The 108,157-nt window shown below is 58.9% G+C and overlaps 1 protein-coding gene across 8 annotated transcripts; it reads left to right on the forward strand.

The window, feature by feature from the left end:
- Window positions 1-18,073: 18,073 nt before the first annotated feature.
- RASGEF1A (RasGEF domain family member 1A) lies at window positions 18,074-97,528 on the forward strand. 8 transcript variants are annotated; one of them, XM_058299214.1, is made up of 14 exons: window positions 18,118-18,188; window positions 85,129-85,317; window positions 87,158-87,280; window positions 88,814-88,903; window positions 89,598-89,735; window positions 90,160-90,381; window positions 90,668-90,742; window positions 91,108-91,200; window positions 91,614-91,716; window positions 91,804-91,883; window positions 92,550-92,741; window positions 93,907-94,030; window positions 94,371-94,443; window positions 94,872-96,645. In XM_058299214.1, the coding sequence occupies exons 2-14, from the start codon at window positions 85,135-85,137 to the stop codon at window positions 94,894-94,896; spliced, it is 1,521 nt and encodes a 506-aa protein (XP_058155197.1). In that variant the 5' UTR covers window positions 18,118-18,188; window positions 85,129-85,134; the 3' UTR covers window positions 94,897-96,645. The 8 variants fall into 8 exon arrangements, 7 of the variants coding, with proteins under 7 accessions (XP_058155199.1, XP_058155197.1, XP_058155198.1 ...); XM_058299213.1 differs by lacking the exon at window positions 18,118-18,188 and adding an exon at window positions 63,589-63,669; XR_011649074.1 differs by lacking the exon at window positions 18,118-18,188 and adding an exon at window positions 97,235-97,528 and having other exon boundaries at window positions 84,023-85,317; window positions 94,872-94,988.
- Window positions 97,529-108,157: the final 10,629 nt, after the last annotated feature.

The following is a 108,157-nucleotide window of genomic DNA, read 5'->3' on the forward strand; positions in this document are numbered from 1 at the left end:
TTTTTCCAGGTGTATTGGTAGTTAGCACTTGGTAGGTAATAATCCCTTGGTGCCAGGGAGGCTCATCCCTGGGAATCGTGACCCCTGCTGGGGTAGGGGAGAAGGTAATACATTTATATGCTGAGTTTTGCTTAGAGAGAGTCCACAAGTGATCAGCTGTGATTTTGATAGGGATTCTGTTGATTCTATAAATCTTTTTGCAGGAGTATTTCTATCTTAATTAACTCTTCTCATCCATGAACATTTACCTAGAATTTCTTTAATTTCTTCCAAATGTGTTTTATAGTTTTCAGTGTACAGGTCTTGCATTTCTTTTCTTAATTATTCCTAAATTAAAATGTTTTGATGGTATTGTAAATGAAAAATTAAAAAATTTCACTTTTGAACTCTTCATTGCTAATGAATAGAAATACAGCTGATTTTGTTATGTAACGCATATCCTGTAACCATGCTGAACTTTTTTATCAGTTTTAATAATTTTTAATGGATTTCTTAGAATTTTCTTTTTTTATACAACATCACGTCATCTGCAAATTAGAGATAGTTTTACTTCTTCCCTTCCAATCTGGATGCCTTCAAGATTTGTAATTAAATATTTTTCTGGCTTCCTAATTGCTGCAATTTTTCTGTGGATGTTAATTATGCTTATTCTAAAGTCTTATTCTCTTTGAATTCTTTTTTAAAATGATTATTTTTAGTGTTTTATTGTTATGTTAGAAATGAAAATAAACTGTGACAAACTGCAAAAGCATGCAACTTCATGACTATTGGGAAAATGGAGGTACCCTCTGGAGAAGGTTAGAAGTGGATTGTCAGAGCCTGCTTCCCATGTACAGGTCCCAGGTTCAATCCCTGGTACCTCCTAAAAACAAACAACAAACAAACAAATAAAAACCAAACCAAACCAAACCAAAAAACCTTTGCCATTGTAAAAGTGGATTTCCCTGGGAAGTGGACATGGCTCAAGTAATTGAGCTTCCATATGGGAGATTCAACAGGCAGGCACGGTGAGCAGATGCAACCAGATGATGCAACAAGAAGACACAAAAGAGGAAAGACAATGACAGACACAATACAGCAGGGAGCTGACGTGGCTCAAGTGATTGAGCGCCTCTCTTCCATATGGGAGGTCCCAGGCTCAGCGCCCGGTGCCTCCTAAAGAGAAGATGAGCAGACACAGAGAGCACACAACAGATGGACACAGAGAGCAGACTGTGAGCACAAACAGTGGGGGGCGGTTAAAATAAATAATGTAAATCTTTTTTTAAAAAGTGGATGATCCTTTAGGGAGTGCAAGGACACAAAGGTCACCAATGGTGAGACGGTGGACAGCATTGGCTCTCTGGAATTTACCCATCCATGGGAAGTTTTGAAACAAAGGTAATGGAGCATTCCCTGCCCCTGTCTTCTTAACCACAGTGCATGGGTGAGAAGACATAGGAAAATGCCTGGAATCTCTGTGAACACTTGAAAGTTGGTCTCCGTTGGTGGCTTCTCTTTTGTGGCGGTGGTTTCCTCGGTAAACTGCAGTGATGGGGACTGTGTGCTCATCCTTGCTGTTACCGTTTCCTGTTGACTCATTTGGGTGTTTCATTTATTCCCCAAGCTGCCTGCCCAAGGAATAGGGAGCAGGGGCAAGACTGTGGGAATGTGTGCCTGTGTGGGGGTCACCCTGGAGGGGACTCCCGTGTCTCCCACATCTGGGAGTTGCCACTCCCTTTGGCTCTGCCTGGCCTCTGGAGCCCAAGTGCCCACAGCCACTTCCCCTGTCCCGAAGCAAAGGAGAACGATGCCCAAATCCCGCTTCCCAAACCCTCACCTCCAGGAGCCCAGGGCTCCTCTGCTCCCCTGCCTCCTTCCTCTGACAGCCCGTGACCTCTCTACATATCACAACAGTCCTTCCTTTCTGTGATTTTTAACATTTTTGAAAATTTTAATTAAAAAAAAGAGATTTATTTATTTATTTCTCCCCCCACCCTCCATTGTCTACTCTCTGTGTCCATTTGTCCATTCGCTGTGTGTTCTTCTGTGTCTGCTTGTATTCTCATTAGATGGCTCTGGGAGCCGATCCCAGGACCTTCCAGAGTGGGAGAGAAGCTGCCATTCTCTTGCGCCGCCTCAGCTCCCTGGTCTGCTGCGCCTCACATCGTCTCGCCTCTGTGTCTCTCTTTTGTTTTTAACATTTATTTTATTTCTCTCCCCTTCCCCCCCACCCACCTGCCCCAGTTGTCTGTTCTCTGTGTCCATTTGCTGCTTGTTCTTTTTTGAACACTTCTGTTGTTGTCAGAGGCATGGGAATCTGTGTTTCTTTTTGTTGCCTCCTCTTGTGTCAGCTCTCCCTGTGTGTGGCGCCATTCCTGGGGAGGCTGCACTTTCTTTCACGCTGGGCAGCTCTCCTTACGGGGTGCACTCCTTGCGTGTGGGGCTCCCCTATGCAGGGGACACCCCTGCGTGGCAGGGCACTCCTTACGCGCATCAGCACTGCACGTGGACCAGCTCCACATGGGTCAAGGAGGCCTGGGGTTTGAACCGTGGACCTCCCATGTGGTAGACGGACGCCCTATCCACTGGGCCAAATCTGCTTCCCCTCTGTGTTCCTTTCTGTTGCGTCTTCTTGCTGCATCTGCTCTCTGTGTGGACCGGCACTCTGCATGGGGCAGCACTCCATGTAGGGGAGCTCACCGCACCGGCCAGTTTGCCTTCACCAGGAGGCCCTGGGTATCAAACCCTGGGCCTCCTATATGGTAGATGGGAGCCCAATTGCTTGAGCCACATCCGCTTCCCCCTACTGTGATGTAAACATTTTTTCCCCCAGAAATTTGTGTCCACATGAGCCTAGAAAACTGACATCCTTGGCTTCATCTTCTCATCTGCAAAATGGGTGACTATTCCACTCTCAGGGGGTCAACATGGAAATAAACAGGGTGCACAGTCTGGATGGAACCCTGTGTCTCAAGGTGCATTCATTAAAAAAAAAAAAAAGGGTACCGGAGACCGAACCCAGGACCTGGTACAAGCGAAGCACGTGCTCAAGCCCCGAAGTACAACCTGCTCACGCGGTGCCTTCAGACCTCCAAGACCGCCCTCCCCTCTCCCTGCAAGCGAGGCTGGGAGGTGCCTGCTCTGCCCACCTGGACTGGCCTCACCGGCCCGAGCCCGTGGGTAGCCAGAGGCCACGGGAGCTGACGGACCTCTCCATCCGGGCTGCAACCCCGAGGGAGTCCAGAGAGGCCAACAGGCTCCGCTGCTCACTGGCAGTGGCCGCGCACCGGATGTTCCCGCACGTGGACGGCGCCGCGGCGCTTACACTCGGCTTGAATACGCACTGTGCGCGCTTACGCTCACGCGCCCCCGAGCACGCGCGTGCGCTCCCAGGGGCACCTAACCAGAGACACTTGGTCCTCTCCAAGAGTGGGTTTTATTCTTTCTTCCCCCAAATTTATCTCTGCTGCATCCTTTGCCTCTCCCTTTAGTGCCCTTCCTAAAGGAATTCCTCTCTCTGTCCCCCTCTCTCTGCGTTCTCTGACCCTTAGTTTGTTTTTTCATGTTGTTATACTGGCCATTATCACCAGAGGCAGCTGAGGGGGTGTGGGAACAGCAGTGGAAGTTGATTTAAAGCCGATCTCTCGGGGAGCAAATGTAGCTCAAGTGGTTGAGCACCTGCTTCCCATGTAAGAGGTCTTGGGTTTGATCCCCAATACATCCTAAAAACGCCCCCAAAACCCAAAACGAATGAAAAAACCAACTCTCACTTGGGAGCCAGCGTAGCTCAGTGGTTGAGCACCTGCTTCCCACGTACAAGGTCCTGGGTTCAATTCCTGGTACCTCCTAAAAAATAAGTCAGTCTCTCGAAGGGCCTTACCCCCTCCACTGCGAGTGAACCACGTCAGACTCATGTGTGGGTCTGATGGAGGAGGGTTTGGGGATGGGGGCGGGTCCACAGTGGTGTGAAAATCAGGATTAGGACCCAGCTGCAGGGAACTCAGGGGAGCTAAGCCACTGTCTGCCCTGGCCTGAGGCCCAGGGTGCCTCCCCAATATGCTCTCCCATCCTTTGCCCCCAGACAGGGGTCCAGGCACCACTGCCACCCAGGGGAGCTGGGGCTTCAGGCTTGGGATCACCAGATGCGGTCTCTATAGTCTGACCTGGAAGAAGAGCTGGGGGTCTAGATAGAAACAACTCCTCACGGTGGACGGGGATGCCCCGGCATCTGGGAGCTGGAGCGATGGAGCAGCCACCATCACCACTTGCACTTGGCAGAGACTCAAAGGCAGGCAGAGGAGTGGGAAAGCTTTACAGTGGACCAAAGCTGTGCCCTGATTGGAGGCTGGTGACCTGGGGAGGCTGGAGGTGGGCTAACTAGAAGCGGGGCATCCTACGTGATTGGTTAGGGGAAAAGGGCCAAACGTTAGGGAAACTGTCAGGTATTGATCAAGTCCTGGTGGGTCTATTGTTTTTTTTTTATTTTAGAGATTTATTTATTTATTTATTTATTTCTCCCCACCCTGTCATTGTTTGCACTTGCTGTGTGCTGTGTCTTCAGGAGGCACTGGGAAGTGAACCCTGGTGTGGGAGGGAGGCTCCTAATTTTTTGAGCCACCTCTGTTGCTTGCTTTGTTGTGTCTCTCATTATGTTTTTTTTCTGTCCCGTGTCTCCTGTTGTATCAGCTTGCTATGCCTGCCTGTCGTATCAGCTCACTGTCTTGCTTGTTTTTTCTTTAGGAGGCACCGGGAACCTTGGCTCCCTGCTTTGTTGTGCCTCTCATTATGTTTTTCCTGTTGTGTTTCTTGTTGTGTCATCTTGTTGTATCAGCTTGCCACACCTGCCCATCACGCCAGCTTGCTGTCTTCTTTAGGAGGTGCAGGAACCGAACCATGGACCTCCCATGTGGTAGGTGGGAGCTCAGTTGCCTGAGCCACATCCGCTTCCCGGGGTTGGTTGTTATATATTGTGGTTTGACTTCCTGGGATGTTTGCTGAAGATAATGGCCAGCTTCCCGGGCCCGTCGCTGCAGGTGGTGGTCCAGGCTCTCCTGGTCTGGTTACAGTGATGGTGGGTCAGTTTCCTGGACATTGTCCATTTGTATATTCATTCTCTCACTTTCTTCTTCCCCTCTCCTTCCCTCCTTTCATCTTTTCCTTTTTTTTTTTTTTAAAATATTTAATTTTAATTTATTTTTCTCTTCCCCCCTTCTAGTTGTCTGCTCTCTGTGTCCACTTGCTGTGTGTTCTTCTGTGACTGCTTTTATCCTTATCAGCAGCACTGAGAATCTGTGTTTCCTTTTGTTGCACCATCTTGTTGCGTCAGCTCTCCGTGTGTGTGGCACCATTCCTGGGCAGGCTGCACTTTCTTTTGCACTGGGCGGCTCTCCTTACGGGGGTGCACTCCTTGCGTGTGGGGCTCCCCTATGCGGCGGACACCCCTGCGTGGCAGGGCACTCCTTGCCAGTGGGGCTTCCATATGCGGGGACACCCCTGCGTGGCACGGCACTCCTTGCGTGCATCAGCACTGCACATGGGCCAACTCCACACGGGGAGGCCCGGGGTTTGAACCGAGGACCTCCCATGTGATATATGGACACCCTAACCACTGGGCCAAGTCCGCTTCCCTTTCCTCTTTTCCTTTTACCTTCCCTCCTCTCTTCCTTCCTCCGTTCCTTCCTTCCTGCCTTCTTTCCTTCAAAAAACACATACCAAAGACCTGCCTTGTGCCAGGAGCAGCACTGCGTGTTGGAGCAACAAGCTCTAATGCTGGTCTTGGGAAACCCTTTTAGTCCATCTTTCTTGTATCCCTTCCCTCTTCTCCTTTAGCTCATGGCCCCTCCCAGCCCAGAGCCCTGAGGAAACTGCCACTGTCTGTTTCCTTGAAGCTGACATTTAAAAGCAGGTAAATCAGAAGGATGGAGAAAACTTTCTAATCTGTTATGGTTTGTTGAGATTAAAAACAGTAGCATCACTCAAGAGCTTTTTTTTTTTTTTTTTTAAATCTATCAGAGCTTCTTATCCAAAGTAGAAATGAATCACTTAATTTATGATGACTGGCAGAAATCAGATTTTGACAAACACAAGCCTTGCAGAAGGCAAGAGTACACAGCTCTTTTCCCTTACTAGGGAAACATAACACGCCCTCCTCCCTCTGCGCGCTCCTCTTTCTAGTGGAGAAAGGAAGGGGGGAAAGGGGAGGGAAGAAGGGGGATCCTTGGCAGGACGGTGGCACTGGCGTGGGCTCAGGTGTCCCCTGCTCTTTGAGGACCCTCCGTCCCCAGGCTCCGGGGCTGCCTCCGGGAGGCAGGACACCCACCACTCTTCCTGAGGAAGGTGCTCAGCCCCCAGGCGTGGAGCACTTGCAAACGAGGTTCTCTAGGATTGAAAACCCGGGCTTTGATTGCTCACCCCGGAGACACGCATTTTGGAGGGGCATTTTGGAGGGGCGTGTGGAGGAGGGATGGAGAATGGTGACCCCTCTCGCTCCCCAGCGAGTGCTGAGTGCTTTCTTGGCAGCTGATGCGAGTTACCACCACCAAGGTGGACTCGCCTGGAGAGCAGGAGCGACTTGCACAGTCCACACAGCCAGCCACTTCCAAGCCCTTGAGGCCAGTGCTCTCCACCCACTCAGTGGGTGCCCCAGTGTCCCCCTCGCCCCCTTCTTCCAAATCCATGGAATCCCCTTACTGAGAGGCACCTTGGGCTTCCAAGGAAGAGGATCATGTGGCCCGGGCGGGCCTCTTGCACTGATCTTAGCAGCCCAGGGGTGAAGGAAGAGGAAGTAGCCAGAGGGGTGGCCATGGGGAAAACCCTACCTCTGCTGGGACCCAGACTGCTGCACAGCCACCACGCAGGTGCCAGTAAGTCCTTGCAGTCCCCAAGGCTGGAAACCCCCAAGCTTAGCGCCCCCTCCCCGCCGCCCCCACAGCATCTGCCCTGGGCCTTTCCCTTAGGAGGAGCTGCTAGCCTGGTGCCCGGCGGGACGTGCGAGGGGCCTCACCGTCGTGTAGCCCCTTGTCAGCTGAGACGAGGCGGCTCCGAGATGTTGACCGTGTGCGGTGGTTTGCGCATGTGCCGGCGCTCCCCACCGGGCCACCAGCTTCAGGGGGAGAGAGGCCTTGTGAGTCCCGCGCAGTGCCGGTCTGTCGTCTGACTCTCCAATCTGAACGTGGCCTCTAGCTCCCTGGAGAAGGAAGGCCCCAGATCAGCAGTGCGTGCCTCTAACCCATAGGCCTTGCCCGCGGTCCTCTGCCCTGGAGGACTGCACAGAACAGGGGCTCGCCTTGCTGAATCACGGCTGCCTTGTCTGCAACCTGGAGGCAAGCGTGCCTGTCCCACCGGTCCCTGCAGTGAGGCGCGGGGGATGGTGGGGTGTGCCTAGTGTCTGGGGACAGAGGAGAAGGTCAGGCAAGAAGCTGCTCAGGGGGTGGGGTGTGAGGCTGCGTGTGCCCCCGAAAACCAAGCTCTTAAAGCTGGCCCATTCCTGCGGATGTCCCTATTGTGGGTGGGACTTTAGATTAGGTTACTTCCATTAAGGCGTGGCCCAGGGGAGCTCTTTACCCTCTTCCTGGAGTCCTGGATAAACAGGATGAATATAGGGGTGGGGGAGACATAGAGAAAGCTCCAGAAGCAAGGACCTGAAAGCAGTGAAACCTGGAAGAGAGGGAGAGCCCACAGAGGCCGCCGCGTGCCTGGCCATGTGACAGAGGGGTCCAGGACCCCCGGCAGCTGGTCTTAGGGGAGAGAGCATCGCCCGATGATGTCTTGATCTGGACATTTCCCTCAGCCTCAACACTGTAAGCTTGTAAGTTAATAGATCCCCACTGTGATGGTCAGCCCATTTCTGATGTACTGCGTTTTCACAGCCTAGCAAAACGGGGTAGAGGAAGAGCAGCGGTACACCACTAAATGATGCTGGAAAAGAGCATCAATTAGGAGGCATCGAGCAGCTGGGTGGCACCTGCGGCTGGAGCACGGGGCGCCCTTATCCCAGGGCACTGCCTTCCTCTGGCAGTGGGTCCTACTGCCTTGGGTTTTTTCCTAGACAAAGGAGGAGCCCTGAAGGCACTTCCATTCCCATCCCTGGGACCCTTGGAAAGCCCAGCAGCCCAGGGCCAGCAGCGTGAGCACTCAAGCCAGGGCGATACGGAGTGGTCTGGGCCGGGATGCAGAGCCGAGGCCTGTCTGTGTTGGTTGGGCAAAGCTGCCGGTTTGGGACCCATCAGAGATGTCCCCTGGGATTGTCAAGCCCACTCATGTGGAACGCTTGGTGTCCAGCCCCTAAGCCAGAAAGGGGCTCATGTGTCTTCCATAGGTCCAGTGCGATGGCCCTGATCGTGATGCTGGGACAGGGTGGGCCAGCTGCCTGTGGCATTTGTGGCACCTGGGTGCACTGTCAGGCAAGAGGCCTCTCATCCCTGACAACCCGACTTCCAGGAACCACTGGGCATGGCGGCCGGGCTGCTGTCCCTGGTGCTGACCGAGGCCACGCTTCCCTGTGGCCAGCTGCCAGGGGCCACGCAAGCAGCGTGGGCTTTTGTCAATCTTAGCATGAAATTGGATTTGGCTGCAGACCTACAAGGTCCTGAGCCTTCCTGAGCCTTCCTGAGCCCTGAAGCCCCACACTGCCTGCTTGTCCTCAGAAACTGGCTCTCGCGGGTGCTGGCTTGACCTGGTAGAGGAGCAGAGCAGGCGCAGCCTTGCAACCCTGCTGCTGGATTGCCTCTGGTAGGGGAGGGGACCACAGAGCACAGAGCATGTGGGCAGAAGTAGCGGCCAGGGCTGCTCCCACCATCTGTGGCAGAAGCTCTCCAGCGTGGAGGTGCTTGAGAGTTGCTGGATTTTTGCACTGTGAACCTTCCCATGTAATAAAAAATCCCCTCCTCTGAAACGAGAGAAACCCGACATCCTTAAGGAGACAGGCTGAACCCCAGCCTTGGGTGAAGGCAAGATGGGGCTCCCCACCACCTCCCGGGTCAAGGTCTTGTTTAGTTTGCTCGTTGCTAAAGCAAATACCATGCAGTGGGTTGGCTTAAGCAATCGGAATTTACAGGCTCATGGTTTTGAGGCTAGAAGTTCACATCAAGGCACCATCAAGCCGATGCTTTCTTCCCAAAGACTACATTCTGGGCTGGCCGCTGCAATCTTAGGTCCCGGGTTCCTCTGTCACAGGGCAAGGCACGTGGTGACTTCTCCTGGCCTCTCCCTTCTCTTCTGTGTCCTGGTCACTTGCAGCTTCAGGCTCCTCCCTCTGTGGCTTTTTTTCTCTCTTTTGACCTTCCCTGTAAGGCCTTCAGAAACAGGATTAAGACCCATCCTGGGTCACACCTTCCTGGAAGCAATCTCATTAAAAGGTCCTCATTATAAGGGTTCACACCCAGAGGAACAGATTAACTTCCAGAACACGTTTTTATGGGGTACAGCTCCAAGCCACCCCGGGCCCTGTGGCTCTGTCAAAAGTCCTCCTGGCTCAGGATGAGGCCTCTGCGCCCCAGCTCCCTCATCCATAAACTGCTGGCCAGGAGCTGGCAGACCCCTGTGGAGCTGCCCTGGGTGCTGTGGGGATGGGGCCCTTGTAGCCTCACACCCAGCCTCCTTCTCACTCCCCTTGGCTCTGCAAAGGGGCCCCTAAACAGTGGGCTTTGAGTGGGTCCAAGCGGGGGGCAGAAGAGGGAAGCCCGGGTGCATTTCTAAGGACCACCCCTCCTTCACCGTCCCCCTCCCCCCACCCTGTTAATTCAGCAAAAGTACACACTCTGGAATGGCCTTGAGTGTGAGCTCATAGCCCAGATGAGCGAGTGTTTAAATTCAGAATCTTGCTCCAGATTCTGGGCAAGAATAGCATTTAGCTTCTGTAATCAATGCAACAGACGTCCAGGTGAAATGGCTACGTTGCATGCAACTCTGATTTCCTTCAAAATTTCAGTTGAAATGACCAACAACAGAATATGGAAATGTGAAAATAATGCATCAATGTGAGAAACTGGAGGAGTGTGGCATTAACATATCAGAAATTTTGATATTCAAGATATTCTTCCAGAAAAGGATGGGGTGAGACCAAATAGAAAGAAAGTGCTAAACGGATCCCTCGCAGAACTCCATAACCATTTCTGAGAGTGGAGACCCAGGAACTGGAGACAGGGACACCGGGGGCCTCATCTAGGTTCCACCCTGCCTCGGAGAAGGACCCGGAGCCTTGGGTCACTGCGAAGGGTGAACCTAAGGTCACACTTGATATGTGTCTGATAACAAGGGCAAACAGGCAAGCAAGGAAATGGAACACTGACCCACATATGGTGCCATAACAAATATGATTAAAAGCACTGGTTCTAATCAAGTTCATAAATGTCTGAGTTTTCATCTGTCCCACAAGAGCTGAGTCACCTTGGGGTGTAAGGCCTCAAATTAAGATGCACTATTAAGGGCTGTGTTGACACCTTTGAGCCTTACCGGGCCCCAAAGGCCCAGCCACGAGTCCCCCAGCTATCTCCATGTGCCCCCACCCAGCAGGCAAGGCCCCCCCAGTTCACTCCCCTAGCCACTGTTCCAGCTGCGCTCCACCTGGCCCGCAACCTAATGGACTTCAGTTCTCCGCCACCCTGCAGAATTGGGCAAACCAGTCCATCCACCTTCTGTGGGAACTGGGGAGCGCCTCATCCTCTTGTTACCACAAAGCCCGCCTCCTGCAGCCCCTGCTTGTTCATCCCTGGTGCAGCCCCGGGGCCCTGTGCTGTGTGTCGTCCTCCTCCCGCGGACCGTCTCTGTGACGTGCTGCTGTTCTAGTTCCTCTGTCCAGTGTTTGGTGTCGTGGGCTCAGCTGTCTGCAAAACCCTCGGGCAGGAAGCCTCCCTTGTCAACAGGGTGGGGAGGAGGCGAACAAAGAGCAAAACAGGCCTGGGGCGAGCTCCTCCATCATCTCCCAACCTCAGTCTCCTCGGTTTCATCCACCCGTGATGATGGATAAAAGTGGCTTTTACACCCGCTTCCCAGAATCGAGGTGAGAATCAAATAAAACCACCTGCTTCTAGGGCACAGCACGGGTGTCTGTTAGGTCGTGTTAGCTCCGAATAGAGCAGCGGCTTCCAAAGTCTGGTGAGCAGGAGGACTCATTTTTATTTATTTTCTTAAAACAGGGAGCGAAGGTCAGTTTTACTCACGGCTAACATGCAGGCTGACCCTGCACCTGCCCCAACCGGAGACCAGGGGGATTTTGGGCGTGTCTGGTAAAGGCAGTTTGCTGAGGCAGAGCAGGGGCTTCCCACGGTGAGGGCTGACGGCGACCCCCCTATTGCTGTGAGAATTTCCCACTGACGGCAGTTCTGTGGATCCAGGTCTGTGTGGGTATCGATGACATTTTCTTAGACAGCTGAATCTTTACGTATTTCCGTAGGAGAGGATATCATGTGATTTGTGTGTTTGAAAGACCGCTCTGGTTGCAACATGGAGAGCAGGTCGTGGGCGACACCGCAAGCAGGAGATCCTGGCGCTGAATGGGTAGAGGTGGACGGGACTGGACTTAGGGGAGGCCCCGGGGAGGCTTATGGAGATGAGAAAGTTTAGACCAGGAGGGAAGGCATGCTTGATGGCACAGTGGTAAAGAGGAGGTAGGAGGGGATGGCATGCAGGGCAGAGGGAGAGAGGGTGACCTGTGAGAGAAAAGGGACTGTGTCGCCCATTCGGATAGGAGGGAAGTGGGGGGCAGGTGCAGACAACTGTGTACTCTGGGGAGAAGAGCTGAGACAATTCCCAGTTACGGTTCAAACTTCCCAAGGCAGCGGAAGAGGAGCAAGCATCAGGTAACGTGCGGGGAAATGGAGAGAAGGCTGAAATTGTTGGGAGTGTCTGGAGAGCTGAGAAAGGAGTACATCAAGAGCTCCAACCATTCAGGAAGAGAGCCAAAGATGGGACTCGGTTAAAATTAAGGAATTCTCTCCAAAAATACAACACAAAGGGAGCAAAAAAAAAAAAAAAAAAAAAAAAGTCACGAGCAGGGAAGAGAGATTTGCAGACATCGAACTCTCTTTGCATTAGCACCTAGGACATTTAGAAATATTCGCAACCAATAAGAAAAAGAGAATAAACCTTGAACAGGCACTTCACTAACGAGTAAACCCAAATAGCTAATGGACATCTGAAAAGATACTCAAGAATCTGTTTCCTGGGGAGTGGGTGTAGCTCAGTGGTTTAAGCATCTGTTTCCCACATATGAGGTCCTAGGTTCAATCCTGGACCTCCTAAAGAAATTTTAAGAAACGAAAATAAAAATAATCTGTTTCCTCACCTTTTCCAGGTTCTCGAGGCCTCCTGCATTCCTAGGGTCGCAGCCCCTCCTTCCATATCCAAAGCCAGCAGGGTGGCAGCGTCCTCGCTCTCTGACATCTGCTTCTGCCGTCACGTCTCTTCTGGCTCTGCCCCTTCTCCCGTCCTCTTATAAGGATGCTTGTGACTTGGATAATCACAGGATAATATCCCCAACTCAAGAGCCTTGACTTCATCACACCGGTAGAGTCCCATTTGCTATTTAAGGAAACATATTTACAGATACTGTGGGTCAGGGTGTGGGTGACTTTGGGGGGTGGGCATTCAACCTGCCATAGACTCTGCACACTGCTGGTGTGAATGTCTGCTGGTGTGACTACTTTAAAAACAACTAACTGGACATGCCCCCAAAGAGCTGAACGTGTGCATTTCGTTTCCTAGGACCCAGCACTTCCACCTGAAAGAGCTCTTGTGCAAGTAGGGTACATATCTCTTTTTCTGCTTTTTTGTTCCTAATTAGCACATATTTCCTAACAGATAATATAAACTATCTATATTTTTCTGTTTATTGTTGTCATTCCCCTCTAGAATACTCATGAAGGTGGGGATTTTGATCCGTTTTAATCAAGTCTCTATCCTAAACCTGAAAATAGTGTCCGGCATATAGCAGGTACTGAAAAATGTGTTTTCAATAAATGAACATGGTTCATAATGGCATAATGGGTTTCCCGTGGTGATTGTTTTAGAAACTGTACATATACATTTCTTACGGATGTTTATTTCACAATTTACAAAAAGGAGAGTCTTGGTTCGTCTTTTCTGAACCCCAGAAAATTATGTTCTTAAGTTAACCCATTCCTGTGTGTGTGAATCTATTGTATATGGAAGCTTTTGTTAGAATCAGTCAGGGGACCTATTGATGAGATCACTTTTTAAAAACAATAACATATTTTTATTACCTAATATTTCAACTTTATTCTTTTCAGGTTTTTCATGTTCCATATGGTCACCGTGTCTTCTTGTTTGCTTTGTTATATTTATCATTATATGCTATTACTTTAAATTTTTATCTGCCCTGTCTTAGACTCCTGCTTCCCAGTTCCTTTACTGTCGGGTTGTTTTTCTGTAAGGTAGTTGTGCTGTCAGCTGCTTCCTATCTTGGCTTTTGAGATCATTCCCTGCTCCCCCAGGGATATCATTTACTCTGTAGAAAATTGGGAGGGTATGCAGGCCAGACCCAGGTTGGTGTCAGGCAATGGTGAGTTCAAGGGGGGGGGGTAGCCTTTGGGCAGAGGGCCTGAGCAGCCGAGACTGCGTGGGCCTCCCCATGGCGTCTTCCGCTCCAAGGAACTCTTCATGGCAGGGCTTCGCTCTCGAGCCCCAGGAACAGGCAGCACTGGGGTTAGACTAGAATCCACTGGTCCTGGGGCTTGAAAGGGGGGGAGGCTGTGACTGCCCAGGAACGTTGCTCCCACCATTGCTGCAGAGCTGTCGAGTGGCTCTGACTCTACTCCTGCTGACACCACATTAAAGACTCTGCCACCGATTCCCGAGGGGAGGGCAAGAGGTAGGCCACGCTTTGCATGAGGTGCAGAACTGCGAGAGGAGAGGCTCATCTTCAGCCTCTCCTCTCACAGGTGCAGAGGCTCCCTGTACTCCAGGTTGCAGCCGCTTATCCCCTCCACACCCACACACACAAACCCACATGTGCACCCAGCACACACGTGCATACACAAATAGGCACGGCCAGGCCAAGACAGATGGGAGGTCACTTTTGATTAGCTTGCTCCAGTTGAGGTCTCTGATGGTACTGCAGGACCCAGGATGGGTCCTAATCCTTTTACTGGAGTCTTATGTATTCGGAACACAGAAGAAGAGCTGCCATTTCACCCCGCCATGTGAGAGAGGACCCCAGGGTGGCCTACAGCTGCAGAAAGCCAGAGAAGGCCCCCAAGACTGAGAGCTGGAGGCTGGGATCAGTGCAGCAGCCCGAGCTTAAGAGGCCTGGGGAGAGATGAGCCATGTGCCTGACGGCCCACAGCTGAGCTCGGGAGAGGGGAGCCTGGAGGCAAGGCAGAGGCCGGCTGCCATTTTGCTTTGCCACGTGGCAGGAGTCCAGAACCCCAACAGTCGACTTTTGGTGAGAAAGCATCTCTGATGATGCCGATTTAGAGATTTTCACATCCTCAGAATGTAAGATTAACTTAATAAACTCCCATTAGAAAAGCCAACCTATTTCTGGTATATTGCCCTGGCATGGCAGCCTGTAGCCAACTAAAACAGAGAAGGAGCGTGGCAGGGAGTCTGGGAGGGTTGTGTTCTCAGGTTCGCTTAGGAATTTCTTGTGACGGGAGGAAGGCAGCAGGGCTGTGTGATTGCCTCTCATGGCGCTCAGATGGACACTGGGGGGTGTTCGAGAAGGTGGGGGTGGCTCCCTCTGTCGACAGAGCTTTGCCCGCTGGGGGACGTGAACATAAAAAGGAGAAGGAGAGCTAGCGGACTGGCAAGGGAGCGACCGAGAGCTTGTTCTGGGGAACGAGTGCTGCCAGGGGAGCATGGGAAGTGAGGGGCCTGGATTGGAAGGCCTCATCCCTCGTTCCTGGACGGCGCTCCTGTCGGGCCGGAAAGGCTGTCAGCCTGCTCGGGAGCGGGAGGGGAGACCTGCATTAGAGGTTTTTGCCTTTTGGGGCAAGACAAAGGGAGGTGACAGTGGCAGGAGGTGCCTGAGGTGTATTTTTGCAGCACCAAGTGGTGTGTGTGGGGTGGGATTCAGGCTCCCAATAACTTTCAGAAATCCTTCCACCCTAAAGGCAGCCCAGATAAAGTGTCAACCAGAGGAAGGGGGGCATGCCTCCTAGGCAGGCCGGGCAGCCGCCCTCGCTGGCTGCAGAGGAGACCGAGGCAGGCCATGGGGAAGCTCCTGCCACACGTCCTGCTTAAAATCTCCAGTGAAGATGGGCGAGCAGATATGGCTCGAGCAGGTGAGAGCCTGCTGCCACATGGGAGGTCCTGGTGCCTTCTAAAAAGAAGAAGAAATGAGCAGACAATGAGCAAAAACAACAAGCAAAAAAACCAGTGAGCAAACAGATGAGGGAGTCATCTTGGGGTGGGAGTGGTGGTGGTGGGCTTAAAAAAATAAAAAGCTCCAGTCAAGGGGTTTTCTTTGGAACTGGGCACAGCTGCCTTGCCTGGGCATGGGGAAGGGATGGCAGGAGTGACTGACAGGGGGACTGATATCCACTGAGGCAAAAAATAAAACACCGGATGCCATCCCTGACACCTCCCCCACCTCCAACCCCAGTGAGTCCTTCTGGCTTGGTGTATTAGTCAGGGTTCTCTAGGGAAACAGAAGCCACAGGAAATATCTGTCAATAGTATGAGATTCTATGAGAGTCTCTCACGCAGCCGTGGGGATGCACAAGTCCAGGTTCCCCAGGCAGGCTGCAACCAGAGGCTCCAATGAAAGTCCAGTGAAGGTTCTTGAGTTCTGGGAGACGTTGGTTGTCCAAAGATGAGCTGGGAAATTCTCTCTTAATGCTGGAATCACGTCCCCTTTTAAGGCATTCAACTGATTGGATAAAGCATCACTCATTGCTGATGGCAATCTCCCTGATGGATGTAATTGTAATCAGCTATCTATGATTTACCACTGCAGTAGAGCCAATGGTGACTAAAGTCCATAAATGCCCTTGTATTACAGTTAGCCCAGTGCTTGCTTGACCGGACAACAGGACACAATTACCTGGCCGAGCTGACACAGTAGCCTAACCATCACACTTGGTCTCCAGGATGTGTCTTTTTCCAGACACTTCTCGTCATCATGGCACTGCTGTCCCATCCTTGCCCAAGCCATGGCCATCTGTTTCTAACAGTCTTTTATCGGCTCTGTTCATTTTCATGCAGAAACAAGTATCTTTGAAAAACTTAAATTGCTTGGATGGTGGCCACAATGGCGAGGGTGCAGTTTCGATTCATTTTCATTCTCCCCATGAAAATAGAAATCGCAACGATGATGGGAGAACAGAAAACTCATGGGCCATCAGAACAGAAAGAGGCAGTTAACCCCCATGGGATTAAAACATGATTTATTTAGTGTTGGTTTAGTCGTGGCCAAACTCACTCTTTTCAGTGTCCAGTTCTTTAAGGCTTGACAATTGCACAGTCATATAACCACAGGACAAATCAAGATAACAGATACCCATTCATTACCCCTAAAAATTTCTCTCCACGGAAGGATTTTTGACTCGTTGAAGTTGGGTCATTGGGGTTAGTCTACCTTTTTCCTCCCTACTTTTATAAATGTTGGACAATAAGACATTTTTGTTAAAACAAAAGAGAACATTCCGCAGCTTCCCAGCATCCTCTGAGTCAGAGCCATGTGGCTGATGGCCCCCCCAGGTACTTCCTGAGCTGGCCACACTGGCACCCCTTGGAATCTCCCTCTCTCTTGCTCATTCCCACTCCACCCTTGTCCTTTGCTCCTCCTGATCCCTGCCCAGCACACTCTCACCTCAGGACCTTGGCACGTGCTGCTCCTTTGGACCCAAAGTTTCATGCTTCAGCTTCAGCGTGGCTCACTTAAGTCAAGATTTTGTGCATAAACCACCCTTTCGGCCAGGCCTTCCCTGACCACCCAAAAATAAAAATAACCAACCCCACCAATCCAACAGCACCCCCTTTCCCGCTCCCTGCTGTGTTTTTTCTCCGGATCACCTGCATTGTCTGACATGTGAAATATTTACTTGTGTGCTCCTTTACGGCCTGTCCGCCCTCCCCAAGAATGCAAACTCCAACCAGACAGGGACAGCCACAGCGGCATCCCGGTGCCCAGCGCGGGCTTGGCCTATGGCAGATGCTCAGTGAACACGTGCCAAATGAATGAAGGAGAAGGCGCCTGGGCCACCCCGACGGGTGCTGGGGGGCCCCTGCCCAACCTTCCACACACAGCCCTTCCTGGCTCCATCCTGTGATCCCCCGAGCCTGTGCTGCCTGCAGGGTCACCCCTGCCCCAGGGTTGTTGTCGGGAGGGTGGGGACAGACAGGAGGGCCCCCTGCGAACCGCAAGACCTGGACGCTTCTTTCACTGGTTTGGGGAAACTGCGGGCGTTTGGAGGGTCAGAACAGCTCCGAGATCCTGCGCTGTCACTGCACTTCTACCAGCCTCGGTGGGAAGAGGAAGAATACCAGCCTTATCCGGGGGCTGTGATGGCCACGGACGTGCCACCGATAAAAAATCTGGTAGCTCTCAGGAGTCCCCACATCGCCTGTCTTTCGGGTTGTTTGTGCCTTTTCTTTTCTTTTTTTTTAAAGGAAGTACCGGAGATTGAACCCAGGATCTCGTACTTGGGAACCAGGCGCTCAACCACGGAGGCGCACCCGCTCCCCGCCTTTTCTTTTTAAAACGAAGGCCTGGCCGGTTTCCGCCCGTCCCGCGCAGACCCTTACTGTCTCCCTGCATCCCGCGCCTTCTCCCTGCGCCCTCGCTTGCGAGACCTGGCTGTGCGCCCTCGCCCCGCGCCCCTGCTCCCTCCGCACCCCGCGCCGCCCTTACCCCGCCAGCGCCCGTCCGCGCCCCGCGCCTTCGCTCTCCGCGCCCTCGCCCCGCGCCCTGCCTCAGCCCGCGACCGGCGCCGCCCCGCGTTCTCTGCAGGCGCCAGCCCGCCCCCGCGCCCGCGCCTCCCCGAGCCCGTTCCGCGCCCGCCCCGCGTCCGCCCCGCGTCCGCCCCGCGCCCGCTCCGTGCTCGCTCCTGCTCGCTCCCCAGCTCGCTCCCCGCGCCGGCTGCGGAGGGAGCTGCTCTGCCCGCAGCTGGCGCAGCGCGGGGGCGGCCGCGGGTGGGCGGGCGCCGCTGGCCCGGCGCGGAGCATGAGCCGCCGACCGCCCCGGGCTGCTCGGGGCCCGGCTGCGGCGCGAGGGCGGCGCGGGAGCGACGCGGACCCGGACCCAGGTAGGCGGCGGCCCCGGTCCCCTCCCTCCGCCCGCCGGTCTCCGCCGCAGGACCTCGCGGGGCGGACGCGGCCGTCGGCGGGCCGGGGAGCGGGCTCCCGGTGCGGCCCAGGTGCGCGGGGGACAGCGCCGGCGGGCGGGGCGCGGAGGGGCCCGCAACTCCGCCTCGGGCCTGCGGGGCTCGGGCCGTGGTCGGGCGCCCGCGTGTGGGCACCGCGGGGGTCCGCCGCGCGGGCGGGCTCGGGGAGGGGGCTGGGCGGCCGGAGCGGCTGCGGGCTGCGCAGTTGGAAGTTTCCATTTACTCGTGCACATTCTGGGCTCCGTGGTGGCTTCTCACGCCCTGGCTGTTTGGCGAGGAATTGGGCCGTGAGGGCTGCGGTGGAGGGTGCAGGGCCAGGCGCGTGGCGAGATGCCCGCGCGCACCCGGGCGAGGGTCACTCGAAGGCCCGCTGCTCTCCGACCCCGGGCCTGGCCAGCAGCAGGAGCTGGGGCAGGTGCAGATGCCCAGGCCGAACCTGCAGCCGGGGCTCCATGGACAGAGGACCCCGCGGTGACGCCTTGAACGCCCGTCCCCGCCCATCCCCTCCGCTGCCCCGAGCAGGGGTGAAGACACGGAGCGCATCAGGGACCTCCCACCCCCTTAGCCGCGTCCCCAGGCTCCTCTCCCTCGGAGGAGCACCGAGGCTGTGCCCTGCTGGCAGGGGCTCCCAGGCATGGGCGCACCTGCAGATGCGCCCCAGGTATGCCAAAGGGGCTGGAGCCAGCCATCAAGTTTGTTTTTCTGCGGGAGGCTCCTTAAGCTGTCAGCCCGATGGCCCCCTTCCACCTGGCAAATCGTGGCCATGGAACGAGTTCACACAGAGCCAGTGGTGTTTTTTTTTTTTTTTTTTTGGTGTAACTTAGCAACTGCAGAGAGAGAGGAGGGAGAAAGGCGGGTGCCTTCCAGCTTTGTGCCCGGCAGGGCAGAGGGAGGGCAGTGCCCAGTGGCCACAGGCTGCAGTGGTGGTGGGAGAGGTATCCCAGCTCAAATGCATACCCCGCAGTGAGGAGCGACCCCTGAGTGGGAGGCTGGGGCTGGGGGCCTCAGGTGAGGTGCAGACTCTCCAGTCCACCCTCCCGTCCTCAGCGGGAGAGCCAGCTGGAGGATGGGGTACTCACTTGTGGCCTGAGAGACTCTGAACCAGCCTCAGTTTCCCCACTTGTCAAATGAATGACAGGACTGGAATCTTTGGGCTTTAGTCACAGACTTTTGGGCTTTAGTGACAAAATCCCTTTACCAAGCCAAGCGTCTCCCTGAAGCCAGATCTGTCAAATAGGCTGCTTGAAGGTGCTTTGGCACCCGGGGGCGTGGGGGGGCGGGCGGTGTTCAGGTCCCCCACTGACACTCCTGAGTGGCTGAGCTAGGAGAGGCGCTCAGGGCTCCAGTGCTGGTGTAGGAATGCAGAACTTTGCATGTCCGCTAGGGAGGGGAGGGTCCCTGGACTCCCCCTGGGGCTGCCAGGGCTAGTCCTGGGGCATGGGGTGGAGGGGGGTGGGGGACTCAGGCCAGGCCCTGTCTGGCTGGTCTCAGCCAGTGTGGCTCCAAGGACAATGAGGCTTCTCTGGACAGAGCCCCCAGTCTACCCCTGCATGCTCCCGCAGCAGCCCCCCGCCGGCCATCTGCTTCAGCCCTGGTCCGTCCTTGCCGTTTCTCCCCAGAGCCTCCAGTGCTGAGCGGATGTCAGCCTCCTGGAGCCCCCACCCCTCCAGCCTGCCTCTCCGTTCCTTGTCCTTGCTTTCCCACCTCTCTCCAGTGGATGAGTGTTGACTTAGCAACGACATCTTCCAGGCAGAATCCACAGAGGGAGGGAGGGAAGGAGAGAGGGGTCCTCGGCATGGTGGCTGTGCCGGGGGAGCCCCCCGCCTGGGCGTGAGGGCAGGGTCCCCTGACCGCCAGGGGTCTGGTGAGGACACGCCGGCCTCTGTTCAGGGTGTGTGCCCCGTGTCCCCTCTTTCTGGGCACAGAGCCTGGGGCGGTGGGCCGAGAGGAGGGGATCCCTGGTGGCTCTGAACGCCTGCAGGGTGCTGCTCCCTGCTCTGCTGGGCAGGCTGGGTGTGGGGACAGCTGGGAGTCACAGCCCGAAGCCCCGGAGCAGGCAGGAGCTCGGAGGGCAGCCCGGACGCAGCTGTGGAAGCTCAGGGGCCTGTGTGGGGGGACGGGAGTGGTGAGAACCGGGGGCCAGGGACACCAGAGCAGGCTCCCTTGAAGCCTTTGGGCTCCCTGGGGCTGGGCCGGGGGGGGGGGGGCCCAGGGTTTTAGTCTTGGGCCTGGTGGGCTGTGGCTCCCCAGGGGTTGTAAACAGGGGGCTTCTGAGAAGAGCGTGGCCGCGAGGGGAAGGTGGGGTCCATTCGTGGGGCCTGCCGAGGTGAGGGGGGGCCCGGCGGTGTGTGCATTCTCGGTCCCTGTCCTTGCCGCGTGCTGGGGACGGGGCGAAGGGACCCCAGCCTGGGAGTGACACGGGCACATTCCCGGAGGTCCCCCCACATCCCCTGCAGTAAAAAGCACGTCCTGAGCCACTAGCTGGGTGATTCGGAGGGTGGCTTAGGGCAATGCAGAGCGGCCTCCCCATTTCACACCCCAGGAAGGTGGGCATGCCCAGGGGAGGGTAAGCCCCAAGCCCCCGCTCCTGGGGTCCACTCCTGGAAGGGCTGGCTCCTCACCCCAAGCTGCCCTCTGTGCACAGGGAGCCCTCGGCCAGGTGCCCCATGGAAGCCTCGTCCTGGGAAGCCCTCCTTTGGCCCCTGGGGCTGTGGATGGTGGCGTGGTGGCTCCCAGGAGGAGGGGACAGCCTGGGCTGCCGGCCTTCCCTCTGGGCTGGCGACAGGGTGTGGCTTGTGCTGCCCGGAGGGCGGGCTGGACTGGAGGACTGCTCTGTCCCTTCTGAGCGGGCTGTAGGGTTCTGTGTGGCTCAGGGTGGGCTCCAGAAGGAGGGGCCGTGCTCGGGGCTCTGTGTGTGTGTGTGTGTGTGTGTGGGGCAGCGCTGAGACTGTCCCCACCTGCAAGGCCAGCTTTGGGGAGTCACTCCCCCACCTGCCCACGGCCACCCATCTTTCCCTGGCACCCCTCCGGCTTGCAGCCTCCCAGATTCCCAGCCTTCCTATCCTGGGCAGGCTCCCCGCAGGGAGGAGGGGGGAAATGCCCCTCTGCCTTTCTCAGAGTGGGGGAAGCAGGAAGGCCGGCCTGACCTGTGCCCCAGGCAGCCTGCGCTTCCTCAGTGTGCCTATCGCACTGCCCTCCCGCCCTCTCAGCCTGGGGATGGCAGGGAAGTGGCCGAGGCCTGCGCAGTGGGAAGCCTCTTTCCACCCCACCCTGTGATCCTGGCCGGCCCCAAGTCCTCTCCAGGCCTCAGAGCCTCAGAGCTCTAGCTGCCCCCACCGCTGCCTGGGAACTGGGGGCCGTGGGTGGCCTGCGGAGGTGGCATTCTGGCCCAGTGACCACTGTGGTCAGATCTACCCATCTTGATGTTAACCCCAGAATCCCAAGTGGCCCAGGCTGCTGATGGGGAAGGAAACATGCTGACAAAGGAAAGGATGTTGACAGAACTCGAGTGCTGGACAGTGGAGCCCCACGAGGCCAGGAGGAGGTGCTGCCCACCCCCCACCCCACCCCCTGGGGCCCAGCGTTCGGCACAGCGGGTGGGTGCTCCACCCCACGCGCCCGGCCTGCACCTCCTCCCAGGTGAGACGTGGCTGCCCCGTTTTCAGAGGAGGCGGCCTCAGGAGGCAAAGTCACTTGCATAAAGCCTCTCCCATCTCGCGAACCACAGCGGGCCTTTAGCAGCCCGTCTCCCCCCCAGCTGTTCCCCACTCTCCGCCCCTCCCCTGCCCAGGCTGACTTTGAAGCGGTTTTCCCCGGCTTGCTCACTCCACTTCCTCACTTCCCACCCACTCCCAGCCAGCTCCAATCTGGCTCTCGCCCCCTTCACTCCAAGGGGTGCACTGTTCAGGGGCTCTTGGGCTGGAGCCTTCCACCCTGACGATGCAGCTCCCGGCCGTGCAGGGTCCATCTCCCCTCCTGGGCTACCCCCCCCCCCACGCCCTCTCCTCCCAGCCACAGTGTCTGTCCGCCCCTCGGTGCTGAGCTGACCCAGCTGCCTTATCCACCCCCGCAGGTCCCACGGATCCACCAGCCCACCTGGGCCACCCTACCCCAGTGTTCTCTTGCCCCCTCCTCCTCACCTGTCCTGCCACTGCCCCCTCCTCAGGCTGTCCCCTGCCTGGACAGTTCCACTGCCCTCTGTCCCCACCACAGCTAGGAGCTTCTGCTCCCACGCAGGACTCTGACGTGGGGCTGCCCCTGCCCTCTCCCTCCCCGGTTAGCCCCCAGCGGTCCTCAGCCCCTCCCCATATGCTGGTTTCCCTAAGTGATCCTGGGAGCCACTCCCCGTAGGAAGGCTCCTTGTCGCTGCCCGAGGTGCAGGCTGCTCTGGCGGCTCAGCTCGCACCTTGGATGTTGAGTGTGGGGGTGCTGCGTGCAGCGGGAACGGGAGGGGGCTCAGACCTGTGCCTGGGAGTGTGTGGGGGGGCACCAGCCTGGCCACATGGTAGCCCCAGCCTTTGAGGGAAGGGAGGGGACGGGCCAGGGGGCCCTGCAGGGATCCGGGCCTGTTCAGCCTGGAGAGGTGGGGGCAGGGCCGAGGCCGTAGTTGCTGCTTCCGTCTCTTCAAGTGTCACCTCATACTCTACCTTGAAGAGAGCTTCTCCCTGGACCCGGTTGCCACGGCAACGCTGTTAACAAAGAGGAGCTTCAGTGGAGGTGGCGGCTCTGCTGGAGCTGAGGAGGCTGGAAGAGGGGTCCTCTGGTGGGTGCAGGAGCTAGTGGAGTCCGCTCCCTCACCCCTCCCTCACCGCCCCTCCCCCACCCCCTCTGCAGGGCGGGCCCCCTGCACCCCACTGATGGGCACTCAGCCAGATCCCACCATGGCGGCCTCGCCCTGGACCCCAGCAACACCTCTGGACGCAGCACAGGTCTCTGGCCTGGGATGTAGAGGGTCGTGTCCCAGACGGGGCTGTGCCCCCGCCCAGGTACCAGGTGCCCTGTGGACGGCCCCTCTCGTCCAGAGTCAGGAGCCCCATTTATCTCTGTTGAAACAGCCTCGAGGCCCACGCTGCCTGCTGGGATGGCCCACAGAGGACGCCGTGCGCTCTGCACACGACCCCCGCTCTGCGTTCAGTCTCCTCTCTGGCGTGGAGACAAGGGTGAGCCCTCTCAGGGCATTTAACTCAGTGGCATGGCACATGCAGCCCCCCAGCTCGGCGAGGTTGCCCCTGGCTGCTGGGAGCCAGGCCTCGGCCCTCAGAGGTGGGGCGAGGGCCCCGTGGTAGAGGGCAGGAGGGTGGGAGGGGGTGGGCAGGTGGACCCGCTCAGGGTGATGGGGTGGTGGGGCAGGGACTTACACAGAAGAGGCTTCCTGGGGAGCCGCCTTCTTGAGTTAATTACTCAGAGCAGGCAGGAGGCTTTTGTCAGTTATTCATGTTATTATCAAGGTTGTCAGTAAAGCGCTGTCCCCGCCCCCCGTGGGCAGGGTGGAAGCGTGGGATGTGGGGCCAGGCGGGGAGCAGGTGAGCTCCCAGGCGCTGCCCACACTGCTCCCTCCGACCACGCCCCAGGCCCCGCCCACACAGCATCGCTGGCCACGCCATCCGGGCGCCCCGCCCACGCCGCCCCTGCAGGCCACGCCCTTCCTCTGCGCTGGGGGCAGCTGTTGTCCCTTGTCCCCCACACCCCAGCCTCTGGCCCGTGGCCTCCTGTGAGCAGCTGGTCAGCACCTCAGGGGACTGTCCCCTCACATCCAGCCCGAGGTCCCCCCACGGGCAGCTTTCTCTTCTAGGCGGGGACTGGAGGCTGGGAGGGGTGGAACCCACCTCTGGCTCCATGCAAGAGCACCCAGAGGCGAATGCTCCAGATTCAAGTGCCTCCTGGTAGGGTGAGCTTGCAGCCTTGAGGCTGGTGGGGGCGGAGCTGGTGTCCCACAGGGCAGGCTCTGGGGCTGAGCCTTGGCCTGCCTAAGCTAGGAAGGAAGGGTAGCTCAGTGCTGGAGGGCGCCTGTGCCTGGGGACAGGGGCCAGGGCTAAGTAGGCCCCCTGCTGTCACCTCAGCCCGCCCTGGCACGGCCCTGGGGCTCTTGGCTGGAGGACTCGGGGGAGAGCGGCTGGCAGAGGGCAAGGCTCCCTCCCAGACCGCGCTGAGGCCTTCCACTGGGGATAGGCAAAAGGGGAATTGCGCCCACTTGTGCCTTACCCTCCCAGGCAGGCCCTCCCAAAGTGGCAGAGCATCTCATGGGCCCACACAGGACATCACAGCCACTGGAACGTGTATGGAAATTGCCTGCAAACCTCAACTGTGCCGCAGCAAACATCAGAGTCTGTTTCCTGACTCTGGTGCAGTCGTGATAGAAATTAACTGTGGAAAAGATAAGTCTGAAGATGCCATGTATTTGAAAAATTTAGAACGCCTGTATACATACCTAGTGGAGCAAAGAGGGAAGCGTAATAGAAATCAGAAGGAGCTCAGACAATGAAAGTATAATGGAGCGAAACGTGGGGTGGGGCCCCCAGACCACCAACTAGCTGGTCTGATTTGGAAACCCATCCGAGGAAAAGCGTGCTCACGGGTCCCTCTTGTTGAACCCCGGCAGAGAGGATGGGGACAGGCAGTGGGACCCTTGGGGGTGGGGGAAGTGAGTGTGCAGGCCAGCCAGGCACCTCCGGGGAGGAACAGCAGCTCCTCCTGGGGCGGGCCGGGACTGGGGCTGCCTTCGTGTGACCCTGCAGGGACCAGGGACTTCAAAGCCCCCACGTGGCCTGGGGTGGCCCTGAGGGCAGCCTCTGGTCATCTTGCCGCGCTCACAGTGCTGGAGGGGATCCACTGGGCGTGTCCCGGCTGGGCCTTGGCAGAGCTGCTGAATGTGAGGGGTGACTGAGGCTTGGCGAGAGGAGGGAAAGGGCAGGAGGGGATTTCCCCGAGGGAACCGGCGTGCGGAGCCCAGGCCCGCCCGTGCTGGCAGGGGTCTGTGTGCATGGACGTCCACTCACAGCGCCTCCCGGGGGGCCCTGACCAGCCTGTGGCCCGAGGGCGGTGCTGGGTGTTCAGCTGACATAGGACTTAATTTAAAAAATTTTATTGTGGTAACATACTCATAACACAAAATGTCCCATTTTAGCCATTTTTAAGTGTACATTTCACTGGTACTAATTACATTCACAGTGCCCTGTTCCCTCACCATCATTGGTTACCAAAACTTTCTTGTTGCCCCAAACAGAAACCCTGCACCCATTAAGCAGCAACCTGCCTTCCCCTCCTCTGGTAATCTCCAGTCGACTTTCTGTCTATAGATTTACCAATTCTGGACATTTCTTATAAATGGAATCATACAATATTTGCCCTTTTGTATCTACTTCTTTCACTCTGTTAAATTTCCACAGTTCATCCAGGTTGTAGCTTGTATCAGAACCTTCTTTTTTCCCATTTTATGGTCGAATACTATTCCGTTTTTATAAAGGCACCACATTTTGTCTACCCATTCTTTCGATGAGGGACATTTGGGTTGGTTGTACCTTTTGACTATTGTGAATAAAACATTTTTTGGAATTAAAAAAAAACTTTTTACTGCAGTAATACACCTACGATTCAAAATTTCACGTTTAATAGCACTTTCAAGTATCCAATCTAGCAGTATTAATTACACTTACAATATTGTGCCACCATCACCAATGTCCATCACCCCAATTTTTTTCATCATCTTAGGCAGAAGCTCTGCACCTATTAAACAATAACTCCCTTTCTCTGATGTCCCACCCTGACCGCTGTCATCTCCTGTCCATCTCTATGGGATTGGCCTATATTTTGATGTGGGTGTCATTGTGTTGATTTTGCCAGTGAGGCTCCTGGGAGAGAGGCAGAGGCAGCATTTGAACCCAGGTCTCTCCTCTGTGCCAGGGCCTTTCTGTGCCCTTCCAGCCGTCCTTCTCGGGCCACGCGCAGGCTCGGGCCTGGCCCCGCTCCATGCTCCCCTGGAAGGTGGCTTCCCTCTGCCCAGTGGCCTAGCCTGGTGACCTCCCACTGGCCTTCAGGTTTTTTTCTTCCTTTAGAGGGTGGACCAGTTGCGGGGATATCTGTCAGTCGTCTTCCGTCGGAGGCGTTTTGTTGACTTCCCCGCGCCCTGCCTTAGGTGGCCAGAGCCGCTGTAAGGTAACGGCCCACCGTCACGGGCTGCTTGGACGGCTGCCCTCGGGCCGTATGGCACCTGGCATGCGTGAGGGTGACCCTCGCTCCTGGTGTGCGTCCCGGGTGCCGGGCGCCCGCCGGGTGCTGGGCGCGGACTCGCTCGCCTCACCCGCACCTTGAAGGTCGTGGCCAAGGTCGGGGTCCCGAGAGCTTGCACAAGGGGCTCAGGGAGGGCACACCTCCCAGGTGAGGGGGTCGCCTCGGGCAGGAGGGTGGAGCTGCCCAAGATGCGGGTCAGGGTAGAGCCTTCCTCCGCCTCCTGGGGCCCTGGAGGAGGGCAGCACGTGCCTTCCTCTCACTCTGAGCCCAGGAAGTCCAGCACTGCAGCCCCGGCCCTGGCCAGTCCTTGGGTGCTGGCCCAAGGCCGTGAGAGGACTCTGAGAGCAGTCCCCCCAGAAGGCGGGGGTGGCCAGGCCAGCCATGCTGGCAGCGCTAGGAGGCGCAAGCACCATCGGGCAGGGGCCAGCTGGGGCCGGGACCTCTTCTCACCCGCCGAGGGGAGGAAGCCCACCACTCCGGGGCTGCAGGGGTTCAGGGGGCCTGCGCGTGTCCTCCTGCGTGCGGGCTGGGGGGGGCGCTGGCTGGGGGACCTCTCAGCTGCTTGACCTCCCAGCTCCTCCCCAGCTGCCCTGCTCAGACCCGGGGGGCGCCCTGTGCCGGGGGCTTGGGTCCATGGCCCGTAGAGGGGCGCAGGCTGAGGGGTGCACGTTGGTGCTGGTGGGCGGGTGGGGGCCCAGCCTGCTCCCTGAGCCCCATGGGGGGCACCCAGTTCTCGCCAGGCCTGCAGCCGCAGAGCGGCCTTTTCCAGGGTGGGAAACCGCTAAGTGCGACGCCTCCTCCAGAGGAGCTGGCCCCGGGGTCAGGACGGGCTGTGGGGAATGCGGGGCCCCCGTGCAGGGCAGGACCTTAGGGTTCTGGACGGACTGGGACCTGAGAGCCACTGGGGCGACAGCAGGGGCCCCTCGTAGCTCCCGGAACGCGCGGTCCTGGCGGGGATAGCAGCCGGAACCAGCTCTTTTGATCCTTGCTGCATGTGGCTGTGGGGGGGTCTCTGATTCCCATCTCCCAGGTGGGGAAACCGACACCCAGAGCTACGGATCGCAGTTCACAGGCGGAGCAGCCACAGGGCCCTGAAGCCTGGGGCTCCCCGACAGCCAGGGCCCAGCCCCCACCCCCCACATCAGCCCCTCTGAGATCCGGGGCTGGTAGGACAGCAGCGCCTCCTCCCACCGATGCCCCTGCAGGCCCGGCCCGCGGTCCTCACGCCCCCCCTTCTCTTCCAGCGCGGAGCCCTCCCTCCGTGACCGGCCTCTGTCCATGCTGCCTGGTGCCCAGTGCGTCTTCTGGGAGAGGCTCTGGGCAGGCCCTGGTGTCGGACGCAGGGACCCGAGGGCCACGGGCCCCCGGGCTGGCCACGAGGGGCTGGGGGGGCTGCAGGCAGGGGCCCAGGGGGCCGGGAGCGGCGTTCAGCCCTGAGCCTCACCCCCTCCTCCCCTGCCTTGGAGGGCACCTTCACCTTGGGCCTTCTGCAGGGACAGGCTCCTCCTGGGGGTGCATCTCTTCTGGGGAGCTGGCACCTGGGTGCCCCCCACCATGGAACCCCCCAAGTCGGGACCACAGCCCACCTATGGTGGAGAGAACTGTTAACCTGAACTAAAGCAAATCCTGCCTCAGTTTCCCTGTTCTTCAGTGAGGGCGTGAGCGGCGCAGCAGTTTGCAGAGCCCCGTTCCTGGTGGCACCAGGCGGCCCCCTGCCAGCAGCCTGGAGCCCACCTGCCATGGGGTGGGCCTTGTCTAGGGTCTGTGTGAGGGCGGCGGCCTGCGCAGGCCAGCTGGGGATTCTCCATCCCTGGGCGGTCTCTGAGGCCCTCGGCCCCTGTCCCCCGTGCCCCACCATGGGCCGGGGGGCCGACCTCTCCAGAAGCTCTGATGGCCCAGCCCTCCAGCTCCGGACGATGGAAGGGGGGTGCGGGCTGCTTCCTGAGTGGCAGCGCCGTCCTCCAGCCAGGGGCGTCTGGCAGAGGCCGGCTCCCACCCACAAGACCCTGGCAAGCGCCAGGCTCACCCGCAGTATCGGGATAGAGCACCGGTAAGCGCGCCTGACGCAGCCCAGCCTGCCATGGGGTGGTGGGCTCGTGTCCTCTCCGGGCCTCCTTCAGGATGGACAGGACGCATCAGACTCTGGAGCCCCGTCACCGGCACAGCAGGTGTGGGTGGGGTGGAGGAGGACGGGGCCAGTGGTGTGGGGGGCTCCTGGCTGGAGGACAGCTCTCCCTCCCCCTCGCCCCTGGAAGGGGAGCGTGACGTCCTGGGAAGCCCACGCTGGACGGGACCCGGCAGGTGCACTGAGACGGGACATCCCGTGGGGGGGATGGGGGCAGGGTGTCCCTGCCCCATGGGGAGGAGCTGGAGTCTCTGGATCCCGCCTGCTGATCCAGGATTTGTGCACTTCCTTTCCTGCTGTGTTGGTGTGAGCCTGTTGTGGACCCCAGAAAATTATGTGCTTGAATCGGCCCCTTCCTGGGGTTGTGAGGTCCTTTCGATGGACCCAGTTGGGGGCCTTTGGTTGATTGATTGGTGCCCCAGGATGGCCGCGGTCCTCTCGCTGGAGCCCTTTACAAAGGGAGGACCGAAAGCAGAGGCACAGAGAAAAGTGGCAGGGATGGAGGAACCCCGAGAGGCTGCAACCAGCAGAGCACGGAGGAAAGAGGCCCCCCAAGAAGCTGAAAGAGGTGAGGCCCAGAGGAGAGGGAGAGGCAAGCCGTGTGCCTGATCGCCCGCGGCTAAGCCGGGGGAGAAGGGCGCCCGGAGGGAAAGGCAGAGGCCGCCGAGACCAGCCACCATCCATCGGGCCTCGCCTTGCGGCCAGGTCCGGGCTCGCCCGCAGCCTTGGTGAGGCAGCGTTGCCGGCGATGCCTCGGTTTGGACGTTTTCACAGCCTCAGAACTGTAAGTTTTTAACCTAATAAATTCTCTTTATAAAAACCAACCCACTTCTGGTGTTTTACGTTGGAGGAAGCCTTTAGCAAACTAAGATGCCCCCCAAGCAGGAGCTTGCAGGCTCTGCACAGCCATTGAGTCACAAGTCTGTCGGGCACCTCGCAGGCGCGGCGTGGAAACTGTCACCCCCAAGCAGCAGGGCGGCTTGGAGGGCTGAGAGCACCTCCCAAGGCAGGCAGCGAGGGCGTGGCTGGCCAGGGGGGTCCAGGTTGGAACTGCCCACCATGCTGCTGTCACTTCTGGGCCACCACCCCTGAGAGGTGGGCTCTGGCCGACTACTTGGGGAACCAACCCCAGGAAGAAATCGGGGTGCTACCTAGTCGTCACCTCATTTGCCCCAGTGCCTTTCAAGGGCTCACTCTGTGCCAGTGAGCCCGAGAGACGAGGTCCCTGCTCCAGGAAAACATAGTAAGTGAACATAATGCATAATTAGAAAGTGGCTCAGGAAGGGGGTGGGAGCGCAAGGGGGGTTCTGCTTTGAACCCAGTGATTAGGGCAGCTGCATGGCGAAGGAGGTTTCACTGTATTTTTTTATTGTGGTAACGCATATACAGCATACCATTTCCCTTTGGAAATTATATACTTTGAAGTATACAGTTCAGTGGTGTTTGTTATGCTCACCATTTCCACCCTCCTTCACCCAGACTCTCCCATCGCCCCAAACAGAAGCTCTGTACCACTGGTCAGTGGCCCTGTTCCCCACCCGCACCGGCCCTGGGTCTCTGTAATAGAACGTGAGCTTCTCCGAGCATGGGAGCAGGAAGAGCGCCCTGGGCCGAGGGGGGCGAGTCCCTGCAGGGAACAGCGTGTGCCAAGGCCTCGGGAGGGCCGGTGAGCACCAGGCCTGTCCTCCCGGTGCGGCTGTGGGCCGGGCTCGGTTGGGCTCCCGCAGCCTCCCCCGTCCGTGGTGCCCACTCTGAGCTGTAGAGAAGCCGCTGGCCGGGCTATGGTGGCCCCGTCCCTGCTGTGGATACATCCTCAGCCCAATCTGGGGTCCGGCCACCCTCCTGGAGAGACTGGGAGGGGGTGTGCTTGGGGAAGGGGTCCAGCCGACGGAGGGCGTTCACTGTGGGGTGCCCATATAGGGCCGAGAGAGAGGGCTTCCGAGGGACTCTGGAAAGGCAGGCCTGAGCTTTCCTGACCTTCTCCCTGCGTATCTTTTTTTTTCCCCTTAAACTTTTTATTTTGAAGTAATTGCAAACTTACAGGACAGTTGCAAAAATAATACAAAACCTATTCAGAAAACTCCAACATACCCCACCCTGGATACTCATATCAACCAATTGTATCATTTTGCTCCGCTTACTACTGTTTCTTTCCAGCTAGCCATCCATCTACTCATCTGTCGGTGTGTCTGTCTGACTACCTGTTTTTGTTTTTTAAATTTATTTTAGTTATGCCCCCCCTTGCCACTTGCTTGCCGTCTGCTCTCTATGTCCATTCACTGCGCGTTCTTCTGTGTCTGCTTGTCTCCCTTTGTTGCATCATCTTGCTGTGCCAGCTCTCTGCCTGCGCGGCCTGTCAGTTCTCCGTGGGCGCAGGCCAGCCTGCCTTCACAAGGAGGCCCTGGGAAGGCAACCTGGGGCCTCCCATATGGTAAACAGGAGCCCAAGTGGTTGAGCCACAACCGCTTCCCTACTTGTTTTTAATACATCTGAGAGTAGGTTGTGTACATCATGCTCCTTGACCACATACTTCCAATGCACATTTCCTAAGAACAAGGATATTCATTTATATAACCACCTTAAGTGCAATTATCAAGTTCAAGGACTTTGACATTGCTTTAAACTTACAGTCTGTATTCCAATTTTTTCATATGTCCCAAAAATGTCCTTTTGGGCATTTCCCCCTCCCTTATTAGATCCCAGCCAGGTTCATGGATTGTTAGTATGTGTCATGTGTCATTGTGTCTCTTTTTTAAAAAAAGATTTATTTTATTTATTTATTTCTCCCCACCTCTTTGTTTTTCACATGCTGTGTCTGTTCATCTTCCTTGTTTCTTTAGGAGACACTGGAAGCTGAATCTGGGACCTCTGATGTGGGAGGGAGATGCCTGATCGCTTGAGCCATCTCTGCTCCCTGCTTTGTTGCGTCTCTCATTATGTTTTTTCTTCTTGTGTCTCTTGTTGTGTCAGCTTGCTGCACCTGCCTGCTGTCTTCTTTAGGATGCATCAGGATCCAAACCAGTGCTCTCCCATGTGGTAGGTGGGAGCCCAGTTGCCTGATCCACATCCGCCTCCCTCATTGTCTCTTTTTAAAATTTTTAAAATTTTTTATTTATTTCTCTCCCCTTCCCACCCCACTTGTCTGCTCTCTGTGTCCACTCACTGTGTGTTCTTCTGTGACTGCTTCTATCCTTATCAGCAGCACCGGGATTCTTTTTGTTGCGTCATCTTGTTGTGTCAGCTCTCTGTGTGTGCGGTGCCATTCCTGGGCAGGCTGCACTTCCTTTCATGCTGGGCGGCTCTCCTTACGGGGCGCACTCCTTGTGCATGGGGCCCCCCTACGTGGGGGATGCCCCTGTATGGAATGGCACTCCTTGCACGCATCAGCACTGCGCATGGGCCAGCTCCACACGGGTCAAGGAGGCCCAGGGTTTGAACTGTGGACCTTCCATGTGGTAGGCAGACGCCCTAACCACTGGGCCAAGTCTGCTTCCCCCTCATTGTCTCTTTTGTTACTTTTTTCACTTCTGTTTTTAAACTGTAGAAACATATGTACCACCTAAACTTTCCCATCCCACCTATCCCCTGGGCTCCTGAGCCTCTCGCCTTGCCCACCTCTCTCTTTCCTGGGGATACGGCTCAGCCTCCTATCTCCAGGGCTCCCCACCCTGCTCCTCTCTCTGAGCCCAAGCTCCCACCGCATCCAGACCAAGGTCCAAGGTGCCCCTGTGAAGCGTGGCTCAGGTCCAGGCTGGTCACCCACCCACCCACCCGTTCCCCGCTGGGGCTCCGTGCCTCTGAGCCCTGCTGCCCCAGCTTGCCCTCCCCTCTGCCTTGCGCTCCCTGCACCAGCCCGTGAGCCACCCCTCTGTGGTGGCTTCCTCCCTCCCCCCCTCCTTGGTCCCCTCGTCTCCTGCTGGCCCCTCACCCTAGTCCCGCTGGCCATGGCCCCGCACCCCACGGCCCCGCACCCCACGGCCCCGCTTCCAGCCAAAGTCCCAGTGACCTCTCCGAAGACGCCCTCAGGCACATGTCTGGTCCTCGCTCGCCTGGCCGCTCTGCGGGGACCCTGCTGCCCCTTTTTTTGGGGTTTCCGCTCCCAGCTTCCCGCCCGCTCCCTCAGCCTCCATCGCAGGCTCGGGGAAGGTCTGTGTGCTCCTCTGGCCTCTCTGCTGACCACCTCCCTTGTCGGGTCTGGCCTCTGCCCCTAACTCCAGCGTGCTGGTGGGAGCGCAGGAGGAGGCAAGCAGGCTTCCTTATGTCTTGGGCCCAGCAGCCCTCTCTTGCTTGCCCCCGCTTTGGGTGGCTGTGGTGGGCCCCCCGGTCAGTGACTAAGAGTGGGCGTTGTGTCCTCCCTGGGGGGGTGCAGTGCGGCCGGGAAGGGGGCAGGCTGGCAGTTGGCAGAGCGGTCCGTGGACTGCCCCTTCCCAGATGGGGGGCCTTGGGCAGCTTCTCTTAATGCTCTGAGCCTCAGTTTGCTCAGCTGCAAAATAGAGATTACAGCTGTGCTCCCAAGGCTTGAGATGAACTGTGACATTTTATGTAGCGCATTTGGCACAGTTTCGGCCACGTGGTAAAAGCTCAGTAAGTGGGAACTGGGGGTGGTGGAGGTGATGGTGGGTGATGGTGATGGGTGATGTAGGGGCGTGGTGATGTAGGGGGTGGTGGGTGATGGAGGGGGGTGGTGATGGTGTTAGGTCATGGTGGTGGTTGATGGAGATGGTGGTTGTTGGAGATGATAGTAGTTGATGGAGGTGATGGCGTCGATGGAGGTGATAGATGATGGAGGGTGGTGGTGGGGGGATGGAGGAGGGTGGTGATGGTGTTAGGTCATAGTGGTGGGAGATGGAGGTGATGGCTGATGGAGGTGATAGTAGTTGATGGAGGTGATGGTCATTGATAGATGATGGAGGTGATGCATGATGGAGGTGATGGCATTGATGGAGGTGATGGTTGATGGAGGTGATGGTGGTTGATTGAGGTGATGGTCATTGATAGATGATGGAGGGGGTGGTGGTGGGTGATGGAGGAGGGTAGTGATGGTGACAGTGATGGTTGATGGTGGTTAATGGAGGTGATGGATGATGGATGATGGAGGTGATGGTTGATGGAAGTGATGGTGGTTGATGGAGGTGATGGTGGTTGATGGAGGTGATGGCATTGATGGAGATGATGGATGATGGAGGGGGTGGTGGTGGGTGATGGAGGGGGTAGTGGTGGTGATGGTGATGGATGATGGAGGTGATGGTGGTTGAGGAGGTGATGGATGATGCTCAGCACCCACCACTCTGAGCTGATGGGAGCAGAGTAGCTGCAGGAGCGGCATCCTGGGCTCCCCTGGGAGCCGCAGTGCTCAGGGACATAGGATAGAGCAGTGGAGCGGGCTGATCCGCCCGGCTGGTGGGGCCTAGAAGGGGGCGAGTTGGGCAGGGCGGGGAAGCCTTCGCCAGTGGCTGGGGCTTGAGCCCCGGTCCCGCCAGTCAAATGCTGTAAGACCTTGGGCAAATGATCTTGCCTTCCGGAGCCTCTGCTTTCTCACCTGCTCATTGGGTCATCCTTACTTTGGAGGACCCTTGGGTGAATGCAGTACCGTCAGGGCACTTGACATGGGGCTTGGCGGGTAGCGAGAGCTCAGCGAGTGGTACATGGGGAGCAAGTCCTGCCAGTGGGGTTGCAGTACTGACATCGGGGTCTGGGGCAGTGGGGGTGGTCTCAGGGCAGGCCTCCCTGTCAGGGTCAGGCCTGAAGCCCAGGCTCTCCGTCGCCCTGTGGCGGGGGACAAGGGCCAGACACAGGACGGGGAGGCAGAGCTGGGCCCCGGGGTGCTGGACTGGGGGGCTACGGCGAATCCCGTACCTGCCGGTGTGAGAAGGGTCGGTGAAGAGGCTCCTTAGCAGCCTTGGCTCCCTTGTGCAGTGGTTCTGAAGGGGAAACTGAGGCCAAGCACTTGGGCAACAGGTGGCCGAGCTGGCTTGACATGTTTCCCACCTGTCGGTTCTTTTGCCGACATGGAAATGGGCTGGAGAGTCTGCCTTCTGTCAGCATCACCCCTGGACAGTGCTGGAAGGTGTGGGGGAGAATGGCCCAAGCCATAAGGAGCCCAGAGTGAAAGGTTCCCAGATGGGACGTGCAGGCGCAGTGGCGAGGAAGGTCCTCTTCTCTTTAGGAGGCACCGGGAACCAGACCTGAGACCTCCCATGTGGGAAAGGCACTCAATTGCTTGAGCCATATACACTCCCTGCTTTTTGTCTCTCTCATTGTGTTTCCTCTTTGTGTCTCCTTGCTGCATCAACCTGCTGTGCCAGCCTGTCATGCCAGCTTGCTCTCTTGCTTGTTTTCTCCAGGAGGCACTGGGAACCAAACCCGGGACCTCCCATGTGGTAAGTGGGAACTCAATTGCTTGAGCCACATCTGCTTCCCTCCACTTTTCACCATTCCAACTTAATTTTTTTTCCCAGATGGCTACCAGCTGTTGCAGACTGATTTGAAATATCACCTTTATCACATATTAAATTGCCATATGTGTTTGGGGTCATTTTGAGACTTTCTGGTCAGCTTCAGTGGCTTGAATGTATAGTCCTTTGCTGATAACCATCTTTAAAATTTACCTTTGATTATGAAAAATTTCAAATGCACTGAGAGGTAAAGAGAAAAGCAAAATGAACTCTGTTTTAGTTCACAGAAGGCTGCCAAAGCAACATACCAGGAGTGTGTTGGCTTTTACGGTGGGGTTATTTAGGTTAAAGGTGTAGAGTTCTGAGGCTGTAAAGTACTCAAACCAAGTCGTCATCCAGTGACGCTGTCTCCTGAGCTGCAGCTGTCGGCGGTCAGGCACATGTGGGGTGCACTTTCTCTCCCCTCTGGACCTCGTTACTTCTGGCTTCTGGCTAACATGGCTTCGTGGGCTCCTGGGGCCTTCTCTCAGTTTCTCAGTTTCTTTCTGTCTCTGCGGCTTTTTTCAGTGTCTGTGATTTTTATTCTTCCATTGATAAGGAACTCCAGTAAGAGGATTAAGACTCCCTTGGGCCACACCAACTGGAGCAATCTAATCCAATGGCCCTGAACTGATCTAATATAATCAAAGTTTCAAAGTAGGTTCAGTTTAAGAACGTAATTTTCTAGGGTCCACAAATGACGTAAAACCAACACCCACCCCCCATACTCGTTACCCAGAGTCAACAGTTAAAATTTTACCACCTTGCTTTGCTTACTCATTTTTCTTTCTTTCCCTTCTCCTTCCTTCTCTCCCTCAGGCTGTCCCTCTCTGCCTTTCTATTTTCCTTTTTCTTTCCCTTATTCTTTTTTTTTGGTTGAAGTATTTAAAACAAACCCCTGACCTGTCATTCACCCCCGTATATTCAGCATGGATCTGTGAAACAAAAAACAAGAACATTTTCATACAAAATTGCCAAGTCATTACCATGCTGAACAAATTTAATGGCAATTTCTTAGTACATATTCAGTTTTCTTTAATTGTCTTGAAAGTGCCCTTTTACAGTTGGTATATAAAACCCACACATGGCATTTGGTTGTGAAGCCTCTTTAATCTAAAGCAGCCCCTCCTCCCCCTCCCCCTGCCTTTTTGAACCGTTGGCTTGTTCCAGTGTCGTATCATAGTTGTGACCCTGTAACTGGAGTGTTACACTGTACAACGTCCTCGTGGTGTCTGTCTGCTTTCTCCTGATGTGATTCAACTAGTTCTTCTACCCCCAGTATTTCCCCCAAACTGGAATTTAGCTCAGAAGACGTAGTTTTACTTGGCCCCACCATTTTGGTAAGAATGCTGTGTAGGCACTGCCTGAATCTCATAATACAGCAAGCGGGAGGCAGGTAAATCCTGCCTGTGGTGCTGGGATTGAAGGCATATGCAGGGGCCCCAGGGTGCAGGCGGCGGGGCCCCCGGGCCTGTGGATTGGTGGGGGCAGCAGGTGCACGCAGGCCCAGCCCGCCTGGGGACTTGGCCAGCTCGCCCGGGGGTCTCCATCCTGCATCTGCCAGAAGGGAGCAAACCCCCGTCCAGAGTTCTGAGAACTCGGGGAGCTCCAGTCTGAGAACCTCTGGCACCGCCGTGATCCTCTGGAGGCAGAAGCGTCTGGGCCCAAGGCAGGCCTCGGGCAGGCTCCTGGGCCTCCACGTGCCTCGGTTTCCTCCCCTGGGAAATGGGGACAGAGGACTTGCCCCCATGACCCTGCAGTTTCTGCCATGGTCATTGCTTTCTGCCTCAGTCCAGGCAGCCTTCCTGGAGGAGGGGTCATGGCAGGGCAGTGGCATTGGGAAGGTTTCCTGTCCCGAGGCTGGGGCGCCTCCCCCACTGCTGGGCTGGGCTCTACCGGGCAGTGGCCACGGGGCTTCCCAGGAAGCCGTGGAGCCGTGAGGCCATCCTGTCTCCAGGGGCCTGGAACGAGGCAGCCCTGCCCGGGGGAAAGTCCCCAGCTGTCCGTGCTGCCCGCTGGGATGGATCCTGGGCAGAGGCCTCAGTGTTCCTGGGGGGAGAGGTGTGGGCCTCGTTCCCTGGTGTGGGGAAGAAGGATCCAGCGGCCGAGGGCTCCCGCAGCCACACCCAGGAGGGGCGGGCACAGCGTCCCTGTGGTCGCTCGTGGGCTGGGCAAGGGGCTGCCTCAGGGACCCCAGGGAGAGCGCCTGCGGGAAGCTCCCCACAGCAACCCGTACCCCTCTTGGACCTACCGCAGTGGCTCCCAACTTGCTTGTAGCAATAGACACTGCCCGGTAAGCACAAAGCCACAGGGGGGCCAGGCGAGTGGAGCTGACCGCTGCGCCGCTCGGCCTCTTCCTCCCCCTCCCCGCAGGGTCCGGGTGGGGCACTGGGCTTGGGGGCCACTGCCACCAGCTTCTGCTCCTCAGGGGAGGCGGCCCCCCAGGGACACGCCTGCAGCCGGGCGGACCCATGCTGGGAGGGGCCATTCCAACTCGACAGAAAATGAGCTTTTCCCTTTATCGCTTTTGCTTTTGTCTCGTGTGAGCTGCCGGGGGCTTGTTTGGCCCACTCCCAGTGTCCAGCCACCGAGGAGGCTCAAGGCCACATCGTTGCCCAGAAGTCTCCCAGCTGAGCCAGCCGCTCCCCTGGGGTGGCAGTCGGGGGCTGTGGCCCGGCTGCAGCTCTGCCTTTGACTCCAGATCCTCTGGCAGAGGCTCAAGCTGGTCCTGGTCCGGGGTGGACGTTGGGGTGCGGGGTGCAGGGTCCCTGTGCTCTGCGTCTCACTTTCTGTCCCCCCCCCCACCCCTGCACTTGGCCCAGGCAGAAATCTCCCCGGTGTCCCTGGGTCGGTTACTCAGAGCACAGATGAATCACACTTCCCGTAATTGGCATTCAGGAAGGCGGGAAGCTTGGAAGGGTTTCCAGGACATTTGGGGGATTAAATCCTTGGCATCCATCTCCGCCTCGGGTAAGGCCAGCCTCCGACTAAAGGAGGTGCTGCATTTGAGGCAGATTGTACCTGGGAAGACCTTGACAAGGATCATTCAACAGAGGACTCCTGGCTTTGGGAAAGGAGGGGATGGGAGAGGGTGTGAGAGAGGAGCGGGGATCTGCACGTTGCGGTCTTGAGGGCCAGCGCTTTTCATCCAGGTCCCACTGCATCTGCATAAACCCTGGGAGGGGGATCCGCAGTTCTGCGGAGGCAGGAAGTGGGTTGAGAGAGGCTGGGAACGTAACAGGAGCCCCGCAGCTGGCAGGCAGCAGAGCCAGAGCTCAGACCTGTCCATCCACCCCCAGGCCCCAGGCCCCCACCCCACCCTGACTCTCAAAATGCCCCCTCAGGGAAAGGGTGACACGAATAGGAGCCGACACCAGGCACCTCTGCCAGGGCCTGGGGCAGGAACTTGAAGTTCCCAGATTACTGGGGAGAGGTTTAGGGTCAAATAAAAAATTAAACCGATGTCTTCACCATGGAACCCGTCAGAACCTCCGTGAGTTCCAGGGGTTTCTGAGGCTCTGGGAGGGGGGACAGGGTTGCTGCCTGCCTGGGAGGAGGGACGGCACCCCTTGAGCAACGTCCCCTATGAGGGGGTCAGGGCAGCAGGTGAGAGCGCGGGCGCGGGTCTCGGCAGTGCTGCAGGAGAGCCTTGGCTCTCCCTGGGCCCCGTGCTCTGGGTCCACCTGCCGCCTCGGCGCGGTTTACCAGGCCTCGGCGGGCAGGGCCACGGTTCCGTGGCATTGGCCACGGAGAACACGGGCTGGCCGGGCCCTTCAACCCTGCCGGGGCCAAGGCTGCTTCAGGCCGGTCGTTGAGAGGCTTCCGTGGGGTCGTGATGGAGGGGCTTGCACTGCCCTTGGGGGCGGACCGGGGCATCGACGCAGTGGGCACCCAGACCCCGCACTCTCCTTGGAGCAAGGAGCCCTGCCTGTGCTGTGCCCCCTCCCACGGGCCCCCTTTCCCTGGTGCCCCACCTCTCGGAGCCCCTCCGTGGCTCCAGCCTGCACCCCACCACCCTGGAGTGGAGGCTGGGCGTAGGCTTGTCTCGGGGTCCCTGGGCCACAGGTGGGTTTGGGGCCCTAAGGGGACGAGGAGGGGCTGCAGGAGGCGGCCAGGCCGGCCCCGCGGACCCTCCACTTCCTTCTTCCTGCGGCTCACAGACGGGGCCCAGAGGTCACTGCCCGCCTGGGCCGGGGCTTCCTCTGGCTCTGCCCATTCCAGCCCCCCAGTGGGAGGGGATGTGTGGGGGCGGCAGCTCAGCTGCAGGGGAGGAAGCTGGGGGTCAGATGGTACGTGCAGTTGTGGAGCCAGGGTGGGGTGACCGGCAGGGGTGGACTCTGAGCAGGGCGGGCACTACTGCAGGATGGGGGGCAGCCCAGAAGTTCTGCTGGGGGGGCAGGGGGCTGGGGTACTCGGGTCAGGGGCCGGGCCGTGCCGGGAAGGAAAGGCGCCTCACAAGGACCCCCAGCCCCAGGTCTGGTGGAGCCTTGCCCCTTGGGAGGAGGGGGCCAGGCTGTGGGCCCGGTGGGCACAGCTACTGACCGACAGGAGGCCCCGCAGCAGGCCTGGGAAGGCCTGAGCCCGCCATGCCCTGCCATGCCCCAACCCCAGCCGCCCCCGCTCTGGTGGTCTGACTTCTGACCGTGCCAGGAGCCCCCGGTCCAGCCTGGGCCCGGGAAGCAGCACCCGGTGGGGGCCTTGGCTGGGGTGGGGGGCTCCGAGCTCTGCCCTTGGGCCGTGCTTGGGCACGTGGAGGCTCCTGGCCGGCCTGGCAGGTGGGGCTTCCGCTCCGCTCCATTCAGGATGTGGGGTGTGGGCCATCCTGTGGGGGGCCCAGGAAGAGCCCCCGCTGCGGCCCGGGGCCGCCGGGCTTTTCGGGCTTCCTGGTTTCTCACCGAAGCGCCTGTCTGCTGAAGGCCCCCTCGGTGGCCCTGTGGGCAACGAACCTTATAGTCCTGAGCCCGCGATTCTGGGAATGGTGATCCTTCTTCCACCGTGGCGTGGCTCGGCTGAGCGAGGAGGCTGGGTGGGAACCGGCCCCTCCCTGGATTCCCGGTGCCGCCTGGCCCCTCACCCCCGGTCGGCGTCCCCCTGCCCTTGGGAAGAGCTGCTCGAGAAAGCCTCAGCTGTGCCGTGAACCGGCCCTCATGGTGGCAGCCCTGCACCCGTGCCTGGAAGGGTGGACCCAGAGCCTCCCCAGAGTGGGTGCTCAGGCGGAGGAAGGAGGCACCTGCACGGGGGGCCCTCCCCGGAGCCGGCTGAGCAGAACTGGGGTCCTGGGGCCCCCCGAGGGGCAAGGGTGCTGCCGGCTTCAGTCTTCCAGTCTGTAAAAGGCTTTCCTGCATAATGCCCAGTCCCTCGGCCCCAGACCTCCCGGGGTCCTGTGCAGCAGCCCCGAGATGCTAGACTGGCCCCTCCGGCCCCTTCGCCCTGTGTGGCCCGAGGCCCTGAGGGCCCTGCTGGGCCTGGAGCCTCCTGCTGACGACGGGCCCAGGGGGCGTTTGGTGGCCTGGGGCTCCCTGGGGGGAGGGCCGGGGGGGTCAGCACAGGCAGGCCCAGGGGTCACACCCAGCTTCCCGCCGCCCCCCGGGCTTTGACCCTCCTTCCTGCCCTGGCCGTGCAGAGCCATCCCTGCTGGTTGCGACGGCCCTCCCTGGCCCCCAGGCCTGTGGCCAGGTACAGGGAAGCCACCTTCCTGGACATGCCTCAGTGGGAGTGCGGCAAGCACGGCGGACGGCGCGGCCCCTCTGGCCTGGGCGTGGGGCCGTGCCTGCAGAGGGCTGGCCTGTGGAGGAAGGCTGTGTGCTGTGCCCCGGCACCGCTGGTCCGCACCCACCCTTCTCCCCGCTGGCACTGGGCCCCTGCCCCAAGCCCACACGGGCCCACCGTCCAGCCCTGCCCCCCACTGCTGAGGGGTCCAGGTGAGGTGCACAGCAGGCGAGGCCAGGCCACACGGTCACGGGTGCTACGCTGGGTCTCCTTGGGGCTCCTCCTGCAAAGTGCTCATCCTGGGCAGGGGCCACGGAGGGGTGGGGGCTGCCCCCACTGTCAACCCGTGACAGGTGGTAGGGGGAGATGGGAGAAAAGGAGGAGGAGAAGGAAATCAAGAGGAGGGTCAGGGAGAGGGAGACGGAGAGACGGAGGAGAAGAAACAGGGAGAGACAGAGAGAGGGAGAGGGAGAGATGGAGGAGAAGAGGGAGAGAGAGAGAGGGAGAGACGGGGAGAGATGGAGGAGAAGAGGGAGAGATGGAAGAGAAGAGGGAGAGAGGGAGAGGCGGAGAAGAGAGAGAGGAAGAGACGGAGGAGAGGAGAGACAGAGACGGAGAGACAGAGAGGGAGAGATGGAGGAGAATCGGGGGAGACAGCCGCTGCGGTGGAGAGGGCCCCAGGGAGGAGGAGGAGGGAGGGGCTCTAATTCACATGCACGCAGCAACTTTTCGTGTTGCTTGGCAACCAGAGGAGGAAGGAGGTGTCCGGAGGCCCCTAGACTGCTCTTTTCAGAGGCCAGGAGGGGCCGTGGGGGGGGCGGGTGGGGAACACCCCCAGTGACAGGTGCCCCACCCAGGAGGCTCTGCTGGGCAGAGGGTGCCCAGAGGAAGCCAGGTGCTGGTGGCCCAAGGACCGGGGTGGGGGGGGGAGAGATGGGGGGGTTAGGCCGGGCGGGGCAGTCACCCACCTGGGCCCAGGTCCCAGGACTCAGGCCCCCAGGGCACAGGCGGCGGGGCGCCTGGGGCTGTGGATTGGTGGAGCAGCAGGTGCACGCAGGCCCGGCCCGCCTGGGGACTTGGCCAGCTCGCCCGGGGGCCTCCATCCTGCATCTGCCAGAAGGGAGCAAATCCCTGTCCAGTGTTCTGAGAACTCGGGGAGCTCCAGTCTGAGAACCTCTGGCACCGCCGTGATCCTCTGGAGGCAGAAGCGTCTGGGCCCAAGGCAGGCCTCGGGCAGGCTCCTGGCCTCCATGTGCCTCGGTTTCCTCCCCTGGGAAGTGGGGGCAGAGGACTTGCCCCCATGACCCTTCAGTTCCTGCCATGGTCATTGCTATTTGCCTTAGTCCAGGCAGCCTTCCTGGAGGAGGGGTCATGGCAGGGCAGTGGTGTTGGGAAGGTTTCCTGTCCCGGGGCGGGGGCGCCTCCCCTACTGCTGGGTTGGGCTCTGCCGGGCAGTGGCCACGGGGCTTCCCAGGAAGCCGTGGAGCCGTGAGGCCATCCTGTCTCCAGGGGCCGGGAACGCGGCAGTCCCACCCGGGGGAAAGTCCCCAGCTGTCCGTGCTGCCCGCTGGGATGGATCCTGGGCAGAGGCCTCAGTGTGCCCCGGGGGGAGGGGTGTGGGCCTCGTTCCCGGTGTGGGGAAGAAGGATCCAGCGGCCGAGGGCTCCCGCGGCTACGCCCAGGAGGGGCGGGCACAGCGTCCCCGTGGTCGCTCGTGGGCTGGGCAAGGGGCTGCCTCAGGGACCCCAGGGAGAGCACCTGCGGGAAGCTCCCCATAGCGACCCGAGCCCCTTCTGGATCTACCGCAGTGGCTCCCAAAGTCTCTCTGAAACGGTGTGTTCCAACACGGCCTGATGGAGACCCTCTGATGAGGACGGGGGGCTCAGAACCCAGGGTTCAGTCCTCATGTGCCCTGCCGAGTTCCCAGGGAATCGTGGCCTCAGTGGGACCCTCGGCAGGTGCAGCTCATGCTGGGGAGTGTCTCAGGATCGGGGGGGGGGGTGTCTCATGGCAGGGTTCTGAGGTCGGGGTCCTCAGGATGGCAGCCTCATGGTGGGGTTGTCAGGATGGGGGGTCTCACGTCAGAGGCCTCAGGATGCGGTGTCTGGTGGCAGGGTCTCAGGTCGGGGGTCTCAGGACAGCACCCCCTCGGCCCCTCACAGCCTGTGTTGTCCCCCCGCAGTGCCCCCCGCCCTCTCTCTTCCCCCTCCTTCATCTCTCGTGCTTGCCCAGCCGGTGCCATCCTTGGGGGGGGGGTCTAGAAAGCCAAGCCCGGAGAAGGCGGGGTTGGGGTGGCCCTCTGGAGGGTGCAGGGCCATCCTATCTGTCCACCCCTCGTCTGTCCTCTCAGCAGCCTCACGGGGTGGGGAGATGGTGCTCACAGCTGACGAGGAGGCCAGGGGCTCTTCTGCCCGGGCCCCCAGGTGGGCCACGGCAGGGGCTGGTGGCGTTCGCCGTGGGCCCTCGAGGGGCGGGTGCATCAGGAGGCCGCGGGTGGGCTCGGGGACCCGCCTTGGGCCCAGCATATGTCCCCGACGCTGCCCGTCCCCTGGGCTCCTGGGGAACTGGGGGCTGTGCAGTGGGGCCTGGAGGTGCTGGACACGACCCCAAGGACGACACTTCTCCCCGCTGGGCCTCGGCTCGCCGGCTTGGGAGCAAAGCTGGTTTCCATGGCTACCGGGGGGTGCGTGTGGGCTGCAGTGTTTCAGCCGGGACATGGGGATGCCCCCCAGGAGCCAGCCCCTGGGAGATGTCCCCAAAGCGTGGCCCGTCTGCCTTGTGCCCGCCTGAGACATGGGGCGGGGACTGCCCCTTGGGAGGTGGCTTCAGGCCATGGTGGCAGCCCCCTGAGGAGGTGTACGGGGGGGGGCAGCCCCGTGGGGGGGTGTCTAAGGGGGGGCAGCCCCGTGGGGTATGGGGTCCACGGAGAGGGGGGGCAGTACCGTGGGGTGTGGTGTCCAAGGGGGGGCAGCCCCGTGGGGGTGTGGGGCCCAAGGGGGGCCACCCGTGGGGGGGTATACAGGGGAAGCAGTCGGCTTGTTGCCTGCTCGAGGGGGCGTGTGGGGCGTTGCGCAAGGAGAAGGCTGGGGCAGCAGCAGCGGCGGCCGTCCTGTGGGGCCGTTCCATGGACGTCAGGCCACGCAGGCAGGCCTTCGGGAGATGAGGAACCTGAGGCACAGGGAGGGTAAGGGCTTGCCCACGGTTGGGGGCTGAGCCAGGGCAGTAGCTCGGGCCCTTCGGAGAGCGGGGAGGAGGGTGGACCGAGGAGGCCACGCCGCGCGCTGCCGCCTGGGGGCTGAGATGGTGCCGTGCCCCTGCAGCCGCCTCCCAGCGGCCCCGCCTCTTCAGGCCCCTGGAGTCGGGAGGCGCCCCTTGGGGGGCAGGGCGGCCCGGCCCGTCGGCCACTCACCGGGGGCTTCCCAGAGCTGCACGTCCCCTCTCTCGTCCGGGAAGGCCTCCTGAGTCCCAGCATCAGACCTCCGCGGCTCCCGGCCTGGCCCCGCGTGTCGCTCGCTCTGCCCCTTCTGGGCCAGGCTGGGGGTGGGTCCGGAGAGCTGGGGCCCCTGAGCAAACTCCCCTTTGTGCTCCTGCCCCCGCAGGGATACAGGGATACACACCCGCCACTCCTCTGGCTCACCTCTGGACAGCAGCCGGGAGCGGCTGCCCACGGCTGGGGCCTCTCCCAGCTGGGCGCTTGGCCTCCTGGGCCCCACCGTCCTTCCTGTCTGGGTGAGGTCAGCCTCTGCCGCCTGCTGCAGAGGACCACTTGCTCCCTGGCGGGTGAGAACACGGTGACCTCAGTCCTCGGACCTGGCCACGTTGTGTCTGGCCCTGTGCTTCAGTTTCCCCACCTGCACAACGGGGACATGGCTGAGTTGAACCAAGTGCGCGGTGGTGCTGTGTGGGTGGCAGGGAGGGCCTGAGGGTGGCAAGCAGGAGGAGGTGCAGGCATGGGTGCCTCGGGCCCCATTCAGTGGTGGGGGGCTGCCCTCTGTTCTCAAATCCCATTTCTCAGCCCCCGCAGAGGGGCCCAGCCTGGGGGGAGCCTGGCGAGGTGGACGTGGCCAGGGCACAGCAACGTGGGCAAGAGCAGGGCAGTGTCGCCCTCAGCTTCGGGTGCTGTGCAGCTCTGCCGGGGCCTTGGCTTGTTAGATGGAGAAGTGCAGTTTGCACCAAGTCATGAGAACAGAGAATGTGGGCAGGGGAGGGGGCTACAGGTGGGCGCTGTGGGTGCACAGGGACATGGCCAGGGGCCTGGGCAGGCGGCGGGCCGGCCACCGGGCAGGGGTCCAAGCTGGCAGCAGGACCTCCGGCAGGAGGCAGGGCAGGGCGCCGCCCACCCCAGGAGCGCCTGCGGGCTCTGCCACCCTCCAAAGCAGCCCCAGTCTCCAGGGCGGGGCGGGGCCCGAGAGGGCGACGGGCTGACCCTGTGGGTTGGGGCGTTCTGGCTGTGACAGCGGTGGGCTTGTGTCCGCTTCCAGGGCACACACCACGCTGGGTGGCTTACCAGCATGGGCAGCCTACCTGGTTCTCCAGACCAGGCGGCCACGTCCAGGTCTCGACAGTCCACCTTGCCCCCAGTCGGCCCGCACCCTTGGGGCTCCACTGGCTTCTGCTTCTGAGCCATGGCTCCCTCCTCTGGCTTCTGCTGCTTTCCGGCTTCTACTGGGGCTCTGTCCACAGTTCCTCTCCTGCAAGGCCCTGCCATGGGGGCACCCCACCCTGATTCACTTTGAGAGCCTGTGCACCCTCGGGTCCCGTCCTCACTAAGAACGTCTTCAAGTTCCTACGTGCAGGGAGGCCCCGCGGGAGGGGGACTTGAACACGTCTTTACGGGGGACGCGACAGTCCTCCCAGCTGAGAGGCACTGGTGGGTGCCCTGGGGGCTCCATGGGGCTGGAGCCTGGCCCTGGTCTCGCCTGCCCGTGTGGGAAGGGGCCAGAGACCCCCAGGGCTCTGGGTACCCGTGAGAGATGTTGCTGTGAGCACAGCTGGGGTCCTGCCCAGGCAGCCCCCGTGGGTGCCCTTTGCAACCCCAGGGGCAGGACAGAGTGCCTCCAGGCCCCGCCCCCTGCGTCCCATCAATATTCATTTCCTCTTGCTGCCGGAACAAGTGACCACGCGCCCAGTGGCTCCAACGACACACGTGTGTCCCACAGCTCTGTGAGTCAGGAGGTGTCTCCAGGCTGCGCTCCTGGCTGGAAGTGCCAGGGGGCCGGCTACCTGCTTGCTTGGGGCTTGGCTGACCCCCGTTCTTGCCGCTGTAGGACTGAGGTCTCGTCCCTGCTGGGTGCCAGCTGGAGCTGCCCTCAGCTCCTCAAGGCCTTTCCCGGGCCCGTGGGGGTGGCCCCTCGTCCTGGAACCAGCCACGAGGCACCATCTTGCATGCTTTCTCCGACCCCAGCTGGTGGAGGTTCTCTAATTTTCATTGATTAGACTGGGCCCCCCTGGATAATCCAGAGTAATCTCCCACCTCACACTCAATTCCCTTAGTCCTATCTGCCAAGTCCCTTTGCTGTGGGGGTGACGCATCCGCTTGCGTGCTCCAAGGATGCTGGCACGGATGTCTTTGGGGGCCATTGTTCAGCCGACCGCAGCATCACCGTCACTGTTCCTTCCCGCAGCCGGGTGCACCGGCCCCCTTGCCCTCTGGGAGTTTGCAGCCTGGGGAGCTGATGGAGCGCAGAAGGACCCCGGGACCTAAGGGCTGGGGCGCGAGGCCCGAAGGACATCAGGGTGAAGTGGCCAAGGCTGGCGGGGGACCCAGCGCCAGTGGGTGCCGTCACACCCCTGCAGCGCCCCTTCCCGGCTCCCAAGGTTGGCGAGTGCAGCCCCTCCTGTGCAGCGGGGACCACGGGGTTTAGGGGCTCGGAGTATCTTGGCTCAGTGCGAAGGAGGGAGGCACGGACTCTCTCCAAGGAGAGTTGGGGGGCAGTTTGCCTGGAGGGTTGTGGGGCATGTGACAGGCCCAGGTGCTGAGGAGTTGGGGTGCAAGGGGGGCCTCTGTTAGACGGGGGCCCGTGTGGGGTGGGGGAGGGCCCAGGAGTGGCTCTCGGGGCTGCTGGCGGCCGAATGGGGCCACCTGCCACCCCACATGGGGTGGGAGGGCTGCACCCTGCCTCGGCTGCTGCGGCGTCTCAGACTGTGCGACAGGAAGGAGACGGCGGATGCACGGCGAAGGTGCTGCCGCCCGCACAGCTTCCTGCAGCCCTGGGAGCCAGGCCCACCAGCCTCCTCCCAGCTCCAAGAAGTGCACCAGTGCCGGGCAGGGGCAGCGGAGGCCAGACCGAGGCAGAGGAAGCGCCCTGCTCCCCGAGCGCCTCCCTCCCCCCCTGGGTGCTCTGGGGACCGTGGCCTGGGCAGTCCAGCCCCTGGGGGCCTGGTGGGCCTGGAGGCCCTGCCTGGCGAGGACCTGGGTGTCCCTCCCGCCTCGGGCTCAGGCTGCACCCGTCCCACCCCTTCCACAGGGAGGGCGGAGGCTTGTTTCCACTGGCGGTGGCAGGCTCCTCCCTCTCCGTGCAGCTCTGCCTGCGGGAAGGGGCTGCTGGGCTCTGAACCCCAGCCTGTCTTGTTGCCCCCCATCCCCTGCTCTCATCAAAGCCCTGAGCTCACAGAGGGTCTGGCTCCTTTGCAGACTCCCGTCTGGGGGCACCTGTTGACACCTGGGCTGGAGAAGTGTCCTCCGATACGCCTGGGGCCAGACTGACCCTCCCTGTGAGGTGGGGGCAGGGTGCCAACCCCACAGTGGCCACTTGGGGGCTGGACCTGGGCAAGCCACAGAACTGGGTCACCCGGGACCCGCTCCTCACCCCGGCCATGACCAATGCCCCGTCGCCCCCGAGAGTCTGGGGTGTGTGTCCCAGAGCCCCCACCTCCACCACCCCAGCCCAGCCTGTCCTCGGTCCTCTCTGGAAGCACCGGGCGTTTACCCAGGGACCCAGGTTCCCACCGGGCTGGAGGATGGATGTCCCCTGCTCCCACGGTTGCCTGCTCAGAGCTGCTCCTAGAGAGGACTGCGGCGTGGAAGTCGGGAGGCCGAGGCTGGTGACCCCTACCCTAGGGGCTGGGGCCCTGCCCACCTTCCGGGGTCCTCTGCAGGTGCTGCCTGGCCGCCTGGGGCGCAGTGCCTTCCCAGTTCCCCACTGAAGCCAGCTCAGCTCTTTGGGAAGGGTGGGGGTTTCTAGCGCTGTTTAATAAGGATGGCCGAGGGGCTGGCCCCCCGCCCCCGCAGCCAGGGGGGAAGCAGAGCTGCAGGTTCTCGACGCCCCCGGGGCCCCTGCGCGGGGCCGGGCAGCGGGGAGGAGGACGGCGGGCCGGGGCCGGCGGGGGTGGGGGCGGGCAGGGCTGCCAGGCGGCACGGAGGATGACCTACATTTCTGACAACTCTGCGGCTCCCACGCGGGGCACGTTCCACAGCCTGCTCGGCGTGAATGACAAGCACCCCGGGTCTGCTCCCCCCGCCCCCCACTTGGAAGGGAGCCCCGCGGCTCCGGGTTTGGGGTGGACGCTACGGTTCTTACAGACCCCCACCCCACCCTCACCCACGCAGGTGCGTGCGTGCTCAGCTGCGGATGAGGCCCAGCAGACCAGGCTCTGCGGTTTCGCCTTCTCTCTCTCCTTCCTGTGTGGGTGCCGTCTGGAAGCTGAGCTGTCCTGGCCCAGGGCGTGCACCTCCTGGGGAGCCAGGGAGCCCAGCGGTGCCCAGGGCAGCACCCAGAAGCCGGAAGTGCCCCCCAGCGCCCGGAGAGAGCCTGCCACTGAGCCCTCAGGGACGCCTCTCACCGGGGCTTCTTGTGGCTGCTGCCAGCTGACCGTCCTTGGGTGCTGGGGCTGGGGCTGGAAGGGAAACCGAGGCTCAGGAATGGGCCGTCTCGGCTTGCCAGGGCGGCTAGGATGCAGGTGGACTGCTGGCTGGCTTCGACAGCACAAGTGTTCCGTCTCACAGATTTGGAGGCCACAAGTCAGGGGTCAAGGTGCCGGTGAACCTGCTTCCTCACGGCACCTGTAGCGCGGTGGCGGTGGCTTGCCGCCGTCCCCGGCCTCTGTCCCCTGGCCAATGTCTCCTGTCTCCTATTCCTCGCAGTGCCCGTAGCGCGGTGGCGGTGGTGTGCCGCCGTCCCCAGTGCGGCCCCGGCCTCTGTCCCCTGGCTGTCGTCTCCTGTCTCCTATTCCTCCCGGTGCCCGTAGTGCAGCGGCGGTGGCGTGCCGCCGTCCCCAGGCGGCCCCGGCCTCTGTCCCCTGGCCATCGTCTCCTGTCTCCTGCTGGTACGGCAGTATCCCAGGGACTAAGGCCCACCCCCTCAGGCTGGCCTCCTCTGCGCCAGCCCCGGCTTCCAAGACCCTGACTGCGGGTGGTTCTGGCTGCAGGGCAGGGGTGAGGCTTGCACCCGACTCTGGGGAGCAGGATGCCGTCCAGGGCAAGGCGCCTCCCTCCCCGACGCGGACACCATGATCTACTCGGCAGTGGGGAAGGCGGTTTCGTTCCAGACTAGGGTCTCTGTGGCCACTTCCTGCAGGGGGGCTGCTCAGTACCCCTCCCCAGGCAGCCCACGGGACCCCCACCAGAGTTAGCCCCTGACCCAGACTGAGCTGTGCCACTTCCCCCTGGGCCCTCTGCTACCCGGCTTCGGACCCTTTCTCAGCACTCTGGGCCCTTGCCAGCCCCTCCATCCCATGCCCCTGGGCATGCTCGGCTGGGGGCCTCTGCCCCTAGACCACTTCCCCCAGGAGAAATGGTGCTCACTGGGAATGATGAGCCTGGCTTCCTGGGAATTCAGAATAAGTTGTCAATGTGCTTTCTATCTCACCCCAGAAAGTGGCTCTGTTTTAGTATGCTAGGCTGCGAAAGCAATATACCAGAAATGGGTTGGCTTTACAATGGGGATTTGTTGGCATACAAGCTGACAGTTTCAAGGCCGAGAAAAATGCTCAAATCAGGGCATCATCAGGCGATGCTTTCTCCCCTAAGGCCGGCTGTTGGCGGTCCAGGATGCCTCTGTCACATGGCCGGGCACGTGGTGCGTCTGTGGGCTCTCCCTTCTCTTGTTTCATCTTTCTCATTTTCTGTGACTTTTTTCTATCCACATTCATCCCATTTATAAAGGACTCCAGTGAGAGGATTAAGACCCTCCCTGGGCCATGCCTTAACTGAAGTAACCTAATCAAAAGGTCCCACCTACAGTAGGTGACATCCACAGGAACGGTTTAACTCTAAGAATATACTTTTCTGGGGTCCTAAGAGCCTCAAACCATCACAGGCTGGCGGCAGAGACTTGGGATGGTGTGTGGGAAGGGGCCCCAGCTCCACGCGGTGACACCTGGGGAGGGCTGGCAGCGCCCACCCCCATCTCCACCTGCTCCCAGCAGCTCTCCTGCTCAGCCAGAGGCACAAGGCCACCCTGTGGGCCCCTTGCCTGGGGTCTGCTTTGGAGCTGGAGGCAGCCTGGTGTGTGATGGTCATTTGCAAACTTCTGTTGCCTGAGATGCTTTCTCCAAATGCAAGGAGCTGGAGAGAAGATGGGCTCAGTCAAAGTGCGCGAGCTCCCGTGAGGGGAGGTGGAGAAGGGGGGCTGCCAGCTGGGTTCTCTGGCACACCCCAGAGAGAAGGCTCTGCCCCCCTGAGATCTTGGAGCTGCTCAGGGAGGGTTTGCCTGGCAGGGAGGCTGGGGCACAGTCTGTGTGAACCGTGGAGGGTGGGAAAGGCGTTCCTGAGCAGAGGGAGCGGCAGGTGTCCTGCACCAGGGGGCAGCGAGCTCAGGACCCCCGGACGGTACTGGGGCTGGGCCCGAGGCGAGTCTCCGGGCAGGGTGGGGCCAAGTCACCAGGCCTGTCTCCCTCCTGGACGCAGTGGGAGCCCTTGCGGCTGCACACAACCACACCTGCGGGCTAAAGATCCTGCTGCTTGTACAGTGTTCAGCAGAGGGAGGTGAGGGGCAGCAGCAGAGCAGGGGTCCAGCTGGACAGCCAGCGCAGGGGACAGGAGGTGGCCGCTCGGCCGAGGCTGTGCTGGTGCAGATGGACAGAGCTGGCCTGACAGCATCAGGATGGCCTGGACATGGCGGGGACGGCAGCCTCCGGGCCTCTGCAGCTCTGGCTTGGTCTCGGCGTGGTCCTTGGCTGCCGTTCTCCTCTTATTATATGGCTGCACCTGCTCAAGTCTCTCTTTTAAAACTGTTTCCTCTTTGAAGTTTTCTGTGGTTGCCATTTTCTCTTGAGCTTCTTGGCCCTTTGATTGAAGCTGTTCACAGGTTATGCCTCCTTAAACTCAGGCTGTGTGTCTTATTTTTTAAAGAGAAGTTGTGGGTTTATAGAACAATCATGCGTAAAACACAGGATTCCCATGCACCGCGCCGTCATTCACACCTTGCCTCTGTGCGTACCTGTGCTACAATGGATGAGCGCACGTGATTCCCACTCTACTGCAGCTGTAATCCATGGGTTGAGTTTAGGGCTCACTGTGTAGCGCAGTTCCAGAGATTAAACACAGCATTTTCCGTGTGTGCTGCAGCCACGTTCAGATGCACGGCGCTGCCTTCACCCTGTGGGTCTGAGGGAGGGAGGAGGCCGGAGTCCGTCCCAGGACTGGAGCTCGTTTCCACAGGCCTCCTGCCTGCGGGTTCCCTGTCGGAAGTGTGGGCGGGTGGCGGGCTGGCCCCCATGCTGAGTAGTAGGGGCTTGGGGGCCCGCCTCCGAGCCCAGGCTGGCCGAGACTGCCCTGCGCGGGCCTCTGCTTCCCCCGCACTGGCCTCCGCGTGAGCCGGGACGGCGAGGCCCCCGCGCCCAGTGACGACTGCCGCACGTCTTCCGTCTTCCGCTAGTCCCCAGCACTCCCCCCCCCCTCCCCCCCCCGCGGAAGGGGGGATTTCCCGCTCGGCTTCGCTGCGCCCACCCCCGTCGGCCTTACCTCCTCCCCGGACCTCCCGCCCCACCTCCCGGAGCCGCGCCCGCGCGTCCTCGGGGTCTGCGCACAGGGAAGGGCCCTGGTGGACGCCTGCGGGGGCCCGGGACAGAGGGGACCTTGCTTGCCTTGGATGCCTCTGGTACGCCGAGGGTTTTCCAGGAGCGTATTCGCGGTTTTAATTTAAAGCGGGTGTAATAAACAAGTCAACTGGGCAAATACATGCACCAGTGCCTGGGCTGGCAGGTCTGCCCGTGTCTGCTCCTCCCCTGCCCGGGACCCTGCGCCCTCTCTGCCCTGGTTCTGGCTGGCGCGATGGAGAACACGCTTCTCTGTTGGCCGTGCCCACCTCCCCCGTCCTCCAGGGGCTGCCAGGACAGGGCGCGGGCCCGGGGCTCAGCTCGCCCCCCTCTTCAGGGTCCTCGGCACAGCCCCGCCCAGCCTGGCCTGGGGTCATCATGCCAGGGTGAGGCCAGGAGCTGCCGGCCAGGGCGCCGCTCCCTCCACGTGGGGAAAGGGACCCCAACTCTTCCCCAAGCCCAGTGTGAAAAATGTTAACTGCTCGCAAGTGTAGCTTAAATACCCAAAATATCTGAAACTAGTGAAGTGAATCAAAAAGTTCACTTTCAGGAGACCGGATGTTCTGCCACAAGTAAAGCCTTTGACACGAAGGCGGAACTACCCCCCCCCCCCCCCCCCCCCCGCCCCGGCCAGGGGGAGGTCGAGCCTACTCCCAACGCTCCACCCCCCTCCCCTCCAGATTTAGGGCTGCTCTGGGGCCCTAGGGCTCCAGGACGTGCGAGGGGTGGGCCTCCCGCTTATCATTGGGGGAGGGGAGTGTGCGCACAGAGGCGCTCCCTGGGGGCAGTGCCCGGAGGTGGGCCAGGGACGGCTGGCATCCTGGCTTTGGGGTGCCGGTGGGGGCAGTGGCACGGGGGCGCCTGGGCTCGGGTCCAGGCCAAGGCTAGCAGCGCTGTCCTGGGTGTGCGGGCAGGCCTGGCCGGGGGGCCTGGGGGACAGGAGGCAGGCAGCAGTCCGGGGACAGCGACTCGGGGGAGGAGTGACGTCAGCAGAGACCAGGGGCTGCTCTCCCCAGTCCAACCCGGACAGCGCCACCCCCTTCCCCCTTTTAGAAACGGAAACCAAGCCCTGTTCTCCAAGCTCAGCGCCCCACCGCAGGGGATCCCCACGACACACGGTGGGGGACCTACGCTGGCCCCGGTGGGGAAACGGAGGCGCGGACACGCGTCTGGCTGCACCTGGCATCCTCACGAGCTCCGTCCACGTGGTCAATAGCTGCTCCCTGGAGTGCCCCCCCCCAGGCCCCATGGGTCACAGCAGCTGGGGGGAAGCCCCTGCCGAGATGCGCTGCAGCTGACCCACCCTCTGGTCCTCGGGTGCCGGGTCAGGGCCCCGCGAGAAGGTGCGAAGACTCCTCACAGTGCAGCCCCTTGCTCGCCTACTCTGCTGAGCTCCTGGCGAGTTCCGCCCTGGTGCCACCGCTAGAGCCAGCCCTGGCCGGCCTTCCTCCCTGGGACAGCCGAGCTCCTTGCAGCCCGGGGCCTTGGCGTTTGCTCCAGGGTCCCCTGCTTAGCCTCCCCTGGCCCCACAGGTTTTATCTTACCACCTTCCGTTTGTCTGTTGATCTGTTTATCATTATCCCCTCCCATGACCCAGTCCCGAAGAAGGTAAACGCAGGGAGTGGGCACTGTGTCTCCAAGACCTTGGTACATAGTAGACACTAATTTTTTTTTTTAATGAGTAAATGAATAATCTGGTTAGGAATGCGAAGTACCAGCCAGTTGTTGAATGAGGGGCACTGAGGAGCCGGAGGAGGGATGTAGATCCAGAGCTGTGCCTGCTCTGCCCTGGCCTGGCCTGCGGCAGGCATCATTAATCTAACTCAGAACGTGGGAGTCCATGGAGACCCCAGCTCAGGAACCTCACCATGCAGCCCTCCAGGGAGCCACTCCCCACCCTTGAGAGTTGAGTGGGATAGAGAGGAAGTTGCATCCTCAAGGAATGCCTGAGGAGTCAGTGAGGCTTCCTGGAAGAGGGGGTGGGGTGGGCCTGAAAGGCATTGGGGCAGAGGGGGAGAGAGAGGGATATTTTTGGGGTGGGGAATAGCATAAGTTTTGGAGGGGAGGGTGTGTGATAGGCTGGCTCGGGGACCTGCTGGGCTGCCCCAGATCAGCTCCCGCAGGGTGGCACGGCTTGGCACCCATGCAGAGCCTTGCCTTCTGCCAGCTGGAGAGGAGAAGAAGTTAGGGGGTCTGAGGAAAGGAGAGGCAAAGTGTGTGCACTGCTCAGGACGCAGGGCAGAGCACGTTTCCAGCCGTGAGAGAACGGAGGTGATTTGCCGGGTCCCTTACGATCAAGAGTTGAGAGGTGTGTGGAGGGGCCTTTGTCGCATGCAGCCTGATGCAGCCTCTCCTGACACCCACCCAGGAGGGCACAAATCTCCTCTGCCCTGGGCCCAGGGCCCCCTCCTTTCCTTGGGCCACACCCAGTGGTGGGAACATGTCTCCCTTCTCCAGGAGCCTGCGAGTAAGCCCCTGAGGGCAGGGACCCCCTTCCCTCTCCCCCAGGGGGCTACTGCTGAAGCCTGGTGCCCTGGGTTTAGGAGGACGTGCATTTTTCTTATGCTGATGACAAAGCCATACATATTCACCGGAGAAAGTGTGGGAAACAGCCAACAGGGATAAATGAAGAGAAGAGGAGGGAAAGAGAGCATGAGAGAGACGAGGCCCCTTAACCTGAGAGTGCTTGTGTTCGCCTGTCGTGTGAGTCCATGCACACGTGTACATGTGACATGGAACACATATGCTTCCCAGCACTTCTGCACACATGTTATGCACACATACACACACGTGCTAGATGCAGACATGCAGACACACAAACACGCACAGACATGTGCATACATGCAGAGGCACACAAACACGTATACGCAGACAGAAACACACGTACACAGGGCTACATGCACACACATGCAGTGTACACAGACAGCACACACCCACACATGTACACATGCACAACACATCGCGCACATGTGCACACACACACTCAGATGGGCTGTGTTTTAATCGCTGTCTGTGGCCCAGGGCCAGCGTTTCTCCCATGTAGCATCTGTGGAAACCTCTCTGTCACCCATTTTCTCCTTTTCCTCCCATGACCTTGGCCTTTACTCTGCCTTGAGCTCTGTGTTACCTTAAAAGTTACTTTGCGTTTGGTGATTACATTTTGGAGCACTGCTGCACCGCATGGATAGTAGTTTATGTTGTAGTTTATACTGTCCCCCAGTCCACCCAGTGGGTTATGGCAGCTCTTCTCTCAACATCCTCTCAAAAAATAAATGATATTCTAAGGAAAAACAGGAATATCATTTCTTTTTCTTTACAGGGCTTTTACGATTCTTTGATTCTGAAAACTATGTATTTGTATTAACTACCTTTATTAAAAATAATTAAAACTAAAATGTAAAAAATTAAAAAAAAAAGTTACTTTGCAGATTTCACTGGTGAAGATGGATGGCTCTGAGTTAACGCTCTCTGAGCTTTTCCTGCAGCAGAGCGGCCTGTGGGGGGAGTGCAGGACGCTGTCTCTCTGTGGGCCAGCCCTGTTTTCCTGGCCATCTTTGGCGTGCTGTCGGGGGTGGGTGATGGGTGTTTGTCCCGGGCCATGGCGCTTGCTGCGCCCACGGGTGGGCTGCGACCCGCCTGTGCTTTCCTCGGGCTCTTGTACGGGTTCATGGTTTCCATGGTTTCCATCCACTTCACCCCTGCTCCTCCCCCAGGGCCCCTGCTCACCCTCCCCCCCCACCTCCTCGCTGGCCTCAGCCTACCCACCACCACGCTCAGCCCACCCAGGCATCCTGGCCCTCCCCAGCTCCTGTGGCCCTTGGGACGCCAGCTCTGCCCCCACATACCCCTTCTCTTCGCGCCCCGAGCGCCTGTCCCCCAATCTCCCATTTCTCACCATGTGTGCCTTCCCCCTCCCCAGCTCCCTGTACCTCTCATGCCCTGCGTCACCCCCACCTTCAGTGCAGCTCTCATCTGCCCAGCCCTGCTTGTTTGCACCCTCGCCCCTCCTCCACGCCCTTGGCTTCCTCCAGCCTGTGCTGTGCTGCACCTCCTGAGCATCGCTTCCTGCTGTCTCTGGGCCAGCCGACAGGAGTGCCCATTTCTGAGTCCCCGCACACCCACGCAGGCAGAGGATCTGAGCTTAGCCTTGTTCACGGGTCAGGTGCGAGAGGCCCTGCCTGGTGGGAGCCTTCGGTGGGCCCTGCCTGCTCGACACCCCTGGGGGTGCAGCTGCCCCCTGCTCAGCCCAGCCCTGCACCCCTGTCTTTTCTCACGCTCCTGCTGGCCTGCCTTGGGGTATTGATCCCGGAGGTCAGCTCAGGACGGGTTTGGGGCGACCGGCATCCCCTTGGCCTGCAGGAGGCAGACGCTGGATGGCCGAGCTCCTGAGCGTCTGAGTGAAGAGGTGACTCACCTGTGCGGCACCTCTCGTGCAGGTGCAGCTGTGATTCGCAGCTGATGGCCGGCCGAGGGCACTGCATTTTCAGTTATGGCTGCTGTCCCTGGGCCTACCCTGGGGTGGCGCCTGGCTCCTGGAGGCAAAGCGGGATTACAGCCCTCCTCTGGTGTTTACGTGGGCAGGGAGGTGGGTCCCGGGCCGGGTGGGCAGGGGCACGGCAGAGCCTCCTGCTGCTGCAGGGCTCCTCCGGGAACGCTTGCCCCTGGGCGGGCAGGAAGAGCCAGCTCTGCGGGCAAGCACTTTGGGAAGGCCCCTCTGGACAGGGCTCCAGGGTGCCAGGCGTGCGGCTGAGGGCGGGCTTGCTTCCCTTAGTTCTCACAGCACCGGAGCGCTGCTGGGCCCCCGGGCACACTGCCGTGCGAGGGAAGTCCCGTGGCGGGGAACCAGAGCCCCCAGCGGCACCAGCCTTGCTCCGTCCCAGAAGCTCCGGGGTGTCGGGGCACCCTGAGTCACACCGCCGAGCTGCAGGGCCCCCGCTGTTTTGCCGGCCACCTTGAGCAGGTCTGTGCTGCTTCTAGGCCTTGCTCTGTGGGACAGGCAGAGGCTGTGCCCAGAGTGCACGGGGCTGTGGGAATTGGGTGTGACCCCACCTTAGGGCGGTGCTCAGGGCCCCTCCTGGAGGTCTAGAAGAACCCAGGGGGCAGGTGCAGAGGGTGGGCGTGGGGCCAGGCCTGGGGCCGGGCAGAGCAGGAGCCTCCCACACCTCGAAGGCAGCGGAAGGACAGTGGACTAGCCGTCCTGCTGGGTGCACGTCCTCAGCCTGACCCCAGCTCCTAGGAGAATTTGGGACATCAGCTGGGGCTCTGCACAGCCCTGTGCCTCGGTTTCCCTCCCTGTAACATGGAGAAGGGGACATGTCAGACTCCGTCGCTCCCTCCTGCCCACTTCCGGCCCGAGCTGTTGCTGCAAGCCCTCTCCATGGCCAAGGCACTGTCCTCAGCCCTTGCCTCCCCCTGGGGAGGGGGCACCCTCTACCCATCCCTGTGACAGTGGCAGGAGGCCTGCGTGCCCAAATCCACCCGTCTTCAACTCCTGGGACTGCCACAACCAAGCGCCACAGGCTGGGGCTTAAACGACAGATTCCTGCAGTTCTCTGGCCCAAGTCCAGAATCCAGACCTGGCCGGGCTCCCTCTGGGGCCTGCAGGGGAGACTTCCCACGCCCCTCTGCCGGCTTCTGGCAGGGGCTGGCCGCCAAGCCAGGGCATCCCATCTCGGCTGCTCCATGGCCTTCTCCCCTCTGTCTCTCTGTGTGTCTCCTCCTCTTTTTTTTTTGAGGTACCGGGGATCGAACCCAGGACCTCATACATGGGAGGCAGGTGCTCAACCACCGAGCCACATCCAGTCCTCTCTCCTTCTTGTAAGGACACTGGTTGTACTGGATTAGGGCCATCCCAAGGGCCATCAGAGGTTCAGGGTTTAGGACTGGAGCTGGTGCTTTTGGGAGCTGCCATTCAACCCATAACAGAACATCGCATCCCATTTTACGATGGGGAGACCGAGGCTCCCAGAGGCCGGCCACGGCAGGTGTCTGCCTCCCAAATCAAGAGCTCAGACTCCGCCAGGGGTGGCTGACTGTAAGTCTTGTGTCCTTTCAATGGCACCCTCTGGCCCAGAGACAAAATCACCCTCGGGCGCAGAGCGGCCTCAGTGGGCCCCCAAGGTGGAGGTTGCCTGGCCCAGGTCTGTGGCTGCTGGAAGGCCCAGCCTCAGGGCCTTGTCCTGGCACTCCTGCCCCCACGTGCCAGGACTGCTGCAGCCCCCGGAACCCTGGCCTCAGAGCTCGGGGGCCGGGTCCTGCGTCAGACTTCCCTGGCGGAGCCCCCTGGCCCAGACGGGTCCTGTGGAGAGGTGTGCTCCGAGGACAGCGGGCGGGCCCTCATCACAGACCCGGGAAGCTCCTGCGGGCGCCCTGTGGTACCGGCTCCGGGGGGCACCCTCCCCTCCTGCGGCATCACGCAGTTGCCGTGGCAAACGAGGGCCTGCCAGGCGGGGCTGGGGACCCACAGCGCCCGCTGGGCAGCGCAGGACGCTGGACAAGGTCTCTTGGTGGTCGGCAGGCTGGAGGAGGATGCCTGGGTGTCCCCTGAGGGCAGGTGTTCAAAGGGGCCACGTCTCCGGAAGGCAGTGGCTGCCTGAAGCTGCAGTGGGCGCCGAGCCTGCGCTGCCCCATCTTGGGGCGCTCCGGGGCGAGGGTGCTCCGTGCAGCCCCTGAGCTTGGCTGGCGGCCCCTGGGTCCCACCCCCACCTGCGGGGCCCGCCTTCCCACCCACAGCTCACCCACCCAGGGGTCTGGGTCCTGGGGAAAGGCCCAGTGCCCGAGGCCTTGCCAGCAGGGTCTTCCTCCCTCTTCGCCTGCGGGGAGAAGCTGTGGCCTGAGGTTGGGTCTCACATGGAGAGGTGGGGACCCCACGGCAGCAGGGTGCATGGAGCCCCTGGACACAGCGGGGCCCGGAAGGGCTTGGCGGAGTGAGGGGGGCACCGGGGCGGTTTCTGGGACTCACTGAGTGTTTCATTCGTTTTGTTCCTGCTGTGCCAGTGCCCCGAGAGCTGGGCACTGTCCCTGTGTCGGGCAGGAGTGGATGGCTCAGAGCGCCCCGCCCTGCCCGCTGTGGGCTGTGGGGCGATTGGCAGGAGCGCAGCTCGGCGGGATGGGGAGGGAGTGTCCCTGCAGGAATGGGGAGCTGGACCGCACGATGGCATGCGGCCCTCAGGGAGCTCCTGTCCCTCTGTCCTCAGGGACCTGACTCCTCTTCAGCTCGGTTTCTCCAGGGGCTGCACCACCTGCTCCTGCCTGGGGGTGGTGGACGCTGGCTGACCGGTGGCCCCACGGCCTGGCCCTATCCTTGAGCCTGCGCCCAAGGGCACCGGCCTCCTGCCTCTGCAGGGTCCTGCCGAGCCCTGGCCACCTCCTTGCCTGCGCCGCTGTGGGAGCCCTTGGGGACCTTGGTGGCCCTTGGGGACCCTAGGGACTGGCTTCCTCTGCTCTGCGAGGTCTGTGAGCCCATCCCCCGCCCTTAGGTCTCCTGCATCTTCCAGAACCGCTGGGACACCTCTTGACCCTTACTGACCCCCCACCCCACTGGCGGCCTTTGACCCTGCTTCTGGGGGAGCAGAGCCATGAGGCCATGTTTACCCAGAGCCTGCCTTTTCCCTGGGGGGCTGAGAGAGAGGCCGAGGCCCCGATGTCCCCCAAACGCTCCTCCCCCCGGGCCAGCTGTCTTGTCTAGGGTGCAGCCAGTAGCAGGCCTGGAAGGGCCCTGGGGCACGCGCGCTGCCCCTGCCCTGCCCCAGCCTTGCTTTTTCTCCCTGACACCTTGCACGTGGGTTTGAAGTGTAAGATGAGTCCTTGGTGATATGCCAGGCGGGGAAAGCATCTGTGCAAGCAGCCTGGGCTCCAGAAACCTGCCCCTGCCGGGCACCCCAGTCCCCACGAGCCCCCACCTGCCTAGTCCCTGGCTCCAGGGGTCAGCCTTCCTGCCCTCCAGCCTCGCAGGCGCCCCTTGCTGTGCGCGGCTGTCCCCCTTCCCGCACGCGGCTGCCCCGTCCGCGGCGCTCAGCGGCCTGCCAGGACGGGCCCGCCTCGGCTGGGAGAGGGCAGTCGGCCCCGGGCGCTCTTGTTTGTGTCCTCCGGGGCCAATCCGTGCGCATTTCTTCAGGCCTGTATTCAGGTGGTGTCCGCAGGCCTGCATAGGCGCAGCTTTTGTAGATACGATCTCGTGGTTTTCCAATTATGGCAGCACCAATTTACACTCCCAGGCCGAGTGTAAATTTTTTCATTTTTCTGCATCCTCGCCAGCCCTTGGTATTTTCTGTTGTTTTCACTGTAGCCATTCTGACGGGTATATCCTGGTATCACCCTGTGGTTTTTGTTTGCCTCTCTCCAGTGATTAATGAGGTGGAATGATTTAAAAAAATTTTTTTAATCACTATTTATTTTTAGGTTTCCTGATCTTTTGGATATCCTTTCTTATGAAACAGCTCTTCAAGTCTTTTGCCCAATTTTTAAAAGGGGTCTCTTGACTTTTTTTTGGTATAAGATTTTTTTTAAAGGAAGAATTGCGATGGAATTGATATAACATAAAATTTAGCTATTTTAAAGTTAGAATTCATTGGCATTTGGTACATTCACAGTGTGTGCATCCAGCTCCAAAACATTTTCCTCACCCCAAAAGAAAACCTTTTTCCCAGTGATACAGTCACTGCCGGTCCCCCTCTGCCCCCAGCCCCTGGCAACCACCAACTGCTTTCTCCCTCTTCTGGATGGTTCAGGTAAATGCAACCACACAGTATGTGACTCTGTGTTTAACTTTTTGAGGAACCACCAAACTGTTTCCCATAGCAGCTGCAGCTGCACCTTTTACATTCCCAGCAGCAATGCAAAACGGTTCCATTTCTCCACATCCCATCAACACTCAGTACTTTGTTTTGTATTTTTAATAGTCAGCCTAGTGGGTATGAAATGATAGATGGCTGTGGTGTGGTTTTGATTTACATCTCCCTGATGACCATGATACGGAGCATCTTTTCCTGTGCTTATGGGCTATCTGTACACCTTTGGAAGAATGTCTACAAGTAATTTGCCCGTTTTTGAATTGGGTTGTTTGTTCTTTTGTTATTGAGTTTTAGGAGTTCTTTATACATTTTGGATATTAAATTCTTATCAGATATCTGATTTGCAACTTTTCTTTCTCCCATTCTGTAGGTTGTCTTTACACTCTCTTGATGTCCTTTGATGCACAAAAGTTTTTAATTTTGGTGAAGACCAATTTAACTATTTTTTTCTTTTGTTGCTTCTGCTTTTGGTATCATATCAAAAAATCTCTTGCCAAATCCATGGTCATGATGATTTACTTCTATGTTTTCTTCTAAAAGTTTCATGGATTTATAGCCTTTATATTTAGGTTATTGGTCCATTCTGAGTTAACTTTTGTATCTGGCATGAGGTAGGATTTTAACTTCATACTTTTGCATGTGGATGTCCAGATGTCCTAGCATCATTTGTTGAAGAGACTATTCTTTACCCTATTGAGTGGTCTAGGCCCCTTTGCCAAAAATCAATTGGCCTTAGATTTGTGGGTTTATTTCTGGACTCAATTCTATTCCATTGCTCTCTATGTCCATTTTTATGCCAGTACAAAATTATTTTGATCACTGTAGCTTTGTAGTACGTTTTAAAATCAGTAATCGTGAGTCCTCCCATTTTGAGCTTCTTTTTCAATATTGCTTTGGCTATCCTGGGTCCTTTGGAATTCCATAAATTTGGGGATCAGCTTTTCCATTTCTGCAAAAGAAGCCATTGGAATTTTGATAGGGATTACATTGAATCTGTACATCTCTTTGGGTAGTTTTGATATCTTAACAATATTAAGTCTCCCATTCCATGAAAACAGGATGCCTTCCATGTAGTTATATCTTCTTTAAGTTTGCAAGTTAGTCACAACTTGGTTAAATTTATTCTGAAGAATTTTATTCCTTTGATGCTTTGTAATGGATTTGTAGTTTTTTTTTCCTTCTTCTTTATTTCCTTTTATGTATCATTCATTGCTGGTATATATAAACACAACTGATTTTTGGGTGTTGATCCCATACCCTACAACTGCCCTGAATTTGTTTATTAGCTCTAGCCTAGTAGTTTTCTTGTGGATTCTTTGGGATTTTTCTATAACATAAGCAAATAGGGAAAATTTCACTTTTTCCTTTCCAATTTAGATCCCTTTGTTCATTTTTCTTGCTTGATTGCTCTGGCTAGAACTTCCAGCCCAAGGCTGAATGACGGTGGTGACAGTGGGCATGCTTGTCTTGTTCCTGATTTTAGGGGGAGCTTGTCAGTCTTTCCCCACGGAGCCGGATGTTAGCTGTGGGTTTTCCATAAATGCCCTAGTGCGCTGGGGACATTCCCTTCTCTTCCTAGTTCGTGGAGTGTTTTATGATGACACGTGTTGGATTTTGTGGTGGGAGGACAGCAGGCAAACAAGAAGTGGCTGGGAGGGGAGAGGAGCCTGCTGCCCGGCTGCTGGGCAGGCGTCCTGGGACCACCGCCCCCAGGTCCAGGGGCTTTCTCTGGGCATCCTCTGCTCCCCTCTGCACTGTCCAAGCCTGGATTCTCCCTACGGGTTGCCCAGGCCTGCAACCCCGACACCCCCCAGACCTCTGGCCCCAGCTCCTTCTCCCCACACAGCCTCTTGGTTCTCCTCGTCCAAACTGCACTGCCCCCCTCCCCACCCCGAGAGAACACCCAGACTCTCAGAGTCGGACACTGTGGAGCCGGGAGTGGCACATGACCCAGGAGGAGTCTCCTGGAAGGCCGGTGGCAGGGCTGGCGGTGCCGGGCCTGTGACTCCTCACCTACCCGTCGCTGAGAACGGGAGGCGGGGAGCATGCATACAAGGGGAGGCAGGTGGGTGCGCAGGGGAAGGCTGCGGGGGCGTGGGGGCGGGGGAGGGCCGGCTGCCTCACGGCAGGGAGCCGCCACCACCGGGTTGTGTGTGGGTGAGTTGAGGAGCACAGCCTTCCAGCAGTCTGGAGTCAAATGCCATAGGGTCTCCCATCCCAAACTGTGCCACGTGCCAGGCCTGCTCCTGCCAGGTCTCCCGCTAGCCTTCACCCCCACCCCCTAGCCCCCAAGCAACTGCTGTCTCCCCTGTGGGCACGCAGGGAAACAACGGCCAGAGAGTTGTGTGACGTGTGGAAGGTCACAGCTGTGTGGAGTGAGCACTCCGTCGTCGGAGGCTTTCAAGGCAGAGGCTGCCCAGACACCTGCCAGAGCAAGGAGCAGACACCAAGGAGGGCCCAGGTTGAGGAGGGGCCCGCAGCGATGGGAGGGAAGGGGGCGCCTCTCCCCGAGGGGGCCTCTGTCCTCACCCACGCTGGCCTTTGGAGCGCGGGGGCTCAGGGACGGGGAGGGTTGCGCACGGGAAGACGGCGGTTTTTCTTGGTGATCTTCAGCGCGGAGACTCAGCGGTGGTTTCCTGGCTTGAGAATGTCCCCGCATCCACCACCCCCCGCATCAGCGCCGCCTCGTTGCGAAGCCGGTTGCTTGCGCCCCACTAACCCGCACCGCGTCCAGGCACAATGCCGGCTCCCCGCCCGGCGCTGCGCTCCCGGGACTCACCCACCAGGCGCCGTGCCCGGCGCGGAGCCCTCCCGGCCGGCCCTGTGTGCCTCGCCACACCCGCCACAGTTTGTGCAGCCCCACAAACCCAGCGCCCGCGCCCCGCGCCCGCGCAGGGCCGGCAGCGCCCCGCAGCGCCCCGCAGCGCCCCGCAGCGCCCCGCAGAGCCCGGCCCCCACGCGGCGCGGCTGCCCGCGGCAATCCCCGCGCACGCCCCGCCCCGCCTCGGCGCCGCCCCAGCTCTGGGCCCGCCCCTCCTGGGGGAGGCGAGAGGGCAGCGGGCTGCCGGGGAAGCCCGCACACGCGGGCCTGGGAGCGGACTCCGCCAGATGCGCTAGCCGGGATGTTTCTGGAGCCCCAGGTAGGGCGGCGACCCGCGGCAGGTGCGGACGGCTGGGACACGGGCGCGCTGGCCGGGGCGCCCTCGGCGGGCCCGGGGCGCGGGCAGGGCTGCCGGCCTCTTGCCCGGCCCAGGGGCGCCGGCTCCGGGAACCTCCGCAGCATCCCCGGCGTCTCTGCGCAGGGCGCGGGGACAGGTGCGCGGCCCGGGCGGCCCCTGCCTCTCCTGCACGGCCGGCGTCAGACAGCGCCCGAGGTTGAGAGGGTGCCCTCCGGGCGCCAGGGCCCGCCGAGGCGGAGGTCAGTGCCCCCTGCCCCAGGAGCCACCCGGGGACTAAAACGGCAGGGACCCGAGGGCCGAGAGCCACCTGTTTGCCCGGGCGAGTGGGCACGTGGGAGGTGTGTGTGTGTGTGTGGAAGCCGCTGAGTGTGACGTGCAAATGTGGGCGTGGTTATAGAGGGTGCGTGTGAGGACGAGTGATGCGTGGGTGTGACCTGTCCCAGCCAGCGCGTGGGCACGGGAGGACGTGGGCTCCTGTCTAAGATGTGTGTGAGTGTGGTGTGTGGGCTAGTGCATCGTGTTCGAGCTCGGGTGGCGTGTGTGGGGGCAGGGTGAGGCCCGAAGGGTGTGTGTGCTGTGTGTCTCTGGATTCACAAGGACATAGCCCACGGATCCGTGTGTATTTAAAGCAGGGGGGGTCCAGGCTGAGGGGTGGCAGCCAGGGGCCCTGCTTCCCTGCTGAGGCAAGGGGAGCAGAGAGCCTTGGTCTGGGATGGACTGAGCAGGAGGTGGGATGATTCCCAGGTGATTACACCCTCTTTTGCCAAGGCACCTGGCAGGCAATTGGCAAGCAGGTTCCATTTAGCATAGAGCCTGCCCATCCCGGCCGAGCACCCCAGGCCCAGGCAGGTGGGGGAGCTGGAGAGGGCCTCAGCTGGGAACGTTGGTGGCCTGGTGCTCGAAATGCAGGACTCTCCCCTGAGTGTTCGGTCATCACACGCTTATCAGGCACCAGCCACATGCAGATAGTTCTAGAAGCTGGCGATTCAGCAGGGACCTGGGCACAACAGTCCCTGGCCTTGGCAAGGGAGACCCAAAAGAAAGCACCCCAAATGAGTAAAACGTTGTATGTTAGCTGGTGAGATGTGCTCAAGAGAGGAAACAGGATGGAGAGGAGAAGCAGAAGTATTCAAAGGTGCCTCAGTCAGTAAAGGTTAGGCTCTTTGCCATAACAAAAGAGCCCCTAAACTCAGTGCTGAATATACTCTGGTGTGAGCTTCACATGTGCACGCGTCCATTGATGGTTGGCTGGACCCTCCTCCACGTTTTCCTCACTCGTGCCCAGGCTGACAGAGGGCCCCCAGGTGAAGTGCCGGTGCCACTTGTCCCAGCTGCCCGTCAACCTGATGCATCACACGGCCCCGCTGGTCTCCCGGGGCTGGTGATGGCCATCCCGCTGTGCGCCCGCAGGCTGGGCCCGATGTGCTTGGTGACCAGCAGATGGACCACCACGTGGAGAGTGTTTGTGACTTAGGCCCTTGTGCAGGAGGAGGGAGGAGGAGAGAGGGGAGGGAGTAATGGGGGGAGTACCCCAGGAAAGCGTAGGGCAGGACTCTGCAGAGGAAGGGCCAGTGTGGGGGCCGGGATGTCAGGAGGAGTGGGGGAGGCCGGGAGGGGCCGTGGCGTCGGTGTGGCGCTGGTGGGAGCGGGCACTGCTGCGGGCTCTGGACCTTCCTGGGGATGCAGGGGGAGGGTGCAGCCCTTTGGCACTGGGTGGAGGCAGCAGCAGCCCTGGCTGCTGTGCGGAGGCCGTGAGGAGGCCGACACGGACCCAGGAGGCTGGCAGACAGGGCAGGGAGGGTGATTCCAGCATGTCCTGAAGGCAGGGCTTAGGGCTAGGGTGGCACAGTGCCAGGCCCGGAGAGTCGGGCTGCAGGCTGACCCAGCAGGGCGGGCTTGCCCCCCACGGCGGTGGGGCAGGGAGTAGGTGTGGGGCAGGAGGTGGCGCTGGCCTGGTAGAGATGTCCCCGACAGTTCAGGAGAGGCCTGGACTAGACTTGCTGATGGGGACCCCCGTCCTGCACACAGCCCCTGCCCCAGCCCGAGGTTGGCCCCCGGCCTGGGCCCACTCTTGGCACCATAGCCCCCATTTCCCTCTGGGAAAGGCCACCCACTGCGGGAGGCAGGGAGCCCAGGGCTGGGGGCCACCTGTGTGTGTTGGGGGCCAGGCCTGGCTGGGGTGCAGGGGGCACGGAGGGCTGCACGACCCTGCAGAGTTACATACTCAGTGGCCACGTGACCCCTAGCCGCTGGGCATTCAGGCGAGAGGCCCATGTTGGCTTTGGCGGACAGGTGGGGGCTGAGCGACGCGGGGCAAGGGGAGCCTTGCGAGCCTGAGATGGAGCTGGCACGCCTGCGGGAGATGCCCGTGTCTCCTGACACCTCGGGGCTCTTGGGTGCTTCCTGCCTGGGGAGCTGCTGGTGAGGCTGGACTTACGAGAATGCCAGGATGACAGTGTCCGTCACAGCTCCCCGTCTTTGCATGCAGTCCTTCCTCTACTCAGAAGGCCCTTCTGCCTCCCAACCTACTGGAAAACTCCTGGTCATCCTTGGAAACCCATCTCAAAATTGCTTATTCCAGGAAGCCTCCCTGACTGCTCCCTGCAGAGTTAGTTCCCCTGCCCCAGTGCCACCCCAGTGCCCTGCACACCCCCATCCTGAGGAGGTCACATTGCCCTGTGATGTCTGTCCCCCTGATGGACGCAGCTTCCTTCTTTCCCAAGAATCTAGCACAGGCGGGGGGGTGGGGGGGTCCCTTGATGACTTTTGACTGAATAAGTGAGGGAAGGAGGGGATAAACATGAGGACTGCAGATGGCCTGTAGAGACTGCCTCGTCCTACCTCCTTGTTGTACACAGAACAGGCCCAGAGGGGCAGAGGCTTGCCTGCGGCCAGCTAGGAGGTTGGGGTCAGAGCTCAGGCCAGGACACCACAGCTCTGCTGGGGGGTGTGCCCGGGGCGGGCTGGGTTCTGGCCTCCTGGGGACTCTGCAGCTTTCGGGGCAGGGGGAGCCCATGGGTAGGCAGATGGAGGGGCACTGAGGGGCTCCCGAGGTGAGCGGGCAGGTGCGGGCAGACGGGCAGGTACTGGGGTCCTGGGGGGAAGCAGCCAGGGCCCTGCAGCGTGGACCTTCTCTCTCCTCTGCAGCCCTCCCGGGGCTCTTGCCTTGCACGCTGGCTAACCCGTTCTGTGTCTCTGCCCCCAGAAGTGTAGCACCTTCCCCCCTGCTCGCTCACACCTTCCTGCCTGGGGCTGAGCCTCTGCCCTTTACCAAGTCAGTGTGGCTGCCCCTGCCCGTGTGAGTCAGAACGACAGCCAGCAGCCCCGGATGCCTGCGGTGTGGGACCCCTCACCCCCGCACTGCTGGAACAGTGACAGGTGAGGACAGGGGCTGCCCAGGGCCGAGGCTGCAGCAGCCCCAGCCACAGGCCGAGCCGGGCCAAGCCCGGGGCTGGGGCCCCCAGAGCCTGGCCTCCCTGGGGGCACTGGGGCCACAGCAGGCGCCCTGAGAGGAGGGCGGGCACGTGCAGAGGAGAAACGGCAGAGGTCGGCCAGGGGGTGCCCCAGTTGTACAGTCAGGAAGGCGCTGCAGGCCAGGTGCCCACGCGGGACAGTGTCTTGGGCAATGGATGTGAGGCCCGCAGAGCTGGCAGGAGGTGGGTGTGCGGCTAGAGCACCGTTCTCTATGGGACCCCACGTGGGCCAGTGTGGAGATTCTTTTTTTTTTTTTTTAGATTTATGTCTTTATTTCTTTATTTCTCTCCCCTTCCCCCCCTCCCCCCGCCCACCCGCCCCAGTTGTCTGTTCTCTGTGTCTATTTGCTGTGTCGTCTTCTTTTATCCGCTTCTGTTGTTGTCAGCAGCACGGGAATCTGTTTTTTTGTGTGTCATCTTGTTGCGTTAGCTCTCCGTGTGTGTGGCACCATTCCTGGGCAGGCTGCACTTTCTTTTCAGCTGGGCGGCTCTCCTTACGGGCTGCACTCCTTGCGCGTGGGGGTCCCCTACGCGGGGGACACCCCTGCGTGGCACATCACTCCTTGCGTGCGTCAGCACCGCGCATGGGCCAGCTGGTGTGGAGATTCTTTAGACCCCCATGGCTGTTAGGAAATTGGTAATTGGACTCTCTTATTAGTTTTGCTTCCGGGAAGACCCATGACTCCAACTGTATTACCTGACACAAGGAACGTTCTATTCATTTCTAATGCACCTTGCATTTTCTTGTCTTATTGCATTTTCTACAAGTTGCAAAATGACACTGAATACTAGCAGTTGTCTTTGGCTTGATCTTGATTTAACAGGAAGGCTACTAATGCTTTACTCTTAAATCAGAAATAGTCCTGAAATTTCAAATAGATAATTCTTCATCATGAAAAGAATGCTTCATTCCTACATTAATTGCCAAGGGTGTACACCAGTTTCATCAAAGGTTTTCTGATTTATCTATCACGATCATCAAATGCCATTCCTCCTTGGGCCAATGAATGTGTTGACTTAATTAACTTTTAGGGAGGCAGATTTGGCTCAACCGATAGAGCATCCGCCTACTACATAGGAGGTCCAGGGTTCAAACCCCGGGCCTCCTGACCCGTGTGATGAGCTGGCTCATGCACAGTGCTGATGCGCGCAAGGAGTGCCATGCCATGCAGGAGTGTCCCCCATGTAGGGCAGCCCCACATGCAAGGAGTGTGCCCCACAAGGAGTGCACCCTGCAAGGAGCCACCCTGTGCAACAGCCTGCCCAGGAGCAGCGCCGCACACACGGAGAGCTGATGTGGCAAGATGACACAACCAAAAGAGACTCAGATTCCCGGTGCTGCTGAGAATGCAAGTGGACACAGAACACACAATGAATGGACACAGAGAGCAGCGGGGAGGAAGGGGAGAGCAATCAATCAATCAATCAATCTTTTTTAAAAAAGTCTGCAATAATTCCCACTTGGTCGGGCTCCTTAGAGCTTTACAGTGCTGCTGGGTTCATTTTACTGAAAGACTACTTAGGATACTTTCCATCTGTATTCATCGGTAAGCATTGATATGTACTTTTCTGTTAGGGGCCATGCTTGTCACATTTATAAGCCATGATTATGTGGGCTTCTAAAAATGAACAGGAAAGCTTTTCAATTGGAATTGTGTAGTTGAAATAGTTTAAATATCATATAGAACTATCTTACTCTCAAAGGGTTGAAATAATTCATTTTAGAAACTGTTGGAGCCAGAGCTTGCTTTTATTTTTCTTTGAGGCTCAGTTGACTGTCAACCTACTTACTTTATACTATGATTATTGACCTTTTGGATTCTAAACAATTTTAATCTGTTTTGGTTATTTGTATTTTCCAGGCAATGTTGAGGTCAAATAGCTTTTCAAACCTATTACCATATATTTGCATATTCTATTATTTTTAAAAGGTTCTTCCTATATTCATGGGTAGATTTCTTTTCACATTCCTAATAGTTTTATTTTTTGTTTTTTCTTCCTTCCTTCCTCCCTTTCTCTCACCCTCCCTTCATTTTGTTGATTAGAATTGCCAGAGGTTCTGCTTTCTAATTTGAATTTTCACAGTGTCATCTCTTGAATATAATAAGCATTCTACTCGATTTCTTTCAATCCCTGCCTCCCTTTTGCTGTAGGTCTGTTTTGTTCATAAGTTCTTTTTAGTTTTTGGAATCAAGCGCTCAGTTCATTTGTTTTCTCTTTTTGTTTTCATTGTTTATTTATAATACATTGAGGTCTATGAACTTTCCCCTGAGTACAGCTTTGGCCACATCAAACTTGGCGGGAGAGAGTGTGCGCCCGTGCCGATGACCCGGCTGACCAAAAGCTCTCCACGTACGTCCATTCTCGGCGATGAGGCTGTCAGGGTGTTTCTCGGAGGGCACACACGGCAGGACTTGCGAAGCGAGTGAGTCCTCTGGCTTCCTTGGCCATCTTGTGGAGACTCCCACCTGCCTTCCCCTTCCACCCACTCCCCCTTCTTCTGGACGCTGTGCTGAGAGGCCTGGACTGTCGGTCCTGTCTTGGCGGACACACTTTCCAAGTTCCAGTTCTGCCACTTGGGAGCTGGTTTTGGCCCCATCCCTTCATGCCCAGGAGGCGAGGCTGACCTGAGAAGTGACCTCAGGGCTGGCCAAGGTTCTGACCACCTGCTTGTTTATGGGTCTCCCAGGGTGAGGCGATGCAGGTCGCAGGGCCAGAAAGCTGCTTGTGTGCCTCGCGTTGGGCGTGCGAGAAGTCTGTTAGGGGGTTGGGACTTGTGTCTCGTTCTCTGTGAGAGGCCATGGCAGCTGGAAGAGGCCTGGCTGCCTGGGCCCAGGGACCTTTTGTGGCCCCCACCCACTCTGGTCCCTGGCCCCGGAAAGCTCCACACTGACAAAGTGTCACTCTGGGGCTGCTCAGGGCGTCTGCCAGGAGAAGGGCAGTCCAAGCCAGGATGATTGATTTTCATTTGTTTTTCAACACAAAGGAAAATCTTTGCTCAGCTTAATTAGATGTCATTTAAAAATACAAGAATGGTGAGTCCCTTTGTCCAGACCTCAGCAGACCCCAAACCAACAGAAGGGTCAGAGGCTGCTGCCTGTACCCTGAGCCCTAGGGCTGCCCCCACCCAGTGCCCAGCCTGCCTGGCGTCCCTGAGTACCCTCAGCCCAGGGCCCAGCCGCTCACCGTCCTGCTCCTGCACTGGTCACTTGGTGCCACTGCTCCAGCTGGCCCTGGCTTGGCCCGAGCTGCCAACACTGTGTGAGCCTGGAGGAGAGCCCCCCTCTTTGAAGCCGGATGCTCTCCCTAGGGGAGACCCTGGAGCCCTGACAGCTGCCCCAGATGCCATTGGAAGGACGTCTCATTCCAGCATTTTCTTCAGGGGACGCCCCGTAGGGGGATCCCGGCAGAGTGATTCCAATTGGGGCGGGGTCTGCACCCTGCGCCCACCTGCCATCCTCCATGGCCCTCTGTGAGGACTTCCTGAACAACAGGACCTGCTCCCAAGAGGAGCTCAGGCTGCCCTGGGAGTTGTGAGTGATTGCCGGCTTCCAGATGCACCTGCTCAGTCAGATGCTGCCCGAGAGGGGACAGCCAGAGACACGGGGCGAGGGCAGAAGGGGTGGGGGCGGCCGCCGGAGCCAGGGGCCTGGCAGCTCCCCCGGGCCGCCCTAGCTGGGCCCTGAGTCACCGTGAGTGGGAGGCAAGTGTGCGCCGGCCGCGAAAGGGCAGGATTCCTTGAAATCCCACCTGCTCCCTCACGGGCCTCCCAGGGCTCCACAATGGGGCGCTTATTAGTGGACAATGACATTTTGTCCTCGGAGCAGCCGCCAGAAGAAGCTGACCGGACAGAAAGGGAGAAAAGGAGGAAGGGAAAGAAGGGGCAGAGCCCCCGCAGTTGGCGGAATTTGTGTAGAGGCGCGTGAAGGGGAGATGCTCAGACCCTCTCGTCAATCCAGATAGCGGGTGGCGTTCGGAAGGAATTCGGAAAGGAGGAGGATGAATCAGCGCTTGTGACAAGGCCATAATCAGCAGCTCCGCTCGGCGGCTGGGGCTGCATCGGGGGCCCCGGCGAGGCTCGGCGCTCGGGTGGCATGGCAGTGGCCTCCCCGCCGGACCCCAGCCCGCCGCCGCCCGCGGGGCCCCGGGACTGCCCTGGCTGGCCCAGGGGGCACGCGAAGGTAACACCACCCCCCCCCCCGGGGCATTCACAGATACGGCTTCTCCTTCTCGGTGTTTGGTGGAGGTGACAGCAACACCTGGCCTCTCACCTCCTCCCAGCCTGCCGAGTGCCCGCCAGGCGGGGAGGAAGGAGAGGTGGGAGCTGCCCGTGTCCCTGCAGGTGGCCCACGTGTCCTTCCAGGGCTGCTGGGACATGGAGCGGGGAGAGGGCGGCTGAAGGCAGCCTCACCCACAGAGGCCTGTCACCCCCGGGCCCCCAGAGCAGAGCAGGGCAGTGCAGCCATCCCTGAGCCGGTGCGCCCCTGGAACCCGGGCTCTGCAATCCCGTCGGGGGTTCACCTTCACCACCTTCTCCCCGTCTGCAGGATGGGCCGTGGGGCAGTGAGGTGAGACCCGGGCGAGGGGCGGCCCTGGGGCTGCTGGAGCGTGCGCAAAGGCAGTGGGCCGGCACCGGAGGTGCTGGAAGGGTGGTCACCATTCAGACCTGCATGCCCGGCTGGCAGGCGCTGAGTGCGCCTCGTTCCCAGCCCCCATCACCTAGGAGCAGGGCCCGGAGGCGCCATCCTCCGAGATGCCAGTGGAGTGCCAGGCTCCTGGGGCCGGGCTGGCCCTCGCCCCTGCCTGCTGGACGGCCAGCCCTTGCCCAGGGCCAGAGCAGGCTCACAGCAACCCCCTTGTGCCCGGCGTGGCCCCAGCAGGCTCGCTGCAGTCTAAGGCGCACACATTTCAGCCCCAACTTAGGGGTATCGGGGAGTCGGGGTTCTCGGGAGGGCAAGGTCCACCCCCAGGCCTGGGGCTCCCTCTGGGCGAGGGGGGCAGTCACTGGGGATGTGCCTCCTCCTGCCTGCCGGGGGAAGGGAGGGGACCGCGGGGCTTGGGGCAAGGACTCCTCCGCTGGCCACGGCCCCACCTGGGACCACCCCCGGAGAGGAGGGAGGGTCTGCCCGCACCCACCAGGGACCTCTAGGGATGTGGCAAGCTAGCGGCTCAGAGCCCCCAGGGCGAGGGGCCTCCCCTGTCACTGTGCCAGTGTCCGGTGCTCACAGAGGCCGGCCGAGAGGGTTCTCGTGGACCAGCTGCTCCGGAAGACTGCGGGGTCCAGAGAGGGGCGGGGGGACACGGAGGTGGCAATGCTGGGGGAACGAAGTGGGGAGAGATGATGCAAAGGTGGTGGCAGGAGGGGGTGGACTGCGGAGACCCGCGGGAGCACAAGTGGCACGTGGGTGGGTGCCTGGCCCGCCCCCCACCCCTCCCCACCCTGTGCGGCCCTGGCCCACCCTCACCTGCCCCCTGGGTTTCCCCTCCTGCCCGTGGGCCCAGCGGGGCCCCAGCAAGTGCGGGCAGCCCCATGTGATGCCCCGTGCCCTGTCCCCCAGCCCTGCGGAGTGTGCTCTGGGACGACCCCCCACCGCTTGGTCCCTGGTGAGGCGGCAGCACTGCCTGCCCGCCTCCTTTCCCGCGTCCTCGAGTCCATGCTCCCCTTTTGGGAAGAGGGGGTCCTGGGGTGGGGAGGTCAAGCGAGGTGACGGGGTGTGCCTGTGCCCCCCCGCCTGTCCTGCCAGACGTGGACTTGGGGGAGCCTCTTAGCCAAGCCCCCAGCAGGAGGCAGGCGGCCTCCAGACGCCGGCAAGAGCCTCCCTGCACAGAAAACCAGGGCGGGCTGTGCTGCCACCTTGCCATGGCCACCGGGTGTGCTCTACCCAGGCCCAGACGGCGCCCTGCCCTTCTCTGTGGGACCCCAACACGCCACTCTGCACCCCACCCTACCCCAGCAGGCCAATTCTTAGTATGGGAGTCCTGGGTTCCAGGGGGTGGAGGCTGCTCGGGCATCCGGAACCTTCTCCGGGCAGGTGTCGCCCTGGGCCCTGTGACTTCCAGAGCCAATGCCCGTCAGAGAACCGACACACTCCCCAGCCATGCCGAGGGCCCCTGCGGGTGGCCAAGGGTTCGGAAATGAGCATGAGGAATCTTGCAATGTGGTGCCACCCCACAGTTCTTTAAACCAGCTTTACACTTCCAAATTGGATTTGCCTTGCAGACTTCTGCTGGGCGTTCCCAGTAGGCAGGGGCTGTGGGCGCGGCTCAGCCAGCTGCCCTCCCGGGGAGACTGCCCACGGTGCCACCTCCTGGGCATGCGGGGAGTCTCCCTGGGGTGGGGTCACGTCATCCCACCCCGAGCCACAGGAGCCCACCCGGGGCCTTGCCAGCCGAGCTGCGTGCAGGGGGGTGGGGAGGGCACCCAGCACGGTGGGCCAAGCGGCAGGCGGGTGGCAGGCAGGGATGGGGGCGAGGCGGGCCCTGTCCACAGGCTCTGGGCAGAGGGGCAGCTTCCGCACAACCCTCAGCCACCACCTTGGCCGAGCCCGACGCACAGGCCACCAGTCACCATTGTCGTGGAGCGAATGAGCCAGTGAGCTCCGTCTCCAGGGCAGTGTTTCAAGAGAGCAAATGGGATGGAAAGTCCTGAGCCGGCCAGCACACTCTGCTCACTGTACCTCTCCTCTCCCAGGGGTCTGCTTCAAGTCTGTGCTCAGGCTCCCCTCCTCCAATAGGGGGCCCACCTGCCGGGATGAGGCTGCAGTCTGCTCTGCCTCTTCTTCCCGCTCATCTTCCTTTGTCCACAGTACCTGGGAAGCAGGAAGCAGCACATCCTTGTCTGTGTGACTGTCTCGTGGTGCCTGCCTCACCTGCCAATGTGCGCTTTGCAAGGACAGATAGATATGCTGTCTCCTTCACTGATGTCTGTCTCATTCCTGGTGCATAAGTCCTTTCTGATGTTTGGGGGTAGATGTGTGGATGGATGGACGGGTGGATGGATGGATGGATGGATGGAAGGATGGATGGATGGATGTGTGGATGGATGGATGGATGGACGGACATATGGATGGATGGATGTGTGGATGGATGGATGGACGGACATGTGGATGGATGGATGAATGTATGGATGGACGTGTGGATGTGTGGATGGATGGGTGGATGGGTGGATGGATAGGTGGATGGATGGATGGATGGACGGGTGGATGGATGGATGGGTGGATGGATGAATGGATGGACGGACATGTGGATGGATGGATGAATGTATGGATGGATGGGTGACTGTGTGGATGGATGGATGGATGGATGGACATGTGGATGGATGGATGGGTGGATATGTGGATGGATGGATGAATTGATAGATGATTGGGTAGATGGGTGGTTGGATGTGTGGATGGATAGATGAATGGATAGAATGATGGAAGGACAGGGAACAAGAGTTCTGTAGAACATCTTACCTCCTGTTTTCCCCAGTGCAGGAGATTTCAGAGGCCCAGAGTGCTAGCAGGAGATGGGGCAATCGGGGTCCCCCAGGTGGGGCTGCTCAGATGCACCAGTGTTTGTGGCAGTGCTGGGTTTGAATGCCAAGGCCCGGGCAGGCAGCTACACGGTTCTCTCCTTACAGACTGTGCCTTCTGAGTGCCAGTGCAACTTCTGCCCTGTCCCCCACAGTCTGGACTTTTCCAGAACCTGGATGAAATCCAGAACCTCCCTGAGCTCTCCATTCTGAGATCCCTGGGTTCAGGGGTGGGTCGCAGGGCTGGCACCCAGCTCCCTTTGGCACTTTCTCTCTCCCCGCCCCTCAGCCAGCAGAGGGGAGACTGGCAGGATGTGTAATTTTCAGTTGCTAATTGTGATGCCCTGCCGCTCGCCCAGCTAAAAATAGGTTCCGTTTTTGTTGAGTCGGTTAAGAAATAGGAGCCCACGTGCTGCCTCAGAAGGCAGCACCCTTGCAGAGGTCGATGGAGGCGGGGCAGCCCGTGCACCTCTGCTTTCTTCAGACGGATCCATGGGGCTCGCACGGGGGGTCCCAGCCGTTTCTGTCCCCGTGTTCCAGGAAGCCGGGATGCCTGCCTCAGGGTCCGCGGATGAGCTTCGGGGAGGCCAGGACCCCCGAATAATAAGCAGAATGCTGTGGGAACCTGCCCTGGCCTGCGGGTGTGGGGTGAGAGCCTCAGCTTTTGGCCAGGGTGCAGAGGACTGGTGGCCCCTCCAGGGCGGCCCTGGACAACGCTGGGAGCAGTGACGGCCGCCAGGAGCAGGGCCCGTGGACTGGAGATGGGCATCTCGGTGCTGCCCTGAGGATCATGTTAGATGAGATGGTGTGTGTGCGCGCCTAAGGGCCCCACGCCAGCTCCTGAGGATGAATTTATAGTACAAGGTTGGTCAAAAGAGAGCTTACCCCTGCTTCTGCGGTTCCCAGGCATTTCCAGATTTGCAGACTCCACGGTTCAGCAGGAGCCCGAGAATCCTTCTAGTCTGGCTCCTGGTTGGCCACAGGCCAGGGCCTCCCTTTTATTGAGGGGAGGCCCGAGACCACTGCCATGAGGTGTGCAGGGGGTGCCCACCCGCCCCCAGTCACAGGGCTCTGTCCCCAGCCTGGCTGGGGTGGAGATGTCTGTGTTCAAGGTCTGTGGTCACCCTCAGCTGACCCTGCCCAGCGCCGCCTTCCAGCGCTCCTCCCTAGCTCTGGGCCAGAGAGCGTGCACTCGAGAGGGAGAATGCTTCTCGGCCCTGCCTCGCTTTCTCCAGGACACCCAGAGAGCTGAGGGGCGTTGGGCCCTGCGTGTCCCCCCGCGTGGCTCGTGAAGGCTGTCAAGGGTCCATCTTGCCCTTGGGGCTCCTAGAGAGATCCCACACTGCCCACAGCCCGCAGCCACCCGCCGAGGCCTCGGTGAAGTGCCCGCCTGCTGGGGCATCAGCTCCCACTCCAGCCAGCGCCGGGCTCCAGGGGCAGCCCTGGGGGAGGGGGCAGCAGCTGCCCCCGCACCCCAGGGGGCCCCCTTGCCCGGGTGTCAGCACCCACTTCTCTGACCTTGGGTGGCCTGTCCCTTGTGCGGGCGTGAAGCTCTGCCCGTGAGAGCCCAAGGTCCTGTCCCAGGCCCCGCGGGGGCAGACCTGCCGGGAGAAGAGTTCTCTGGCTTAGAGACACCCCTCGGCCTCCCGCCCCGCTCGTTCTCTCTGTGTCCCGGGGCCCCTGCGCAGCCTGGCTGCTCTGAGCCTCTTCCCCACCATCCTCACCGCCTCCCTGCCCAGGCTCTTTTCTCTGCAGCACCGGCTTGGACTGGGGCTCGAGCTGGAGCGGCCCTTGCCTGCACGGGACGAGGCCACTTCCCTGTGAGACGAGACCTGCCGGCAGGAGCCCCTCTCCCTGAAGGAGCTGCAGGGCTGCCCTGGACAGCGGCCAGCTGCCCAGGTCTCAGCAGGCACGTGGCAGCAGATTGGTGGCGGGGCGATGGAAGTCCTCCCTAGGGGCAACGGAGTTTCTACCCTCACCCAGGAACCTCGAAGGGAAGGGCTCCGAGACCCTTTGGCAGCATCGGGCCTTCCCGCTGGCTCTCCTGGGCTCTCTGGGACCCTCAGGAAAAGGAAATGAGAGCAGGGAAGGGGCCGAGCAAGCACGAGTGTGCACAAAGCGAGAGCGACAAGGGGCGCGGCCGGCCCCGGCCTTGGCCTCTGCGGGTTCCCGGCACAGCTGCAGCTCTTGGGGGCGCAGGAGGCTCCTGGTGGTGGGTGTGCGGGTCAGGGTCTCTGGAGCCCATCTCGGGCACAGCAGGGTGTGAGCAGAAGGCCCGCCCCTGGGCTCCGTTGCCAGCTGCTGCCTTTGCACACGTTGCCTGCTGGGAGCGGCGTGGAGGCCCCGCGGCCCGGGTGGCAGGGCCTCTCACCCGCGCTGTTGCAGGGCTGCGCCTGGAGGTGCGAAGGCAAGTTCTGTTCACCGTCTTCTGCAAAGGCTCTTCCCAGGAGCTCTCCCAGCTCCGCCGCGGCTGAAAAGCTGTCAAGTTACTCTCTCAGAAGGCTCAGAATGCTCTTGACACCGGCCCTTCCCACCCACCGCTTGGCTCTCCCCTGGGGCCCTCGGTCCCGCGGCTTCCAGGCCTTTCCGTGCTCTGGCACAGTTGGTGCACTCCTCAGAAGGTCGGGGCGGGACTGTGAGTCTCAGAAGTGGGAGTCTCGGGGCTGTGTCCCTGGAAGGGGCCGCTGGCTCTGATGTGAGCTGCACTGGCACAGAGCTTCCCCATGTGTCCGCTGGCAGGACCGCATCAAAGCTGTGCGCCAGGGAGGCAGAAGCCGGAGGGCAGCCTTTCTTTTCTGGGTTCTACCGCCTGGCTTGCGGCCCCGGCTGGCCGGCCCGACGCTGCGCTCCGTTCCCCAGCCCGGCGGCCGCGCTGGCAAGGACAGAGGGAACCACCCCGTTTTGTACTTGAGGCCTCGGCAGCTTCTAGAGGTGGTGTAGTTGCCCCAGTCGAAGCTGTGGGAGGGTCTGGACCCGTGTCCGGGGTGGTCCGAGGGCCGATCCCTTGCGTCTGGGCCCCGGTGCGCCGTGGGCATGGGCGCGTTCCAGACGGCGGGTGGGTGAAGCAAAGCCCACACTCATCCTCAGAGCCCTGCTTCCCGAGGGGTCAGAGCCTGCGGGGCGGGGCACCCCGGCGGCCCAGGGGAGGGCGGCAGGAGAGCACGGAGGGCGAGCAGGTGTGGGAACGAGTGCTACGCCCCAGCCGCCGCCCCGGCCTTCTGAGCCTCTGCGGTGCGTGCCCTGCCCCTGTCCAGGTGTTTCCTGACCTGCTCCTGATTTCTGGGTTGTTCGCAGACACAGGCGGCCTAACCCTGCGGCCCCAGGCGGGCGGCCCGGCCGGCGAGGAGGCGGGGAGCATGAGGGGGTTCCGGGGCCAGTGCACAGGTGTGGGGCACCAAGCCCTGCGTCCCCGCCGCAGCCACCAACCTCTCCATTTGCACTTGACCCTCAATGCAACCCCGTGTGGGGGTGGAGTGGGGGGGAGGGAGGCAAGTAATGCTAACCCCTTGACAGGAAGCGGGGGCTCAGAGAGGCCCACACTTCCCCCAGGTCGTTCAGACGGAACACGCACCACCCGATGGCACGCTCTCCCTGTGGCAGGTGCGGGTCCGGCCAAGGAGGGCCGAGCGGGCTGGGAGAAGGCGGCTGGGAGCCCCGCGGTGCGGAGGTGCCAGGGCTGCCGCGTCAGAACCTCCCAGGATGCCAGCGGCGACCCCAGCATCAAGGTGTCGAGAGGGCTGGCTTTCCTGCGGTCTGCGGAGCTTGGCTGGGGGCCTGCCCGGCCATCAGTCTGTGCCTCTGTCACGCGGCCGTCTGTCCCCTGGGGCTGTGTCCACGCTTCCTCTGCTTACGTGGATGCCAGCCATGTCTGAGTAAGGCCCCCTGGCTCGGTCGTGCCTCATCTCAGCAGGATCTTTGCAAATCCTGTTTGCAAACGGGTTCCCACCTGCGGGACCCAAATGTCCTGGGGGGGTTGGGGGGTGATTCAGTGCACCCAAATCAAGGTGTGGCATCTGCACTGGAACATGGGGTACAGCTGGGGGACCCCAGTGAGGCTGCTTCCTCTTTGGGGGGACCCACAGGAGATGGGCTGAGGCTAGAGGGCCAGGAGACGCCAAGGCCAGGTTAGAGTGGTGCGGGGGGCCAAGGAAGTGGGTGTGGGGAGCTGCAGCCTGTCCGCCTCCTGGCTCGGCCCACCTGTGCCTCCTCACCTACAGCCAGTTAGCTGGATGCATGTGTCCGCGGCAGCTCGCCCAGGCCAGCAGGTAGGCCCAGGGCCTGTCGGGCTCAGCCTCTGCCGGGGAGGCCCCCTGCAAGCCCTTCCTACTGCACCCCCAGCCCCCACCGTGCTCCAGGCTGCTCTGCTTGTGGCCTCACCTGGCCACACCTGCACCGGTCGAGCCCAGCCAGGAGAACTCAGGGCTGGAATGCCTCTCGGCCTCCGTGGAGACCCTCCTGACAGCTCTGCAGGGAAGACCCCTGCCTCCACGGTGCCCTCAGCCAGCCCAGCAAACACAGGTGTGACCACACCAGATAGGTGCTGCCAGCTGCCCCTGACCTTGGAGTGCAGCTCCTGCCAGCTGCCCCTGACCTTGGAGCGCAGTTCCTGCCAGCTGCCCCTGACCTTGGAGCACAGCTCCTGTGAGCTGGTGAACCCGCTGGCTGGCAGGAAGCCCCTCCCTCTGGACCTGCAGCCTGGGCCCGCCCTCACGCCCACCTGGGCATGGGGGAGGCTGGAGCCGCGAAGCCTGTCTCCAGGCTGACGAGTGAGTCACTTGCCCGCCTTGCTGTGAGCTGCAGCGTTTGTGAGTCGATCAGGCCTGTAATTAGGGGGTGCGCGCCTTCCTGTCTGAGCAGACAGGCGTGGGTGGTGGTGGCGGTGCTCAGGTGCACCCCCGCCCCGCACCCAGGGACTGCTTTGTCCAGGCTGGTTCCAGCTGGACGTGGGGCTGGGTGCCTACAGCCTCCATCCTCGCGCCGGTCTAGAAGGACGTCCACCCCAGCTCCCCGCTCCTGGCCTGGCCTCCGGGGCTTCCTGAACATCCCAGCAAGGGTCTCTAGCCTTGAGTCTGGTCTGGCCTCAGCCAGGAACAGCTGGGGCTCCCTTTGCTTCCCGCTCCCTTTGTCACCGAGAAAACTTTGAAAGACGTCAGCGCCCCGGCTGGACGCAGGTCGATTAAATCAGGATGGTTGGGGCAGGAGCTGAGCAAAATTTAAAACAAAAATGCCCCAGGCGTCCTGTGAGCAGCAGAAGGGCCAGGCGCTGCCCAGGTGAGCGGCCTCTCCTCCCCCGGAGGGCATAAACCTCAGAAGGGACCAGCGTTTGCAGGGCCTCCACCAGCCACCTGCCGGGTCTCACTAAATGCAGATTTTGACTCCCGAGGCCTGGACCCAAGAGTCTGCATTTTCACAAGCAGGTCCCGCGGTGCCGCAGAGCTCAGAGGAGGGCGCCCGCAGCCTCCGTATGCTGCAGGTGCCCGCGGCAGGGGCTGGCGGAGAAGGCGCCCTTCTCGCCCGCTCCCGGCGAGGCTGCCAGCCTGGGGACGGGGCTCTGGTCTTGCGCATCCACGTGGGGTCTGCCCTCTGCGGCCGTCCCCTGCGGACTGTAAGTCCCGGTACCCACCGCAGGGGGCGGGGAGGGCAGCTGTGTCAGTGTGGGTCAGGGCAGAGCTTTCCCCAGGGGCTCACCTAACCCCCCTAGCAAACCCTGGAGCCAGCCCTGCCTGTGCCACTCTACCCTGACCCCTGAAGCCCAAACCCGCCAGGCTCCCACCCCATCCCGCCTCTGCTTCCAGTTGCAGTGCATCCGCCTCTGCCCCGGTCTAGCCATGGGACCCTGGGTGCTCCCGGGGCTCTGTCCTCACCCACTGAGTGGGAGCATGACTGTCTCTCTGGGGGCTCCCCGTGAGACCATCCCCCGGCCCTGCACCACTCAGCGCGGGTAGTTGGGGTGGCTGTTCTGCATTCGTGCTGTTGTCCCGTGCTCCCTCCCCAGGTCGAGCTCCCGGCCCTGAACGGCCTTTTCTTTGCCGGTGAGGGGAGAGGAGCACAGATGTGTGAGCCTGGGTCACAAGTCCAGCTCTTGATGGAAAGGAGGAGTCCAAGAGCGAGAACAGAAGAACGGAGGGTCAGGTTGGGGTGGGGGGCACCAGGCCGTCCCGTTTAACAGCTGGGATGCGACCCGCCTGGGAGCTGGGGGAGCCTTGGGGCGCCCTGCGGGGAGGGGTTGTCTGGGGCCTAGGCAGGAGGGGCGCCTCAGGGGACTGTGCGCTGCCCTTGCTGGGGTGACCTGGAGCTTCCCGCAGGTGGGACCCTTGAGAGCGGCGCGGCCGGGCTCAGGAGCACCCACCTGGGCCGGCTCCCCGGGCGGGGCCTTCCATCGGGGAACTGGCCCTTATTGCTGCGTCTTTATGGAATACCCTGCTTCCGAAACTCAGCCTCTTTGCACAAAATGAAATGTGTGTACGTGTGTGTATATATATATATATATAGATGGTTAAGATTTATTTATTTTTCCCACCCACTTCGCTGTCAGCTTTCTGTGTCCATATATATTTATTTTTCCCCACCCTCTTTGCTGTCTGCTTTCTGTGTCCATTTGCTGTGCGTTCTTTTATCTTTTATTTTTTATTTATTTCTCTCCCCTCCTCCCAGTTGTCTGCTCTGTGTCCATTCTCTGTATGTTCTGTGTCCAATCGCATTCTTATCAGCAGCACTGGGAATCTGTGTTTCTTTTTATCGCATCATCTTGCATCATCAGCTCTCCGTGTGTGCGGCACCATTCCTGGGCAGGCCGTAAGTTCTTTCGCGCTGGGCGGCTCTCCTTACGGGGTGCACTCTTTGCGGGTGGGGATCCCCTACGGGGGGGACACCCCTGCATGGCAGGGCACTCCTTGAGAGCATCAGCACTGCACATGGGCCAGCTGCGCACTGGTCAAGGAGGCCTGGGGTTTGAACCGTGGACCTCCCATGTGGTAGATGGATTCCCTATCCGTTGAGCCACAGCCGCTTGCCTGTATGTATATTTAAACGACAAAGTGGACCTGTGCTTTGGAAAAGTTGAAATAAAAACGAGAGGCCCCTCTCCGCCACCCCGTAGTGGCGGACTCTGTAAGGAGCTCAGCCTGGTGGCCCTTGTGCTATGCGCGCAGGCCTTGCTGTTGATCCCGATGGATGGGTTGTGCTGCTTCGCTCTCGCACAGCTGGTGCGCCGCTGCGGGCCCCGGCCGGGCGGGGGGCTGCCTGCTGCTGGCGGGGTCGCAGCCCTGGGCTGAGGATGCCTCCTGGTCCCCGTGCGCGATGGGGCCACCCGCGCAGGGGCGAGGGGCCTCCCTGGAAGACGACGGCGGCGGGGGTCAGCGAGAAGCAGTGTGGCGGGGCCTGGGTGGCCCGGGTCTCAGGGGAGACGGTGGGCAGCTGCCGTGGTCTGGGTCCTCCCGTCTCGGCCGCCAGGACCTCGCCCCGGGCACCTGCCTCTCACCTTGAAGGGGAGACGGTGCGCCGCACTCACCTGGGGCGCCCGCCCCCTGCCTGCTGCATGGCGCACTTGTGCTGGGCCCACCCCTCCCACCGGCTCCCAGGCAGATGCCCAGCCTCGCCCTGTGGGGTCCATCGGGCCGGGTGGGTTAGTGGGGTGTCAGAGAGCCCCCTGGCACCTCCTGCCCTGGTGCAGGGCCCAGCTGATGGGTCACCGCCCTGCCCTCGGGTCACTTTTGAACCTGGAACTGTGTGATCATGGGGAAGTCTCCCCCCAGCGCGTGCGCCTCAGGGTCCTTGCGGGAGGCAGTGACGGCAGAGCAGCTGCAGGTGCTGGGGCGCCAGAGGCACCCCTGGGGCCCAAGTTCCTGATTTCATCCCACAGGCAGCTGTGGAGCAAAGCTGCCAGGGATCTGGTCTGCCGGGCAGGGGCACCCGGAGGCGAATACCCAGGCATCTCCTGCCCTTGCGGGCCAGTGGCCCCAGCACCAACCCAGGGAGGCTTCCTGGAGGTGGTGCCGGCTCCCTGGACCTGGAGAGCTAAGGAGGATCTCCTGTGAGGGGACTGACTGCCCCTTGGGCCTCCGTTTCCCCATCTGGAGAATGGAGGATTCTGAGACATGGGCAGGCATCAGGATCCCCCAAGGGCTTGTGAAAGCGGATGCGGAGCCTGCTCTGGGGTTCCTGAGGCTGCACGTCTGGGTGGGGCTGGGGAAGAAGCCCCTGTGCTATCAGCCGAAGGGGTGCTGAAGCCGAGGTCCAGATGCCCGTGGCTTTTATGAAGGGTATGCACCTGGGGTAAAGGCTTACAGTACCAGGCCCTCAGGAGTCTCGCCAAGCCGGGGGCCCGTGCTGAGGCGGGGTGGTGGCGGTCTCGCCTGGTCTCTCCGCCTGCGCAGCCGCTCAGCTGTCCTGCTTTCTTCGACTGCGGACGATCAGGCGAGGGGCTCCCCTCTCCCCAGGGCCGCAGGACCTCGCTCTCTCCTCTTCTGTTTGCACACTCTTTCTCCTTTCTCGTGTCTTGAGTGTGGGTCCACTTCTGTCAGCCCACCAGGGGCCGGGACTCAACCCCGAGTCGTGCCTGGCCGACGTGGTCGAATCAAAGCCCTAGATTGACTTAATCGAGTACACGGGAAACCTTTGAATTTAATACATTCGAAGGTATTGCACCCAGAAGAACAGGCTGGTTTTCAAACGTAATCTCTCTTTCCTGGGATTCGTAAATCATCTCAACCTGCCCCCCCCCCCCAGGTCATTCTCTGCCGACTCCGAGAGCGCGTTCTCTGCATCCCACCTGCCCCCCATCCTGGAGTGGGGGCTGAGAGTCCCGGGGCCATGCTTGGAGGGGCCTGACAGCCCTGGCGGGGGCCCTCCATGAGCTCTAACCTGTCCCCCACAATTCCAAGGAAACATCCGGGAGTTTGGCAGGGAGTGCTGTTGGGCTGGGTGCCGCTTCGCTCTCGTGGGAGACTCCACAGCGGGTTGTGGGGCAGGAGCGGCTCTTTCTGCTGTAAACCCCCTCATGGCAGTGAACGTCATCAGGGCTGCTGTTAGCTTGGCCCGGCGGGGAAACCGAGGCCAGGACAGCTCGGCGGTTGGCCCCAGCCAGGCTCAGCAGCAGCAGCTATGGGGCTGCAGTTGGGGATGCGGGGGTCCCTGGGAAGGTGCTGGTGCCCCTTCTGCTGCCCTTCTCAGCACAAGGGCAGCACCGCCCGGCGAGAGGGCGGCCAGCGCGGCTGCGGGTTGGGGAGCCGTGTGCTGGAGCAGCACCCGCCTGGGCCTGGGGACTGGACAGGGGCCACCTGTGCAGAAGGGGCTCGGGAGGGTGGGGCGGGCTCCTGTGCGACCCCTGCCGCCCCACCCAGGCCCTGGCCAGCCTGTCTGTGCCCTGTGCCCCTCCCTCCGTCCAGGGGCAAGGGCAGAGGGCGGGAGACCAGCCCAGCTGCCAGCCACAGATGCCTCCCGATCCCTGCCAGCCCTCCGACCTGCGGCCGGCCGCTGGGGACCTCTGGGGAAACTGAGGCCCTCCCAGGCCGCATGCGAGCTGCCGGAGGAGGCCATGTGCGTCCTCACACTTGCCAGGCTGTGCAGTGGAGCTGGGGGGGCAGGTCCCAGCCTGCCAGGAGGCCCCCCACCCATGCAGGGCAGGGCCTGCCTGTGCGCAGACATCAGAGTCCCTTTCGGATTCAGTGTGCCCAAAGCTAGTTCCGGATCTTTCCCCCAGCCTACCCCCCACCACCGCGCCTCCACCTGTCAGCCACTCACTCAGGCCCAGAACCGCAGTGCCCTTCTCCCACGCCCCGTTCCTCCCACAACCACCTGGACCACCATTCCGAGGGAGGAATCCGGGGAACTGGCCCCTCGGCCCCTGCCGCCAGCCTGACCCTGGCTGCTGCCAGCTGCCTCTGGGTTATGGCAGGACGCGCCCCCCGGTTCTCCAGATCCCGCCCTTGCCGGGCTCTGTCTGCTCCCCGGGCTGCACACACTGCCCGTGACCTGTGCCCAGGGCCCCCGGCGGCGCCTAGAGAAGGAACGCGCCGCCCCCACGGCCCCCTCGCAGTCCGGCCTCTGCCTGCCCCAGGCCTCCCTGCCATCCCTTCTCACGCTTCCCCGCTCAGCCGCCGCACGCACCGGGCCTCAGGCCCTTGCACCTGCCGCCCAAGGCCTGGGGTCCTTCTCACCCCGGGGGTTGCACGGCTACCCCTGTTAGTCCTTTCTGTCCGAGGCTGCTCCAGCCCCTCCACAAGCCCCCCATCCTGCTGGCTTTGTGTTCCCTGCCGTTTTTCTTCCTCTACTGCTGCAGCCCCCAAGGTGGGCTCGGTGCGCCCTGGGTTGTCACGCGGGAGCTGGCGTCTCTGCAGCTCTGCTGGGGGCTCTCACCACACCCTGCGGGCCGCGGGCCGCCTGGAGGAGGGTCGGGGCACTTCCGATGCTCACGCCTTTGCTCTCCTCTGCCAGGAAGCTATGCCCCAGACCACGGTCTTCTCCAGCGTCCTCGCGCCCAGCTCTAGTGGCCAGGGGCTGCCCGGCATGGGGGAGCGTGGGGGCGGCTCGGGGGACCTCGTCTTCCAGGATGGCCGGCTCATCTCGGGGTCGCTGGAGGCCTTGATGGAGCACCTGGTGCCCACGGTGGACTACTACCCCGACGTGAGTGCTTGGAGGGGTGTAGGGGGCGGCGGGTGCCCGCTTCCTGGACCTTCTCTGCCCGAGCCCCAGTGGGGGAGGAATCTGCAGGGCTTCCTGCAGGGAGGCAGAGGCCTGGGAAGGGCTGCTCCCACCCAGACCCCCAAGGGCTGGAGCCGGCCCCAGGGAGGGAGAGGCGCGAGAGGCATCCGCGGCAAGGCCCACCCATGCTCCCAAGGAGCTCACGCCCATTGGCCGTGCACCACAGCAGGTCTCCCAGGCACCTGTGTGTGGTGGGCTGGGCCGGCCAGCACAGAAACACACCGGAGTCCCGCCACTGCCCCCCCTCTTCCCCTGAAGACGACTCTGGATGTGTTCTTGGAACGGAGAGAAGGCGCTCCCCATCCTCTGTGGCTGCGCCTCCATCTCTGGTGGGGTCTTCTCAGGGCGGCGGGCACTGCCCCATGGCTGGGAGGCGGCCCGCCCCCCTCCCCTTGGGCGCCCACCCCCTCCCCTCGGGCGCAGTCTTGCCTGCTGGCCTGGGGAGGGAGAGAGGGATTGCTGCCCTCTCTTCCCTCCAGCCGAGCTGGGTTAGCGTGCTTCGGGGCTGCCTCCCCTCTTTTGGGGCTGTACCAGAGGAGCCTCCTTTGCCAGTTGGTCCCTGGTGTCAGGCCCCCCAAAGCCTGTACCCTGGGATCTGGCCTCTTCTAGGCTAGAGCAGAGGGATGGCACTGGGCAGAGGGGCCTGGGGGCGGGGGGCAGGCCCAGCAGGGTGGGCTGCCGAGGGCCGGGCTCTCGGGCCCTCGCGTCCCCTGGGGCGGGCTGACACACACCTCAAGCCCGTGTGCTGCTCACGTGCTCACAGACACGTGCCCTGAGCACATGCACACACCTCCCCGCGTACCGTGAGCACATACCCTGCACACACGCACCCCGAGCACACTCACATGCACACCCACGCGCATGTGCGCACCACAGACCCCCAAGCGTATGCATACGTACACACACCCCGAGCCCAAATGCACTCTCTCGTACATACTCACACATCGCACACCCTGAGCGCGCACACACATCCCCTCACGTGCCCTGAGCATACACACACGCACACCTACATGTGCACATCACACATACAGCCCTGAGCACATTTGCACACACACATGCACACACCCCGAGCTCATGCACACACACCCTCAGCACACAACACACTCATGCAACACCCTGAGCACGTGACCCCCACACCCCTGACCACTTGTGAGCACACATACACACCCAAGCACACATGCACCCAGAGCCCATGTGCACACAGCCCGTGTGCATGCACACACACGTATGCGCCTACCTCAAGCACATGCCCACAGCTACAGCGTCCTTTGCTGGTGCCCGGGGCTCCTTTCATCTGTGACCGAGCTTGGAGGGGGAGCTGTGACTGCATAGCCTCCCCCTCCCCTCTGGGGGAGCTGCAGCTGGGCCAAGGGTAGGCCCGGCATCTGGCCTGGAGGTGCTGTGAGGCTTGTGAGGGGCTGGAGGAAACCCTGCTGCTCTGGGGGCCTCTTCCAGAGGGCAGAGAGCGGCAGCAGGTCCCTGTTAGGTCATGGCTGGCAGGGCCGTGCCCCTCACCCTCACGCGGGGCCTGGGGGTTCTGGGGCCTGGCCGGGGTCCCGGGCTGGGCGACCCCAGGAGTTTACTCGCGCCCATGCTGCGCCAGCTCCCTTTGCAGGGAGGTCTGTGAGGAGGAGGGAGGGGGCTGGCTCGCCTGGAGAGGTGGGAGGGTCAGGGGAGGAGAGGGGGAGGGCCTGCGAGGGGGCAGGAGGCCTGGCTGGTGGCCCCTGGGGTGACGGCGCCCGCCCCTGCCCCCTGCCTGCAGAGGACGTACATCTTCACCTTCCTCCTGAGCTCCCGCGTCTTCATCCCCCCTCACGACCTGCTGGCCCGCGTCGGGCAGATGTGCCTGGAGCAGAGGCAGCAGCTGGAGGCCGGGGCGGAAAAGGTAAAGGTGTGTGGGGGATGCTGTGTCGCTGTGGCCCTCTGTCAGTCCCCTCAGAGTGAGCCTGCCTGAGCCCGGCCCGGGCCTTGGTGGTGGGGGTCGGCTTCCTGGCACGCCCGGCACACCTGGCACGCCTAGCGGGGCCCCGCCTCCCAGGATGCTGGGAAGAACTTGTGTTGGTGGGCACCCCTACACCCTCAAGCCTTGTCCAGGGAAGAGCCCCAGCAGACCACCCTGCAGGTCACCTGGCCAGGCCAGGACCCTGCAGTGAAGGCCAGGCTATGGCCAAGGAGAGGCTAGTGGGCCTGTGCTGTCACTCCCTCGGGCCAAGGGCCAGAGCCTGCCTGCTGGCCACTGGTGTCCCCACCAGGCTGCAAGGGGCTTTGCGTGAGCAGGTGCTTGGGAAACCACACAGCACTGAGGCCCCGGGGGCGACGTTTTCGGAAGCCCAGTGTCTGGTGCGGGCGGCCGGGGCCAGGCCCTCCCTGTCACCTGCCACGGCCCGGCTGCAGCCACCAGGTGTGCTGTCGCAAAGCTGGCAGGGCGGAGTCAGGGCGTCCAGGCGGGCGGGGCGTCTGGCCGGTCCCTGTTGACGGGTGACACCCCCTCTGCACCCCTCTCCTCCCTGGGGGGTTTGCAGACGAGCTGCAAGCAAGTCCTTGTTCCTCCGCCCTGCCCAGGCTTGCCCAGGACAGCCTGCCCTGCCCGCCTGCCCAGGGCTGGACCGGGATGCAGGCCGCGGTGTGGGACACAGGTGGCCGCGGGCCGCAGCGGGAGGGGCCTTCCCTGCCCCGGGGGGCTGCAGTTGCTGGGAAAAGAAGGGGAGAAAGACCTGAGTTGCAGGACAGGGCCCTTGAAGGAAGGCAAGGCAGGGGGTAGCGTGGGGCTCACCCCACCGAGTGTGGGTGCCGGGGTCGCCCAGTGCAGGTCAGCAGGCGGCCCTGGCTGCAGGGCAGCTGGCAGCGTCGGGCCGAGGCGGCTTTCTCCGAGAATCTGCCCAATGGCTCAGGAGGCAGTCCCGGGGGGCCGCAGCCGGGGTGCAGATCTAAGCTGCCCTGTGCGGGCCGTCCTGAGCCTGGGGTCACCCCAGCTGTGTGCGGGGAACGGGCCCTGCGCTCACTGCCCTGTCGCCCCCACCTCCGCCCCCACCCTTGGAGGCAGGGTCCTGGCTGGGAGGGGGCACTGCAGGGGCGAGCGGGCTGCGCAGGAGGGCTCTGCGAGGCAGATGGGCCACAGACGAAAGGAGGGGCTTGGGTGGGCGGGGCCTGGCAGTCCTGGGGCTGGGGGCTGGGGGGTGTGAGCCGGGGGCGGGCGGGGACGGTGATGGCCCAGTGCCCCAGGACAGGACGGGGCGGCGGGCGGCCAGAGGCTCCACTGACCCCTGCGGGTAGGTGGGGAGTGGGCACCCTCTCGGGGTGGGCAGGCGGCGGCCAGCATGGAGGCCGGACACACCTCCCCCGCCCCCTCCTCCGGCCCTGCCTGGGGGCTGGGGTACCCTGAGGCACCTTCAGCTCTGCAGCGCCCATGAGGTCCCAGGCCCCGGTCTGGGGCCTCCTTTTGACCAGGAGACGGAGACAAGAGCCGAGATGTCAAGGGGCTGCCTGGTGTTTCTTGCCTTCTTTTTGGGTGAGCTCTCCTTGCACCAAGTGAAGCTGGTTTTCCGTGGCATGGTAGTGAGGAGGAAGGTGTTCCAAAAGCAATTCGAGGGAAGCGGACTTGGCCCAGTGGTTAGGGCGTCTCCCTACCACATGGGAGGTCCACGGTTCAAACCCCGGGCCTCCTTGACCCATGGGGAGCTGGCCCATGAGCAGTGCTGATGCGCGCAAGGAGTGCTGCCCCATGCAGGGGTGTCCCCCACGTAGGGGAGTCCCACACGCAAGGAGTGCACCCGTAAGGAGAGGCACCCAGCAAGAAAGTGCAGCCTGCCCAGGAATGGGGCTGCACACACAGAGACCTGACACACAAGAAGATGCAGCAAAAAGAGACACAGATCCCCCAGTACTGCTGACAGGAATGCAAGTGGACACAGAAGAACACACAGCAAATGGACACAGAGAGCAGACAGCTGAGTGGGGGGAGAGAAATAAAGAAAAAATAAATCTTAAAAAAAAAAAAGCAATTCAAGCGCAAAAAGAAAACAGGTTGGAGGCGAGCAGGAGGCGTGAGAGCCGCTGGGCTGGGGGCTTGTCTGAGCAGGTCCTTGCCCCAGCGCGGGGGTTGTGGGCGGCGCCACTTGCCCTCTTGCCGCTGGGGGCACTCTCGGCTGTCCGCCCCGTGGGGCCCCTCCGCGAGTCCCAGCTCTCTCTCCCCGGCTGCGCAGGCCAAGCTGAAGGCCTTCTCAGCGAAGATTGTGCAGCTGCTCAAGGAGTGGACGGAGGCATTCCCCGACGACTTCCAGGGCGAGAAGGCCATGGCCGAGCTGAAGACCATCACGCACCGTGTCACGCAGTACGACGAGGTGAGGCCTCCCGCCTGGGGTCGGGGTGCAGGGACGGCGCTGTGGGGTCCCCTCCCTGGTCACTGCCTGAGCGAGCCGCCGGGGGCTCCACTCGGGCTGGCCCCGGCCAGACCTTGGGCCTGGCCTGCCTGGAGGCCACGTGCCCAGCGGCGGTGGGGGCACCCGGCTGGCCACCCCGTAAAGCCTCCCCTGGCCTGGTGGCCGCCCACCTCTCAACAGGGAGCCTGCGAGCCTGCGCCCCTGCCTGCCCTGGTTCTCTCCTTGTCACTGATGCCCTCGGGGCCTCAGCCCTGGGAGTGGGAATGCCCAGCACGCCCTGTGGGTGACACAGGTCCGAGTCGCAGGCAGCTCCTCGGGTCCTGAGGCCCTTGGCCTGGCCCCACCCCCACCGGCCTCTCGTGGCACCACCCCCCGGCTCCCCCAGGAGAATGGCACAGTGAAGAGAGCCATCGCCCAGATGACGCAGAACCTGCTGCTGTCCCTGGCCGCCCGGAGCCAGCTCCAGGAGCTGCGGGAGAAGCTGCGCCCACCAGCTGGGGACAAAGGGCCCGTCCTCAAAGCCAAGCCCCCGGCCGCCCACAAGGACATCCTGGGCGTGTGCTGCGATCCCCTGGTGCTGGCCCAGCAGCTGACCCACATCGAGCTGGTCAGTGCCCCGTGGGGGGTGGGCCTGCCGGGGCGGCGGGGGGCGGCCCCTGGGCTCCTGCCACCGACCACGGTGGCTCTGTCCCTTCCCCCCCGGGGTGGGCCTTGCCGTCACTGGGGCCTACCAGGGTGATGGGGGCCGAGCCGCCCCATTCCCAGGCCAGGGAGCCGGGGAGTCCCTAGCCACACGCCCCGCTGCTCTGCGAACCCCGCTGTGGCCCGGAAGGGGCACGCAGCCTGCACGCCTGCCTGGCCCCAGGGAGGCTCAGCCCGGTGCTGTCCCCCAGGAGAGGATCAGCGGCGTCCACCCCGAGGACCTGATGCAGGTCATCAGCCACATGGACTCGCCCGACAACCACAGGGTGAGCACGCATGGGCGGGGGCTGGGGGCACGGTGGGGGCTGAGCAGGGCCTGGTGCCCGCTGCCCCTGGCAGGTGTGCTCTCACGCAGTGGGCACGAGCAGTGGGTCATGGGCACGGTCCACTGGACGTGGGGCTGGCGGGTGGCAATGGCTGGCGGGTGGCGGTGGCCGTGTGGGTGGCGGTGGCTGGCGGGTGGTGGTGGCCGGCGGGTGGCGATGGCTGTGCAGGTGCTGCCTGCTGGAAGGTCCGAGGGCTCCGCCTGGGTGCAACCTGGGGGAAGCCAGGCCACTCCCAGCCCTTCCACCACCCTCTTGGCCCTCGGTCAGGCAGGCCAGGGGAGCCCCGACCTTCTGTGTCTCCACAGTGCCGAGGGGAGCTGAGCAAGACCTACGGGCTGGAAGCCTATGACAACTGGTTCAACTGCCTGAGCATGCTGGTGGCCACGGAGGTGTGCCGGGTAAGCGCCGGCTCTGGTTAGACGCCGCCCCTCCCAGCTGCCATCAGGTGTGACGATTCGGAAGTAAATACCTAGAAAAGGCCTCCACCACCCGGCCCGGAGGTGCCCAGCCCCTCCCGGGCCTCCATGTACCAGAACGAGGCGGAAAACAGCCACACCACGCGAAGGCCGGGGCCCTCAGGGCTGCCTCGGGGTGGGCAGCGCCCCACCTGGGTGGCTGAGAAAGCGGAGCAGGGGAGGCAGATCCGGCCCGTTTCCCACAGGGGCAGCCTCCAGGCCTCAGGGACCGCCTGCATGCCAAGAGCCGCCTCCATCCCGCACCGGGCTTGACCACCCTTGGGCCGCAGCTAGCGGGGTGGCGGGTGGGAAGGGCCCTCGGGGCGCCGGCTGAGGCGTGCCCCCACCTGCCTCAGGTGGTGAAGAAGAAGCACCGCACGCGCATGGTGGAGTTCTTCATCGATGTGGCCAGGGAGTGCTTCAACATCGGCAACTTCAACTCCATGATGGCCATTATCTGTGCGTTGTGGGGGGGTGGGGGTGGGCTGGCCCGCCCTGACCCCGCGCCGGCCCGCCCTGACCCCATGCCTCTGTGCTGTCCCGCAGCTGGCATGAACCTCAGCCCCGTGGCGCGGCTGAAGAAGACGTGGTCCAAGGTCAAGACCGCCAAGTTCGATGTCCTGGAGGTGGGTCCCAGCCCCGGCCTGGCGCCCGTCCCGCCCTGCCTCCCCTCCCGCGGACCCGCTTTCCGGAACAGGTGTCGGCTGTGAAGCCACAGCTGACCTCGACGCCCTCCACTGCGGGAGGCGAAGGCCTTTCAGCTCTCCCTGGAGGCCTTTGTCACATGGTGGCCTCCAGCCAGTGCCGCGGGGGCCTTGGAGAGGGCTGGGGGGAGCAGGGCCCACTGTGGCGGACGCTCGCGCAGCCCCGGATCGTCTGGGGGGCCCAGGGGCTGACGGGGGCTGACGGGCAGCGTGGCCCAGAGGGGCTGATCCTGGGATCCGCCTCTTGTGGAAACGGGTGGGTCCTGCGGAACTGCGCAGGGGGGAGGAGTGGGCGCGAGCAGAGGAGCGGGGCACGGAGGGCCAGGCGGTGGCATGGCCACTTCGCAGCTCCCCGTGTGGCCCGCAGCTGGACGCCCGGCCCCCCGGCCCCCTGGCCCCTCGGGCTGCCTCTCGCGCTGCCCGGTGGGGAATGCCTCTCACGCCTGTCCCCCGCGCCTGTGCCCTACTCTGCGGGGGGGCGTCCGAGCGGGTCTGATGGGCGTCTGAGTGGGTCTGACGGGCATCCGAGCAGCTCTGAGGGGCCTGGCCGCCTGTCCAGCGCCCCTGCCTGCCCCCCTGCCCCCGCAGCACCACATGGACCCGTCCAGCAACTTCTGCAACTACCGCACGGCCCTGCAGGGCGCCACGCAGCGATCCCAGATGGCCCACAGCAGCCGCGAGAAGATTGTCATCCCCGTGTTCAATCTCTTTGTGAAGGACATCTACTTCCTGCACAAAATCCACACCAACCGCCTGCCCAACGGGCAGGTCAACTTCAAGGTGAGCGCGGCCTCCTGCCTGGGGAGCCCGGGGAGCGCCCGGCGCAGGTGGGGAGACCGCGCAGGAGGGGGCAGTGAGGCGCCGGGGCCGGTGCGAGCCCCTCTGAGGAGCCTCGGGGGGCCTGGAGGATGGAGAACGCCAGGGCAGTCCCGGCTTTCAGAAGCCACAGAAGCACTGAGTGACTGGAGCCAAACACAGAAGGACAAATGCTGTGCGACCTCACTGATCCGAACTAGAATAAGCAAATTCATAGAAACTAGAACGCAGGTTACCAGGGGCAAGCCAGGGGCGGGGAACGGGGAATTAGCGCTTAACTGGCACCGTGCCACGGTTGGGAATGACGGACAAAGCTGGGTAATGCACGGTGACGCGGGGAGCACGGAGTGCGAATGTAGTTAACGCTACTGAACGATGTATTTGGACTGCAGTTAGAACTGGAAATGTTAAATTCTGTCTGTTACAAGGATAAGGACTTTAAAAAACAGGAAAACTCCCTAAAACTGTATTTAAAAACAAAACAAGACACAAGAGCGGCAACGCAGACGTCTGTGGACAGCGAGGCATGAAGGCACCTGGCCTTGGGGGTGGACGGTCCAGCGGTGGAGGTCGGAGCCGTCAGCGTCCGCTGACCCCGCAGGGCGCCGGAGGGGCCCCTGGGGCTCTGTGCCGAGGAAGGCCTGGGGTGCGCAGGGCTGGGGCAGGGCGAGGAGGAGGGAAACGCCGCTGGAGAGCCCAGGGCCTGCCTGTGGGAACGGAGCCTCCTGGGCCGCGTCCAGCCATGCGGGCCCGTGCCAGGCGCCTTCCTTACCTGGCGAGGGCTGCGGACTCCTCCAGCGGCAGAGAGTGGCCCAGCTGGCGCTGTCCGCTTGGCACTGCAGTGCGGCCAAGGACCTGGGTGCCTGCCCAGCCCCCGGGCAATGGTGGGGCCCTCGGGAGGGGCCTGCTCAGCGGGGGCGAGGGCCACCCTGCGGCCAGCCTCGGGGACACCTCCAAGCTCCATGCACCGCCAGGTGCTCCCCAGCTGCCCTGCCTGGCCCGACTCCAGCGCGAGGCTGTTCCACCTGGACCGGTGAAGCAAAACGGTGTCCCCTGTGTCCCCCGTCCCCCCAAGGAGCTTAAGCTCCAGGAGATGGACCAATGCCCAGTTGGTTTTCTGCCCTTCCAGAAATTCTGGGAGATTTCCAGACAAATCCACGACTTCATGACGTGGACGCAGGTCGAGTGTCCCTTTGAGAAGGACAAGAAGATTCAGAGCTACCTGCTCACGGCGCCCATCTACAGCGAGGAAGGTGAGGCCGGCCCCGTGTCCAGGCGCCCACGCCCACCCCCGTCCAGACCGCAGGCCCCTCACAGTCAGCCCGGGGCAGTCCCACGATCCCATTTTACGGTCGGTCACTGCAGTGTGGCTGTGACAGCGGGGGCGGGCGGAGGAGGTTGGGCTCCAGGGGTGGGCGCGGGCGCCTGGAAACGGGGGCACCTCCCAGCATCCCTGACCGCGCGGGTCCAGGCACCCGAGGCTTGCGAGCCCCCTGGCAGAAATCTGTGTGAGCCCCGTCCAGGGCCTGGTGGCCCCCGGGGGGGGGGAGGGCAGACAGGCGCCGGGGTGCCAGCACGGTCTTGTGCCCCCAGCCCTCTTCATCGCCTCCTTCGAAAGTGAAGGCCCCGAGAACCACATGGAGAAGGACAGCTGGAAGACCCTCAGGTGGGAGCACCCGCGGCCCCGGCCTCCGAGGAGGGACGGGACTGGAGGGGGCGGGGCCTGGGGTGGGCAGGTGGCGGGGGCTCTGACTAAGGCCCGACTCCTCCCCTGCTGGCCTCCCTCATCCGCCCTGGCCTCCCTCTGGCCCTGGCCTCCCTCATCCTCCCTGGCCTCCCTCCGGCCCTGGCCTCCCGGGTCCGGCCCTGGCCTCCCGCTGGCCCTGGCCTCCCTCTGGCCCTGACCTCCCTCTGGCCCTGACCTCCCGCCTCCGGCCCTGGCCTCCCTCCGGCCCTGGCCTCCCTCTGGCCCTGACCTCCCTCTGGCCCTGACCTCCCTCTGGCCCTGACCTCCCGCCTCCGGCCCTGGCCTCCCTCTGGCCCTGGCCTGGCCCGGCTCCTCCCCGATGAGCCCTCCTCCGCGTGCTCCTTTAGGACCACCCTCCTCAACAGAGCCTGAAGGCGGAGGGCCGGTGGACGTCAGGAAGCACAAATAGAGCCACGCTGTGATCCCGACCGGCGGTGGAGAGGAAGGAGGCCTCGCTGGCGGGGGTCCGTTTTGTATATATCTTTTATGAGAAAAAGAAAAGGTCATTAGCTCATGCATCAACCTTTGGCACTCACCAGGAAAAAAAAGTTTTTTCTTTATTTTAAACGATGGGGCAGGGCCCTGTCGCGGGGAGGGGGAAGAGTATCATGGGAGGGGGTGTCCATGATAGTGTCTTACTCTAATGTAGATTTTTATTTTCTACTTTTGATTATGAACATCTCAAAAAAATATTTTAAAAAAACCCAACCAAAACCAACGTGCGCACTGCGTGCTCGGACGCCTTCCGGCCGTGTCTCTGGTGTGGGGTTGAGTGCCTTAGAGGGTGCTGGGGGCTCCGCCTGGAAGGAGCCCACGCCTGGGGCGGCCTGGCCCGGGAGGCGCGCTGGCCGGCAGGCCCCTGCCCGTGGAGCGGAGGCCCCAGGAAGGGCGGGCGCCAGGCGGCCTTGGGGTGCTGCTGGGCACGCGAGCCTGGGAGGAGGGGCTCTCCGAAGTTTACATTTTCATTTTGCTTTATCAGGGATTTATGGGCTGTGGGAGGGGCAGGGCCACACCAGGGTCAGCCTCTGGGTTTCCCACCTGGCAGCGTGTGTCCGCTTGGGTATGCCTGGCACGCTGTTCTGCAGCTGCGTTTTAGGGAAAGAAAACCTGAAACTCGGTCGGGAAATGGTCCATTTTTCCAGTCTGTAACCGAAAGACGTGCTTAATGGTAATGAAGAGAATGCAGAGTAGGGCATGGGGTGTGACATGTGAAGCTGTCCTTAAGCCCACGGAGGAAGGTAAAAGAAGCAGAGTCCTAAACCAAATGTTCTAGCGGCGGACTGCACATTTCCTTCCCTCCGTGTGGGGGCCGGAGGCTTTTGCAAAGAAGGCTGACTGCTGGAGCCCGTTCCAGCCCCACTGCCAGTGGTGGGAGCTGTTGTCCCCACCTGCACTGGAGGAGCGGATCCTCCTTTTCCTCCACCCATCTCCTGGCGGCAGCCCCGGGCCATGCGACCTAGCGCCGGGACAGCTCTGCTCCCTTGAGGCCTGACGAGCCCGCCCGTGCCGCCTTGAGGCCTGACGAGCCCGCCCGTGCCGCCCCGTCCCCCTCGCCGTGGGGTCTTCGAGCCTGTGTCGCCCTTGCCGGAAGGAGAGCCTAGCAGAGGGGAGGGCGCGGCTTGGTGGCGGTGCCTGGAGGGACGGGCCTGCCGGGCGCTGGCGAGGCCAGCTCAGGAAGGAGGAGACTGTGAGCTGCTGCTAATCTCCGCAGCCCTGGGAGAGTAAGAATCTTCACACTGTATTCTTACAGTGTTTTTGCACTTTTCAGACCTTCTAGATAGTACATATTGTATATTGATAGTACATATTGCTTTGTTTGTATTTGAGATGAAGGCTTAAAACTTGAGAGTATATATTTGAAATACAACGTTAGACCCTTTTCTGTACCACGTTGAAGAGCTTTCACGTCAATGTGCACTTCCCGGGGCCTCGGTTCTAGTACTTCCCTGAGACGGTGTCTACACTTGCTACTTTATTTTCCCAATTTGATACGTCCCTGAATATGCTGTTTTGGTATTCTGAGATGAACTGTGAGCATAAAGCTGTACCATATCGCAGGTGTCGGCTCTCCGTGTGACTGGACGTACTTGCATCAATAAAAGGATGTGCTGCGCCCCTCCCTACCTGGTCTCTGCGTGCTGGGTGGGTGGGAGGGGGAGCCCGCGGCGCCCATGGTGTGCTCTAGAACGAATGGACTGGGCAGGAGCTGTCGTCTGTGGGTATGCAGGCAGTGTTTTCCAAATTCCAAATCCAGCCACATTCTGACAGTGGGATTTTCATATAGCTAATGCAAAACTGGAAAAAGCTGTATAGTAAGATAGTTCTAGTCCTAATTTCTCCTCAAATTGAGCGCCAGAAAAATGTTACTAGCTGTTTGTATTGTATGGTCAAACAAAGTGGGAAATCTAGTCAAACAAAACTATATTGGGAGGTGGGTGTGGCTCAAGTGATAGAGCTTCCTCCTACCATACGGGAAGACCCGGGTTCGATCCCTGGGGCCTCCTGGTGGAAAAGAAGAAAGCGTGCCCACGCGGTGAGCCAGTGCCCGCACAAGTGTCCGTGTGGTGAGTCAGTGCCCTGTGCAGGTGAGTCACACAGCGAGATGATGATGCATTAAAAAAAAGAGAGACCAGGGGAGAGTCAAGGTGAAGTGCAGCAGAATCCAGGAACTGAGGTGGTGCAATTGACAGGGACCCTCTCTCCCCACCAGAGGTCTCCAGGATCGAATCCTGATGAATCCTAGAGGAGAGGAAATGAGAAAAGAAGACAACACAGACAGGAAACAAAAACAAAAACAAAAACACACACACACAAAACAGCAGAGTGGGAGAGGGGAAGGGGGAAATAAAATAAATAAATCTTAAAACAAAACACTGCATTGGTCTTTATATTGGTCTCCATGGGGCCAACCAGAACCTCTAGCACGTCCCTGGGCACCATGACGCTTTCCAGGCGTGGGGCACACGGGCTGGATGACTCCTGTTATTTTCCCACAGAGCAGCTTGCAGAACAGACTCTAACTGGGGCTGCTTCTGATATAATGAGTCCCCTTTAAGAGGCTAAAGAAGATGGGTTTATTGAAGGTCAGAAAAGAACTTATGGGACTTAGGGAAGCGATCGAGCCCCTAGTGTGGGAACCGGGCCTCCACCTGCTGCTCTTCCCTGTGCCTGCCCAGTCTTGCTCTGAGGACGATGTCCCGGCTGGACCATAAGTGCTTACTGAAGCTTGCCCTGCTCCTTCAGAGCTAGTTCAGCTCCTTTTCAGTGATTTGGTCAGTGTTTGCTATTCCTGCTTGAACAGGGCTACCCAACAGAATTTTCTGCAGTGACAGAATGTTCTATATCTGTGTCATCCAGTACGATCGTTATTAGTCACACATAGCTAGTAGGCTTTCAAATGTGGCTAGTACAACCAAGGAACTAATTTTTAATTTCAGGTTCGGCAGCTAGTGGACACTATACCAGACAGAAGGCAAGGCCTGAGGACTTGAGGGAGGGTACGGCACAGAAATAGGTGCTCAGATGTTCACGGAGAAATGAGGACACCTGGGAGGGGTTCTCAGTAAGAAGTCAGAGCAACTTGATACAAAACTGATTCTTAAGTGGTTTTTTGATAAGCAACCACACTTTTCAGGTCCTTAAATTTAATGGCATCCTCGATTTCCTGGTAAAGCTAGTTTTGGAAGTCGACCTACCTCAGGTGAATGAAGGGGAAAGCTTTTGTCTGTGCCTTGGATGCCAGGACCTGAGATGGGAGTAAGAGGCGAGCTTGCGTGGACATGGTGGTGCAGTCCTTCACCTATGAGGGCACTCCTTGTGGACAGGCGTTCCCAGACCAGCACCTGTCAGAAATGTACACTTTTGGGTACCACCCCCCCCCAGACCAGCTCAATCAGAAACGGGCAGAGGGCAGCACTCTGGTGCAGACGCAAGTTTGAGAGACTCTCCCTTACAGGGAGGCTCTTTCTGAGTGGGCTTTGCTTACCTTTGGAGTCAGAGCCCCCCAGACTGACTCCTTCTCAGGTGTCGCCTTCTCACAAGGTGTAAACGTGCCATGCTCTTGTACCCCTTCTACTATGCTGTCTTCTCTGCTTAGAACACGGTGCTCCCATTTGTACACACCTAGTAATCTCTAGTTCATTCTTTTTTTTAAAGATTTATTTATTTTTTTCTCTCCCATTCCCCCCCATTTGTCTGCTCTCTGTGTCCATTCGCTGTGTGTTCTTCTGTGACAGCTTCTACCCTTATCAGCGGCACCGGGAATCTGTGTTCTTTTTGTTGTCATCTTGCTGTGTCAGCTCTCCGTGTGTGCGGCGCCATTCTTGGGCAGGCTGCACTTTCTTTCACGTTGGGCGGCTCTCCTTACGGGGCGCACTCCTGGCATGTGGGGCTCCCCTACGCAGGGGACATGCCTGCGTGGCAGGGCACTCCTTGCGTGCATCAGCACTGCACGTGGGCCAGCTCCACACGGGTCAAGGAGGCCCGGGGTTTGAACCTTGGACCTCCCATGTGGTAGACGGACGCCCTAACCACTGGGCCAAGTCCACTTCCCTCTAGTTCATTCTTTAAGGACTCCCTTAAAGGACATTCATCCCCACAGGGGGTTTTCCGGAAATTGCCCTTTCCCCAGTGTGTGCCTCTCTGCTCAACTGGGCCTGCCCCTCCACCACATCGAGCGGGCATGCACTGGGCTCTCGGCGTTCTGTGTGGGAGCCATTTCTTAGGCGGCTGTATCCCACTGATTCCTGACAGGCACCATGTGCCGAATGAAGGTAACGTTTCACTTTACACATGCCATAGCCCTGGTAACGGCTGAAGGATGGGGTGAAGCCATAGTGACGTCTGTGACGACACTAAGATCCTCCATGAAGAGTACACATACGAGACCTGGATGTAGGATGCATGCCTCACTCAGGCCTGATGGTAAGATTGGGGGTTTGAGAGGTAAGCTGTTTGGATTTGGGTCCTAGGCTGCAGTTAGCTGGGTTCCCTTGGGCACGTTATTTGCCTTTTTAAAGCCTCAATTTTCTCATGTTGTAAATGGGAATTATAGTAATTTCTATCTCAGGGGTTCTGTACAATTAAGTGACAGAGAGTAAAGGAAGGGCTTAGCCTGGGCCTGGCATGTGTCCGAGCAGCAGTGCCTTGATGAAGCTGAACACTCCTCCTTCAGAGAGCAGTCTTTCCTGGGAAAGGTGAAGAAAAGGATCCTAAACACTATTCTCAAAGGAACACCTGAAGTCCTGGTGAAGATGACAACATGCTAACATTATCAGAGAATCCTTAGTTCCTTAAGTTTTACATGTAACAAGTATGTAAACACCTATGGGGGAAAATCCCCACAGACTTGGTATTCAAAAATACTTTCTAAAGGGAAAAAAACCTACTTTTCACTCATAGGCTGATAACTGTAGAAGAGGACAACGCAATTTCTGTTTTTCTTCCCAAAAAGAAAGTTACAATATTGTAAGGGGAATGTGTGAGGGGCTGCCAAAATACAACAAATATCTTCTGTAACATGCCCAGGGTTCTCAGGCATGTATCTTTGGCAATGATGCGATGAGTATAAGAAAGGGAATTATGTATGTGTCTGTTTCTGGCAGGATGAAAGACCTTGCTCGCTTGCTGAAAACCACCAAAAAAGCTGTGTAAAATTTAAAAAGCCTAACGAAGGCAGGAACCCAGAGTGGTCAGGGAAGCTCTAAAGCCAGCCTTTGCTCCAAGAGCAGGAACGATTCCAAGCTTCCATTTTCAAGTTCACAAGGAGGGTACTGAAGAAAGTTCAGGGCTGGCTCAAGAAAAGGAGTCAAATGGGAGACCCTAGTCCCAAAATCTGGTATCCCAGAGAACCATCCCTCAGTACAACATTGAATTAGAAATGTAGTGCTGCATCCCCAATCTGATAATTTCTTCAAAATTATGACCAAACCAATTTGGAAAAGAACCACATAATTTGTTTCATTAAAAATGTTCTGGATAGGTAAATTTTCCTTGATTCCATTCAGTACAAAGATTAAAAATGGGCAGTTCTCTCCTTGTAACCCCTGATAATTTATAACCACGAGTGAGCGAGCCTCACAGATTTCTGCATCACAAATTTACACTGTCAAAAAACTTACAAGCTGAGAATTTAGTTTAACGTGGCTGATCTGATACCTTAAGTACCCCCCGAAGCAAATATTCTTATATTTCAATTTAGAAAGTCTCTCCTTAGCTGTATCTAATCTATTAAACATTATGTTGGATTTTAGTGTTAATTTTTATGCTTTTCATTTCTAGATGCTCTATTTGGTTCTTCTCCAAATGTGTTTGGTCACAACTCTGAAGAAATTATGAGAATGTAACACATTGGGGACAGAGAGTTAGAAAATATGGTACAAGTTAAAAGACATGGAAAATTGGAACTCTAGTATATTGACAGTGGGAATGTACTCCCCTGTACATAGACACTGTGGAAAGCAATATGGCACTCCCTCAAAAAGTTAAATATATAGAATTACTCCATGACCTGGCATTACACTTCTAGGTTTATATCCAAAGAGAGTGAAAACAGGGTCTTAAATAGATGCCAGGATATCAATGTTTAGAGCAACATAATTCACAAAAGCCAAAAGGTAGAAACAACCCAATCAAATCAAATGGTCCCTTAACTGAATCTAACCAAAAGGTCTCACTTACAATTGGTTTACATGCACAGGAATGGGTTAACTTGAGAACATAATTTTCTGGGGTCCACAAAAGACTCAATCCAGCACAGGAATATCTGGTTGTTTAAAAAAAGGTAAGCCACAATTAAAGAGAGAGAGACATACAGACAGGCAGGATAAAGAATGCCAGCATATAAAGTAATAAAAGGAAAGAGGGAGAGAATGGGGAAGAAGCAATATTTGAAAATAATTATGAGACAACAATCCAAGAGGTCCAAAGAATCTCAATCAGGATCGGTGAAAATAAATCAACACACATACATGTCATCATAATACACAACAAAGATAAAGAGAAGATCTTAAAAGCAGCTAGAGAAAAAGGCCAATTACCTTGAAAGGAGTGCCAACTATTAAATTCATGACTCACCTCTCAACAAAAATAAATGCAGCCAGAAGCCAGTAGAATAATATCAACATACTAAAGAAAATTGCCAGTCTAGAATTCTATACCCTACGAAATTTTTTTTAAGTTAGAGAAAATAAAGATATTATAGTTATCAACTAAAACAGCACACCTTCACTAAAAGATGAATCTTGACTCCTATTGTACACCATGTAAAATTATTTTCAGATGGATCAAAGATTTAAATATAAAAGGTAATACAATAAAGATCTAGAAGAAAGCACAAGGAAATTTCTTATTTGGAGTAGGCAAAAAATTTCTGACACCAAAGTCACTAAACCTAAAAAAAAGAAAATTGATAAAGTAGACTTCACTAAAATTAAGAACATTTGTTTATTAAGAGATAGTCTTAGAGTGAAGAAAAGGTCACAGCCTGGGAGAGGAAATACATATATATAAAAAATAATTCCAGCCTTACAAAACTTTTCTATAAACAGAGTAAGAGGGAATACCCTGTAACTGCTAGCAGAACCTTAACAGAACCCCATCTGGATAAGGAAGGGAAATTACAGGCAGTCTTACTCCTGTATGTATATATATCAAAGGGTCACAAGTGACTCCTACAAATGAATAAAAAAAGATAAGCAAGTCAATTTTTAAAAAGACAATTTTAATAGGTATTTCACAAAAAAATCCAAATGACCAATAACTATATGAAAAGGTACTCAACATTATTTCCCTACTGATAAAATTAAATAACCAAAATGAGTTAGTTGTACATATCCACCAGATATTAAAATTCAAGAGTCAAAAATGGAGCCACTGAATTAAGTTCTGGATCATCTATATAGAAACTGACTTTACTCAGAAACAATGTGTTCATCAAAGTAATTGCACACTATTGTAGAGAATACCTAAAAAGGAATGTTGGTGTACTATGGTGTGTTTGTAGGCAGATATCTAGCAAGAGGGAGCCCAAATACTTTCCTTCTTTTGAAAGTTCTAAAATAATTTAATGGGTCTTTTTAAAAACATGTACATTGATTCAGTATATATTGGATGTATTTGAATTTTAAGTATTGTTTTTCATTGTTATCAAAGACTGTCTCCTATTTTTATTTTTAATAGATGTATTCCTTTCCTTGTTCTAAAAGAAAAAAAAATCAAGAGTCAAAATTAAGAACACTGAAAATAGTGAAGAGCAGGGGAGGATGTGGAGCAACTAGATCTCTCACACATTCCTGGTAGGAGTCAGTTATTTGAAAGGACAAAAAAATTGCCAACTTATGTCAAAACTGGTCAAGAAAAAACAGAATGGGGAAACGGACTTGGCCCAGTGGTTAGGGCGTCCGTTTACCACATGGGAGGTCCGCGGTTCAAACCCTGGGCCTCCTTGACCTGTGTGGAGCTGGCCCATGTGCAGTGCCGATGCGCGCAAGGAGTGCCATGCCACGCAGGGGTGTCCCCTGCATGGGGAAGCCCCACGTGCAAGGAGTGTGTCCTGTAAGGAGAGCCGCCCAGCGTGAAAGAAAGTGCAGCCTGCCCAGGAATGGTGCCGCCCACACTTCCCGTGCCGCTGATGACAACAGAAGTGGACAAAGAAACAAGATGCAGCAAATAGACACAGAGAACAGAAAACCGGGGAAGGGGGGGAATTAAATAAATAAATAAGTCTTTTAAAAAAAAAAGAAAAAACAGAATGCACAAGTAAATGATGCCAGGAGTAAAAAAGCAGTTATCAGAAAAGAAAAAAGCAGTTATCACTATAAATTCTGTACATATTATTACACAGATAATAAAAGGATATTTCAAACAACTTTGGATATTTCACCTAAACCTTCAAATTTATTGGCATAAATTCCTAGAAAATTGTAGCCTATACAAAATAACAATAAAAATTGACACTACAAGAAACAGAAAATCTTAATTGTTCTACAATTAATTTAATAAATGAACCAGTGATCAAAATGCTTCCCATTTAGAAAAGTCCATGCAGTTCTACCAAATCTTTAAGAAGAAATGATTCCAGCCTTACAGAACTTTTTTAGAAACAGAGTAAGAGGGAATACCCTGTAACTAATTTTATAAACTAGCAGAACCTTAACAGAACCCAGTGTGGAAGAGGAAGGGAAATTGCAGTCTTCTTCCTCCTGAACAGAGAGGAAGAATGCCTAAAATATCGACATACTCATGCACACATGTGAATACAAATACACATCCACATATGTAAATGAGCGTGTGCATGTTTATATATGTGTACATGGGTTTTAAAAATTCAATTTTTGCAGTTTGTAGTGCAAACTGAATCCAGCAATGTATAAATAAGAGTACTACCTCATGACCAATTGGAGTTTATCCCAGGAATGCAAGGTTGGTACTTCAGAATATCATTTAATTCAACCAAATTAATGTTTTAAAAGAGGTCAAAATCACAAGATCACATCAACAGATGTAAAAGCATTTGGCAAATGTTCTTAATCATGATAAAAACTCGCTGAATAGCAATAGAAGGGAAATTTCTTAACCTTACAAAGGGTTTTTTATAAAAAACTACTTAATGATGAAGCACTGAAAGTGTTCCCCTTGAAATCAGAATGAGAAGGGAGCCCACTTTGACGATTTTCAGTCAATATTGCACTCTGACACAATAAAGGTATAAAAATTGAAAAGAAATAAAACTTTCACTACTCATATATATTTTATAAACTAACGTGCAAGAGAAACTACAAACATGTTATTAGAATTAAGTTTTCTGCAATGCTGCTGAATGCAAAAACTAACAAGAAAGTCAATTCTATTTCTATACACCAGCAACAGACAAAAATGGCAATTACGATGCTGTTCAGAATTCCTCTCGTGCTGATTACACAATCGCCTGTGGCCAGGTTCACTTAAGGACATGTTCTCCCATGCTCTTCTGTCTTCTGCGTGGAGACATCCTAGACAGCTCCAAGGACAGTGGCTGTTGAGTATCCTGCTGGAAGGGCCCAGGGTTCCTTTACTTGGGTGCTACAGTCTTCTGGAGCAGACGCTTGTGGGAGGGGAACGGCTTGCTCCAGTTTTATTTGCTGCAGGTCAGCAGTGGTGCTGTGTCCACACCACCAGCCTGCCTGTCTGATCCTATTATCGAGTCCACGTGTGCTGACTGGTACAAGTAGATGCAAACTTTAGTCAGACCCATCTATCTCGTTCTCCCCTAAGAGAGAAGCACAGCGCTGCTTCACACTTTAAAAGCAGTGTTTGGTTTCTCATCTAATTGACTTAACTGGAAGCTGGTGTGTAACTGTTACACCTCAGGTCGTCACAGCTCTTATTTCTTTGTTGCTGAAATGTTGGTACAAATAGGCACTGGTGATTCAGGCTTGTCCTCAGCAGTCCCTGGGATTGCCCCAAAGAAACAGACTCTTCTGTCTGGAACCTGCAGTGGACAGCTTGGGGAGTGGAGGCTGTGCCAGGCCAGGCCAGAGCAGTCACTGCACCTTCTGGACGTTGTTGTTTGGCAGCCAGGAATGCCGTGTTCTCTGGAAAGGTACATTGTTCAGGAACTTTTGATTCTTGTGTAAAGTTCTTCACATGTACTTTCAGAGATGCCTCACAGCAAAATAGTATAATGGACAAGGAAACTTGGTTTCTGTGGTATATAACATTTTTCTAAGAATAAAATATGCAACAGTCCCATAACCAGCCCCTGCCCTTATTTTTGACACTTAACATTGGTATGAGGCAAGGATGTTAAACTATAGTACATATTTTACTTTAGGTGCCCCCCCATCAATACCCTGTACAAGTAATGTTCTTTATTATACATCGAGAGAATATTCTTATATTTGTATTATTAACCCCAATCCTTGGCCACCACAGAGTTCACTGCTATACAATCCCACGTTTTATCCTGATTTTCCTCCATCAACACATACAACCCAAAGCTTCCCCTTTCAACTATTTTCACAGGCACACTTTATCAATTAATTACATTCCCACTGTTGTACTACCCTCACCTCTGTCCATTTACAAACTATTATAATCAACCTAATTGTAAACTCTGCACAGATTTGGCGCCCCAAATTGGCTCCCCATTCTCTATTCCCATTCTATCTCCTGGTAACCTATCTTACTAGATTCTACCTCTGTAAGTTTGCTTATAATATTTAGTTCATATTTGTGCAAATATAAAGTAGTTGTTCTTTTGGGTCTTATTTCACTCAACATAATATCCTTGAGTTTCATCCACATTGTCACACGTGTCAGTACTTTGTTCCTTCTTACAGCTGAATAATATTCCGTGTGGCCCCTTTCTAAGCCAAACTCTGAAATAAACTCACTACCTTTCCCCTGATGTGGGACATGATTTCCAAGGATGAGCCTCCCTGGCACCAAGGGATTATTAACATGTGTTAATCAGTAATGCATTTGGAGAAAGAACTTGACCAAGAGGGGGAAATAATAATAAAATAAAGTTTTTATGCCTAAGAGATTTCAAAGTAAGTCAGGTAGTCTTTCCAGAGGTAACACTTAGGCAGGTCTTAGCCAGACTTCACAAACTGTCACAGTAAACAAAGCCTCAAAACAAAAGTGCTCCCGAGGGACATCCAGACACTACAGGCCAGTCACATGGCTTTAGGAAATCAGTAGCCCGTTAGTGGGCCCTACCTGGGAATATATGCGAATCTAGTGCCCCAATACAACATAGGTATACTCATTTATAAATTCCCTAATCATGCTATTTTTATTCCTTTTATCTGAAAGGAGTAACAGGTAAATTTTCAATTCACCTTTTAAGTATAGTTCTCAGAGACTAAAAGTCTTCAGATTGTTCATATGCCAATTGAGCCCTGAAACCTAGCAGATATATTGTAAATTCCTACTCTCCAGTTCTTCAGGTCTGCCCAGGATAACCAATAAAATGAGGACAGACCAGCCCTATCCCAAAAACAAGGAGTATCTTCAACTGCAAACAAAACAATTCCATCCCTCTGCCCCATAATATTCACATCCTTTCTCAGCCTGAAGCAGTCTGAGCAGTCATCGTCCCAAACCACTCAAGATTGAGGCGTGAACAAAAATGGGAGGGGTGGTGATAGAATGTAACCACTGACCAAAGCAGATCTATCGTTAAAGTAGTTATTAACTTTTAACACTGATAAAAAAAAAATTAAATTAAAAAACAATTGAAAGACAACAAAGAAGACCTAAATAGAGAGATACATCATGTTCATGGATTAGAAGATGCACTATCATAAAGACATCAATTCTTCCAACACTGATATATTGAGTCAAAGAGATTCCAATCAAATTCCTAAAAATTTTGTGAAAATTAACCAGTTTATTATAAAATTTATACAAATAGGCATGACACTCTTCAGGAAAACAAGGCAAGGACACTAGCTCTTCCAGATATCACGACTTGCTAAAATACGACAGTAATCAATACTGTGTCACTGGGAGGTGACAGAAAGTTTGACAGAACAGCAGAGAGCTCCAAATCAGACCTGTGTAAGGATGGACATTGGAGAGATGACAGAGTAGCGCTACAGGTCAGTGGGTGAAGCTGCCGGTCACTTGAAAATGAGACGGGCAAAAAGTAAAATGCGCTCTTTATCTCCCATTGTACATGTTAATTGGGAAAAGCAAAGTTATGCATGAGGCATTCAGATGATAATATAGAACAATTTTTTCCATATGAGGTCATAAATCAATAAAAAGTAGTTGTTATAAAAGAAAAATAATAGTCACATTAAAATTAAGAATTTTTATCCATTGCAAAGTACCATCAAGAAAGGGAAAACACAAGTCACATCCTAGGAGAAGATATTTGCGAACATTTAACCAACAAAAATTGGTACCCAGAATAACTGAAAAACTCCTTGAAGTGATAAGTACAACACAGGAAGATGAACAGATAGTAAGAGTAAACCGAATGTAGGGAGAGCCTGTGTCCACTAGGTGTCATACCTAACCTTAAGGTCAACAAATTCCTAGCTTGTTAAAAAGGAATTTTACCTTAACCAATATTTTTACTTTAAGTTTCCATGTTCATTGCCAAATATTTTTACTTTAATTTTCCACATTCACCCTAAATAACCTTCCTCTCATCTTTGTCTTGCTCCTTCCCATGTGTGGTTTGGAAGCTGCCACGATTCATGAATCATTAACTGCTTAAATAAACTCACATAAATTATCTTGTGTAATATTTTAATGTAATCAAATAGGCAAAATAACTGGAAATGCAAATTATAACTACAATTCATGCCTACACTTCACTAAATTGATAAGAATTAATAAGCCTGACTAAATTAAGTACTGGCAAGTAAGGATGCAAAGTGAACTCTCACACAGTGCTGGAAGTGCTTCACTTTAGAAAATAAGTTGAACATGGACACAATTGATGACTTAACATTTTTACCCCTAGAGAAATTCTTCCCTATTTAGCAGACACATGTACTGCTGTGTTCATGACAACTTATAACAGCCAAAGCAAATAAAAAAGAAACTAGGAACAACCCAAATATCTATCCATAGTAGAATGAATTATTGTAGTGTAGTCATACAGTAGAATACTATTCAGTAATGAAAATGAATTAAT

Source organism: Dasypus novemcinctus, chromosome 6 (genome assembly GCF_030445035.2).
Source record: "Dasypus novemcinctus isolate mDasNov1 chromosome 6, mDasNov1.1.hap2, whole genome shotgun sequence".
Lineage (NCBI taxonomy): Eukaryota > Metazoa > Chordata > Mammalia > Cingulata > Dasypodidae > Dasypus > Dasypus novemcinctus.

Coding starts and splice junctions, on each gene's coding strand:
- RASGEF1A (XM_058299211.1), top strand. CDS start 84,583: ATGGCAGGACGCGCCCCCCGGTTCTCCAGATCCCGCCCTTGCCGGGCT. Junction 90,382..90,667: donor AGCTGACCCACATCGAGCTG/GTCAGTGCCCCG, acceptor GCTGTCCCCCAG/GAGAGGATCAGCGGCGTCCA. Junction 91,884..92,549: donor CCAAGTTCGATGTCCTGGAG/GTGGGTCCCAGC, acceptor CTGCCCCCGCAG/CACCACATGGACCCGTCCAG.